The 128,407-nt window shown below is 41.0% G+C and overlaps 1 protein-coding gene across 11 annotated transcripts; it reads right to left on the bottom strand.

The window, feature by feature from the left end:
* Positions 1-17,476: 17,476 nt before the first annotated feature.
* CHST9 (carbohydrate sulfotransferase 9) lies at positions 17,477-116,772 on the bottom strand. Of its 11 annotated transcripts, none has more exons than XM_054817895.1 (6): positions 116,524-116,772; positions 115,694-115,827; positions 108,490-108,549; positions 106,200-106,408; positions 36,029-36,066; positions 17,477-19,020 (listed from the first exon to the last, which is right to left on the bottom strand). In XM_054817895.1, exons 4-6 carry the CDS (start codon positions 106,297-106,299, stop codon positions 17,923-17,925), a joined length of 1,236 nt encoding a protein of 411 aa, XP_054673870.1. In that variant the 5' UTR covers positions 106,300-106,408; positions 108,490-108,549; positions 115,694-115,827; positions 116,524-116,772; the 3' UTR covers positions 17,477-17,922. The 11 variants fall into 11 exon arrangements, with proteins under 11 accessions (XP_054673870.1, XP_054673871.1, XP_054673873.1 ...); XM_054817896.1 differs by lacking the exon at positions 116,524-116,772 and adding an exon at positions 116,331-116,347; XM_054817898.1 differs by lacking the exon at positions 115,694-115,827.
* Between the last annotated feature and the right edge of the window lie 11,635 nt (positions 116,773-128,407).

Below are 128,407 nucleotides of genomic sequence, written 5' to 3'. Positions count from 1 at the left end.
TTGTGGACTCCGGTCCCGTAGCCCATTTGTTTGTTCACAAACAAAATTCACTAAGCAAACCCAATAATTGCTTTTCCTTTTCTTTCAGATAGCATATATCCGCTCTTTTTGATCTGCAGAGCAGATCACTGCCACATGGAGAAGCTAGAACATTAATAGCTTCTGTCACTGCTACCATTCTTACTGTGATAGATCTTCTGGAGGATTAGACAAATGTTGTGGCCACATGAACAGAGAAAGGCAATGCTTCAGGCACAAACCTGGAGCAAACTGCACTGTGCCAGCTCTGATCAAACAAACAGGCTATGTTCTGTTGAAAGCACGGAAGTCAAGGAAGGCATATCTCGAGATGGCACTGAAAAACAGAGAAAAGTTGCCTCAGTTTGTCCAGGGACAAATTTGTCAATGTTGGGAGTTGGGACCACATAGGTTCTTTTATTTTTTTATCTTATGTATTTTCATCTTTATAAAACCTGGGTTAACTCCTGTTTTACTTCTGCCCAAGGATGAAATATTCCTCCTGCTGCTGTGCCTAACACAGTTAAGGAAATAACTTACAAAAGAATATGTATAAAAAATTTAAAAACGGTGTTAAAGCTCAATCCATGTTTGGGGGGGGGAGAAATGTGCAGTGGAATCTTGCTATGCCTCTGTTTCTCCTTCACTGAACATTAAATCTGAGTTTCTACAGTCATTTTTAGGGCATCATGAATTAAAGATCTCTGTAGGAACGTAAGCCATGGTGAGAAGATGCTGCAACACGTAGGACACATGCCCGTTCTGAACAAGGAGTTCCCAGACAGTTGAAGCGTGCTGGATCTGGGATTTCAGTTTGGTCTGTTAAGGGAGAAGAAGGCACACTGCCAAAGTTGGAGAGGAATGTGCAAACAGCTAATTCCAGCTAAAACAATACGAGGGAGAGAGGCAGAAAGAGTCCCAGCCCGAGATTCTGTCACCTCACTGAGTCGCAGTGTGGGAAGCGTCCCTTCGCTCCTATGGCGAGTGTCATGGATATGTATCCTGGGCAACTCTGTCAGACTGTGGGGTTTGTCAGACGTGACTGAAGCAGAGGAAAGAAAGACCAAAATCCAAAAAAAGGACATAGTTTAGAAGCACTGTGTGCTTTCTCAGTGCTTTAGTCCTCTACCACTTGTAGCCAGCAGATCTGGACTGCTCTCCCTTACATTGCTGTTGTTAAGCTCCTCAGCTCGCTCAGCTCCTCTCTCAGCCTCACTTCAGGCTTTCAGTTTCCAAAAGCAATGAGGTTTACATGCATGCGCGCTCTCTCTTCCCTTCTCTTTCCCTGGTGTTCCTGCCCTTTCCAACAGATGTTGAACCCACCAGCCAGTTTCAGCTACAGCTGGTGGAAGATCAGAAATCCCAAAGATGTTTTGGCTCCTGCCAGCCCCACGAGTGTGAATGGCTGCAGGTAAGCACAGCTAAAGGGACGCTCGCTGCCACTGGCAGGAGAGGCTCCAGGATGATTTTCAGAAGTGCCTGAGTGATGGAGGGATTTAGCTGCTGTTTTCAAAGTGGTGCAGACTCCTAGGAGACTAAATTCCTTTGACCTTCCTTGGCTCCTGTTGACAAGAGCATTTGAGAGCAGGCTGTAGGCCTTTCAGAAACCATTGATGCTTGTAGAAACTCTCAGACTTTCTTTTCTGACTGACTGAAAGTTTCATTCTGTTGCCACTAATAAATCCCCCTCCCCTCATCAATTTATATTTCATAAGTTTGGGTTAAGCTTTGTCTACTAAAAGGATCTTACATAAAACACCGCTTACTGAAATGTGATCTTTGCACATTTCTGAAGTTTTAATTTTCCTGCCGTGTAATCTTGTTACTTAGGTCATTCATTTTGTCACGCCTTGGTATCAGTCTGGTCCAGGTTTGGCTGCAGGGCTATGTTCTCCTGACATTTAGAACAAGAATTCCCTGGGAAATCAGTCAAGAGATTTGACATTGCTGCTGGCCAAGCTCCAGCGGGTTTAGTTTTACTCTCCTTCTCTATTTATTGTGGAATCTGTCTGTCCACAAGCTGCACATTGAGTTCCATGCTAGAGAAGGAGAACTGAAAGGGACAAAATGGCCATTCATTTGGGGGATTCATTCAGGCTTTTCAGAAACGTTTTACAAGAAGCTGTGCACTTAGATGACTGCTGAGCTTCCTTAGCCCTGCTCTATTACCTCCCTCACGAGACAATTTGGATTGACTGCTTTTTCTTTGCTCTCTCCCCCATCTCAATAGGCAGCAATTACAGTTGGAAAAGCAAAATTAAGATCTAGGTAGTACAGGAACCACCTGGAGGCTTTTCATCTTCAGAAAGAGTTCAATTTAAACATGGCATGGAGAAGTCCTTTGCTGGGAATACGGAAAAAAAAAAGTCATTTTTCTCCCCTCCTGCCACAAACTGCCGCAACTCCTATTGCAAAAGCTGCATCGGTGGCAGAGGCAGCCAGGATTTGATGAACTGGAGAGGAGGAGCAGGAAAGCAGCCCTGGTCACTCATGGAGGGTGCAGGAGAGTTGGGAGAAGAATCCCAGGTCAACTGGAAATGGGGGACAGAAGTAGGTCCCTTATGGAGGCGGGGAGGGCAGTGACATGCAGCAGCACAGGACAGGGTGCAGGAGGCTCTGCATGTGCTGGGAGGGAAAAACAGCCCAACGTGCTGGTGGTCTGTGTGCTGAGGGTTGTGTAGTCATAGCCAGAGAGGCCAAAGAGATTTGTCTAGCTTTGCTACGTGAGACACTGAAATTCAGTTAAGCACTCAGATTTTATCAGTCACAGAAAATGTAGTACTCCATATATACCACCGTTGTATGCTCAACATCCAGCCATGCTTTCCTCACCAATCTGAGTTGCTCTCCCTTACAGTCCTGCTGCTGTTTCTGAGCTCCTCAGCTCCAAATGCTCAGCCTCTTCCCTCACCCTCCTTCCTAGAGAAGGAAGCTCAGTCAAAGAATCATGGAGTTTAAGACTAGATGGAAACATAACATTTTCTTGTTAACTTTATATATCGTAGACCATTACACTTTACCTCGTTACAGGACAAGAGGAAATGGCATCAAGTTGCGCCAAATTTCTTAACCAAAAGGGTTGTCAATCATTGGAACAGGCTGCCCATGGAAGTGGTTGAGTCACCATCCCTGGAGGTATTTAAAAGACACATAGATGTGGTGCTTAGGGACATGGTTTAGTGGTGGACTTGGCAGTGTTAGGTTAATGGTTGGACTTGATGATCTTAAAGGTCTTTTCCAACCAAAACTATTCTGTGATTCTATGATACATTTCGTGAGTTCAGTAACTTATATTTGTTAAATATATTTTACAAAAACCATACTTGCTTGATTTGAAAACACATGGGATAGAAAATCCACCCATTCCCTTGGTAGCTTATTCCCCAGTCTGATATTTTTCAGCACCAAAAATGGTCTTTGTCTATAAACTGAGTTTGTATGAATTCATCTGCCATGTTGTGGTTCTTCTTATGCTGTTCTCTCCCAGATTAAAAAGCCTCTTGTACTTCTGCTGTCTCCCCACGAGGATGCTTACATAATGGGAACAAGTCATCTCTTCATCATCCTTTTGATAAGCTAAGCAGACTGAGCTCTCCAAGTGTCTCACTCTCAAGAAATTTCTCTTTTCTTTTGAGTTCTTGTTTGTGTCTTCACCACTTTTCCAACATGCTTTTTAAAATGCATTTTTAATATTGGACTCCCAGCAGGCATATTCTGAAGTAAAAGCGTTTCTTGTAGCACACACAGGAATTGAATTAGCCATTCTTACCGCAGCATCACATTGAGGAAACATTCTTCCTTCCTTCTCCATAATAACTCCTCAGGCCTTCTCGGGATGTAGCCCCCATTCTGTAGATAAGTCTTGTTTCACTCCGAGACATGAAATTTTGCAGACGTTCTGTCTGACAGGGATCACGCTAGAGAACAAACCAGTCTGCTGTGTTTGGCCATCCTTTTCCCAACCTACTAATTTAAGTCATGTTCAAACTACACTGGCAGTGGCTCTATATTTACTTCCAGATTTATTCGCTGAGGAAAACCCTGAAGCACATGAGGCCTCACAGCAATCCCTTCAGATCCCTGCCAACTGCTGCCATGATTAGTCCATACTTTCAGAGATCTGTCAACCAAGTCTGAATCCATTGACCGCTCCATGGCTAACGTATGGTGGTAACGCTTTAAACAAATGTCACTCGGTATTGTGGTAAAGCCTCTAGCAACACTCAAACACATTGCTCCATACAGCTACCTCTGTCAACCAATGTGTAATTAAAAAAATTAAATCTGTCCTGTGTTGGTAGTGGTTTTCTTTCTTTTCTTTTCTTTTCTTTTCTTTTCTTTTCTTTTCTTTTCTTTTCTTTTCTTTTCTTTTCATTCTTTTCTTTTCTTTTCTTTTTCTTTTCCTTTTCTTTTCCTTTTCTTTTCCTTTTCTTTTCTTTTGTCTTTTCTTTTCTTTTCTCTTTCTTTTCTTTTCTTTTCTTTTCTTTTCTTTTCTTTTCTTTTCTTTTCTTTTCTTTTCTTTTCTTTTCTTTTCTTTTCTTTTCTTTTCTTTTCTTTTCTTTTCTTTTCTTTTCTTTTCTTTTCTTTTCTTTTCTTTCCCCAAGTTTGAGCCTCAATAGCAGGGTATATTTGACACGTGCCCCCATGCTAGGGATTTGTTCTTTGTCCAAGCCATCTGCTGTATGTAATATAATGATAATATATATAATACATATGTAGCTGCACATTCATAGGATTTATATACCTAGTGGAAATGTATGCCATGGATGGGCTTATGCAGCATGTTCTGAGAAAGACAGTTTTGCTTCAGATCATTCAGGCTATCTTTGTAGATTACAGTAGTAACTGTCTTCTTAATACTATGTATTTTACAGGGGTTTTCTTCCGTCTCAAGATTAATACCTTCTAAAAGCTAAAACCTCGGGCCATACAAGTGAAGGTGTTGATCTTTTTTCTATGCAAAGGTTCATCTTTCTTTGAACTAACTGAAAAGCAGGGTCTGACTATGAATATTTACAAGTTCAAGCTCTTTTGTCCATAAGCTTCTAAAGAAAATCTGACAGCATGTTTTTTTCTCAAAAATCCTTTGTAGAACATCAGCTTCATTTCTGACAGTTTTTCATGTTTACAGCTTGAAAAAAAAATTAGATGAAGCCTAACAACTTGTGATACCAGTGCCACCTTTTTACTGGACTAGGAGAAAGGTTTTAAACTCAGAAATGGCATTTGGCGTTATTCAGTCTCTTATGGCAGAAGCTGTACTGCTTTGGAGATTCTTGTGTTGGCTCAATTGTCAACAAAGATAATAGAGATTAATACAAAGAAACAAACACTTCTTGCTGCCATCTTCAGCTTTACTGATAACAGCTTATAGCCACTGCACGGATGGACGGACAGTTGTTTGGTGAACATATGAGAACTGATCAGTTAGCAATGTTTTGTCTTCAGCTACTGAACTCCAGCGAGCATGTTCTGGGAGCACATGCAGCCATAGATAACACTCTTTTGAAGCCAATAGCTCTACTCCAGTATTTGCCCATGTTGGCACCCCTCCAGGGATGGAGGGTGAGTGGCGGATGCAATCTGCAAAGACTGGATGAAATCAAGCACAGGGCCAGAGGGCTCTCCTACTTTACGCTACTTTCACATCTCGTGTTTCTTTCTATGCAACATTTTCTAATCTAACCTCCACGACTGCCTTCTGTGGGCACTTATAGATTGGCAAACTGCTCCTTTGCAAAGCCAACTGAAGGAAAAGCAGCTGTGAGCTGTGTGAATAATTAAAAACAATGCCAAAAGGCATTTATTCCAAAAGACTTTTGGGATAATAAATATTATTGTGACTTGTTTGCAGACTTATTAATACAGAGCAACTAGTCTGAGACCATTCCTCATTGCTTACCTCTTTAGACTCATCAGTCTTCTCTTTTCCTTCATCCATGCTTTACATAGACTGTAAATAGCCTTGCTACAGGTTGCTGTTTACAGTGGATTTTGTGAGTTTCGTGGAGAGAACTATTTTTGTTAGGACAGGTATTGTATTAAATTACTGTTTAAAAAGGAGGCAGATATGGCTAATCATACCTCTTCAAAGATACAAGCCAAAAAAGTCTGATCCCTGTTAAAAACAGATCTACCTTTATAAGAATGCATGCAGAGAAAAGGAAATTTCTGAGAGGTTTACAGTTTCACATGTCCCCTTTTGTATAAGTGAAACATCTACAATACACGTCTGATTTTCAGTTTCACCCTGCATGAGCACACTTTTCTTACCAGCAGCGTGGCAGAACCAACATGCCAGTGAAAGGGATTCTTTTCAGCTACACGCCTCACCAGCTCTGTTATTGGCGAGGTCCCTGCCATGGCATGGTGGTGTGAGCGGGGGCAGAAAGCCACCCAGCCTTGTCTTCAAGGTTGCAGGGTGGAGTCTGCAGAATGGGCTCGTCGAAGATCATGTTTGATTTCTAAACTGAACCTATTTGGTATGAAAGGCACAGAAGGGCACTTCCGTGGACTCCTGCTGTCCAGTGTCAGGAACTTAAAAGGTCACCCTGAGTCCAACTGCATTGTCTCAAAGAGCTGACAGGGTACCTGAGAAATTGTAGATATTTCCAAGTTTCCAAAACCATGAAGAGGTACAAAATACATGTAAAATCCTAGTAGCCAAGAAAGCTTTCCCTTCCCTCCCCTTCCCTCCCCTTCAATTTAGTCTACTTTATGTTATTATTTTTTTTTTTTTACTTTTATTTTTTACTCACGTGAGGATGCTGAAGTGGAACAAAAAGGGGAAAATAATCACCTGAGTTACAGGCAAGTGTAATTTATTGGGAAAATGGAGAACTTAAGTCAAGTCACATGCAGAAAACAAAGTGAATGTAAAGCAACAGGGATCATAGTGTAGATGACCAAATATCAAACAATTAGAAAAATGTGTCAGAGATTTCTATTGTGATCCAGAGCAAGGAATTTTTAGACACGAGTCTGCCCTGATTAAACAATGAATAAATAAACCACACATATTTGCCATATTTCCTTACTGTTTCTTTGTGTGTAGAAGATACTGAAAGTCTTAGACCATTTCAGAAGTTTGGGCACACCGTTGATTCACTTGGGTTTTGCAATGAGGCCAAAAAGAAAAAGGGAAAAAAAAAAAAAAAGAAAAAGAGCCTGGGAAACCCTATAACCGTCCAGTCTCAGTGGTTTTGTTACTGCGCCAAAATAAGGGGTCAGGGCATAATAGCACTAGAAAAGCTCACTTGCTGTAGATTTTACATAACAAGTTCCCAGCTTCTCTCATTCAGCCTGTGCCTCGTTCTGCAACCAGGCCAGCAGAGAGAGCAGATTTCAGCTATAAGGATGTCAGTGGGAGATCTTGTTTTCCTTTGGTAAATTGCAATAAATTAAAGAAATGCCTAGGTACTTGGGGGGGAGGGGGGTGGAAAGCAAAACTGAAAATGCTAAAAAGAATCTCTCAAAATGTCCTGAAATATTCTCTCTTCTTCTCCACGGCTTGCTCAGAAAGGTATGGGTTTGGCAAAGTAGCCTCTGCTGCTTCCAGTTAAAGTATGTTTAGGGATATTTTTTTATGCTAAAAAGCTGTTAGGCACCATTTCCTAAGAACTGGGTTCTTCAGCCACACTTAGGAGTCTCCCTTAAGGCCAACCTGCTTTTCAGAGGTGGCCCTTGCAGCTTCTATTGATGTGCCTACCAGCAACGGTTCCTCAGCCAAAAAGTTTTGCCTGCTTCCTCCAACTGCCGACTTGCAGATTGAGTACTCCAATGTATGTCAGCTTAAGCTGGAAATGTCAGTGTCAGCATCACTTTACAGTAAAGCAAGGCAGAAAATAAGTTGTGAGCCAGATTCTGCCTGGTAACAGCACCTCCATTAGGGGAGTTTCTGTGGGGAGAGGCAGCGCAGTGTCCTGGACCCTCTGAACCCACTCGGCTGGAGACAGCCAGAAAGAGTCAGGGAGAAATGGGAGAAAGGAATTTGTTGGCAGCATGGCTGAGACACATAACAATTTCGTCTAACTTTGGTTCTGTGTTTGTGTTTTCCCTGCTATTCAGAAGGACCTGCAGGGATCACGAGGATTTTGAGAAACATCATCGTCCCTCGGAGCTAAGTTTTTGCTGTGGTGTAGTCTTAGGGTACTTTCATAAGAGATACAATAGCAAGGCAGCAATTTCTTAATGTGCACTGTCACCTCCAGCCACAATTAACATTTCCCCTTCTCATTAGAGGTTTTCCCTCTGTCCCTTTTCTGTTTTTCTTTCTTTTTTTTTCTTTTTTTCTTTTTTTTTCTTTTTTCTTTTTTTTTTTTTTCTTTTTAAGAGAGTAGCAGAAGTCACAGCAAAGGTGATAGCTGGTGTCTATAGCTTGGAGTGCATTATAAGTGCTCATAACATACCTTCTTGAAAGCAGAGAGATGCTGCAAACTCTTTCCTACTTCCCTGCACCCTCCCCGCGCACCCCCCCACCCCAAGTTCCCCACCAAGGAACCTCTTCCCAAAAACCTGTAGCCATACCCATGATCGGAAGCAGGTGCAGGTGCCCAAACTGCAGACCCATAGACCTGGCAGTATCCTGTCCTGGGCAAGCTAATGAAGCAAAAAACAAAACCTGTGCAAGAGTTAGATGTGCAGTCCCTCCAAGTAGCTTAGGTTCATTTGGAATAAGGTTGTGACTCTGCAACATGCTAATAAAACATTTACGTGCCTATACGGCACACAATAACTTTGCATATACAATGTTACCATATTCATTCTCTGCTATAGCCAGAGATGACAAAAGAATTAATCTAAGTTCTATCTACACATCCCAAGCCAACAGATGGGAACTCACTTTCATCAGAGAGTGTATATCTTAAAGTCAAATGCAGGACTTAAGCTAAGTAGCTCCCACTACCATTGTTGAGAAACAGTTGGCTGAATGTTATGAGAGTCACATATATACATTGTGTGTGTACACATGCATTTGTAAAACATGTGCATGCATTTATATATGCATTTGTGAAAGTTTGTAGGGAGGGAGCTTCTATGTAGTTGAACTCAGCTCTCTGGACACGTTTCTCAAATGAATTGTAACTCATTATAGAATCATAGAATCATGGAATGGTTGGGATTGGAAGGGACCTTAAAAATCATTTAGTTCCAACCCCCCTGCTGCGGGCAGGGACACCCTCCACTAGACCACATTGCCCAAAGCCCCATCCAACCTGGTCTTAAACACTTCCAGGGATGGGGCATCCGCAACCTCTCTGGGCAACCTGTTCCAGTGCCTCACCACTCTCACAGTAAAGAATTTCTTTCTAACATCTAATCTAAATCGACCCTCCTTCAGCTTAAACCCATTACCCCTTGTCCTGTCACTACACTCCCTGATAAACAGTCCCTCACCAGCTTTCCTGTAGGCCACCTTCAGGTACTGGAAAGCCACAGTTAGATCTCCCCGGAGCCTTCTCTTCTCCAGGCTGAACAACCCCAACTCTCTCAGCCTGTCCTCACAGGAGAGGTGCTCCAGCCCTCTGATCAGCTTCGTGGCCTCCTCTGGACTCTGTCCAACAGCTCCATGTCTCTCCTGTACTGGGGCCCCCATAGCTGGACACAGTACTCCAGGTGGGGTCTCACAAGAGCAAAGTAGAGGGGCAGGATCACCTCCCTCGACCTGCTGGTCACGCTTCTTTTGATGCAGCCCAGGACACGGTTGGCTTTCTGGGCTGCAAGCGCACACTGCCGGCTCATGTTGAGCTTCTCATCAATCAATACCCCCAAGTCCTTCTCCTCAGGGCTGCTTTCAATCCATTCCTCCCCCAGCCTATAGTCGTGCTTGGGATTGCGCCGACCCACATGCAGGACCTTGCACTTGGCCTTGTTGAACTTCATGCAGTTCGCACAGGCCCACCTCTCCAGCCTGTCAAGGTCCCTCTGGATGGCATCCCTTCCCTCCAGCATGTCGACCACACCACACAGCCTGGTGTCGTCGGCAACCTTGCTGAGGGTGCGCTCAATCCCACTGTCCATGTCGCCGACAAAGATGTTAAACAGTGCCGGTCCCAGTACCGACCCCTGAGGAACACCACTCATCGCTGTTCTCCACTTGGACATTGAGCCGTTGCCCACAACTCTTTGAGTGCGACCATCCAGCCAATTCCTTATCCACCAAGTGGTCCATCCATCGAATCCATGTCTCTCCAATTTAGAAACAAGGATGTCGTGCGGGACAGTGTCAAATGCCTTGCACAAGTCCAGGTAGATGACGTCAGTTGCCCTTCCCTTATCCACCGATGCTGTAACCCCATCATAGAAGGCCACCAAGTTTGTCAGGCATGATTTGCCCTTAGTGAAGCCATGTTGGCTGTCACCAATCACCTCCTTGTTTTCCATGTGCCTGAGCATAGTCTCCAGGAGGGTCTGCTCCATGATCTTGCCAGGCACGGAGGTGAGACTGACCGGCCTGTAGTTCCCCAGGTCTTCCTTTTTTCCCTTCTTAAAAATGGGGGTTATGTTCCCCCTCTTCCAGTTGGCGGGAACTTTGCCAGACTGCCAGGACTTCTCAAATATGATGGAGAGTGGCCTGGCCACTTCATCTGCCAGTTCCCTCAAGTCCCGTGGATGCATCTCATCAGGTCCCATGGACTTGTGCACCTTCAGGTTCCTTAGATATTCTCGAACCTGATCTTCTCATACAGCAGGTGGTTCTGCATTCTCCCAGTCCCTGCCTTCTGTGACCTGGGCAGTGTGGCTCAAGCATTTGCCAGTGAAGACTGAGGCAAAGAAGTCGTTGAGTACCTCAGCCTTCTCCATATCCTGGGTCACCAGTTTGCCCGTTTTATTCTGGAGGGGACCCACATTTTCCCTCATCCTCCTTTTATCACTGACATACCTATAGAAGCTTTTCTTGTTGTCCTTGACATCCCTGGCCAGACTAATTTCTATCAGGGCTTCGGCTTTCCTAACCTGCTCCCTGGCTGCTCAGACGGTTTCTCTGTATTCCTCCCAGGCTACCTGCCCTTGCTTCCACCCTCTGTAGGCTTCCTTTTTTTGTTTGACTTTGCCCAGGAGCTCCTTGTTCATCCATGGGGGCCTCTTGGTGTTTTTTGCCTGACTTCCTTTTGGTTGGGATGCATCACTCCTGAGCTTGGAGGAGATGACCCTTTATTATTCGTAAAACTTAAAAATCTGTCTCTCTCTGTGTCTGCTTTTATCAAGAATGAGATAATTCAACAGGCAGGTGCTAGTCTGCCTGCATCCAGTTTTTACACTGAAAATAACTAGCTTGGGAAAATTAAACCTTTAGCATTTAATATCCTACTGACATGTATTTACAATCTAGTGAGTGTTGATTTACATCTCTGTGTGCTGAAATGCCCAGATAAACCTGCTCTGCTTCTACACCTTATGTCTCAGAATGCTGTTTCTTGAATGCAAACTATACGGGACACTTCAAATTTGCAGATCTTGGGAAATGAGCAGTACTGGGAGGTTCTGCGGAAACTGTGGTTTCTGGAAGGAATTTGAGAAAAACAACCCTTAGATAGGAGGAATATCTAGATGACAAGGACAAGACAGATATGTGTGCACAGATGGTGACTGACAGTACCATACTCTCAGGCAGGCTTATTAGTGCAGCCTCAGTGCCATGATAACATAGATGTGCTGGACTGGAGCTGGCTTACACTTGACAGCTGAGAGCGAACCGGCAATTAGTCTCACCCATTTGTGCTGACGTACTTAAAGAGGGCGGGAAATTGTATGTGAGAAGACAGAGGAAAGGAAGCAACAGTTATACATACTAAAAAAAAATTATGGTCGTGGCCTTGAGAGTTTCCCCTTTCCTTTTGTACGGACTCTTTCTCCTCTCTCAGGGTTGTTAATCACACCAATTTCTGAAGACAAATAGAAGAAAGCAACATAATGTATATCAATACAGTCTCCATGCCATTAGTAACCTCCACAGAGCCATAGAAAAAGTGGCTATGTTAGTAGGAGATAAAGCCTGAGAGTCTGTAGCAGCCAGGTAAACTGGAGGCAGGTAAACAAGGTAAACCAGGTAAACTGGTAAACAAGGGGTGGCAGGACCTCAGGAAGGTCTGGGGGAACAGGGCCCTGGGTACTGGGTTGTACAGTCCTGGTGTTTGGGAAAAGGCAGGAGTTTGCACACGTGGATGGGATCCACTGCTTCTGCAGAACTCTCTAGTTGAGCATCACTCTATTTAGGGCTGCTGCACCAAAATAAAATAGCTTCTCTTTATTTGGGCTCAGAATAAAATGAGACAGCAAGATTCTCACCCTGTCTCTGTCTGCTCTCCTCTGTACAAAAGGAACCGGAGGGGCACTTTCCCCTGGTCAGACAACCTGGCACTGGTTTTATGCTGAGGCAGTGCCTGGGCAGGCTTGACAGATGCACAGTGTTTTGAAACAGAGCGTGCATTCTTAGGGCTGCCAACTGCCCAGAACAGAACTGAATGATGCACTTCTCAGCTGGAACAAAGCTGGGAAGTCCCCGGCTTCCTCCAAGCCACTGGAAGTAAAATATAAAGAAAGGCCCTGAACATCCTATGAGTTAAATTTCATACTAATACCTAATTTCTAACCACAGCTACTTATCCACATAGTTCAATGATTTAAGGAGAAGGCACATGGTATAATTACCTTCCATTTACAGGACCACTTTACCAGTGGGAAAACTGAGGCAGGGAGCAGTTCATGTTTGTCCAACAAGTCCACAAAGTTACAGAATTTGGAGGAAGATCCAGGTATCTGAAGTCCAAGTCTGTTACTCCATCCACAAGCAGAGCTACATCTAACATACAAGAAACCTGTGGGACTCACTGCAATTAGCTACAGCACCAAGAGCTTGACATTTCTCCCGCAAAATAGGTATTTTTATAAATACCAAATTTAATCTAAGATAGTCTCATTAAATTAAATAATATGACTGTTTCCTCCACCCACCCACATATACATATTTCAGAAGGCAAATCAATGCCAGGTGTCTGGGGCTATGAGCAGATTCCCTTGGCTGAGTCAGTGAGTTACACCCCCAAGTACTCTGTCCCTGCCCTGCCCTCTGAACTGTAAATTATTCGGTTGATACAGGACAGGTGCATCTGTATTTTTTATGAAGTATAATAATTTATGGTCTGATTTTGGACATTAGGTTCTGAGGCCAAATTCATTTAGTTCTGAAAGCATCACAGCAGGTTATATACAGCTGATAAACTGGTATTAACATTATAGTTAAAAAGACTTATCTGATGTATTGTTAGCCCGAAGGCACATACAACACTTTTTATATATAACCTACATATACAATACAAAGCTCTAGTAAAATATTTTCCTCTCGGACTTTTGCAAAGTGTCATATTGTAATTTTCATTTAAATTTAAACTACATTTAAAATTAAAGTGGTGATCTCCAATGACATATCACCAAGATAGAACAGCCCGAGGCAGGAGTAGCTCCAATAAATTTGGCCTTTTGGGGGAGTTACACCAGAGGACATTTCAAGAGGAAGTGCCACGTTTAATTGCGCTGTGGCTGCACACCTCTGACTTCCAGCAAGCAACAGTTTACCAGCAGTTTTAGAAGAGATGGGAGTAATGGCTGTGTCTGGGCTTTGCAAGCCAAATCCTACATGGAAAGAGGAAACTGCCTTATGTAGGCAAATAGATCAGAATTTGAGAATGCACACCTATGCAGTTTATTTATTATTTTAATTTATTTTTATTTATTGATTTAGAATATTTTTACTTTATTATTGAATAAAATACTTTAATTTTATTTGATACTGATCCATTTTAGAAGAAAGGCAAATATGGAACACTATTTTCCAAAAATCAAGTTTTTGTTTCAGGAGAGAAGCACAACTGTCTGGTGTTTGGAAGAGACAAATGAGCCAAGGGAGCGCTCTCCTCCCGCTCCAGCCCTCCCACGGACTCGCTGTAATGCCTTTACAGCACATTTGACTTGCCCTGACAACCGACCTGCATTAGAGAAGTGCTTAGAGATCTTCAAATGAAGAAATGTTCATAACTAAAAAGCATTTACTGTAATGAAGCCCCTCAAAAGAGGCTCTGCATGCTGCAGCTGATCTTTAGTGTAAGTGTAATTGCACCGAATGTTGTGGAATGTATTTTCATTCCTCTTCTGCATACGTTCAATATCATTTTCTGAGTAAAACAAACATCTGTGCACAGCTGTGCAGGTGGGATTTTACACTAGTTACAGTGGATGACCTTCGAGTTTTGTTTTTGCCTAGCAGTCTTACAAAATATAAGCCAAGTTACAACCCAACCTCACACTTTGACCTTTTAAAATTTACTTTTAAAAATAGAGGTTATCTTTTATGCTGCAAATTATGCCTTTATCTCTTATAATCCCATAAGTCAGATATCACAGTCCCACTTCAATTATGCTAAACTCTTATGTTAATTTTAAATCATGTAACTTAATTCCTGGCAAAGCAAGCTGGTGATTTTCAAAATGTGGTTAATGAGGCAAAATACAATCTAGATTCTGCTACTGAGATCATCTGAATCCCTTAGGTCACTGAAGATGACTATGGAGAGGCTGCTCTTTACAAAAGTCTGCGTTAGATTTTCAAAAAATGAATTTTTAAGTGCAGTTAGGGGCTATGAAATTTGAAGTTGAGCATACAAAGAAGTTAAATTACTTTCACTAGAGCCATAGAACAACAGTGCGGCTAAAACAATTACGCTTCTGTGCACACACTCGCTTTAAAGGCCTTAAGTAGTGTCCTCCCCTTATAAATCACAAATGCCAACCGTACCAGATTTTTCAAGACGACAATCCAGGGACTTGATGTCTATGTCCATGGATGCATGCAAATCAATGTCATTTTCTCTCTCATTTGCAGAAGCCAAACATTTGCTAATAACTTCTTTCACCCCCCCTTGACTCGAACAATAGCTTTATCTAAGACCAGTTAGTAGATGAAATCTTATGAGACTGTACAGCTTTTTCAATACAATTACAATCCCCCGCAAATCTCTTTCCCTGATCAGCTAGGCTGAAAGTTTGTCACTGAAGAAAGCTCAAGGTGAAGCTTAAGTTCTTCAGAGACTTTGTCATTTACTACTATTTATTTCTCTGAATTAATGAATGCATACAAAACTCATGTACAAATTGGCCTCCATTCTTCATTAGCATGTTAAACTTTTTTCCCTCACATGTTTTTTGGAAAATATTGGTACATGAGCCTTTTTTTTTGGTCTGTAAATTAACAATTAATTAATACACATCCACAACAGACAAGACAAAGCAAATATATAGACATCCAAAAGTTGGATATTTATTTTTTATTTAACACCTTCAGTGGCCTCCCTACAAGGCAAGAGTGATTCATTCAGGATTTGAGGTGGGAATCAATACTTACAGAAGCAGAGGATCTAGAGAGCTCTGCTGCATCTGTGGAAAAGATGCTTTTTACACCAAGGTCAAATCCAAGTGAAATCTAAGGCAGTCTTCACATGAGTTAGGAGGTTGGATGGCACAAAATCAAAACTCTGGCAGGAGCTGCTCTTTAATGTCCTAATGCATAGTCCTAAAGCAACAGTCATGAAAGTGCATGGCCAAACGAAAAAAAAAAATCATGCTGGGTAAAGACACATGGGAGCTCAATAAGAGCCATTAACCAGCATGGTGCACAGCACTGGAGTGGCAGCGTACTGGTGTCCAGCATGACAGTGGCTGCGAGGAAACACTGCTCCAACATGGTGCCCCGGGGGCTGAGCCCTTGGCCGTGGGGCAGCTGCGCTCCCCAGGGTGCCCTGGGCAGAGGGGTGCAGATCTGGTGCTCCCTGCTCTTGGGCAGAGCCTGCAGGAAAATCGGGAGAAATTTCTGCCAGGGAAGGTGGGAGTCAGACACCATCTTGAGTCTAAAGGGGAAGATTTAGAGACACATTGTTCACCAGAGGAAAGGCATGCATTGGGGCAGTTCAACGGCTGGATATCCTGTTGCAAACACCTGTGGGTCCATCTAGGCACAGCAGCAGCTCACACAAGTAACTGTGCGTGTTTACCTGTCCAAGGCATCCCTGCACCCGCTCGTTGGTGCTGAACACCTGCACTTCTCCACACCTCATGGTGATGATGGCTTGTGGGCTTTTTCCTTCTCCTCCTCTTTGCTCCATGGCCCCAGGGAACAGGCTGGCTTTGGCTACGGGTGCTGCTAGTCACCTACAGCACCACCTCTGACTTGGGCTGCCCAGTATGCTTTTCCCTTTTCCCCTTGGAGCGGCTCGTTCTGCTGAAAGGAGGTGTGCAGAGCCTGCTCGGTCACACACTGGTACTACAGAGGCTGGAGGTGGCTTTTTTCCTCTCCTGAGAGGAAAACTGAGGGAGAAACGAGCAGCGAGGGTACATAGGAAATGGTCTCTCCTTTCAGCAGGGACCCATAATTACTCCTGTGGAAGGACTGTGGAAGCGGTACATTTGCCTGAGATGAGGGAAAGGACAGCAATAGCGCTAGTCATGAACAGTGGTTTCCTGTCAGTGTGTTTCCTTATTCTACAAATTGCTATATCAAGATGCTGGAGTAAGATGCCCTAAACCACTCCAGGAAGCAAAGAATAGGCGTCATCTTTATTTTGGAAGGACATAGGGATTTCTCCCTATCCATTTTGCAGAGATTTCTCCTCCTCCTGGGACACCCTGGCCACCCACACTACAACACCATGTGCAACTGCAGATTGCATGTGTTGGTCAGACAGCACTTGAGGGAGGAGAGGGAAGAGGAGGAGAGAAGGTACCTTTTCCTTTTATAACCAGGACTGTGGGACTCTGGACACAACTGCCTCTAGGACAAATCACCAGTACTCATCCCACCACATAACCCCTGGGGTTTGCTGGCTGCTGAAAAGGCAGGAAAGACAGAAAAACACAGGTGACTTCAGGAAGCTCTGGGGACAAAACCAGTTCATGGGTTTGGGAGGCAATGGGCATACATACCTTCTGCGTAACAAATTGCTGGGAGCTGGGCTAGTGATTGGACACTGGCAGGCCAAGAGTGGTCACAGCAGTTGCAATGAAGATGCTTCTCAGTGCAGACCTTATAATGTCCCGTAGCTACCACCCTAAGACTTTTCCCTGTCACCAAAGATGAAGACCATCTTGAATATTGGGACCACAATATGCATCATGTGGTTGACTTCATCATAAATTAAAATCTTAATTTTAATGTATGTGGCAAGTCTCTGAAAGAAGGGTCATGCTTGTCAACTCTAGTACATCAACCAAAACAGAGTAGTGGACCATGACCTTAGATTGCAAGTTTAACCAAACTTACTCTGCTCAACAGTTGAGCTGCCGTGTTATTTGTAGATTTATGCATTTGTATTCAAAAGCATTCTTCAATAAAAACCAATCAGGTCTAAAACCAGCTACAGTCTAATGGTAATCAAACAACCAAGCCTTGCAACTGAGAACGCTGCAAACATTTTAGAAAATTAGCCAATGTTTCTTTATTAATAAGTGACAGAAAATAAAAAATACATTCAAAAATAGTTTCAAAAACAATTTCTAAAGCAGACACACCAAAAGAGAATCACGCTACTCTGAATGCTTTTTTCTTAAACCTTTAAAAGAACATTAGGTAAGCTAATGCAACAGCTGGCTGCGCTACCACTTCCACAGTATAATCCATAATGGTAAAAGCAGCTCTTTCTGGCATTTTAGTGCAATTTATGCTGTTTACAGGTCTTTTTTTGCACATTCTCCTATAATTTAATGTCAGTTGATGTCACTCTAGCTTATAAAATCCCCACTAAGTCAAGACAACTCCACTTAGCAGTAACTTTGTTTCCTTTCAGGGCTAATATCAAAGTAGTTGTTTTGAATCCCAAAATGATAAATATCTAACAGAAGCCTGAAGCTATTCTGGTGCTATACAATTGGTGATGTATAATTGAACATTAAGTAATCCAAGTAATAGAAGTCATAGGTCAGCTGTCTCTCCTCCTTAGACAATTCCTTTAAGTATTGCCTCACTACTTCTGCACTTGTTCTCTCATCAGAGGAATGTCTGTCTTTGAATTTAGGAAACTTCAGCTCAGCTGGAGCACCTACCAGCTGCAAAAAGTAATTGGCGTCTTCTTCCAGGGTTTCAAACTTTCCTATAAAATCATAGTTGATGAGGCAGGGATAGCAGAGCTTACTGACTTGTTCCCAATGAATGTCCATTCCTACTGGGCGATGGGAATCTAACAAATATTGGATGAACTCCTTGAACTTAACTCCTGATCCTGTTTTCAATGCCTCTTCATTTGCGTTTTGTCTATACTTCTTAATTATTGCCTTCCCAAATACTGGATGGTAATAGCTGTTTGGATGTTCAAACTTATCCCTGAAGGCAGATACCAGTCTTTCCATAGGATCACGTACAAATATAGTCTTGGTGTATGTGTTCAAGCGTGTGTATATCCCTTTTAGGTCATAACTGTCCAGTTTCCTTAGATGCTTTCCATAGTGCACATCATCATGGGAAATGTTGTGTGCTGAAGCAGCGAGTCCATTGAGCACCATGAGGACCCTTTTCCAATTGGAGCAGCCTGCTTTCGGCACTTCGCAGTACAGGACCTTGTGCCTGTCCTCCACATAAATTCTTGACACCAGGTGCACGAGGTGGGTTTGCAGCTTCTTTCTGCTGTTGTATTTCTTACAGAAGTCACGCAGGAAGGACCTGCGCTTTTCCTGGGCGCTATCCGCATTCTTCCACTTGCCACCCTTGACGAACGTCTTGTTTAAAGGGTGCAGTGCAGGAGGTAAATATACCCCTCTGAACCGGCTGAGAGGGGACTCACTCATCTTCTGCTGGTCAGACAGCTGGCTCACCAAGGAGGCAGCCACCACACCGAAAGGGTCAGCTTTGTCCCACCAGTGCCTCCCACCTGACATGGCCATCTTGTGCTTCCTGAGGCCAGGAGGAGTGCTCCTGCTCCACGCTGCTCTCCTCGGCGTCCCTGGAGGTGGGAGCATGAAATCCTGCAAACATGGAAAGGAGCAGAGCTTACAACACAGCAAAAGCCCAGCCCATTCACACTGCAACAGCAGCAAGGATGGTGGTGCCTGCTCACGACCAAGCTGCATTTAGTACTACAAAGTCTCTTTTGAACTACCTGATTGATACATCTCATTTATCAACAAGCTAGGCTAATTACTTTAATACATGCTTCTAAAGCTTACCTGTTAGCATACAGTACGTCTTCCTACAGAAATAAATAGCTTCAGCCACACCTTTTGAGAAATCAGAAGAGGTTCACACAGGGAGGCTGACAGTCCTGGTAGGGGTGGCCAGGTGCTTCTCTCTACCGAACACACTTTCCCCTGCCACAGCAGTGGTTGAGTTGCACGGCCGCTAACAGCTCTCCAGACCGCACTGGCACAGTCACACTAAGAGCTGCTGGATCCGCTTCCACCGCTGTGCCTTGGAGCAGGCCTTGTCCCACAGGGGTGGTAGGGGACAAACCCAGGGCTCCTGGATAGCTGGCATCAGTGGGTTTGAGCAGGGTGTAGTGACATAAAATCCTCCCTCCAGAAAGGTCCTATTCCTGTCCCCCTACAGAGAGATCATGGAAGTGGGATGCACCGGACTGCCTGCACATACAGGTGTTTGCCACACAGATGCCTGCACCTGAGCTAGCTGCTTTCCCAGCTGATAAGGCAAAACTGGTGCCTTTAGAGCCTATTCCATCCGACTTATTTAAACATCAACATTAATGACATCAACTAACTAAACATCAACTAGTGACCCCGCAAAGAATGTGAAAAGATGAGACTTTCCTCCCAAACATCTCTTTTAATGTCCCAGCCACCGTGCAATCCACAAGCTGCAGAAACGGCAAAGCTCGGATCTGCGTTTTGCCATCAAATTTTTCAGGGTCTTGTATCACACAAGTTGACCGAAGAGTTTCTTGCAGTATAAGGTATTTGTGTTCTCTCATTCCTGAGTAGGATTCTCATATGTTTACTAAGGCTTGTAGATTTTTTCTCCTGTTAGTAGACAAGCCTGCTGCATTGAGACATCTATACAGCTGCCTATTTTCATTACACTTCTGGAGAGGGGCGGGGATGCTGGTCAACAGGTTTTTAAACATCCTGTTGCAAATACCAGGTAGCCATGTGGTTAGATGGACACACATGCACAGACTGCCTGACTGCTTTCATAAGTCTAACTTTTTTGGAAATCTACATAAAAAGACTCTTCTGCCATAAACTGATTAAACATTTACTGGAAAGTTGATTTGTGGACTGGCTGACCATAAATATGGGTTTGGGGGGATGGCAAAGTTCATAGGCCGACTCAAATAAGGCTGTTAAAAATTCAGAGGAATAATGTAAGAAATGGTAATGCATGGAACACAATTTGAGTTCCAGTTTGAAATAAAGCCTACGGAAAAACAAGTAGTTCGAAGAAAAATTAGCTTATCTTGTAGTGTAATAATTTCCAATGACAAAAACAAAACAGGGGGATCAGGCTATTCTGTATTGCTGCAAACCACTGACAATCAGGTCTTTGTTTTCACTGAACTGAGTAAAATGATTTTTGTATTGGTGAAAGCAAACAAAAGATCAGAGCCATGCAGGACTTGTACATCTGTGAGAGAGAGCAGGTCAGTGTTTTCAGAGATGCAATAGGATACTTGAATTCTTTCAGTTTGTTGTGGTCAATTATTCTAATACAATTTGTTTTTTTAAATTCTGTTGTCTAATATTTCATTCTCTAAAACAAATGAAACATATGTGCCTACAGATTTATCCCTTCTGCCCTAGGAGAGAAAGAATTCTGGAGCATAGTTAGTGTGTAATAACAGAAGGTAGTTAAAACAGGGGATGACTATTAGCCTAACGGGAATTTCGGCATCACAGTGAATGGCAACTTACAAGTGCTATTGCAGAACCACAGACTTACAAATAAATGAAATGCTTTGACCTTAAAAGAAAAACTTGGATCCCGAAAAGGTGAAAATTAAAAATGTGAGCTAGACAGAAATCAACCACACAATACCAGGCTCAACAGAAGTAGTTATATTACACTGCTAAAGTAACCAAAGATTGTAAACTCATCAGTGCGGCTCTGGGGAATTTTATGATTTACAAGACAGTCTCCAGTGATATGTGACTGTACTGGTGTCCCCCAATGCAGAAAAAATTCAAGAGAGGGCAACAGTACCTCACAACTTCCTATGGTATGTAATCTGAATTTAGCAGTCTATTTCAGGAGATATTTCAGTGCAGAGACACTTAAACCATTTGAATTTCAAACTAAAGCCACTAAAATGAGCCCTACACTTCAGAGGGGAAGTTCATCCTTCTGAATTCAGCCTGCCATCCTGAACTAGTGGAAGATGCCTCGGTTCCACCAGGCCAGGAGGGAAAAGGACAGACTGAAAGGTGTGTGGTCTTGATTTTGTTACATGTCAAACAGTCTGCCTGGGATCCAGGACCAACCTCGGGGAATAACCCATGGAGATACCAGAAGAAGAATCCATTTCAGTCTCAGAAACTGTGAATCCAGCTGTAGGAACCACTACTGAAGGATTTTTCATGGGATTAAAGACTTCAGAGAAGGATGGGCAGAAGTATTCAGAGAAATCTCAGGTAACACCCTAAAGGAACAACATATGCACAGTGGGAGTCACTTGAAAGGGGCTCCCTCCAAGCGAGATCAGGCAAAAGAAGAAAGAATCTATCAGGAAAAAAAAGCCCCAAACAAAAGGAGAAAAAAAAAAAGACCTAGGGGAAAAACAGTGACACGGGAAGTTCTGAGGACAAAAAAATTATCTAAATATGTAAAATACTATTAGTTGCTTCCCCTCTCCACTTCGCCTTGTCATTGAGACACATATCCCGTAGTGAATACAACAGTATTGGCTAATAAATGTTATTATAAGCTCCATGAGGGATAGTGCTTGCAGTAAATGCTGGCTGTAGTATCTAAGAATGGGAACGGATAGTGATAATTTTCAAAAGCATAAATGGCTGTTACACTGACATGGAAGTTTTCCAACTCAAAAGAAAAAAGAAAAAAGAAAAAAGAGAGAGATCAAACATTCCTATATATTTGCCTGAGTAACTAGGTTAGTAGCTAGTAAAGGTGAGATGAATGAAGGGATGAATCCAGCCTTTTGATGAAAAATGTTTAACTAGAAATTTTTCTTGGGAAACTAACGGAAATTTTTAAATAGATAGTGTCATATTTCTTAAGCAAAACTACCTGACAGTCTGGCATATTTAGCTGCTACCACTCTTATATGCATGAGAGAGCTAAAAGCCACACACTCTGAAAGGATTTTAATGTTTTACAATACTAGGCTTACACAAAGTGAGGTGCCTTCTTTGGCTTCCTCTTGGTGCCAGTGACTTTTCAATGCCCATTTTCTGACACTTAAAAGATCTGAACAACTCCACGTTATGTTGATTTTATTCACAGTGGGTACAGGAAAAGAAGAAACTTGCAAAAGCAATAAACATTTTTTAAAAAACCCTTGTCCATTATACGTACGTTCCTAACAGTCCACCCCACAAGCTGCTGAGCACCATTATTTTGGAAAACACCTGAACATATACCAACAAGAGGCAGCACACAGGTAATCCCATATCAGTCGCTAACTCTGGATCCAGGTCTTCCCATGCAAACAGTCCTTACCAAACTCTCTGAGCCAAGTGTCCAAGTGCAGGGATGTCCATTCATGGCTTTCCAAAGAGCTGCTAAGTTTGGGAAAGCTGCCTGGCATGGGAGATGAACTCCATGGTCACCTTGGACAGACACAAGACTGTCCTTGAGCCATGCTGACAATCTTGTGTACATTGCATCCAAGAATTAAAATCCAGTGAAGTGTTGCACCTTTACCAGTAATTATGCAGAGTGCCTTGTTCTCCATTTGCATTAACACATTTGAAAGGAAGTTAAGAAATGGCCACGAGTCCAATTTAGAAGAGTATGCACATTGCCTCTGTCTCCCTTTAGCTAGGCAGGAACTGAAGTCAGATTTAAAAATTAGTTTAAATGCAAGGAAAAAAGGAATTTAACAGAGTGTTAGTGTGGTATTTGGGTACTGGCAGGCAACTCAGTGAAGCTGCTGAAACAAAAGGCATTTTGAAGTCATTAATGGGTTCATTGATCTTTTTTGACATTTTTATTGCTGGAGATTCCCTGCTCCTCCCCATCTACAAAAGGATTTCTCTTCACTGTAAAAATAAGTAGCCAATACCTTCTTCCACACGCATTGAAGCTGTCCTTTCCTTTAATACCTTCACAATCCACTGGAGTAGAAGAGATTGACTACTGCCAAGAATGGTTAAAACTCATCCAATTATGCTTTGTGGTGGTTTTACAATGCACAGGTGGGATCTCATCTAGACAGTTTGCAATTAGAGCAACCTACCATGCAAAAAAATAATGATGTATCAGAAAGGATGATATTCCAGGGCTGATTTACAAAGATTGAACGGCCTGCAGTGCAGACAGTGCTGTGTTTCCTAAATGCTTTAGTGCTGGATCTTCATTTTTACTAACAAGAATAATAAAACTAAGCGAGTCTAACAGAAAATGTAGGACAAAGAATAGTAGAGGAAAGAAATATTCTGTTTTATCATGCTTTTCTGTGCTGCCAAATTACTACATTAGTATTAGTAATGTATGGTTTGGTTCTCAACATCTAGCTAATATCTCTTCTGTCCTAAAACACATTTCCTGAAATAGTCCTCTAAGATGCTTCTTAGGAACAACTGCATAAATCACCTGGGAGCCTACTGTGCTCTGCTTTTTACTGTGGAGTGCCCTGAGGACCCTCTCAGAACTATTATACTAAATAGTTAATATAGGTGCTCTGCAAAGACATGGATATTCAAAGATGATAAAAAACTTCATTCCTTAAGACAAGAACTGGCTGAAACATTTTTTTTTTTTTCAGATGAAACTTATGAAAAACAATTATTTAGAAGTACAGAGCATTTGTGTTTTCTGATCAACCCAGGCAGGGGTTCTGCAGTCCATACTTATGGAAACTTACCCACGAGAAGAAGCAAAGGCCCCCCAGCGATGAAATGACGGCAGTTTGAAATACATGCTTGGAGTATATGGTATCTTCACTTACATCCCAGTCTTTTGGTACTAGACGTGTTCAGCAGTGCCAAAGTTCAGCATGAACTGAGAGCACTAGATACTTTACTTCACCATATAAATGTATTTCTTTATGTTGCTTCTTACATGGGGATTGTATTATAATGACCACATAATTTCAAGACCTTACTTGTTTACCTAGGATCTCTCTGTAGAAAACAGAGAAACGCTCTTCTGAGGCAAGGTTCGTATTCTGACTCACTCTCTGATTCTATATTGATCAGAGAACACATGGAGATCAGTCTCTCAATTTAGGTATTTAGATGAAGGCAGCTTGAATACTGGAGGGCTGCAAAGCAAACATCCTCTTACTGGGATTGTAGGTACGTGTGTCTTTGAAAAGGTAATATATAGTTTCAGCCTAAACCTCATTTGCTTAAAATATCAAATTCTTCACATAATTGGGCACAGTTAGAAAGATTTTTTCAGCAGAGGTCCACGATTGTGGCAGATGTCTCAGAATTAGTATGTAGTTGAAATATGATGAAAAGTTTGCATTACTCCCATTGTCAGCAAGCCACTGAAGCCTGAAGCTATTACTACCTCACTTTAGCTACAAAAACATGCAGAACTATACTTACACATGTATGTGCAAGTTTTCTTAAGCGCGCCAGAAGGAGGGATTATCCTTAACTTTTTTGTGCTAGAAGACTATTTGCAAAACATAATTCGGAATGGCCAGACTCCTCTACTACTATGCTACCTGAGCTAACACCTAAATACGCTCACAACTCATATCATAGCAGCTGTGTAGTGTAATGTTGGTGAGCTAAACAAATCCCGACAGGACTTCCCATGGAGAGACTATCCAGGCTGGCCACAAGTGACAGGAAATATTTGCTGATGAGGTGCTTCACCTTCTGTGCAGTGGAGATAAACCTCTTGATTCATCACTCGTGCTTAAAACAGATAGGCACCACTAACCCCTCACCTCCCAGTGGAGTCATGAATTTTTGGCTTATCTAATTTATTCAGGGCAAATCACCACTGCTGCATTCCTCACAAACCAGAGCTGACATATGTATTCCTTGTGAACACTGCAAATTTAGCGGTGGTACTTCTGTCAGAGATACCTTGTGGCTTATACACAATTCCATTATGGAAAAGAAAGAATGAAACAACTGTGCTATGAACTTTCATAGTTCCTTCTGCTCCTAAAGTTCTCAAAAAACCCCACAAAATAGCAGCAAGCTTATCTTTCCTCTGGATTAAGATCTAGGAATATTTTGTATGTGGAGCCATCAGTCCTGCAACGCAAAACCTTACTATAACAGACACCACATTTTCCTATCGATCGGATACGTATCCCTAAAGCACATGTGCTTGTACCAAGCATGTGTAACATTACTAAACAAGTTGGGGGAAAAAAAGAAAAAGGAAAAGACTACATGAGGTGCTCAGAGCTTACTGCAGAGACTGAGAGGCAAACTTTACAGTTGGTAGCTGAAATACAATTAGGTTCAAGGGAGATACTTGTGAACACCAAGCCAGACACAAATGAGAATAACCGATCATAGTAAGAAAAAAAATACTGCAGGTAAATTTTAATTAACAGATACCAGTCATTTTAAATACTGCTTCTCAAAACAGAGCTTTGTGAATCAGTGACTATTGTCCCTTGAGTCTGTTAGCAGAAAGTTCAGCATCTCGATGCAGGGTGACTTGGAGTTATGACAAGGGCACAAAGTGAGTGAAGGAGGGCAGAGGGAAAGAGATTTATTTTTTTTACACGGTGTGGCCAAGTGTCAGTAAATGAACTGGTGTGGAAGAGAGCACGAATCCAGAGCTGGTTTTGGAGAAGAACAACCCAGGCGTACAGGCAATGGGGAAAGTGAAGAGGCCCAATGGGGTAAGATAAACAGTAACATTATCAGGATTACAGTAGCAGTCCCGTTCCCATTTAATAAGGGGACAGGAGGAACCGATTTGTCTCTGCCTGCGACCCTCACAGATACAAAACTCCTGGCTTTGCAGAGGGCTCCCCTCCTCTCCCTGCCACCTCCCTTCGTCTACAGAAAGCACGGTGTCACCCACACTAATGAGGCAAGACAGTCTGCGCGAGCCACTTCCACAAGCTGATTCATATGGTCAGCAACTTGGATGAAGAAAATTAATCTCTAATTTTACTTGCCAATTCTTGTTCAAAACTGGAATTAACTCCCTCCTGTTTCTGCCCTCACAGTCAAAACATTTGGTTTCTCCAAAACATGCTCAGAATGAGAAGAATAAGAAAAATCAAGGCACAGTTAATAGAAAAAGTACCAATAAAGATGCTATTATTATCAGAAACGAAGTAACATGTAAGTTTGCATGACAGATTTAAGATTCACCAAGACAACTGCAACCAAGTATTGAAAATAAAAACAAGCACCCCACTCCCTTATTACTAATAAAGAAATCATTGTCAAGGTTGATCGATGGTAATGATAAATTGGCTTCTGGCTAGTGCAATGCTGATGCTGCTTCTCTAGCTTTCTGACAACAGTTTCACGGGGCTGGTTCTTTGCAGCATAACTTACAGACTTGTAAATAAGCACAGAGCCACTGCAGCCCAGACAGCTTGTGCTTGGACAGAGTCTGCAGCCAGTTTGCACAGAGTGCTTGTCTCTAGATGTGTAGCTAAGATGTACTGTCAACAAAAGGCAACTTTCAGATCGTGGACCATTTAACATTTGGCCATATTTAGCCTAAACTCCTTGCTACGCAGTCACACTTGTTTTAGGTACAGGTAAATGAGTATGTTCAAACAGCATTTAATTCTGAGCTCAGCCTTTCTTCTCTTTGTAAACTCTGTTAATAAAACCTAAGTCAGCCACTGCAGTCAGTGGTCAAAAATCTTCATCAGCACTCACTCTTATTTCTGTACAGAACAATGTCATAGCAAAGAAGCTTAAACAACCTGAAATTCAAAATGGACTCAAACTAGGCACGCAATACTCATTTTATGAAGAATAACATTAGAAAAAGACTCTCAGGTTCCACTGGCTGTTAGGTTTACTGTATGTATCATCTGAAGATGACACTTTCAGGGAATCTCTGTATATTACATATTGGTCTCTTATTTGAGTTCATTAAATAATGTTAACATGCCTATGTAAAGCACAGAAGCAAGTCGAATAACCTAAACAGTTCCTTCTGTTGACAAATGCAATTCTCAAAATCATTACTTTCGAGTGCATGGTAATTCATATGCACAGTCATTTTATGAAGAAGAAAATAAATAACGCCTCTTGCAAGTTCACAACTCAAGCCAGGCAGCATTTTTGAGCACATTTCATATTTTAAACAACATCTATTTTCCTCTCTAAAGACAAGGGCTGATGCTTGAGGCTAGATGCCAACATGTTTTTATCCAGAGGTATCAGGGACCATGTCTTGGCACCTGCTCATCAACACCCACCCTGCACAGGGGATACCCGGTCCCCATTGCCCCGTCTGCATGGGTGGACATATCTTCTGGGGAGGGTGAACTAACTGCTGGGCATTAACCCTGGAGGTTAATTAACCCTGCATGCTGGGACTGAAACGCTGGCTCCCCTCTTCCAGGGAGTGCTGTAACCACCAGACATCAGAGGAGCCTCTCTCTCTCTCTCCCCAGTTCACTTTTATATACAGGAGGGATGAAAGATGCGTCTTACAGGTAGTTGCACAGAAGTTGTAGGCTTGAATCTGCTTGGGCAGAGGAAGAAAATTAACCTGGACTTCCTTATTTCCGGGAATCACTGACTTAGTTTTCACAGATATCCCAACATCACATTAAGAAGACCACATGGCATACCCATACCTCATGCAGTCCAATCTGGCAGGTATGAGGTTTCCTGGCAAGATGGCTGTTTCTGGGTTTCCACCACAATGAGATAATAAGTGCCTGGGCTGGGTCAGTCCTGCCAACACTGGGGCACACCTGTACCTGCAGAGGAACAAGCTTACAAGGCTCAGCTGCTTCCTCTGGGAGGTCACGAATGCACAGAGGTTGTTGCAGATCTGGACTTGAACTGAATTTAGGCACTTCAGTTTCCTTCCAAACCTGCCCCCCCAACTACAGTGAAGATATATAGACACCTAAATAGTTGCTTAGATGTTTGTTCTGAGTAGCCAAATGCAGAGCTTGGATGGTCATTAAGATATTTGGAATAAAAAGGGCGCAAAGATCATGTGTTATATGGGGAAACAACATCATCCGAAGCCCAAAAGTCTTCAAGTTGGGTACCAAATCCTTTAAAAGAAATTACTTCAGCTGCAAACATTAAGCTACAAACCAGCTGTTCAACAAGATGGTTTTACAAGTGGCAAACACAAGTGGTAGCCTAGTTTTGGAGGGGTTTCAATCACGTTTCCCCATCCCATCTCTCCCTGGCCAGCACTTCTAGTTCCTGCCCGTACCAACCGGCAGCAGTGGGCAAAGTGGTGGCTCACCACCTGCATTCGTGCTCGCCGGCCAGCCAGCCCTTGGTCCTCTCCTGAAATGGGTACAGGTCTGGGATACCACACACTGCCTTTTCCCCAGCCAGGACAAAACTTCCCCTCTGAGCAGCCACCACCCTTTACATCGCTGAGTTCTTCTCTTACAGCTATGTCAAAGCTGGCTAAAATCATCCCCGGCTTCAAACGTTATTGCAGGAGGACTGAGAGGGAGATGGCCTGGCAGCGTGACTGGACAGGTCTCCCTAGGGCACCCAGGGCATTTACAATCGGTGAAATGTAAAAATGAAGATGATAAACTCCTTCCCCACAAACCCCACCATTCCCTTTGAGAAGAAAGGCCTGTAATGTAATGCTGTGCTTCTGCATACACGGCAGTATTTCTCACATTAGTGGCTGTGGCAAAATCCACAGGGATTTTTTTTGCCAGTAAACAGAATCCATTTCTATCTTGTCTGCAGGTAAACACACGTATCTTCCAGCATAAATGAGACATCTTGCTCTTTTAGAAATAGTAAGAAAAGTTTCAAATCAAACTAGGTTCAGCTGAAGAATATTAATGTATATTCAGGCATGAAGAATTCAATTTCCCCCAAATTGCTTTGGAAGACACAGTAAGATCTCTAGAGGTCTCGAAGCATTTTCCCCTGAATTAAATGCTAATTGTGATTGAAAGTAGATGACTTTATTGGTAAATAAAAAATAAATAGAAATGTATAATGCACTCTGGGTCGGCAATCTCTCAAATCTGTGTTTGTCTATATTCATACACTTTTAAACAAATTCATGTGTTCAACTTTACAAAAAATATTAATACTTGAGAATTGATTGCATTCATAAATTACTGTGGGACAAAATAGGCTGTGAATTTACAAAGGGGATTATCCACTGCACACTCCCTCCTCACACTGACTGAAAAGTAGCATACCGTATTTCCACTGAAGGGGGCTAACTCGTGTTTATCATAGGTGAAAGAAAATACCCTAGTTTATTCTGTAGCAGGGTTTTGTTTTTTTTTTTTTTTGTAAGCTACCCACTTAGTATGCATTACTCTGCAAGCAGTGCCACAGATGATCGGTGTGCCATCCAAACACTCACTAGTTCAAGCACAATCCCTCCTTGAAGCAGAGGAATAATGAGAAAGAACGGCACTGTGGTTAAGGGTAGGCACACCGGCCAGAACCACAGTGTTTGATTTTATAACTTTGAGCAAATCCCTTGACCTTCACACTTCATTTTTCCATGTCTGCAAAACAAGGAAAGATAATAATTGCCTACCCCATGTGAATATTGTGATTCCTAATTTCTGATTAACACTGATACAAAATCCTTGCCATTTTACAGAGAGAGAAGGGACACTCGGAAATCTGAGAATGAGGATTGCAACCCAACTTCCCAGCCTGTACTGCCCTTCATTGCTCAAACCTCACACCCTTTCTTTCAATACTTCTATCAAACATCCAGTTGTTTTAGTCTGTGGCATACTCCAATGCTTGTTTTTTCACAAGAAGAATCATTCTTCATAAAGTTGAATTCACACACTGCATGTATGTTCCTGTCTATACAGCCTGAGAACTGGTTTCCTCCGAAAGGATGCTGAAAAGGTTCTCATAATAATAATAATAATAATAATAATAATAATAATAATAATAATAATAATAAAAGTGTCTGCTGTTCTTATTTGAATAATACTTCGTCCTGTATTTTTCTGAGATTCATCATCTTGGTATTATATATTATTCAATCAGTGAAGGACTGTTATGTTACCTGAACTTGGTAACAGGGCGCAGAGGATGGTATCAGGAACAGCCCTGATCAGCCTGGAAGAAAGCAAATGTTATGTATAGGGCAAACCTGAACATTTTTTCCTGTCTGATTTTCCTATCTGATCAGATATCACATAATGAATGGAAAATTAATTTTTCAAATGTGCAATTTCTGCTTACTGGTAAACAAAATGTGCAGGGGCAGCAGGAGGGATCTCATAGTCAACCAGACAGGGCTTAGAGGTGCCCACCTCAAGCATATGCATGTAAACAAGTGAGTACTCACAGGACAGCACGATGGGGGAAGCTCTCATACCTTCTCTGGGAAACCACTGGGGGCCCCTCGACAGTGCCTGTACACTATTGCACGCTGGACAGGGAGCAAACAGGAGGAATTAGAGGTCTGTGTGCAGTCTCACTGGGATCAGAGATGTGGTGGGACAGCTCACAGTACTGGAGAGCTGCCATGGATGGACACAGGCTCTTCAGGAAGGGCAGGCTGGGACAGAAAGGCAGGGAGTCACTCTTTCAGTCAGGGAGCAGTGGGGATGTACGGAGCTCTGCCTTTGCACAGATGAGAGTCAGTGGAGAGCATGTGAGTCATGACTAGAGGACGTACCAACATGACTAACACTGTGGTGGATGTCTGTGACAGAGCCCTTGATCAGGAAGAAGTAGTAGATGAGGTCTTCTGCAGACAACTGGAAGAAGCCTCATGTTTGCAGACTCTGGTCTTCACAAGGATATTTAACCACCCCAGTATCTGCTGGAGGAGCAGCAGAACAGGGCATAAGCAATCCAGGTTTGGGGAGCGGATTGATGACAAATTCCTAATGAAAGTGATCCAAGAGCCAACAATGAGAGGTTGCCTGCTGGACCTCACACCTACAAACATGGAAGGACTGGTCAGAGATACAAAGATCAGGGTGATGGCAGTTCCATGAGAAGGCAGAGTTCAGAATATCGAAAAGAGGAAACAATGCAAAAAGCAGGATCACAATGCTTCAGGAGAGCAGACTTTTGGGGTGTTCAGGGACCTGCTTAGAGAAAATTCATGGCATATAGCCCTAGAGAGGAGAGAGGTCCAGGACATCTAGGTGAAGTTCAAGGATCTCCTCCTCCAAACTCAAGAATGGTTCATCCCCATGAGGAGGAAATCAAGAAAAGGTAGCAGGGGTCTGCACACGTGAAAAAGGAGCTTCTGAAAAAAAAGATAACTTTATAAAAAGGAAGCATACAAGAGATGGAAGCTGTGACAGGTTACTTGGGGTGATACAGAGACACTGTCTGATCATGCAGGAATGGGGTTAGGAAAGCCAAAACCCACATGGGAGGGATGTGAAAGACAACAAAAAAGGCTTCTACAGCAAAAGAAAGACTAGCAAAAATATGGGCCCACTGCTGAATTGGTTAGGGACTGGGTGACAGATGACATGGAAAAGGCTGAGTATCTTGATGCCTTCATTGCCTTGGTCTTTACTAGTAAGACTGGCATTCAACAACCCCATGCCCCTGAGACCTATGGGAAAGTCTGGAGCAAGGAAGGCTTCCCCTGGTGGAAGAGGATCAGGTGAGGGAATATTTAAACAACCTGGACATAAACAAGTCCATAGGACCTGATAGGATGCGCCCATGAGTGCTGAGGGAGCTGGAGAATGTCACGGTGAATCTATTCTTGATTATCTTTGAAAGGTCGTAGTGATGGGGGAAGTTCCTGAGGACTGGAAGAAAGCAAATGTCACTCCTGTCTTCAAGGTGGGCTAGTAGGAGCATCAAGGAAACTACAGCCTGGTCACCTCGACCTCAATTCCTGGGAGCATGATGGAGCAGGGGATTATTCCTCCCCAGGTGCATTTCACTTTCCCAAACTTCATGAGGTTCCTGTTTGTCCATTTCTCCACCCTGTTGAGGTCCCTTCTGAACAGTGGCACACCCATCTGGTATCTCAACTACTTATCCCAGTTTTGTATCCTCTGACAACTTGCTGAGGGTACACTCCGTCCCATCACCCTGGTATGTAATGAAGAAGTTAAACAGTATTTTATTTAGCTGTGACCTCTGGGGTACTCCACTGGTGACTGGCCTCCAGCTGGACTTCGTGCTGCATAGCTATCCGAAGGGGAAATCATGCCTGACCAGTCTGATAGCCCTCTACAGTGAGATGACTGGCTTAGTGGGCGAGGGGAGAGTACTGGATGTTGTTTATCTCAAACTTAGTAAGGTTTTTGGCACTGGTTCCCATAACATCCTCATGAAGTACAGGCTAGAAAAGCATTCAGTGAGTTGGACTGAAAACTGGCTGAACTGCTTAGGCTCAAATGGCTGTGCACAAAATCCACCTGGAGGCCAATCACTAGTGCCCCAGGGTCAATGGTGGGTCCAAAGCTGTCTCACATCTTTGTTACTGACCTGGATGATGGGACAGAGAGTACCCTCACCAAGTTTGCAGACAATACAGAACTGGAAGGAGTGGCTGACACACCAGAGGGTTATACTGCCATTCAGAGGGACCGCAACGGACTTGAGAAATGGGTAAACTAGAACTTCATAAAATTTGACAGAGGGGAATGAAGTGTCCTGCACCTGGGGAAGAACAACCTCAGGCACCAGTACAGGCTGGGGGCTGGGCAGCTGGAAAGCAGCTTTGTAAGTAGGAAAGGACCTGGGGGTCCTGGAGAACAGGCTGAGTGTGAGCCAGCAAGGTGCCCTCATGGCAAAAAAAGCCAACAGCCTCCTGGGCTGCTTTAGGCAGAGCATTTCCATGCCTCTGAGAGGCACTGGGCAAAACCACGTGTAGGAGTATACATTAAGACCACAACACAGACAAATCTGAGTGGTAAGGATGAAACATAAAGGATTGCCTTCAGACACGTTTTGATTGGCGGTCTGTAATGTGTTTTTTTTAGCCAAGACTGTTACACAGTTAGAAGCACAAGGTTTGTTCTTGTTTCCTTGCATTTCCCTTCACAGTAGTTAACACGCTACAGCTAACCAGGCTGTACACTGGTGCCAGGATTTACCCTGAAGTTGCAAAGGTAGTTAAAAACAGGTATTGAAAAGCAGAGTGCATACCATGGCTGAATGTCTCTGCTCAGAGTGGTAAATAATCACTGCTGTTAAACAAACATGCATACCTATATACGTAAATGACAAAAAAGGTGCTCAAGGAAAACCAGCAATGCCTTATGATCGAAGGGAACAAGAGCCAGTGAAGAGCCTAGTCAAAGGTTTCTGGAAGCAGATACTACCTTAGTGTTTTATCTATGTCATATTTCACCAAACTTTGCTTAGGCTTTAGAAAGAGCTAAGAACCACACAGAAACAACCGTGGTCTTCGAAGATGTGAGAGGTCCTAGATACCCACAGACAGTGAGGGGTTTACCTAGCAGGAGATCACTAGGACAGCAGCTTTATCATTTCCCCATCCCCTCTCAGTTTCACTCACCTCTCAACAAGACATTTCCTGCTCTTTACCCCTTTGCACTCCTGCTCCTGTCAAGTTGTAACACATTCATCTTCTGCAGAGCCACTTCTCCCTCACTTAAATTTCTGGCAGCCAGTTGAACTCAGTGTTGTTGTGCTGACTTAAAGGGGACTGCAGGATCTTAAGCCAGATAAGTATCTTATCCTGCATATAAAATTTCAAGTTCAGTATTGAAAATAAACAGAATCCTTCTATGGGAGATACTCCATTTGGATCGACCCCAGTACAAATATATTTATTGAAGTAATTTTACTACAAATCAAATGTGCAGTGCCTCTGCAATTCTGTCCTAAATTATAGATTTGAAAATGAAACTGATTTCTAAGTTGAAACATTATTCCATATCTTGGAAGTCCAAAGGAAGGCTGTATGGAAAGGGGCATCACCAGTTTCACTAGTATCCATTTAAAAGTGCATGTCTGCCATTTGTCCCCAAATCAACTTTTTACAGCTTTGTTTAGATACACCCTCCACATATCAAGACAATGCAATTTTACTGCAAAATCAGATATTCTTAAGTTAACTTGCAGAGAGACACAACAGGTGAGCAATGCGAGGAGGGCAAGGCAGTGGCATACAGGAAAAGACTAAGACTGGATACACACAGTATGGCACCTAATCCACCTTTTGCAACTGTGACGAATGTCCTTTTTATCACAATACACTCTTCCTCAGAAAAGGGCAATATCATCCACAGAGCTGGTTTTGTCACACAGAAAGTGTGCAGAATTAGGTCTCCAATCAGCCATTCACAGCCCTGTCAATGTAGCCTCAAGTCGTGCTTTAAAAATACAACTGCCCCCCCTTCTGGCCAATAAGGACTCCCAAAAGTGGTTTTGCAAGACATTTCAGGCTAATGCCTGAATTTAAAATGCAGTTTAGTTTATAAAAGTTAATGAGATGTGTTTTAGGATATAAACTCTCCGTCAAAGCACAGAACTTCCATTAAGTTTCAAAAGATTTCTACACTTACTTAGAAAAAGTATCGCTTATGTGATGCCATATTTTGGGCTAAATGTGTTCACCCATCAATTTCTCAATATAATGGGAAGGTTGTAACAATTCTCGATATTATTTGGTGTCACAGGACCGAGCTTCCAGACCTGCAAGGGCTTACTTGGTGAGGATCGGTGCCAGCTGAGGCCACTGAAAGCGACACGGTGACACCCGTGCCGTGCTCTGCCACGACAGGGAAATGCTGTTAGCCCCAAACCAGGCTGCCTCAGGCGGTCAGTCCTCCATCTAGATGATCAATTCAGAGATAACAGTGTCATAATGACACCAATGCCTCAATTTGTAGATTGGATGGAAGACTACTTAAGGGAGGGCAATTGTTGGAATACAAATATTTTGATGACCACTTTTAAGTGACTTCTCAAAATAAATCCCACAAACAACCTAGTACCCATTTATATGCCATCTGGATAACAGCATTCAGTAAGAGGACAAGAAGCCAAGAATGAGAAGCAGCACAATGCTTCTGTACAGGTCAGGTCCTTTCAATCCGGAAGAGCATGTAATTTAGGAAAGTAAACTCTGGGTTTCCTCCTCTCTTTCTAGTTAGGGGAAATTTTTTTTTTCAGTATAGTTCCTATATACTTTTCCTGATGCTGAAATGCTAAATTGCAATATACAAAGGTTTTTATCTTCTAAATAATTACTCCTAACTGATACCCTAAAGACAAGACAGAAAACAACTCCACAAGCAACGTCACAGTTTAGTGACATTGAAAATTTATAGCAGAAATGAAAACCTAAGCAACGTTGAAAGACACCATTTACATGTGTGTGTACATATTTCATATCAATAGCTTTGTTTTTTTTCAAAAGGAATACTAGCAGCCAGGAGACATTTTACCTTTTCCTTAAAAAAAAAAAAAAAAAAAAGAGTGTAATTCTGTGCTAAAAATTTGATACAAATGAACAAATTACCTTTAAGCTTTGTCCTCACCACCAACACATTAAGAAGTATATGAACTAAATTGCTTAAATGGCAAATCTTAGGTTTAAATCAAAATGATGGCTGCTCTTGTGAATTTGACACATTTGCAGAGCCAGGCAGTTGTCTGATATTTTGGTCCTTAGCACACCTGTGTAGTTAATATTAGCCTGTCCTGTGAAGTTCTCTCCCTTTAATTGCTACAATTCTTCTACATGAAAAATTAAGTAACAAAATGTATGAAAGTGTCAAAATACCTGATTAATTATCTGTTGTTGCAATTTTTCTCCAGACTCTGAAAGAGAAAGAAAATAATTAGTTTGTACATAGTTTAATGAATATGATCGTGTACATACAGAACAAAACCCAGTGAATTCAGCAAAAAAATAATCAAACCTTATAACCAAGAAAAAGTATTTAACATGTATGAATGACTTAAAACTTCAAAATGGAAATCCATCTAAAGTAAAAGAAACATGAGCCCATCTTAATCAAGATGTGATAAAAATATTGAGATAGGTAGCCAATCTTGCTAACTTGGAACCCCAGAAGAAATTACAACATTTAAAGTGAAGACAACAAATTTCAAATATGTGCTATGAAGCATCTTAATGTTGTGAGATGTGGTGCTGCATGTATACGTGCCTGAGAGACTGGTAGCATCCAGCTCAGGATTTGACCATTGGAGAAGAAAAGCAGCTTCTGCCATTACCCGAAAATAAAATTACGTGCCTGTGTCAAGACTGAGGTTAGGCACCAGCTGGCTCAAGGAAGAAATTCTATCCTGATAATATCCATCAAGTGGCAAGTTGAATTATGGTCTTGCTTCCTTATTCTGGCCTTCTTCTGCAGTGTCCTTCAGCATGCTCCTGAAGATACGATCAAAGCCTAGACAGAACATTGCTTTTCTACAGCCGTCTGGCACACTAGCAGCAATGACACCTCAAACTTATTCTTTCCTTTTAGAGCAAAAGGCACAGTAATTTTCCCTCATTTACTCTTTCCATGCACTAGTTGTCAAAAGGGCAGCTGGTATCAATTACCCTCCCTTTGCTACTGGAGACCATTGACATGTATTGGGGAAAGTCATGAATTTCACACTTACCTATCCAGCTAGGCTACATGAACCCAGAGGGGTTTTTTTTAAAAGTAATAATGATAGGAGACTGTTTACAGCCTGTCAGTATCACTATTAACCGTCAGTGTAGCCTGCCCAGCATGGGTGCCACCTCCAGCACTGGAACTGATACTCCATTTCAACAGAATTTTTTCATACTGATATGTGTGGCACAAGATAGATTTTTTTAAAACTAGGTGAAAACATTTTAAGTGTTAAAATACAGTTAAAAGACTCTGTTAACTAAAGGATTTTACCTACTTGTCCCTGAGAATACTCTTCTTCAAGGAAAGCATTATAGATAATTCAGATAAAGATAATCACTTTAGGCTATATTAGAAGATTGTCTCTCATGATAATTATTTCCTGCATGCTTGTGTTGTGGTTTTATTTGGAAATATAAAAATGATGCATTTTGGCTAAAAAAAAATACCCCAACTATCATGTAGGGGGAACTTCTTAAAATGTATTCCCTTGTTCACAGAGTTAATCTTTGGGAGAAATAGAATTTATTCTTGTAACTAATATTTTAACCAAATAGATTGTTGGTAATGGAAGATTAAAGGAGCATGTGTTTTTAGCATTCTCTAATGATATACAAGTTGCTAGGAAAGCAGAGTGTTTGAAATCTCTGGTTAGATCAACATTGTTTTGCTCAAAGGTTTGTGGACTTTGAATACTGATGCTTTCCTGTTTCCCAGTACATTTGTTTTTAGGCTATTTTGATTCACTTTAAAGGAATTTTAATAACTTTCTGTTGACAGCGTGGACAGCTGGTCTTGAGAATTAGTGAAAATTCACTTGCTGACTGAGGAAGGAAGTGACATCAATGAGTTTCTAAAGTCAGCCCAGGGGGAAAAGTGCGCTCCGCCAGAGTAGCCTTTCATGCCATTGTATTTCCAGTGATGCCTCGAGATGCAAATTGCATTATCAATCAAACTTGTGGTTTCTACCTCAGACAAATATAAAAAATGAACAGAAAGACTGGGAAAGACCTTTGTGGCCATTCCTGACACTGCTAAGGAAAAGGTGAAGAAGAATTTATGGTACTTCTTTCCTCGTTCGCTCTTGGTTCTTTCTTTTGGTGATTTAACGACTGTAGTATCAAGGAAAAAGCAGTTGCAGAAGTGTCTATGTGATATACCACTAATGATGACATGGGTTAAACAGGACAGAGATTGACTAGGCTGTTAAGGATAGAAGAGAGATCAAATTCAAGGTCACCAGCAAATTGAATACTGTGTTCTCCATTTATTCGCTAGATGATCCTTGTCCTCATCACAGAACAACTATGTGAATTTGGTGTAGTCAGCAGTTGTGCTCAGAAGAGGCCAAGGTCTGTAATAACAGGGGTGCTGCAAATTAGGGTGGAAATACATTGGCACCATTATATGGGGAAGCCTGCAAGGTCCAGGTGAGTACTGTGCTTTCGTTTTAGGAGAAAAGCTACAAAAAATCCCCAGTGAAAACACATGAACACATGAAAACCCACTTTTTTTTCTTAGTCTGAATAGAATAGTCTCTTATTTCCCTCTTCCTCACCGCTAACAGATCATCATTAAGTTAAAACCAGAGATTCTTTCAAAACCAGCAACTGTCAAATAAAATGTCCCTCCAGAATTCAACTTTACAAAAGAAATTTTAAAGGGCATGAGAATGTCACACAGTGACAACACCTACAGCACTGAAAGGGGGTTCAGTTTCCAGCTGGTGACTAACAGCAGGGCAGTAGAAGGCTTTGTCTTCGAAAGTAACCAGAATTTTGTTTGTCCTGCCTTTTTATCCCCTTCTCTTTAAATCCACAGAATTCTCTTACAGTGACTAGTCACTAATCTGTGTTTTATTTATGGTACCCTCAATTTCGAGAAGAAAGTTTCTGTTTAGGTGCCTTGTGATCACTTGTGGTGACCATCAGCATTCACTAGAGAGATTCAAGAAGCACCACTAGAGAGGACGCTCTAAATTCAAAGGACATGAGGCAACGGGACACCGATAAAACCAGAACTGTCAGAACACGTCAGCCAGTCCCACAGGCAACACCCGCGTTAGTCCCATGAAATGCAGGTAATTCTTGAGGCTTGCCAGAAGTTTCATTACTGGTAGACCTACATATGCTAAATTCAAAATTTATGACAGTTTTTCCAGAGCCACTGCAATGATGTAGCAGCTTATGCAAGATGAATGGCTGCATGAACATCAAACTAACTGGGAAATTTATTGCCATCTGGAAATTTATATGAAAGCTGCCCAGCAGGTAGCTGGTGTAGTCCAAGAGACACATCTTCTGCAACTCAGACTGCACGTGAATGGCTTGTTCTTCTCCTATATTTCTCCTGAAATTTCTTTTTTCTACCTGTCATCCAGCAAACTGTTCCCAAATGGGCTCAGTAGTGCCATCTGACCAGCCTTGAAAACTCAAGCAAATCAAAAGGACTTAATCATAGACAGCTACGCTTCACCGATACTTTGAATCAAAAGATATATTTATCAGTACGAATGACAATTCTTACTTGCTGCGGCTCTGCTCTCCTGCCGCTCTAACTGAGGCTAAACTGGTGCAACTGGATTCAAATGATGTTTCTGCATCAGGACTGGAGAAAAAGACCTCTCCAAATCATTTTTAGTGATTTTCTTTTGTCTCTCCAGTTGCAAAAAGTGAAAAACAATACCTTTATGTGGTTTTGGATGGTTGAGATAAATGGCCTTCTCGGGTTGACCTCAAGCTATATCGCTTTAGAAAAACAAAAATTATAGCAAACACTCTTTAAAAGATTTCTCTGTATTTTCATACACCAGTTAGTATACTAATTCCTGTTTCCAGGGCAAGGTGTGGGGTTTTTTTATTTTTTGGCTTCCCTGTTCTTTTTATAAGGACGATTACCTTACTGAGAGGAATAATGTATGTTTTCTAATGTAGCTGACCACTGCAAGACGTGCCATAATTGATGCTGTCACGAGGAGCTGCAACATTGATTCCTCAGCCTTGTGCACAAAACCTACACAAAGAACAACACGTAATTATGCACACTATGCCCTGCTTACCTCCATACAAAGGAATGTGATATTTGTGCAGGTTTACAGATTAATCTGCTGTAATTCCTTTTAATGTTAAACTACTTCCAGCTCAAATATAATTAAGATCACCAGGTACAAAAGATTCAGATTGGAAATATGAGTACACTCCAACAGAACAAATAACAGCTTGATGCTGTTTCTTATGTTCAAGTGGTTGGATACAGTAAGGATTTTGACAGCATGTTTGTTCCCTAAGTATGTAGCAAAAGAAAAAAAAGGTTTAATTTCAAAAGGCAAAAGACTACTACTGCATTTAATTAGACTGTAAAATCCCTTAAATACAAAGATCTGCCAATTTATGTGACGTGACTGCTACAAGTCCTAGCAACAAGCAATTTCTTTTTGTCCCCTCCCAAAAATCAAATCCCAATTTATACTTTAAGCAACCATCATCAACATCAATAAAATGAAAGCTTTGGAATAAAAAGTTTGTTTCCTTAAGTCTTCAGATAATCCTACTAATATTTGTGCCATGGCAGCAAGGCAGGGGACAAACAGAAATTCTGGGTCTGTCTCCCTGTTCCCAGGTGTCTGAGGGTTTCCAAGCAGGCTGAGAAAAGCGGGGAGAATCCCAGGGGGCAGAGGGGACCCTCAGCCTTGCTGTGAATCAGCCACAGGCATAGTCTGAAACAGCCATATTCACTTAACTGTAAGTGGGAATGGCACTACTAAGAAATCAGTTTTGAAGAGGGAATTCGATATTCTAATATCAGCTGAATTTTGTTTTCCCAGTTCGTGACAGAAACACTAACAGCTTTGGATTTTACTTTGTTTTTATAGACCTAAATAAAAACATATGCAACCTATTCAGTTATGATCCACCCCACTTTCATTACTCCTTTCCTAACCTACCAGAGCAGATTCTGAGAAGTGAAAGGAAACCAAAGTACTCGTTCGTGACAAACTTCTGCAGCAATTTCCCATGGCACCAGAGCCTGAGGAAGAAACACTCAGATTTGTTTTGCGGACTTATAACTGAGAAGGTGCGACACTAACAGATTATCTTCTGTGAACGCCTGTAACTTGGCACACAAAGATTAAAATATTTAGGACAGAACCATACATTTCCTATAAATTATCGGCACAGTCTCTGAGATCTGTAGGCAATACAGCTCCTGCAGATGTGCATAGCATTTTCCTCCTCCTCACAAGGAATTCAGAAAACTGGAACTGCTCATTTACAGCATTGCCTTCAAAACCTAGTTTAGCTTACTTTTGCACCTCTGTGATAATTATGCAACTGAATATGATTACAGTGGCCTAAAATGTATTAATCACATCTTCACGGTATTGCATAATCCTTCTCAGTTGTCACAACGCCAGCTCATAAGTTGCCCTGGCAGTAGTAAACATAAAAAGAAACCCAAGTTGATACTGATTGAAGCAAATGAAGGAAAGTTGGCCATCTCAAACCACTGAAACTCTCACAGCATTCCAAGGTCTCCCTAGCTAATTTTTCGTGATTACTTTTGATATGAAAACAGACCTTTAATTGTCAGTGTCTAATAAGGATGCAGAACTGTTCCCTGGGAGGTTCAAAGGACCCTGGGAAAACTAAACATTTACAAAAGCGCAAGTAGCCAAATGTCTTATGTTGATTAACATACACCATTCAGTTTCCACCTAACGAAGTCCTAACAAGAAGAAACCCCAAAGGAAAAAAAAAAAAGTAACAGGACTGACAGAGTAACATTAGTCTTAATAGGACTGAGGGCCCTCATTCATTAATTCTGTTGTGCATAAAAAGGAGGGGGGAGTGTGATTCATCTCCATTCCTGGACCAAATTCTGCAATGACTAACATTGTGTAACTGTACTTACAGCGAGATGTTAGAATTTATTAAGAATCTGAAGTTTTACCTGCCCTCTGCCTCATCAGAATTGGTAAATGTTTTCAATGACACAGAATTGCCAGGATGCCCACTAACACAATTAGTAGGCAGGCTTGTTTGCCAGTTTTCTTCTAGAAGCTTGTGCCTCATATCTGGGAAAAGGGAAAGCAAAAAATTGTCACCTTTTTCCTTTAAGGATGGAAGATTTGAGATAATGGAAACATGCCAGACAGCATATTTGGTTTTAACATCAACACAATATTGATATCATGGTTTGGATGGTTTCCAGCTAAATGTCATGTATATTTTCAATGCCTGTTTGGCATTCATCCTGTATCCAACAACAAGGACAGTTTGTTTCAATTTTAGTTTACAGCTCACTATGCAACTGCTTTGAAATGCTTTTCCCTTTCATCCAACTACTTCACAACTTTTTCAGATTCCTGCTCTCTTAAGGAACTGAAAGGAGCAAATCATGGATTCCTACTCATTTGCAATTAGGTGGGCAAAGATGAGTTAATTATGGCTTATCAGATGCATTTCCTCAAACTCTGTCACAATGTGATCCAAATCCTAAGGTAGAAACTACCTCAGTTCTCACAACTGCAAGGGCAACTGCTTTTTCATTTGAAATCACATGGACCGCCAGCCTCCACTTTCACGTTGCTGGTTGTGTATGGTGCTTTATATTATGATCATTGAGAGGATAGGTCACATCATCTGTTAAAACGCCTTTTCAACTACGCTCCAGTGTCAGGCTCAATTGCTTATCCACAAAATAGGTTTCTGGGCTTTGACACAAAAGCAGCTGTTTCCACCCATCAGCTGGTCCACTGCAGTTTCCTATATCAAGGTTATTAGTATGTGTTAAATGAGGGATGGTTGCCCCTGATTTTTTTCCACTGATGGAAAACCATCTGGTGTTTACTCTAAGAACAGCACGGTAAGAGCTGTCGTGATGGAAAAGACCATGGAGAGCAGCGAGAGCTTGAATCTACATACGCATACCCCACACAGAAATAAAGACGTGGACGTACAGCTATCTCTAATATACTAGTCTTAGGCAGTTGAAGCTTTGTGTTGCACTCACAGTAGGGCTGAAACATTGCAGTAGTTTGGCTTCGGTTTTGGCTCCTGGTCCATATTAAGAACATATGGTTTCCCCCACCCAGACGAGGAATGTGACTGCAGTTGAAATTTGCAGTCAGATTAGCCATGTTAGGGCAAAGCCACATGGTGTCATGGTCATCCAATCTGGCTGTTGGTCATTCACTTTTAGTGAAGATGAGTTGATATCCAGCTCTAAAGCACACTATGCCTGTATAATTAGAATACCCTGGAAATGGCATGTGAAGATGAAGCCACCAGTACCAGCGGGAAGCAGCACACAAGCTCCTACAGGGTTTTGCCCACAGAACCTTGTTTTGACTCACCTGCTAGGACAACTGCACCACAAACAGCTGAGCTACAAAGCTTCTCTGGTGTGAATCAGAAGCAGTGGTGTGCAAGATGAGCATGCAGCAAGCCCAAACAGGGGTGGAAAAATCCAGCTTCTCGGTGCTAATTACAAAGTAGAGTCCCACAGCAAAGTCTCCATGGGAAGCCTTAGTCTACGATTTCTGTAGTTCAGAAATCAAAAGGAGATGAATTGTCTATACAACATAAGGCCAGGAAGTGACCAGTGGTGGTGAGAGCAAATATTCTTTCAATTTACTACTCATTCTGAGTTATGCCTACATAAAAAAACCCGTACTTGTTTGAATCTGCCGTGTTTCTTTGTTAAGGTCTAAATGTACCACTCTAAGGCATACTCTTAGCACACTGGCCTCAAATAACTTCTTTGAAATTGTTCCATTTGGAAGTAAAATATTCCCCAGTGAGAATATGACACTCAGAAAGACACCGCTCATGTTTACAAGGAAGATTACGTGCACAAGAACCTGCAATTAATCCACTTGTAAAGAACAGAGGGGAAAAGGAAAAGGTAAAATGGGAGGCCTTTGAAATAGAACCTTAACACCTGGAAAACTCAAAAAATTCTCTAAACAGGATAATTTTACAAGGAAAGAAAACTAGGAGGAGAAAGACAAGGAGAAAAAAGCTAGAACATAACCTTTCCTAATACATGGCTCGAATTAAGATTCGTAAGATTCAAAACAAAAAACCTACAGCAATCAGTTGCTGCAGGGTGTACAAATTTATCTACATTTTGTATAACTAGAGTATGACCTTTTGCGACCAACTCTTGTGCTTGAATTCAGCTGTAGTTATTGGGAGTCATTTGTAAAAGGTCATCCATGACTGAGAATATAATATGAATCCAAGATGCACAAGGGTTCAGGTTTGTGCTACTCAAAAGAAATTGGGGACAGAGAAGGGGGGTGGGAAACTCAGCCACTGCTACAGATACGGTTCTCAAATAGATTTGGATAGTTTGACAAGAGTAATTGAAGTAGTCAACTTCTGATATGTGAGTTATTAGAAAATACACAGTCTTGTTATAAAGGGGGCCTACAAGAAATCTGGAGAGGGACTGTTTAGAAGGGCATGTGGTGATAGGACAAGGGGCAATGGCCTTAAACTGCAGGAGAGTAGATTTAGATTAGATATAAGGAAGAAATTCTTTACTGTGAGGGTGGTGAGGCACTGGAACAGGTTGCCTGAAGAAGTTGTGGATGCCCCATCCCTGGAAGTGTTCAAGGCCAGGTTGGATGGGGCTTTGGGCAACCTGGTCTAGTGGAGGGTGTCCCTGCTAATGGCAGGGGGCTTGGAACTAGATGATCTTTGAGGTCCCTTCCAACCCAAACCATTCTATGATTCTATGAAATAATCTATATCTGTCTTTCTGCATACACAATTTTAGTACTAGGGTTTTTGTAGTTTTTTTTCAGAACAATACTAAATGGGTGATATTTTAAGGATCTCCTTAAAAGAAGAGTCTATAATGACGTACAAGCAATCCTCAACAAGAAAACCTCAGTAGACATATAAAAACATTTTAGTCATGTTCTCTGAACGTGTTTTGGAACATCAGAAAATTCAAACTGTATCATTCATACTGAAAAGGTAGTTTACTAAGAAAAAAAAAAAAACACAATTTATGGGTAGAATTAAAAGAAAATTCGTGTAAGACAGAACTGACCGTAGTTATCTAATCAAGATCTTATGAGACCACCTCCTCAAAAATCCAAAATTAACTCTGTAGGCCATTCTGCAAAGAATTCACCACCACTGTATGACACCATGTTTAAGCTTTTGCCAAAAAAAAAAAAAAAAAAAAAAAATCTTGTAGGCCTGATGTCTTTAAAGCCAAACCTGCAGCTCAAGCTTGTAATCTGTCCTACCACTACCTTTGGTTAGCTGAGTAGCAACGGAGTGTGTATTGCACATACTGTGGCTAATTGCAACGTCCTCCTTTCCCGCAGGTGAAACACCCTGATGCTCCAAGCCTCACAAACAGCACCATACTCTGCTTTGGCAGGAGCCTTTTGCTTTCTTTAGAAATACCTGTTGCACCTCCCTCCACGTGGCATCCTTGCTATGCCAACTTGGATATTGGCAGTGCTCAAAAGTGGAAACGGCAGGGGTTATGAAGCAAATCATTGTGAGAACTGAACTCACATATGTTACTGAAAACATGGTTAAATATTTCCTTTTAATTAAACAGAGAGAGAAAATAACAGCAGTAATGTGGTATCCAGTACCCAGAAACAGCAAAGTACCCCAATGCCAAAAGCATAAATGATGCACTGTATCAATTTGATCACTCAGGTAAAGCATAAAGTAGATGTTCTCAGGTACAGTGCACCTTTTTCATGCACAGAAGGTAAACTGTCAAATGGGCTTTAAAGCCACACCTGCAGGTTTTGTACACAAGCATTTTCAGCCCACAAAATACACTGCTGCTGCTGGCAAAGGACCATATGTATGTACCTAGGTACATACCTAGCTGGTACCTAGGTACAATCTGCATCCATAAAATGTGCAGGTGCAGTTTTATGGATATCTACGAGAAGAACGTGACCATATAGCACACAACTAATATTTACCTGGCAGCCTTCAGACAACAAGCTAAGTAACCTTCCCATAGGACGTACCGTGCCAGGCACAACAAGGGGAGGCAAAATTTTACAGCTGAAGTCGTAGCCATGTTCACAAATGGCAGACTGGTTTAAGAGAAGTCTACCCAGTCCTGGTTCGCAAATTGTGGGTGGGTACTATTACTGGTAGTGATGATACCACCCCAAACTGAGGGCAAGATTAATGTCTCTTCTGCAAAGGTGAAAAAGGAATTCTGAGAGAGTCCTTAGCACCAAGTGATTCAAAATATTTTTTATATGACTGAAAAAACCCTACCTTGTTTATTCTTCCCCAGCGAACTGTATTCTTTTTCAGGCATTAAAAAATAATCCTGCATGCCTGACATGAATCAGCATGTGAATTACTGACCAAGTTAGTTTCAGCAAGTACTAAGCAACATAGTCATAATATGGTGCCTTTACTTCTATGTAAAATACTAATGTCTACTGAACTGAGCACTCAGGATGGGACATTTCTGTGTTCTTCTCACAGGAGAACAGTCAATATTGTATCTGATTATCAACACAACTTATTATTTGCTTCTTGCTAACTGCAGGGACAAGGTCTTCACATATTTCCACAGATTAAGGGGAAAAAGCATATTTCTATTCAGCTTAGTATTAGTATTTATTTATAATGGATGCAATTGTTTGCATGAAATCTAATTAAAGAATGTGAAAAGAAACACAAAGGAAATATGGAAAAATTCAGCTTAGAAAGTATTTTGGACTAAAGCCACACCAATTGCTATTACTTAAATAATTAGTGAAGAGTAAAAAACCCAATTTGACAGGACTGAATTTCCTGCCTTCTGAGGGACCTAAAAAAGAAAATGTGATAATTGAGCATCCACCCCCCACAACGTTTGGGCATCACTAACATATTGACCTATCGCTATAATTACAGTGATTTGTGTACTTTGGACTGTTTACAATATAAAGGCTAGGACCAATTATTGCAAGTATATGAGAAGCAAATCTTCAGAAAATTAATTTTACATCTTGATGTTGCTGGCAGGGAGTGAAAGGAGTGGCCAGCATTTTTAAATGGCTGGTTAATTAGATGTACAGCCAGAGACTCTGGAATAGCAGAGCTACAAACAGCTCAGAAACATGTTTGTATGAACAGAAGAAGTCTCAGTAATGTCCTTACTTTCAACAACACTTTTTGTCATCTTAGATTACATATAACTGGCTCCCAGGATCACAGAAAAAAATGGAAACACCGCTGCTTGCTACTGTATAGCACCAACTTAAGTTAAACATAGTAACAAACCCACTGGCATAGTGGCAGCTAGGCTTACAGATCACAGGAGAAAGCCACGCAGACACAAAGAAAATAAGAGGGGGGGGAAGGGTTGAGGGAGCTTCTAGCAGCTTCTCACAGAAGCCACCCCTGTAGCCCCCCTGCTACCAAAACCTTGCCACACAAACCCAACACATTAAGAAATCCCACAATTTTTAATTCTTGTTTCTGAGAAGAGAACAGACCACTTCTATTAATGCAACATGGACTCCTTTTTCTTTGCTGGAAGACAAACGGCATCATGCAACCACCTACTCATACTCAACACCCAAATAATCTCAGCGAAAAATACCACTTTAGACAAGCTACAGACACACAATTTTTCTCAGGGTTTGGTGCCATGATTGGCTTAAGCTGCTCAATGCCTGGCAAAAATGGACAGCCCAGCTCTTGACTCAGCATGGTGACACAGTCCTCCTCTTCCTCCCTTGTGCCAGCACGAGCACAGCTGCATCGCGTGGTCAAGACACATCACAGTCCTGATTCAGTAAAAATTCTCACCCCACTAACAGGCTGATTTGCATCCATATCAGCTCAGATCAGCCACGTCAGCCATGCAGATGGAGACAGATGTGTGGCTGGGAATAAGAGTGGGGACAAGGAGACATCCCCTTCTGGGGAAACTCACATGTGGATCAGGATAAACCTGCTGTAAATCCGCATCCTCAGAGCCCTCAGCTGCTCAGCTGCTACTGAACCATCAGCACCAGAATATCAAGATCTGTCACAAATGACTGAATAGCTCAGATGAGCAACAATAACAAGTTTCTTGACTGCCTGCTATTTTCTTCTGGGGCTTGCATTGTACAGGACTCCATTTTTTTTTTAATGCTCAGATACATTGTCTATTTGGCTTTTCAAAAGGTATTTGATAACATCTCTCACAAGATTCCTTAAGGAAACTTAACAGGCACAGAATTAGAGGGAACATCTTTGCATGGATTTATAAAAGAAACTGTTTGAAAGATAGGAAACAGAGTATAGGAATATGAAAGAGAATAGCCAATTCCCACTGTGGAAGAAAGTCACCAGTGGAATTCTGCTCCCTCATGTTGAGGGCCCATGCTCTTCGACATGTTCTAAAAATCATGAGAGAAAGGGACTAAACAGGAAGATGACAACATTTGCCAATGATATTAATTTATTTGGGGTAGAAATGATGGAGGCTAAAGAACTTTTTACAAGAGTAAGTTGGTAATAAAATAACATGTGAAGTGCAATTTATGCAAAGTGATGCTTGGAAACTTTTAGGGGAAAACTTTTCATTTAAACTCAAAAGTGAAACTCTGAGCTGAGTTCTGAGCTCATTGCTACTCAGGAATGAGATCTTGGAGTGGTAAAACTTCTGCACAAACATTATCTCTGTTAGAGAAAGAGAATTGAAGACTAGAGGAAAAACAAAAAACCCATTGTGTTACTATATATACACACACTTGCATCTTAAATATTATCTGCGATTCTGATCCTTCCACTCCTGTGAAGAACTGGAGAACAAAGGAGGGTAAGGCATTGGACTGATAGACTGGCTTACAAGGAGCAACAGCTACCAAACCTGGCAAAGCAATGATCCAGAGGAGATATGATAGAGATCTGTAAAATCAGAAGTGACGTGGAAGGGGTGAATCAGAAGTGACTGTTTGCTGCCTCTTCTAACAGAAGGCCAGGGGCATCAGATGAAGCAGGCAGATGGCAGGTTCAAAACAAACATGAGGAAGCAGCTCTCCACGCAACTGGGAAAGGAAACTCAGGAACTCTTCGCCAGGGGATGTTACGGCTGCTAAAACTTTACATGGATTCAGGGGACAACTGAACAAGCTGAGAGACGGGAAATCCTTTGGGGATTGATAAGCAAACAGAAGCTACCTCTGGCACAGGAAGTCCCTGAAACACAAACTGCTGGAGTTTGCAAAGTCACGTGAGGAGGTTTCACTTTGCTGCTAGGATATTGAGCAAGACGGAGCTCTGGCCTGATCCAGCATTGCTGCTGCTGTGTGCAACACAGGACACTAAAAAAACAGGCACCAGTTTAAAATACTTCAGGGTCTGGACACCCTCAGTAAGTAGGCCCAGCACAGCTTACTGACGTGGCACTGGTGGCAGGCAGGCAAGGGAAGAGTAAAGCTGTGTTCTTTGTCTCACACTGCTCTGAACAGTGGGGGTACACCAGACAAACGGTGAAATCATTCTCAGTTCTTGACTCCTGGGCATGCAAAGTGTTTACTATGTTGTTTTCCACCACTTGGATCCTCTGCACATGTAAAAGCTGTCTTCTGGTCACACCAAGGACCCCTAAACACCGGCAGTGCTGAGCAGTGAAGCAGCCTGTTTATACCTAAGCTCCTCCACGTGTCACCAGTGAAATGTTTCCCCCTTGCTTGTTGTGCTTTCGGGGACCACGCTAGAGGGACGTCTCAGAGCAATGCTCTGTTCTGATCCTACAGTTTTGTTGTTGGAGCACATGTGGGAGACCTTAAACATGGGAGGGCATGTTTCCCTCCTTTGCCAATGGGGCACAGCGATGTCCTGCTCTGGGGGATGCCCTACCAACCAGGGTGTCCTCCATAGGATGGCGTTGACCTGATACACACACCTCCACTCACAGGAGACTGACCAGTACTTAGATAAATTTCCAAGGAAGAGGAAGAAGAGACTTGCTGAATATGAAAAGTATTAGGCTCTGTGCACAATGCTTTGGGATAAATGAACATAATGACCTCAGTGACTTCCAAAGTTACCTAGAAAGTGTACTGAGAGCAAGGGATTGACCTGCTGTATCCTGAGGCACACGCTAACAGCAGACCATTCTTCCACACCACAGGCTAGAAATGCTAAGTGTTTAGGAGGTATTACAGGAATTTTTTACCACCTGTCAATTAGCTGGTTTTCTGTTTTTGCTCCCTTGGAATTGCACAAAAATCACTAGAGAAAAACAAATGAGCCTTTTTTAGAACTGAGCTGTGTTGGATTTTTCTTCATAAAGCAGATATTAATTTAAAAAATACAAATAGCCCAACAGCCATTAAAATGAACTCTTAAGCACAATTTCTAATTATACTGCATTGATTAAATACAATTATATTTTAATTAAGTTTTGTTCATATAGTAGTCCTCCTATGGTTTTTATCCTCCTAGAGGAGGAAATTAATCTCTTCTAGAGACTTGTTTTCATGGCAAATAATGCTTATCACTTCATTTATTTTAAAAGTGAAAAACAAAATCTGCACAAAACACTGAATATGTCAGTTGTGTCCAGCAAAGTCAGCTGTCAGCTTTAAAGTTCACCCGCATGGACACCCCGAAGTCAATGCCTGCGGTACTTTCATTGTTGATTCCTTAAGTCCTACCAGGATGCCCACTTTTACCAGTTTAAGATGTTACAACTCCAACTGCTGAGTTGCGTTAACAGAGTTTGTGAGCACTCCCAGTCTATTTTGATGTAAAATCAGGTTACCTACAATCACAGCTGAAGACCAGCCAAGTGATTTGCCCAGTACCAGCGCAACAGAGAAGATATCCTGAACGTTAGCACCTACTGCCCTCTACCTGCTTCACTTAAAATGCATAAGGAGCAAAACCAGAGAAAACTTCACTTTCCAATTTTTAAAATTCTCAGCCTTATAATTAAGCTGGTCAAAACCACTCTGATTATAATGATTTCTAATCTATTTCTTTTTTATTACAAGAGTAAGAAGTGTTATTTCCCTCTAGGTTGCAAGCGACACAAGGGAATGCCATTACAAAATGTGCAGATATTTCTCTCTTGCATAATTTTATCCTGTTTTCATAAAACCTAATTGTAAATTTCCCTTAACTTCCAGTGGGACTGTGAATTCAGATGTCCACTTTATCTTTCCAGGAAATGCGGTGGGAGCGGCACTGCAGTGAAGTTCATCATGACAGATAGAGAAAAAAGAATTTCACCTTGTAAATCTTTGTCCTGCAATAAGATCTGTGCACTGAAACACTTATACAGGCCATCTGAGAACCTGGCACAGGCTACAGAAGGGCAGACCCCGATGCCTGCACAGATAAGACTGCACCATAAAGGACAAGTTTCCTATAAGTCGTAGCACATAGCCACCACCATAAACTGGGACTCAGAAAAAGTTTGTCTGCATAGATTTGACCTGCCATCCAGCCTAAGTGATGCTTCTGTAATCCACAGGTACCATGTCTGACTTGCACATTAAATTCTATATTCACCCAAGAGAATTGTTTGAAATTCCTTAGCTATAAAAAATTGACAGGCAATCTTTTCTCTTGATTTTTGTTAGAGGGTACACATATGCACTAACCTCTGGACTTTAATGTGGCTTCCCTCGGAGCTACAGAATAGAAAGTATTGCCATGTCCATGTGGAGGGGCAGAAGAAAGGCGCTCAGAGAGCCAGACCTGACCTCAAATCCATGCACGCAAAGGCTATGCCGTAGCTGTGGGTATGCATGTCCATTAATCACGAGCAATGGTTCTAAACCAGAAAAGATACAGGAAATCATGGCAATCGATCTGTTACAATTTCATTATCCCACCTGCAGGTCTTCCAAAATGCACCACGGTAACATTCCCTCCACGTAAGGCAGGAGATACAGCCAAATATAAATGCTCACTTAAATATTCAGCTACTTGCACCTGTGTTTTCAAAACTGTCTAGATTTCCACGCTGTCTAGATTTTAATATGCTTTCCAACAAAGATGCACTACAACCGCATGCCATGCTTGCTGAAAGTATGTGTAAACTAATACTTGCATTCTGCACGCCTCAGCATTAAGCTGGCCTGGCAGACACAGTCCCTGAGTGCCGCCTTTACTCTCTGTGATTGGCAGTAACAGCCAGAAAAAAATAAAAATACAGTAAATCCCACCTGCTTGGAACACCCCTTGGTTCACTCTCCAGCCCACTGTGATTGTTTATCCATCAGAGGGGTATGGAGAAAAGAGGTCCCATGGCAAATTCTCACAGCCATGCAGCCGGTAGGTAAAAACGCATTATTTCTCAACACAAAGACAGCTTTACAGGTGTACCAGGAGCTGTCAATATGTCCGGGTGCGGCCAGGCTGCCAGCGAACCTTAAGCATCCCATCGGAAGATCACTGGGGTGCACTGGAGTCCAGCAAAACAAGCCACGGGAGCATAATGAATCTAGGTGGCATCCAACAGAGTATCAAGTATTTTAAACCCTTTTATAAAAGTGCACTCCACTTGGTATCTTAGGTGCTTCATGGTTGGTATGTGTAAATGAGGGCTCTGTTTTTGTTTGTTTTAACAACGGGAGGTTTTGCATTTGGAAAATTGTAGCAGATATTTTGATACTCGAGGAATGTATCTGTGTTTGTGATTATTCCCCCCCCACTGCTAAATATGATAATTTGTTACACTTCAGGTTTTATTAATTAAATTAATACTAATTGAGCAGCTTTTTAGTATATTTTTAGCCCAAGTGGTTTTTGCACTAAATCCTGTACACTGCAGCCTCTCCTTAGCCTTCCCTCTTTATCCTCTGTCCCAGAGGAAATGTTTCACTGCCCTGAAATTCTTCTGTGTTTGCAGATATTTATGGCTATATATGCATACTCTTGAATCAATAATAATAATTTTAAAAAACCCAACAGATATTTTTACAAGATATTTTAAAGAAAGCAGCTTTTACAAAAGAACCCCTAACCCAACCACGGCTAATTTTGTGTGACTAAGTGCCCCCTAGTGACAAGTCCAACTCCAAATCACTTTCACAGCCACTTCCAAGCCTTACACAGTTTTGGTTCTCAGTATCTCAAACATCTTTTTTGTTTTATTGAGTGTTTCAGTTTGTTTTGTTTAAAGAAAACGAAGCAAAACAGCCAACCGTACTCTATGTAAAAAGAAAATAAAAATAAAAATCACTGCATTAGCCTAAAATCAGTCTCCTTTATTGAAACATGACTCCAAATGCTTCAATCTTTTCCTGCAGAGGTAGCAGCAAAGCCAATGTGAATATTCCTGTAACTCGAGATGCACAGTCAGCTCTGTGATGAGTTGTTTACATTGCACAACATCCCAGGAGCTGACACCCTTCTGTTGCTTCTAAGAGCTGTCTGCCCCTGAGCAGCGATGCTGCAAAAGTAGATGACAGAATTAACTCTGGGCCAGCCCTGCAACCCTTGCCTCTTGTTACAAATCCCTCACCCCACACTGAAGCCCACCTCAAATCAGACATTCCTTCACCAGAACAGCACATCCATGTGATGGAGCAAACATGTCTAAAGGGTGTGCGTGTAGCTTCATCTGGTCAGTTATCTTCTCCAAAGATGTAAGTGGAAACCACGTACTTAGGGAAGCTTGGCTTACAAGTGAGCTCTTAGAAAACAAAAAACACCTTCAAAAGCAAAACAAAATTTTTTTTTGTCCCTCAAACATTTTAAGGTTGTGAAATTAGTTTAATCCCAGAAAAGATACCAATGTCTTTACTTTGTACTGCTACTCATTAAGATGAAAGCTGAAGATTCAAACTATTGTTAATACAGAAGAAAACACGCTGCAGATCTGGGATCAGATCTGTAGATGCCACTTCAAAACTATCCATTGCTCTTCTGTAAATAGGAATTCTCCCTTTATTTCAAATGTTGGCTTTGGCTTTTTAATGTGGAGAATCTCACACTGACAATTACACTTCAGTTTGCAAAACAGCTCTGGGTCATTTTTTAAAAGACCAACAACTAATTTAAGTAATACTGTTGTCTGCTATGCACTTTTTTAAAAAGACTATGTTACTTCAGTGAAAACATATTTTTTGTCTCCACATTTAATGAGCATGAATTATATTTCCCAGTTTTTCTAATGAAGTAATAACCTTACCACATTCATTTTCTTTGCTACACTCACTCTGTTTGCACTATTATAATCAATGATGTTAGCCTGTGTGCTCACAAGTTATTGTAACACTGGGGTTTTAGTCAAAAGTACTCCTATATTCCTCTGGAACATTAAATTCAAGGCTTAAGATGCAGCTTTTCAGTAAGCAATTTCTTACAGAAGATAAAGAACAGCACATAAAACAAAAAAGACATGGCAAAAGAGACAAATTGTTCAAATGCAGACAACATAAAAATGCACTGAAGTAAGTTCAAATCTCCTAAGGAAATTTTGCTTCCTTAACAAACACCAATACTAAGATGCTCTAAATTGCAAATTGACCTTTCAAATTACTGTCAAAAAAGGTACAGCTTTTTTGTTAGTACCTGTTCCCAAGTTTTAGCAGAGCACTTACATTGCTGTCTCTCTGTTCGCATTCAATATTGGCTAATATTGGTTAGAATCGACATATAATACCAAGGACTGTAAATGCAGCCTAGCTATCTACCCAGGGAAAGGAATAAACCACCCTTTAGTATTTTCTCAATCATGACAGAAAAATCCAGTGCCGCCTTAAGGCTAATAAATGTAGACAAGAAACATGCTACTCTTACACTTTCATGAGACAAAGCTCTGCAGTTCAGTGTCTGTAGAAATTTCTTCTGAACATATTAAAATGATCTTAGGGCTCTACAGAAACCCTGCTCATAAAACAAAAAAGCTAGCATAGTTAAAATTAATACATCATAAATAAAACATGCATTTCAGTATATATTAAGTGACAGGTCTCAGAAACTCCACCACCATGCACACGTTCACAAAGCAGCAAGAACGCACGCAATTCATTAAACCCACTCAAGTGTACTAGTTCTTCCTGGCATTATTCATAATTGAAACATTTCAATTTTAGTTAACAGAAAAAACCCACTAATTTAAAAGTAAAACAAGGAAATTAGTTCTGTGTTTCTGGATTACAATCCCATAGTGCCTTCAACTAGCCACATTTAGCCTCAGGGGGTTTAATTAAAAAAAGGTAGGTTTTTTTTAAAAAAAAAAAAAAAAAGAGGCAATGTAGCCCACTCAAACAGAAACTTCTGCAGACACAGACATCTTAAATATTTTTCCCAGTATGCCATACAAAGCCAGGCAGAAAAACAATTTTAAAAGTCTCAACTTATATTTTAACTATATACCTTGAAAATGTCATTCCTTAAATAGGAATGCTCTTAAATAGGCATAAAGAACAGACTCTCCCACAGATGAACTTCAGGTCAGGTCCTCACAAGGGAAAATCCACTGCTTGTAGCAAAAAGCAGAGTAAGAGCAGTGTATCCCGCAGGATTTACTACTGGGGTGACAGATGACAGGATGGAGGTGACAGTCTCCCCTCCTTATTCACCTGCTTTAACCACAAAAACTCCCTGCCAAGCACCTCATCTGGACAGCCTGCACAAAAGGAGACAAAGCACCCTGAATGGATTGGTTTATTACAATGGCAGTTAATGGATGAGGTTTAGATCTCCTATCTCAGATCTCCTATCTCAATATTCAGAAGTCAGAGGCGCGCACATCACAAGACCCGACCCGAGTCCACCGTTACTTGGCATTTCATCTGATTTGACTTCGCTCACAGACACGAGCGCAGACAAAGCGCTTTTCCCTATTCTTGGTCTGTTTTAGTGGCTCACTGGGGCTCCACAGTGCTGTCCTCGGACACAGACTTACCCTCTGAAATGGAAAACATCACACCAAGATATGACCCCATGCGAAACACGGGCACGCTCTGAGAGGCTGGACTCTGTAATGCCCATAAGTCTCGTCTCACTGTGTATGTTATAGCAGCGCCCAGGGCACCCACACCTTGTAGGCAGAGCTGCCTTCACCTTTCCTAAAGCCCTGCCACATTTCAGTGCCGTTCCCAGAAACAACAACAACTTTCCTCCACGCTGTGCCCTCCAAAGAACAAGGATAAAAATCTGTTTTTAAAAAAGTTATTCTGAAATCGCATTAGAGTTTTACCTAAGTGGAACTGGGAAAGACCTGGGGGAAGGGACCACAAATTTTTGCTTTATTCCTGCATTCTTCCCTTGCAATCGGCTTTTGGTTACGTGCTGGAGACCAGATAACTACACTCAGCAGATTTTCTGTCTGTCCTCATGTGGCCCATTATTGTTGGGCAAACAAGCAACCAAATTATGTCCTGCTTGTATAAAATCATGTGAAAGCTATTCCAGCGCGACACCAGATGCAGGGGGAGACCATTATTCTGGGCTACAGCTGATGAATTCCTGAACCGTAGCTCTGCATTGTTTTTGTTCCTTTTTTTTATACCTTCACAAAAGGTAAGAAAAACCCCAGCAAGTTCCTTCTGAAGATCCCAATTTCCCTAAAAATCCAGTCTAGTTTCTTTATCACCTCTTCTCTGTAAATTAATATTTTCATGGTTGGTACAGTGAAGCAAGAGCTGTACACACTTTTTTACTTGCATGATAAAGAACTGATTTTACCTGAAAGTGGGGTTGTAGTGACACTTAATCTCATCAGGCACATGGGGCCAGAAAAAAACCCCATAGTTACAGTATTAAACAATTCCAGCTTTTAAATTTTGGAAAATTAATTATTATTATTATCCCTTAATACAACAACATCAGTAAATATTTACCAAAATGTCTACAAGCCTTTTTGAGTTTTCATTTGGGAGAATAAATCGTTCTGAAAAACAAACCGGCTAAAATAGTTATCATGCCATTGTTTAAATAGCTCCCACCACAAATCAAACTGTGCTGACAAGCCTACACATGCCCAAGTCCAGGCTGGCGTAAATCAAGAAGTCAGGTGAAAGTCATTCTATTCATTTAATAGTCAGACAATATAAAAAAGGAGACAAAACCCTATACTCTTAAATTTTGCTCTGTCTCTCCATAAAACCATCCTCATGAATTCAAATGGCAAGCAGCTTGCCACTGGAAAGCCGGGTAAGTATCCAAGTGCCATGACTACAACACACCAGCAAGGGGAGTAGTAACACTTTGAGAACCTCTGTCTTCCGCGATGGTAAACTACACATAAACGTAATAATGTATAGAATATTGATGCCGGGCTGTATAGACAGTGGAAGCGACATTTATTCTACTGAAAGACTAAGAAATTAAAAAAAAAAAAAAACAAACCCCACAGTCTTGCAATGCTATTTGTTTTTGAGAAGGTGGAAGCACACATACGCACTCTCGGATCAGCCCAATACGCCACCCTACATAAAACCCAGGGCAGCAAGATAAAATCCTCTGAAATCTGAGACTGTTCTCTCTAATATTTCTGCTTTTAAACAGCGATGACTATATATTCCTATGGGAAGGAGAGACATTTTCTAGCTTCCTAAGAAAACAAACGTGTGGCACCGCTGGAGCTGCTGGGTAGGCGGGCTGAGACATTCTCAAGCCTGGCTTGCAACCCCTGCTAAGGAAAGCAGAAGGTGAAATTTCTTAAAGCAGGCTTTCACTTCTGGATTTCTTAGTTGGGGCAGATAAAATAAATTCTTCTATCAAAGTGCCAGTTCAGTTATAACCACTGCCAGCAGGCTGGCCTTTTAAACGCTTGCTGCCTCTTTGCTCTATCATGCCCACTCTTCCCTTTCAATGCTATACTACTACAAGGTGTAGACACCTCTGAGCGGTGGCATTGCCCAACACAACTACCGCCCAGCCGCGGCGGAGCAGAGGACCTCAGGTCCCAAGCAGGGGAATGCTGCACAAGAGAAGCAAAGCTGAGAAGGATAGCTGCTGCCTGCACCCGGTTCATCGCTGCAGCCGAGGTTCCCACATTCCTCATACTTTTTCTATAGCACTGTGAGATTTTTAGACAGAGGAACACCCCTCCCTCCAAAATGCTGCAACTTTGTAACAACTACTACCCAAGTAGGTAACCAAGGCATTTAATCAACTCGTAAATACCCAAGTGTGAAGACATCCTAAGTACTAATCATGAAATTACTATGCATGACAAAACTCAGAATAGTGTTTTGCTGTAATTGTGCATAATTTAACTCAAAAAAGCAAGAGGAGTTATATTTGGATACAGAAGAAAGAGGTCAATTTGACGAGGGGGAAAAAGGCTGTCATTTTCACTAGTCTGATAAAAAAAAGTCTTCATCCAGAATATGAATTTTAGGATGTTGCTTCTCCAATGCGATCCCAGTGGGACAAGCCATGAACAAGGAGACATCGAATAGGAGAACCAGTGTTCCAGAGCCATGTTTTTAACAAAAGAAATCTCCTCTGTTACCTTAAAGTACACTTATAAATTGCTGTGTTTCAGCCATTAGAGGCAGACAGAGACCTGTATCTTACAATCCCAGAGTACAGCTGTTACAATAAAGCAAGATAAAGTTTTCCTTACTTCTGATAAGAAGGAATGGAAATATTAAACAAAAAAACCCCAGATGGTCTCAGCAATTTCCTAATGATTTCCTAACGATTCTGAACAATAGTATCAGCAAACTGCCTAATTTTGAGTTTGTAAGTGGATGTTCAGGGGGTCAACTCCAGGCCTGGTTTGGACAGCATCTTGTTTTTTCTCAAAGGGAGAAGATGTGGGACACGGGGTGGCATCTGTCCTTGACACACCGCAACTGAGTTGGGAGAGGCTACGTGACCTACCCGGAGTCTCCCAGCACAGGTCCTCAGCTACCCAGACATGAAGTCTCTTCTGGCCGAGGGGCTGTTCAGCTACGCAAGACTGTGTATGAATTGCCAAGACCAGATGAAGGCATGTGTGGGCAGAGGAGTCTGAAGGTCTGCCCACCCCTGTCAGGTCAGCCTGTGTCCTCCTGAACTTTGTTAACAGGGCACCAGCCATGAAGAGTCACGGGCCTCATCCTGCAGCACTCAAATGCAGACTTTGCCCTCCTTCTGTACCCTTCCCTTCATTAATGCCAACCCAAAACACAAAGACATCCAATCCCCTTACGTGGCAGAAAGCCAGCAGAGAAAAATGAGCTGGTGTCCAACCTCAGGATTTGCGTGACAGAGAAGGGAGGGAAACCTCAGCATGATCCACTGCATGGGTCCAAGCAGCCTAACCAATGCTCTGACACTAATCTGAGGATATAAACTCCTTGGGGCATAATTTTTGGGCCAAAAGTAGAAAGAATGAGAAAACTGATGTCCTAATATCAGGAGTAAGTGCCTTTTCCAAGTAACCAAGCTCAAAAAGGGTGCAGAGAGCACAGAAGCTATTGTAAGAAAGTGTCTTGATGCTAATACAAACGGTCCTGGTTTCTTTCAAATAGACTCTAGCACTTGACCTTTAATGCATACCTTTCCAAGAAAATATTCTTATTAAATCACAATCAAAATTCCTTTGGATTTATTTAAAATAGGACAAGTAAATTGCATTAGCATAAATGAATTTCCATCTTAAGAGGCAGACTCCTTGATAGGTAGTTTTCAATGCACATAGATTGCAAAAATATGAGGATGGCTTTAAAGATCAGTTTCCAAACTTGCCTAGATTGCAGCTGGGTTGGTAACTCTTCTAAACATAGTAAAATGGATGTATTTTTCCACTGAAGGCGTACACTTTTTCAGCTTTTGGAGACTAAAATGTAATTCATTGATTTTGAAGACCTCTGGAAAAATAATCCATTTTGGTTTATTTGGAAAAGGTAGTAACAGGATATCTTTTCAAGAAAGAAGCATTTGTAAATACAAAGTTCTCTATGTAGGCATGATATACACCACAGATCTGCCTAAGAACTCACCTGCAGCCTATATAGACCTTGTTCAAAATCTAAAATAGATCCCATAATATTTATGTAACCACAAAAGATTTGGTTTTTTCCCCTGAAAGGATAATGGCTTTAGACATTGTGCTAAGTGATTGTACCTGCGGATCAACAGCCCCATCATAGACAACCCACTTCCTTTTGCAAATACCAATTTGGACCCTCTGGCCATGGCCCTTGCTGGGTCAGCCCAGCACAGACAACCCCAGGCATCCCCACACCCCTGGATGAAACACCGGGCGGAACTCCAGATCCAAATCTGCTAATCCTTCTTTTTGCCCATTTCTATCTTCCCAATTTTCAGTCTCTGTATCACAAACAGGCTCATGGTGACCCAGTTTTCCTTGTGTTGTTATTCTTCTTCCCTATGTAAGTAAGCCTGAAAGCATAATTTAATTTGCAAGAAGAGAACAAATACTCAAACCCATAAAAAAAAGACAGGACGCTGGACAGAAATGCTCTGGGATGAAGCTATAACATGAAAATGAGCACAGCCAAGGCCGACTTTTCGTCCTTCCATGATCATAAGAAGAAAGACTCCTCTCTTTCTGAGCCTCCTAGCTCTGGAGTTTGCATATACATGCCTTATCTTCCTCCTTCCTCTTAAAGGCAGCAGAAAATTTTGTCTCTCATCTCCTTCTCATCTGCTAGACAAAAATCCAGATTCAATGTCTTCATTTATTTTAAAAAATAATGTATTATGTTCCTAATTATCAGTTACCTTGAGAGCCAAGAAACACTTTTCCTATCCTGGAAAATATTTGGGTTTTTCAAAAACTTTTCTGCTCCAAATCAGGAAGAATAGTCTGAGATTACAATGATTTTATAATGAAAAAGTACTTATTACTAGCTGAAACTTCCAAATAATTTCAAAACATTTTATCCCTTTTTCTTAGGCGGCGGACTCTGACAAATTCAGATTAACTAAGAAACGATCCTTTTATTCAGTAGATGTCAAAACAATAATGTCAACACAGTTCTCCAAAGAAATGAATTTAAATAGAAAATTCATCTGAAACTTTCTTTCCCACACACTGTTTCACAGTTACACTGAATCAGCATTTCTTTCTGAAGGAGCATATTCTCTCAGAAAGATCCCTGACTTGCTCTAAGGCTCTGTGCTTATTTCTGTTTAAGCAACAGGAGAATCAAGACCTGAGGAGATGTTTTCCTACAGTCAGTACCGTAACCCTGCTCCTCGGGATCCAGCTGCCTCTGATCCCAGGCCCTGGGCTGGCACGGCACAGCTCTGCTACCTTGGCTCGGATTTCTGAGCAAACCGCTAAGTTGTGGTGCGGGGATGTGAGCAAGCAGGCGGGCTAGAGCCCCGCAAGGTAAGAATGGCGAAACTGCCGGCAGAGGTACGGTTATCGAGCTGAGGATGGATGCTGCTACAGGATTCAAGAGGAGAAACACTGACATGAAAAGGTTTAAAGTACTTAGGGGAGTGGAAGAAAAATACAGCATCTTATCTGCTTCTTTCTCTTCTCTAATTTCCTGAACTAATGAGTGTTTAAAAAGAAAATGCGCAACACAGACAACTAAACTGACTGTAGTGAAAGCTCAATTATAATCCAAAGTACTAGTTCATCTGTATATTAACTCATTTCCCATTGCTAAAGCAGATATTCACAATATATAAATGTATAAAACAGTATTTAGTATTAGCCTCAAATAATCTTTTGGTATCATACTTAATTTTTTAGCTTCATGCTTCTATGTATCAAGGGTCTAATCTTACCTGATTATTCTCATTTTACGGAATTATTTATCCTATATCCTCATTTCATAGCTTGGAATGAATTATGGTAAATCTGTACATCTAGTGGCTTCCTGATAAAACATATTTTCCAATATTATTTTTAAGCACTTACACTACAGCGTGGCTAGGGGCACTGTGTGACAGATGCTATGGAATCACCGAACATTTGACGATTACTGCATTAATTTTATCAGAAGTGTTATACATATCCACGTGGGCTTGTTAGTGACTGTATTACTGCCTAAGTGGTTAGAGGAGATGCGTTACCGCAGAAACAAGTGATCAGTGGAGGTTGGGGATACTGATACCAGAAAGAACAGGTTCTACACCATACCCAGAGTCATCTACAACAAGGACATGCATTATTTAATATGTATTAATTAATTCTTCCACTGCAGAAGACAGGTGACCTACTCTTGACTAAGCTTACCCATAGGCTATTTATAACATGTTTTCTCTTTTCTGAATAAACTCTTTTTTGCTTTAGGAAAGCCTACTGGTATGCCACGTAAACCTGTCATTTCCAAACTTGGTTTAATATAAGGGAAGATGGAGCAAGGCAGGCAAATGGGTTGACTACCACCACACAACCCAGGTCATAAGACATCTAGATATAGCCGGGAGAGCAGAGTTTGTGGGGTTGAATTGGAGATGCTGCTTCTGGCCAGGGCTCTGCAGCATATTCTGCAAGGAAGGAGATACCTCAAGGGTGTCCAGGGAATGAGGCACCTTCCAGATGACCAAAAGCAGATCAGGTGAAAGGTGTACACCAGAGCCATGACACTCATCAGGCTGTGGCCCTACACTGGGCTTGGCTCTGCACTAACATGAAAAATTATTCCATTTGCTCTCATAGCTCTAGTTCAAGAAATGATTGTTCTTCTGTTGGATGTTCTGACCTCTCATTTAATAGCCAAGACCGAAATGAACACAGCCAGTTCCTTTTACTTAACTGAACTGGGAGGACTTTTTCCAAAGCACTTTCAAGAAAACAGGTAGCCCACATTGATCACTACTGGTGGTATGCCACTACTCCAGCTGATTTCAAATAGCATCTCATTCACAAGCCTCTCTAGCCTTAACAAGATAAAGAACTAGCCTATGCATTAATATATACATTATTTTCTTCAGAAACTATAAATACAGACACCATTTGCTGAGCAGCCCCATAGACAACACACTGCAGTACCAAATTTGTAAGAGACGGTATTCAAAATTCAAAAGGATGCAAGGGTTAAATGTAGCACAGGACCACATCAGTCACACCCCACTGTTGGTATGACAGTGGATAATAACTGGCTTAATAACCATGAAAAAATAAAGCAAAATGTTCATGCTAATTTATTGGATTAGACACCAAGTTGTTTGCATTACAAAGTCATCGAACAACTGCTTGTAATGATGCCAATGTAAATTATCACAAAACAAATCATTTGTTTCACAATCTAAATTGTAGAAGTGTACGGAACTACCGGATATACTTCGAATACAAAACAGTTGTCACTGTCTGCCAGTCTTTCAAAGTAATTATTTAGTTTCCTTGTGGCATTATGGTGATGCGTAATCTATATGCAATTCACATATTTTAGTATTCTAATTGTATTTTCTTCCTTTTTCTAAATTCAAGCTATACACAAAACTAAAGCTATATTTTCACATATGATTAATTTCATAATCATTTTGTTAAGTCTGCTCCAACTCAACCTAAAAGATGTGGAGGAAAACAGTTTTGTTTTTCTTTTACTTTAGATTTAGATTTAAGACGACAAGCGGCAGCAGCGTGAGACACATATAATAGGGCTTAATTACATCTCATACAGGCTTAATTACAAGAAGTGGCAGAAAGAACCTGCAACATTTCATCACTAGAGAAAAGTTATCAACTCTGTTTCCCAAACTTTCAGTACGGAAGTGCTATTAATTGCTTACTGCCTGCATACAAGATTCATATTGCTATTCAGGCTGATATCCATATCACAACTGCCACAAAAATGGATAGCAAAGTTGCTTTGATTAATTTTGTAATAATAAACCTAGAATTTCCTCAAGATGCTTAGGGAATTGAAAGCCTGCATTTACAAGTTCAGATTTCTGCAGCAACTGGTTTGCCCTTTTCTCTTCTTAAACTCAGGCTAAAATATTGCTATTGCTATGTCCTTTGATATCCTTGTTTAATTCCCAATGCACAGACAATATAGTCTATATGCCAACTTAAGTAAAACAGTCATTTCAGAACTAGTTGAAATACATAATTTATCCACAGAGGAAACTTTAAACAAGCTGGTTTCTGGGCACAGAAACTGAGGAGAAATAATAAAAAAAAAATTCCACAGTATCCCATACGACGATTTTAAGAAATTTTTTATTGCCAATTTCAATTTTCCATTATTTCACGAGACATCAATTGCAGTTGCACACATTTATTTAGGTGCAAGTGATAACCTTTCATTACAACCCAGGAGGGACACATTTAGGTGGAAAAAGCCAGTACTGTGTTGATTATTGCATCACTGACAGCTTCTCACAGGCTTTTGTTTAGAGCACTTATAACACACCATTCTGTGTTCACCTTATGTTATGCATTATGCGATTTATAAGGGAATTATTAGCTATTGCCTAATAATATTTTGAAGATATAAACAAGTTGCAGAAAAATTGAAATCATTATTTTAACACTCGGTGGCAATCTGTCAAAACCCCCCATTTTTCCAGCAGTGCTGATTTTAACAAGAAAAGCACTTTTCAGTGAATATAACCTGACAAAAGAATTGAGAGCAGGCCTAATCCATTCCTGCCTGCTTTGATGGTATTTAGTACTGGATCGTTTTGTAGACATTCTGCTACATTATTGTTAACATCTTTGAGCAACAGCACTCCAAAACTGGTTATTCAGCCCAAGCTATTTCCTGGTCATTCTTCATAACGCAGACAAACACTTTTGCCGTGCTGCAGGGAGCGTGTAGAAAATACTAACTATGTGCTGACATTTTCCCTTTCATTCCACATCTTCAAGAAAGGAGGTGTAGACACCAGAGGAAGAGGACCAAATTACCTGGCCCTGCTATAGGGTGTCACACCTTGTAGCACGAGACGTGATAAGGAGGACAGGATGGTTTGGGGGTAAGAGGTGGGGTGGGGGCAACACTTGCTATATAGGACGCTGTTGGCCAGCTATCTGGGGGTTAGACCTGTGGACAAAGACTACAGAGACAGAAGTTATTCACACCATCTTCCTTCACTCAACACGATTTATTGCTTTTTTCCTAGTGCAGAATGGGATGTCTCAAGCAGCAAAGCTTTAAGTAACTCTCTTTAGGAAGCTGTTCAGTAACTTGTGAAACATCCCTGACAGAAAACTAAACTCCCTTTCATTTAAGGATTCCTGGAACACAGCTGAACACTGCTGCTACTCCTCAATCACCCAATTGTTTAATCCACTATTCACTACACCTTTCTATGGCCATCAGCATTAGTAGCAAGTTCAGTCCCTCCTCAGAAAAAAGGAAAAAGTGTTCTTTAGCTTCCTTACTTCTAAGGTCTGAGCATTTCTAATAAATATGTGATTTTGTCTTCTGCCCAGGGCTAGTCCCAGTAGGTGCCAATATTTTACTCATCTGCCTCATTGGCATTTTTGATAAGGGGGGAAATCAACAGCATGCTGAAAAGATGCTGTAATGAAGATGTTAAAGAATAATAACTTGGGCTTAAATCCTGACTCCTGCAGAGCCTCATTAGTACAATTCACCCTGTCTCAATTCATCACCATTCATCACTGCTCATTATTTACAGTTCTTCAACTCATCTACAGTCTGTGTGACCATGTTTCTATGCAAGTCAACATGTATCAGTTATTTGTGTATGCTTTGATGAGATAGTATCAAAAGGTTTACTAAAATGCACATATTATATCACTTGCCTTTCATCTGCTTATTTTGTAATCTTATCACAAAAGTAAAAAAGCAATCTGGCTAGAATTTATCCTTTCTAAGCCTATTTGTCTTATTGCTTACAGTTCCATTATTAAAGCTGAGGAAAATAATCTTCTTTACTCCACCTCTCAATGCATTTATCATTTGCTTGCTTTTTATGGTTCCAATTTCACTAGCTCTTCCAGTTATAGTCACAAAACACTCTCAAAAATGGACCCTGCCATGGGAAAAGAGACAACTGTACAATGGGGATACAGTTTGTGGAAAGAAGCCCAGAAATAGAAGCCAAGGTATAGCAAATTTTGTTCCTAAATCTGCCTCCTCTGACCTTAATAAACTGCATGTGCTAAAACTCAGTTCTGCAGCAAGGAGTACAAATCAACCAGCCAGAGCACTTCAGCACTCCCTTCACTTTAACCACATGAAAAGTCCCTCTTGACTTCAGGGTCTACTCAAGTGTCACAAGCTAAGCACAAGGTTCACAGAAGGAAAAAATCAACTACAGTGAATCACAAGCCTCATTTATTAGGTCTGAGGGCCTGCCTCCTGCAGATGGAGGAAGCAAGAATACAAAACATGGATGTTGGTGCCGCTGAGGATCTTCGAGCTCTGCACAAGCCAGTTCTTCTCACGCCTTTTTCTGTTATGCCTCCTGACCAGCATTCAGCCATATTCCTCATTCTCTTTATGTGTTGTTGGGTTCTTGAGCTTTGTTGTTGACATTCCTTGAGAGGACCTGTTGTGTGACCTCCCTGTTTTACTCTCCCCTTGCTACTAAGTTCACATGTACACAATCCCCCTCTGCACCTGCAATTGGCAGAAATGGTTTGAGATGTTATCCTCTACACTGTAGACCAAGTAGACGTTCTTCAGTCACCAAAAAAGATCAAAAGAAAAGGAATTGGGGGCCTCTGTTTTAAATAGGCACGTCAACTTTGCCCACTGAACCTGTACTCAATCAAATGGAGCTGATAGTTAAGAACTGTATTTTTAATATGTCATTTTGCAAGTCCCAATAGACTTGAAGACTTACTGAGTACAGCTCGAGCACTTTTCCCTAAGTATACTTTCCTTGAGCCAAAGTAAGTCTTCCCAGCAAAAACCCCCAAATCCAGCCCAGTAGTCCAGAACACCACCTATCCACCACTACCACACTATAGTAATATGCTGATGCTTCTCAAATGGCCAAGGAAAAATAAAGAAAATAAATCAATTGTTACAAACTGAAAGGGTAACACCTGCCAATTCAGTTTCACATGAAAAAAATAGCTTCTCCTCTTGGCAGTGGAAGGATGCTGTTGTTGAAGGCCAGTTAGAGAATCTCTGACTAGGAGCTGGATTTTCAGCAACAAGAACAAATGACTGGAAGTGTTCAGCAAAAGAAATATGTGAAGACAGTTGGGGAGGGAAGAGGAGATAGAAGACTGAAGAGATGAAGTCAAAAGAGATCTGACTCTTAATATTAAGACAGTAAAAAAATCATGATATTAAAAATGATCATGATAGATACTGATCTAGAAGAAAATACACCAAATAAAAGGGAATACAGTGCAGGAACATTTGAAATCAAGGCATAATAATGCAAATGCCGATGAACAAGCAGTGACAAAAGGAACAGCAGTGTTCAGTCTGAACTGGATGCAGAAGCAATTTGAACCACTGTATTTGCGTTCTCCCTCTTTTCTGTTTTGGTTTTTTTTTTTCCCTTTCCTTTTATTAAATAAACCACTTCTGCTTACTCTAAGGAAAAAGAAACAAACATTCAACATTTCAGACATCTACGAAACTGAAAACTCCGCAAGGCCATCCAGAAACACTGTGGGTATGTTGAACAGGATTCAGTGAACAAAATGGATTTGCTCAGACTTCTATGAATGTCATTGACCTCCACAAGAATGAAAATATTAAGATTAATGATTGCATCATAAGTGTTACACCATCAAATAGATCCAGTGGACCCTTGAATAGATATAAGGAAACGAGCAGCTCTGTCTCCTGCTACTTCAGACACATGGAATGTGGGGTCATGCTACCCAGTAACATGCAATTTAGGAAGTGGATCTCCTGGCTGGTGCAATACCTTCTCAACAGCATAGGGATCCCAAGGCTATTTTGCAACACAGCGGTGAAACACAGGGACACCTGTTTCATGGATGGAAGTACAGAACACTTCAGTGCTAGCCAGAGATACACATGCTAAGGTGTTTTGGCAGCTGAGGTAGAGGGCAGAGAGGGGCAAGGAACACACGCGTGCTCTGAGAATGTAAAAAAAAAAAAAAAATCCCACTCAAAATTCCCCTCTACATTTCTCAGCCAAATAAGTCTCCTCACCCTTTTCAGTTCTGTAAGAAAAAAGACCTACAACTATGATCCACACAGAAAGGCAGAAAGGATGCGGCTTCACACACTTACCGCTTTGCCTCAAAATTCAGGTAAGATTTACAGCACTTTCAAAAAGAGGTTCCTATGAGGTGTCTCAGTTGAGTTACAAAAGAGACAGAGGCATTCCAGGTCTCACATGACTTCTGAAAATTTAGACTAGGTAATGTGTAATAAAGATGTAATTACTCTTTCATTAGAAATTAGTCAGGGGGCATAGAACTTAATTACAGTCTATTTCATTGAGATTATTGCAGCTACCTATTCAAATACAATAGGTTGTGAAGAACTGCACAGAAAAATTTTCTTATCTGGTTTTAGTCAACATGAAGCCATATGTAGTTTTTTTAAACACTAGTCATTTTTAATTTCAGAACCGTTTTGCTTGCGTAGGCTTACTATATTTCAGAGCTGCATTATACAACAAAATCTTACGCATTTGCAAAATTGTAGTGCACAGCTGTTTTGTTACTTGTGCTCCATCTTAAAATTGAATGGTTGGAAAATGAAGTTTGTCTGAAAACAATCACTTCTGATCTCATTTAAGTTTACAGAACCCCCTATGAAAGTCTCTCTTCTTTGAGCTGAAAATGTGATTTACCAGCAAAATAAATGCTGCCCTGAAACAGCAGTCCAGAAAGAATGGGGGATTTCAGTTTCCTTCTTTTCTTGTTTGGTGGTTTTCAACACAAAACCTACAAAGGTATGAAAGGGTAGAAGGCTCAAACAAACACAGCTGACATAAACTAGGTCAGTAAAGTTGGGAAACAGCTGCATGGATATCTTGCACTGACCAGAAGCCACAATTCTCAGAAAATAAATAATTACCTGAGATACAAGTCAAACTAGTTCTGTGAACAGCCTTTGCTCAACGCTGTTTTGAGAAAGTTAAAGCATCAAAAGTTGTTTGCATAACCGATAGGTTACAAGCTGAGATCTAAAGAGATTTCATTCAACAATACCAGAGAAATAAGGACACCTAAATTATGTCAGGTAATTTAGTGTCATAACTTGCAGTAATGTCCAAAAGAGGAGTCTCAGACCTTAAGAGTAAGGATGGTATTTGTTTGCTAATCAGGAATTCTTCTCTCTCTACTAATAAATGTTAGAGACCGTGTTAGAGAAATCCCTCAAAAATGATGGGTTTGGTGTTTGTTTAAATGAAGAAAGAACTAAGGATGTGCCTGTATGTCTGTGTCATCACCATGCGGTCAGCCCACCTTCTCACATACACTACACTGAATACCAGGCAACCAAATTAATGCCTGCCATGCAATAGGTAGCTGTAGGTGACTGATAAACAGATCAGTGGTTTCCAGTTCCATCCTCAAGAAGGCACAAGGAGGAATGCTAGGCAGCATTTAATAGTGTTTTGCCCCATCATTTAGTGCTCTGATGTAAATTGACAGTTACCAGCTGCAAGCCTGATGGTGACAAACCACGATGGTCCTGTCACACCTCCTGCTGCCCACTCCAGCTGCGATGGCTGAGGAGCTGCAGAGCCACTACGTGACACGTTCACAGGGGAGTAAGAGGAGATGTAGCAGGTGGTACGGGGGAGAGTACTGCTGTTGGTCTCAGCCAAGTCCCAAATGGATTCAGGTGAAGATTAAAAGGTGAAAGATGGAACATCAGTTAACCAAGGAAGGAGTACAAGATAAAACCATAGCTTTTTTTTTTTTTTTTTTTTGAGAAATCTTACAAAAGGAGTTTTCCAGCAAAGAACACTATCAGCTCTAACAGCGGTCAAATACTGGGGCCCAGCATGTTGCAGGAGGGCATTTCAGCTCATGAGGGCCAACCCTCTGGGGTATGAGGCAGAGATCCCCTGCTACACCCCTAAACCACCATAACACACCTACACCAACATCTCTGCGCAACAACTGGAGGTGGCAGCTGTTACAGAAAAAACCAGCAACTTTACTTAAATAGACCTAATTCCTAATTCCAGAGAACAATCGTATTTTGACAGTTGGCTACCAAATAGGAACAAAAAAGGAAGTTTCCTATTAAATGCAGAAAATCTTTATTTCAGCAATAAAACCTGGAATACCATTAGGCACTAAAGGATTAAACTGTATAAAGGAAAAATAAGTGAGGACTGAAATGATTGCTGGTAAATGTTAGCCCATAAAAATGCATCAAGACAGTTAGAAGGAGTACTGTCAACAGCTAACCTTTCATAGCATTTCCCTGCAACTTCTGTAATATACTGAAAGGTTCACTTTGCCATTGAGCACCAAATAGAAATATATACTACCCAATGAATTGGAAAAAACAACTCTACTGATTTCACACAGAAGAAAGTGCACAATCAGTATAATTAAGTAATTTGAAAATAGAAAAAAACCCAGGTTTTGCAGGTTTTGAAGTGCAGGACAGAAATCTGTGCTTCTGCATTGTAATAGGTTGTTTCTTCTCTAAAGGCAAATGTTTATGATTTTATGCCAGTCCATGGGATTGTCCCAAGATAACCAGATCTTATACATTCAGCACACAAATACATTACTACATTTTATTCCTATACAAACAGCAATTTCCCACTATTACAGAAAGAGCATACAATGAATCCCATATTCACCCTACTCCCACAGTGTCTCTTCTTTATATGGAATGAATACAAAATGGGAAAGAATTAAGCTTGTGGGGCCAACTCATATTCTAACACCTTTTGAGTGCTTGAAAAGTAAATATTTCCAATCTTTTATAAATATATAAAATTCAAATATATGTAGATAAAATTCTGATTCCTTTTATATATATACACACACAAAGTTTTAAGGAAAAGCTAAATAATGCAGTGTCATTTAACACTGAATGTCCATAGCAACTTCCCCTTCCTTTCTCTGCTAGAAAACTTTAATTATAAACTTAATGCCATGTCCAATGTTTTGTACATTTTTAAAGTACAGCACTCAGTACAAAAGTCCATTTCAGGCCTAAAACCACTGGTATGGTACTATAAAGCCATTAACTGTATATTAAATTATACTACATTTCACTTATACCACATTTCATTTTAGCTGTGATGGCCCAGTAATTACTACTGATTGTTTCTGATCTCCCACATATGAAAAAGCATGGCTGGTAAATTAGTGATGATAACCAATAATGAGAAGCAAGGGCATTTATACTTTCTTAGTACACCATTTAATTGTTATTAAAAAATCCATTATGCTGTGTATTTTACTCTGTAAGGCAGATCCAACCCATTAAATATATCTTTTATTTTTCTCCCCTTTTTTTAACAAAGATCACAAGATATTATCATATTATCTTTTCTCTCTCACTGCACTGCCAGGCTCTGTCCAACCAGTTCTGAATTTGCTTTCACTTTCAGACATTTATCTGCATACAGTTAGGTGAAAGGTATTATTAATCACATCCTGTTGCTAGGCTACCTAGAGATGTTCATTTAAGCTTAATGTTTCTCTTTGTTAAAAAGTGCCATGAGGAACAAGCAGATTTGAGACAAGAAAACTACCTTGGAGAAGCTGCTTTAAAAAAATAATCAGGACTCTCAGAATATGCATTAACAACAAATATAATTTAAAGAAACCCAGCATAGTCTACAGTTAGCAGCACATGGTGCATAGTACAGCTTCATTTGGAACGTGGACCTTTTGGATAACCGAGATGCACAATAAGAATTTAAATTGAGGTCCAATGTTCAGCCTCATAGCTGCTGGAAGAGCTGTAAAGACACTAGAATGTCTTTATTAGAAATAGTTCTGCAACGAGACCATTACTCAATATTTAGCAAAATGAACAGGAACATATTTACTACATATAATTTGAAGAAAAATACCATATGTACCTAAGTAAATTAGCATACTGTTTATAAGATTCTGGGTATAAGCTTATGTGAGGATTTACACCTCTGCATATAAATTCGTATTCATTCTATGCCTTTACTATATCGTAACACAAGATGCTCATTTCAGAAACACATTTCGTCGAGTAAAACAACTTGATGAAATCCCACCAGCAATACTCACCAGTCCATGTTCACCCACTGAGGGGTACCATGTAGACGTAGGCACTCACCCCTGCAGACATCCTACTCGCATATCTGCCACATCTAGGAAGAGTTACCAATGACTTGACAGGCAAAGTTCTGTGTAACAGCAGAGGTTAAGGAGCACAACAGTGGAATGCCATTTAAATGGCTCTTTTTACCTAGAGAGTAGCAGTCGTTCATCGGAATTGGAAAACATGATGCAAAATCCTAGCGCAGACAAGGCCATTCATAATTTTACTCGAAGATTGCAGGATGAAGTTCTCCAACTCTCTCAAGGTCTTTAATACAACCTGCTTCCCCATTTAGAAATCTGCAAAAGGCTCTGTCTATGTTACAGTTCAAATCACATTAGTGAACTGAAGCAAGACAGGCCACACACTTTCCCTTCCACTCCGCCCCAGCTTGTCTACACAGAATTAAAGGCAAGTTACACTGTGAAGCTGGTGTACATAGCTGAAATATAGCACCCTTACTCAAAGGACTGGCCTAAAATAAAAGACCCCACGTGAATAGCTTTCCAATAATTCTGGAGTACTGATACCCATTGTAATTCAAGTGGATGAGAATAAATCCCATCTCTGTAGGAGCCCTCTCCATCACTGAAGACAAAAAAGATCAGCTTTGAGAGTATTGGTATATATGCTCATCTGGAAATTTGTGTTGTAGCCCTTAAAAACATGTAAGCAGCAGCACACATTCAGTGCTGTGGGCACTCATAACAACCTAATTAATCCGTTCCACTGAAATGCAAAAATTCTGAATGTCAGTGTAGACTGGCAAATATTTTCTGTTTCTGGGGAAAGTAAGCCTTTTGCCTGCGAAGTTTTGCACTGAAAGCAAACACAGAGCTTTGACAAAGTGACAGTAACCAACACCACAGAGTTTCTACTACAGATTCCTGGCTTGGATACTGGTTATCACAGGAAACACACATGGGTGCAGATAGTACCATCAACACCATAATGAGAGTAGTCTTTACAGAATTAAGAAGCCAAAAATGACTGAGACCAGCAGTGACACTGGACCCTTTTTTTAACTCCTGCTACATAATGTGTTGGTGCCTTCCAAATAACTACTGAAAACAGTTCTCTTCCTGATTCTTTATGTGAAAAATGGATGGAAAATACTTCTGGAAGACATTACTGCAGTGCATTCATGTCTTGCCAAAAAACAGCACAAAAGTGTCTGTAGTATGGAATAGTAAGTGATTTTTCAGAGTTTCCTTTTTTAAAGAAATTACTTCCAATCAACTTTCATTTCTGCCCTAACTTTATAGGTGTAGAGAAGTTTGCAATCAGCATTTTCAGAAGTAGTAAGCACTGGATTCTTAAGGGTCTAAGTAGAGATTTTTTTAAAAAGTTGGGTTTATGTCATTTGGGTTTTGAAGTGTCTACTGGTTAGTTTAAAATGTAAGTAGAACTTCTTTCAACCAATATTCAATTCTGTTTATTCCTCAAGGAAAAAGAAAATGTTGTTGTCAAAAATGAACCTAAAAATCTGCAGGCACCCATTCTGGTCTAAGATTCCTAATAGTAGTCATGTTTTCCTACGAGAAGGCTGAAATGAAACCAAACAGGCAATGCAGGAGACTAAGCTAGTGCTGGTGATGTCATCATAAGATTTTTGACTGTTTGATCAAGGACAAATTACTTTGCCTTTAAGAGCAGCAAATATGAGGACAAGTCAGCTGAGAACTTGTCGTAATAGAAGCCTTCTCCCACTCATGTTTGGAGAGGTCCGAAACACAACCGCAGCTGCTCTCGCAGAATAAGCAGAGCCACAGCGAACAAAGCTAGGAAGAGAATGTCGGGGACATGACAGCATAAGCTCTGTAGTCTGGAGGGAAGAGAGCTTTAGAAACCATGGCCAGTTTACAGACACCTAAACTGAGCATCAAAAGCATCAGGCTGTTGTCTGGTTCACTGCACCTCTACTGTTGTCTTAGGCTATGTTTAGTGCCTAATGTTAGAGAGATATTCACATCATTCCATGGTCAAATTCTCAGGTGCAAATAGCATAAAAAAAAACTCAGAAAGAGGTAATACTTTTTACTTTGGATACTGACATTCAAAAATGTTGAATGAAAACATGCAACATCTGCACAAAGCTAAGACTGGCTGCCTGACACATACAGTGAAGAACTGCTGCTCTTCCACGCTGCAGAAGTGGCCAGAAGCCATGTCAGTTTAGGGAAAGAGAGTAGCTGATGTCCTGTTAAGTTGTTTTAGGAAAAGATGAAGAGGACGCAATACAGGCTCAGTAACTTATGATACAGTGGTTGTCTTGACCAGGGGATAAAAAAATTCTGGCAGTTCAAAAATCCTTCTGCTTGGTATACACAGAGATGGAGTAGCAATTTCAAAAGACTGAAATATTACACTAAAGTTGAATCATGCCTACCACATAGTTAGGGAAGTAGGGTAAGCCCTGAATTATTTCATGCTGCAGCAAGACTACTACTTCCATACAAATTACCTTTCTTGAAGCTAGCCCAAGGTGGCTCCAACACAATGAATTTCCTATTTGTGGGTGCAATTTAGAACATGGAGTAGTTGCCAAGTATCTAGTTCCAAACAACCTGGTTGTTGCTTTGCACCCTTCATATGTATTTAAATAAATTTTGCAGCCTGAAGTAACACAAATGTATACAAATCATAAGTGACTTAGCCCATATAAAAACTATTTTACATACAACTATATAAAGGTATCACTAGCCAGATTTAAAAAAATAAGTTAGATTTGGTTTTAAAAGTGGAACATGCCAACCTCAAAATGTTTTATTGATCAAACACTTTTATATACTGACACTGTACTAAAGTCATATTGATGAGGACCCGTACCTCTGGCATTGGTTTTTATGGTAAGTGTACCAGATAGCTATTCTATCAATGAAAAGCTATTTGGTTTAAAATCTTGAAAATATATTGTTCTGACACTACAACATTTTTCTGAAATTCATTCAAGGAAGAAGAGGTTCAGTTTCATTTAGAAGATCAAGCATTTCTTCAGAGAGAAAAACACCTAGAACAAATGTGGCACTGCTTTAAATTTACAGGACTATGCTTTCTGGTTTGGTAGTTCTGCTTTAATAATGCCCTGAAACCGTACAAACTCTGCATTGCTACCCAAGTTATTTTTCCCTTATACTTCAGATTTCAGGCACGTGGGGGAGGAAAAAAACCCCAACAACAAACAAACCAACAAAACACCCTTTCTTCATGAGATATAATTAGATAAAAGCCTTCATTTTGAACTTATCACAGTCATTTTTAATATAGGAAAAGTATACCAAAACATCCCACTTATAAGTGTTAAAAAGGATAGCTGTGTGTGTATAGTCTAGTTTTAGTTTTGAAGCTGGTAACAAATCCATTCTGGTAATTACATCTCACCAGAAGGAAAAAAAAATAATCTTATTATGCCTGGTGGTCTGATAACCACAGCTGCCACACTCATCGTGTGAAACATACCTCTCTACACGTCCTGATGCCTCAATCAAGAGCATAAATAAAAATTATGCCACAGCATGGCAAAAGCAGCATTAAAGTTCCAGGGCAAGAAAGTAGGAATGATGGAGTAATGTACTAACATTGACAAGATGCAGGAAAAAAGAAAAAAAGAAGCTTTTGTGAGACCACCACTAAGAAATATCCCACATCTGGTCTGGTAGCACGTAACAGGAACAAATATTGCATGCTTATGTATAACACAAGGAAACCCCTACAGTACAGATAACAAACAGACTGTTTAATTTAACACTCTCTTCCTAGGTTTCCATTCCCACCTTGTCTTTAGAGAAAACAACCTGATAGCTTACCCCTCCATTTGCCCTCTCCTTCCTTTCCTGAATTGCCTTGTCCATTGACTCCACCATATTGTACTTGATAGGTCAGCTGAGTTTTAAAAAGCCAAAGAACAATTCCATCTTCTTACCAGTACAGTGGGCAACTAGCCTGGATCCAGACTAAAACTTTAAAAAGTTTTACAATGCTAAGTTAGGGGCTGTTCTCCCACACCTCAGTAGCACTGTGCTTAATGGGTGGGAAGAGCTAAACATGGTGTGGTGGGTTCACCTTGGCTGGACACCAGGCGTCCACCAAGCTGCTCTATCACTCCCCTTCTCAGCAAAAAAGGGGACGGAGAAATAAGATGGAAAAAACCCCTCATGGTTCAAGATAAAGGCAGTTTAGTAAAGCAAAAGCAAAGGCTGCATGTGGAAGCAAAGGAAAACAAAAGATTTATTCTCTACTTCCAATCAGCAGAGCTTCACTATGCATGGCAGTTGCTCCGGAAGACAAGTATCATAAATAACGAATGTCCCCCCCTTCCTCCTCTTTTCTCTTAGTTTTTACTGCTGAGCAGACATCACATGGTATGGAATATCACTTTGGTCAGTTGGGGTCAGCTGTCCCGGCTGTCTCCCCTCCCAAGATCTTGGCCACCCCCAGCCTGCTGCTGAGGGGGAATGTTGGAGAGAGACAGCCTGGGTGGTCGGCGTGGGGCAGTGCAGCCCCAGCCCCAGCCCCAGCCCCAGCTGAGCACCCCGCGGCCGCTCACTCACCCCTTCCCTGGCAGGATGGGGAGGAGAACAGAAAAACAAAGGGAAAGCCTCAAGGGTTGGGGTAAGGACTGGTTACCGGGATGGCAAGGGAGAGGGAAACAATCAACAACAGTACTGATAACAGAATATATACAACAGGTGATAACACAAGGCAACTTACCAACCCAACAACCAACTGGACACTCAGCCCATCCCAGAGCCACACCAAACCCACCCCTCCCCAACTAACCCCCCTTTTATAGTGAGCATGACGTCACATGGTATGGAATAGCCCCCTGCCCAGCTTGGCTCACCTGTCCTGGCTCCTTGTGAAAATTAGCTCCATCCTAGCCAGAACCAGGACAGTGCTGTGCCAGCACTGCTCGGCAGCAGCCAAACCACCGGGGTGTTACCAACACCTGGCTGGTACCAATACACAGCACAGCACTGCGAGGGCTGCTGTGGGCAAAATCAACTCCATCTCAGCCAGACCCAATACACATGGCTTTTATTGGAAAGGATTTACTGGTTTGGAGAAAGGAATCTTAATACTTTGCATGCAGATTTTTATCTCATTCACTAAATTTAGGTTTCCTGCAACCGTACTTTCCTGTAGCTGTTGATAGCTGTCTCAGCAATAAGACATTAGGATGGCAGAGATAGAGATGACATGAGCACTTCAAAGAGTAGCTGCAGTGATACCCAAGTTGTTTTCCCAAGAAACACCAGTTTGTCAAGAGGCAGCACTGTCAAAGGGGCAAAAGATCGGAGTATACAAGAGACCTGGATCCTGTTGTGTTTATTAGCTGCTCTGCTTTAAGTGCTTGAAAAAAACTCAAAACAATTGCCGTCTGTCCCTTCTATTATTTGTATTTGGAACTGTGGCAGTATTTTAAATAGGTAGCATCCTGTTGTAAGGTACCCTAAATAAAGTACGCAGGGCAAATTCAGTGAAGAACACGTATGCTGCAGCCTCAGCATCCCCAAATACAATAAAGCAGTGAATGGTTTTCTCCCCAGCCAGAAGATAACTTCTTCACATCCCACAGTCCCTGACATGGGGAACCACACCAGTGAAGCACTGCTGTAGACATCTGTCACATGGAGTCTTCTGCAGCCCATGAACATTACAGTAACATATACAGCCCTCCAAAACTGCTCAATTTATGGCCAGTGGCTCCTCAAAAAAAGTATACCAATCAGATGTCTGTGAGAGTGATTTAAAGCTAATTGAAATTACTTTCTCTCCTAATGAGCAGCTGTTCTTCAAGAACCTAAACATATACACCTACTATTTCACCTGATGAGGTGATTAGTGAGTAATTGCCCTACTGCTGGTATTTTGAATGACCAGACTTGACTTGAAATTTCTACAGACTCAGCTATGTGGTACAAACCTCCTTATACTACCATGCTGAGCATACAGGTTTAGTGCTCGCTTCTACAATTTAATGTCCTACCTGCAAGTACTCAATTTTGTGCTAACATCTAGCGCGTTGAGGTTCTCCACATAAGAAATGATACCTTATTTTCACGACACCCTTCTCATCTCACAACTTACATTCCACTTTTTGCTGTTCAGCTAAGGGGCCGTTTGTTTCATGGACATCACCAAGGCATCTTTCTGACTTTGTTGCTTTTTATACTCCTCATTTAACCAATCAAACAAAATCTGCTTCCTGTAACAATGCATTCAGTGAAGTCCTTTCTTTGTGTGTTTAGGCTTTGTCTAAAAGATTCCCATTTCTCTTACAGTACACTTCAGGTCTTTTCCCTTCATTGTTTCCTCAGATATACAAAAGAGCCTCAACATCTCCTGTCTTGCTGGCTCTGTGCATGCAACTCAACATCTCAAAAAGTTCTAGGGTCCTGCAACAGGAGTAAGATTTCAGCTAATACCACAAGTTTATTTTCCAGAGCTACAGTCTATGCCCTTCTTACAGCAACTACCAGATGTCTTGGCATGCTCCAAGTTTGAGAAGTGGTTCTTTTCTTCTACCTTAATTGAAAATGAGTTCTCTCAAATACAGTTTGTCCTTCTCAACCTTTGTTATCTTCATTCCTCATGAAATATGTCTCCTCATCTGGAAAACTCATTCCACTTGAATTCCACTCTGGTTCCACCTGACAGCATCCCTCTGTACTTTCCATCCAAACAACCCCTGTTCCACTGGCTCCGGAGATCTGGCCTCGAGATACTGCATTTGAGCTCTGATGGCCATGTACTACTGTTCATACCAGAATAATTTCAGTCTGAACTGACGATTGCAATTTAAGCCACAAATATTTGTTATTAAGAAGCAAAGGACTGTAAAAGATTTTTTCTGCACAGTAAAATAAATGCAAAAAGATTTTTATCTCCGGAGTATTCTACAAGAATACAGGTTTTAGGACACGCTTTGAAACATGCTTTAGATTCAATTATTGTTAATTGCAAAACATGAAGGTCATAGTATGGACTATACATGTTCAAAATGTTTATTAAAGTAGCACTGATCACTAACTTAATTAATCATATCTGCAGTGCTATTTTTCTCCTGCTGCTTTCCTTCTCTCCATAGCTTTTCAGATTCACAGCACGTTTTTTTCAGTATTCCTCTCTAGCAATTCTATAATTCAGAGGAATGAGAATGCAGAAGGAGAAAAGGGTTTCAATTTTTCTAGGAAGTATTGGGCTATAGTAACATCCAACCATCAGTGCACCTATTAAGTGAAAAACATCAAAATAGGAGTCAGTCTGATTAAAAGTACCTTTTTAAGCAAATTTAAAGAATCAACGTCTATGTTGTTAATATCTTAAGGTAATGTTTGAAACTGCTGAAAATCAAATATGCCTGTTGTAGGTAGATGCTATCATCAGACTCCTATAGTATCCTGCAGATTCTTCCAAGCCAAGAGTTTTTACTGCTGCTATACAAAGAACTCAAACATCTAGAAGAAAAAAAAAAAAAAACACAAAAAAACCACACCTCTGAAAAATAAAGTACTGCAAAAAGACAACTATATAAATTATATATATAAATTAGAAGCAAACTTTCCAATATAGGCAGTCCCTTATAGACAATCAAAGTCGTGCCAATAAGTAAGACGGGGGGGCTGGGGGGAAACAAAACAAAGAAAAAACCTAACTGAACATCAAGAAAACCACCTATGATGCCATGAGTTAGCTGTTCCCCAGAAAGGGAAAGAGGTGTGCCACCATCTTCTAAAGGAAAGAAAGGGAGAAGACTTAAAATCCTGTTTATATTCTGAGGTTTCAACATCCAGCGAGGAATTTAGTGATCTAACAACTTTACATTCCATGTATAGGAAAACATGAACTTTGTTTTTTGCCTCTCAGGTTTCTTTTGAACACAGGGATGATTTTTAAGATGATTTAGATCTCAAATGCCATGGAAAGCTTGAATCACTACTAAGATGTTTTACCCAAATTATATATTTTTAAGGTGCCAAAATATTGAATGCACAAACTATTTATGTTTGGAGACACAAAAAGAGTAAGACTAGCACTTTAATTACATTGTTTCTATATACCCTCACACTTATGCTCCTCTGAAGTTGCAGAGAAGCTCAGTAACTCATGAAGAATGCACTATAATATAACAAAGCATCTGTGCTTGACTCCATTCCCATTTTTTGCTGTTTGGTTTTATAAGTAGTCACAAAAATACTTTACACTTCGTTATTTTCATAGCACCTATGAGCAAAGTGTACACTGTTGGTTTTTTTTTTTTAATGTCGGCTGACCAACTACTAAGCTACCAGAAGTTTAACCTTTAAATATTCAAAGTGTCTTCTTACATTCAAGTTCCTCCTGCTCCATATAAAAAGTAAGGGTGTGTGAGAACAAACCCTGCAATTACTAGCCAAAAGGAACAAAGCATATTTCTGTCTGCCAGCCTCTAACTCTTACATCACTTGCAATGCTTCCTAAGATCTATTTATTATAAAAAGTTAAAAGCAGGGCTGAAGCTATCTAACTCTTGATAAGGAATAAACACTTTTCTTCAGTAAGCATGACAAGATAATGAACTATACCCACTTGTATATAAAAATAGTAAAAATAAAACAAATCATTGAACAGATTTAAGTTATGGATGCACCAGATCAGAGAAAATAAACCACAAACATTTTGTGCTAAACCCATGCTGATTTGGAAAAAGAAGTCCAAAAAAGCTGGAAAAGGAAAAGAGTTATCCATATCTCATCTACTTAGAAAAAGATACTCTTTTCCCAGTACCCCAAAATCCTACTGCATATATAGGTTAAAAAGACAAGAAATAGTGTATAAAATAATGGTGTATATATATTAAAAAAACCTGGTGCCAAATGCAAGAGAAAATAAACAGCCCAGATATTTTTACTTTCTTATATTTCAAACAGCTAATGGATTCCTTGTCTTACCCAGAATTAAATACTCTTGCTGTTTGCCCATTTTCTGAATTAGGACAGTTAGTTTGTCTTTTCTTTCCCACTGTGGACTCAACATGTGCAAGACTTTAGACACATCGTTCCATTTAGTGACCCTGTTCATCTCTCACTATGTTCCTTTCCAAAATGAGAAGTGTGGGGATTACCTGCAGAAAACGCAGAGCTATTGAGGTCTGCCTGAACAAGCAAAAAAGCTGGGTTTGTATGAATGACTTCTCCACTTTGTCCACATGAGATGGAGCCATTTCCTAGGCTCGTAGTGCCCTTCTGTACTGTTACTCATTTGCGATGACAACACAGACCTTCAAAATTGTAAAATAGCTGTATATCTCTCAGATGCCTCAAGGCATCAAATGGCTGGTATTAGAAAGAGGTAGAACAATACTCAAAGCAATACCCTGCTCTACTTCTAATTAAGGTCTGTGTATGTAAATCCTCAGTATCATTTCATGCTCTGTAACTTCATGAGTAAACATACCCATGTAATGGTTTTTAGGTACAAATTTCTCTGGAATTTCAGTGCCCATGGGAAACAGGCATTAAAATCCATGGTTTCAGCTAGCAAGAAACCAATAGCCTGGAAGACCTTCCACCTTACATCACCAAGCTAACCAGATACAGAACTAGCATCCAAAGCAATAAAAGGAAATCAGCTTCAGAGGTCAAATACCATTTATTTTTAATTTAAGGACAGAATTAGTTGTCCTGTTCAAACAAAATTGCTGTTGCAACAGATAAGGTCGTTATGATGACAGTACTTTGGACAGCACAGGAGGATACATACAAATAGCCATGCTTTGTATTTTTGACCACTAGTAAGAACGTAGTTTTCCCCCAGTCTGATTATTGGTATAACTGGACTCCTTTTTCACTTTAGCTTATATTGTAAATATTTTCTTTGAAAGTATTTTTAGTACAAAAGAACATCCTAGCAATAAACCATTACAACATTTATATAAAAGGAGGAGGTAGTTTGAGGCTCTTGGGTGCAGATAAGCAAAGGAAGTTAAGGCGCTTAAGCTAACTTAATTTGCTTTATTTATTGGTGCCTATTGGTTCTGAATATTTTTCTTCTCCTACTTTAATATACCTTATTATATATAGCTGTTGGAATTAAAATTGTAAGAAAAGAACACTCTGCCTGAGGGATTGAAAGAGAAATGGGAAAACAAAAAGAAACAGTGCATCTGTCAAGCTCAGATAAAAAGAATACTCAAAGAATTATGGGTGCTAGTTTGGATATTGCACAGAAAATTTAACAACTTTGTCTTCAGAAGGTATATCTTTGATAATAAGAAGTACCTGTAGCCATGTCCAGTTGAGATGTTAACATGAATTATCTTCTCTACCGCTGCAAGGCACATTTTCCACCATCTTTGCTCCTTTAGAACAATCCTTCACTCAAGTTACCAGTTTACGGCCCAAGTATGTAGAAAACATGAACGAATCCATACATTTTTCTATATTAGACTCAAAAATCCCATAAAAAATACATCTATTTTGCTTTTTATAATGAAAGGTGACAACAAGGGAAATAGAACATGGTAAAAAAGTATTATATGCAGGAATATTTTGACTCTATTAGGACTTAATCTACCTGATGCAAAATGTTTAAATATTAACATTACCTCAGAAAAAATGTAAACATAAAATACAGATCTATGACATGTAAAGGATATATCAGGCTTATGAAAGAACTCTTTGTTAAACCACTGTGATCAACATTAATACCTTTAATATAAACAGCACTGAAACATCTTCCACCACCACTCCTTTGGAGGGAGTGGATGCTGAAATACAAAACTGTAACCTTTATATGTGTTTCCAGTTTAAATGGTTAGCGAACTATAAGTTGCATTTTACCCCTTCTTTTGGTCCTTAAATGTGTGAATACTCAAGTTATACACCACTGCCTTACAGATACTGACATGATATTTATTGAAAGTCTAATTGTGAAGCTATTAGATTGTGTTTTCATTAAATAATAAATAAAACATAATAATTTTTTAATTAAATATTTAATATTACTTGATATTTCAAACCAAAGAAATGCACAGTATGTTTGTTGAGGTTTTGGGTTGGGTTTTTTTTTTTAGTTTTTCTTTATTGGGCCAAATATATAAGGACATACAGAACCAGATAATTTGAGACTGTGAACAGAATTGGCTTCTAAATGCAGTAAACTAAATATTCATACTGACATACCAGTTACTGACAGTTCTTAAACTAGGATAAATAAGGAAGTATTTACACAATTCACATTTTATGCACCACCTGTCCACTTTGCAACCCCAGCTACTGAGCCTGTATACAGTGGCCATTATAATTTACAATAAATCTTTTTATCTGACTAGATAATACATTTTGATAAGATAAATGAATTGGTTATAAGAACTTTGTAAGCAAAGGAAGCAAAGCATAAATCTTGAGGAATGGCAAAACCCTATCTCAGGATTTAATTCATAATGACTCAGGTTTTCAGAGTTACTAAGAAGAAATGGAATAAACAGAATTTCATCTTGCTGTGAGGAATGTTCTCTTGCCTTTGTAAGGAAGGGTCTCAAAGCACACCAAACATGAAAAAACCTCCATTGAACTTAAGATGATACGCCCCTGTTAGTATGGGATCCAAATACCAGAGGAAACTTGCAAAGTAGGACCTGGCATCAACCCTGCTTTGTGGACAGGGAAGTGGGGCATAAGAGTTTTCAGTATTGTTGAAGGTTTCTTAAGAAATCTCTGGCAAGTTCAGAGAGAAGACATTATCTTTCACCTTATCTAGGACCTCGATTAAGAGATCACCCTTCCTCCTACAGGAAAGGGAGGTAAAGGAGTTTGATGCCGTAAATCTCTGAATTTGCTGTTTACCAGGTAAGCAAATCACATGCCAAGTGAAAGCCACCTACCTTCATAAACCAGAAAGAAGCTTCCTGAATGTATAATGGCTGAAAAAGGATGCAGGATACTATATAACCCTTCTTGCAGCATTTCATGTTGCAGATCTGTTTGGCATTATTTTTCCCCTCGTATATTCACAGAGGAGCATCTGCACTTTGTTGATTAGCACCTGAACTGATCTTTCAAAAGGAGCTTCAAAATATTAACTTGAATATACAAAGGGTTAACTAAGCTGAATAACCACAGAAGAACCTGGCAAACCTTTGCAGTTTTATATAACCTAGCAACATGAAACCCCTTTCTATTCTTGGCTAGATTTCCTTTGCACACCCTCTTTAAAATGTTTATATATAGAGAACACAAACTGTAGTACCCCTGGGGGTATTCACAAGGCTAATTTTAGGCAGAGGAAACGAGCCTCTTTCTAGACTGTCTCTTAAGCCCCTGGAAAGACAGCGGCTCCAGAGGAGATGTTCAGAAAAGGATAATTAAACTGGATTTGTAATTGCAACCAGGAAAAAAAAAAACCAACCAAACAACAAAAACCAAACCAAAAACAAAAACAAGAAAAAAAATGTTATTTTGAAATTTTAAACTAGTAACTCACCTGCACCTGCTCTCAACTCATTTTCAGCTTCACCCAGAAAAATGTTCCTGTTCCTCTCAGTCTGCCCATGCTCCAAACAACAAATACTACCAACTCTCTGGCCCAAGCTTAGTCCAAATCAGTGTGTGATACCAACCTCACTGCAGAAGAGACTGAGACCTGACGTTATCTTGGAGGGCAAAAGGAATCATCGTCCTTTCCACTAACTGCAGTGGTCAGGAAGATTAGCCTACTGACCCTAACATTTCTTTTCCAAACTGCCTCCTACACATCTTGTCTCCTTCTTTCTCCTATATTTCAAGATGCATGTGCCTAGACATAAGATGTAAATCATGATATGAAATCTCTTTACATCTTCCTTGATGAATCTCCATACACAATTTACAAAGCCTTCCATAAGTCCCCTTAGACCAATGCAAAACTTCTCCCTTATTCATGTGTCACCACCATGGTTTAACAGAGACATAGAAAATCTTGTCTTGATCTTCTGCAACTAAATTGGGGGTCAAAAGACTCCACAACCATAATCTACTAACGTCCCAGGCTAAAATACAACAGAAAAATCTCCATTTTTATTCTTTTAAATTAGGACCTGTAAGAGGAACAGCATGTACCCAAACAGCAGCACCATCCACTGCAGGACTATTTACATCCAAGGGGCATCCAGGGACACTTGTTTTGGGATTCTGCAATCAAGGGCTGAAAGCATTCAGGTGTCTTGGTGGCAACAGCCACATCATGTTCAATACTATGTGGGAAACGTGTTACAATGCGTTATTGCTCAAATCCAAAATACCTCAAACTTTTCAGACCAAAAGTGAGCTAGGAAAATGGTCTTATTTGTTTAAAGGATGAAAAGCATAACACTGAAGTAAGCTGACATTATGCTCATTTCCATAAACCACTGCAACTACTGACTGACATTTTGCAATTTAAGCAAGAGAGGAGTCAAATTTATACTGGCATTTCTACTGTCAGGCAAAAAAGTACGAAGCATGCATAAACCTGCACTTCCATCTACCGCTTGTCACTGTATCAATGAAAAGCAAGTGCATATGTCACTTTCTCCTATCCATTTGCATTACATATATAGAAGGCACGATGGTCTGTATCTTCTCAAATACTGTCTTATATTTAGAAACTATCAGGTTAGAAGTCATCCTCAGAACAGTTGCCATGTGCTTAGGTGGCGGCTAGACTTTTTTTTTTTTAACTGAGCAAAGTGTTTGAGCTTCTTCAGCAGAGACTGAGCAATCTGAAATATATATTCTTGCATCTCTTAATTGGACAGTTACTAACAATAGACTTCTCGAGGAGTTCTTCCCCAAGAAACATTACTCTTGAAGAAAGATATATCTTTTTTTTTTTCAAACACTAGTTTTCTCCAAACAACAAATGCATAAAAGAAAGGAAAAATAGAGTAAGAGGGCTTATAGTACTTTCTGAAAGCTTTAAAATGTTTGATCAACTCTGCTTTGGAGATTATTTAATCTGTGAATGAATGTTGCCTTTTTCTTACTTTCAGGAATTGAATTAAAAAGGAATGCAACCTTTATCTAACAGTTCCAACAAATACAGCACAGTTTCTATCAGAAAATGTAACTTAGCAGAATTAAAATTAAACCCCTAGAAGTTCAATGAAGGATGGACAAAACTGATTTGTCTATCAGACTCGCCAACTCATGCTTCAATAAACTGCATAGGCAGACTTTGCTCACAAAATTCTGAGGTCTCTTAATCTCAAATCAAAACTTAATCAATTGCTGTTGCAAGGTCTCTTTATGAGAAATCATTCTTTAGAGGACAGACTGCAAAATATTTGCTAATAGTCTATGAAGTAGTGTAGCTAATTAAACAAAGTACATTTGTCAAATAAATTAAGTGATACATTATCATTTGCCTTCTCACTCTTAAATTCAAATACAGTAATCTATAATGCATCTCCAATATATCAGTATGAGTTTAAGGGGCCTTTGTTACAGCTAGTAAAAACCTCAATTACTCTTCTGAAGGGAAGTCTGATATTCTAATTTTTTTCCATTTTTGACAGGACACTGAATTTAAGCTACACGTCACATATTGCTTTGAATCGAATAGTTCCTTAAAAAGCAAACCCAGAGATGAAATAATGTAATTTTTATTTTTATTACATTTTTCTTTAAAATAATCAAGAAAGATACTCTATTTTTTATTTGTATTTAGTTTGTACTTTGCTAAAATTATATTTTCCAGTAAAAATAATTCTGAAAGATTTTCAGATAACCTTAACCTTAATTTAGTTAATCTTTATTCTTCTGGGATGCAAAGAAAAACCTATCCTTATACAATTCTAAAAAGGTCTTTACAATTTCATTTTCCAATTTTTTTTTTCCAAAGTGTAAACACTTGTCAGGAATATAAGTGAAAATTTTTATGAAAATTTTAATGAAAGATAATATAGTTACTTGCATCTATTTAGTGTCAAGCATAATTTCTCTGAGACAACTTCTTTGACCCACCTTTGGCTTGTGGGATTTTTTTTCTCCTTAAAAAATTTGTTGTTATTGGTGGTTAGCTAAGTTGCTTCTAATTAGTAAAGGTACTTTTTTCCATTCATGAATCCCTCACATCTGAAAATTTCATTCAACAGCGACCATTTGACGCTACCATCTCCTTCTTTGTTATTTGTCAGCTAAGACAAGAAAATTGAATTTTTGTCTGCTAAAGTTTAGGCAGCAGTTTCATAGCTAGAACACCCTCAGTTGCTGTCAGATGCTCAGTTTCTCTCAGCTGAAGAAGCGACTTGGCATACCTATACCCACTAATGACGGACAGCTCTTCTGAGATGGAATGGCAGCAGGTCAGTTCCTCTCAGCAGCCGAAAGGGCGATGGCAATAGCTTCACAAACACTGTTTAATCATTATTCTGTTCCCAAAGGTGTTACAGCTGATTGATACACTAAAATTTCATTCTAGATGGTGATAAAAAACCAAGCTATCCTACTATTCTATTTGCTATCCATACCCAGCAAATGTTTTGCCCAACTTAGACTGTCAGCTCCATTTCTAATCACTGTGCAAGCAACATTAAGCAAATGTGGCATTCAGAATGCTTGATGTTTTATATAAAAACCACAGAAATCCTCACTTATTTCTCTCCCTCTCAATCTTAGGCACTAAGAGATGCCTGTTTTTTCAAAAGCATGGAAAAATACCCATCTAATAAAAAACTAATCATTATTTCAGTCATGTTACTGACCTCATCGGCACTTCTACCTGTTATTCATTTTAAAAAAATGCTAATTTTCCTCTTATGGATAAAGTGCTTTATACCCATCCCCCTCTCCCCTTAAACATCTATCACATCTCTGACCTGCTCTTATCAAAATCTCTCTCCTTGAAAGACAGTTTATTTACACATGTGGGAAGTCAATCCCAGAACAGTCATGAGTACAGTTAAATAGATATCTCCCCCCCCCCCCCCTTTAAAAAAATAATTGGAAACCAGCATTCTCCAAGTTACTATCAATTATTTGATAGGTACAAAGCTGAAGTGATACAATCTGGCATTCCTGACTTACAGGTTTTTTTCTGGAGAAAAGCACAGAAAAGTACCAACAATGTAAAAATGTAGCCAGGATGTTCTGCTGAACCAATCACCCATTAGTTACTTTTTTATTTTATGATCAGAAAATTACATTCTCACTGGGACAGAAGGTGGAAAATCTGTTTTAGTGACCGATGATATTGGTCTGGTGAATATTTCCATAGAATTAAACAGCATCATAGGAAAAATGCTGCTAGGAGTCTCCAATACACTCAAGCTGGGTACTCCTCAATAGAGGAAACCCAGAGGAAAGGCATCAGTCAAGATGACATCGTACAAACTGATGGAAGAAGGAATTATCCAGGGCTACCAAACATATCTCCAATCCAGGAAACCTCTAAATTATAAATCACAAAAGGCAAAGAAAATTCTCTGAATTATTATTATAAACTTGCCTTATTTTTACATAGTCTACTCTAGGCACTGTTGCAGAAACAATATGCTAAGCTTGAGAAACCTTTGGACGTGAGCTGGTGGTGTAGTTCAGCCCCAGCTGAGCACCACGCAGCTGTCCCTGGTGGGATGGGGAGGAGAATGGGAAGACAAGGGCAAAGCCTTACGGGTTGGGGTAAGGACAGTTTACTGGGACGGCAGAGGGAGAGGGAAATAAAAACCACAGTACTGATAACAAAGTATATACAACAAGTGATAACACAAGGCAATTTACCAACCCAACCATTGACTGGACACTCAGCCTACACTTAGACCATCCAGAAGCCATGCTGAGCAACCCCTCTCCAACTAGCCCCCTTCTGTGGGGTGCATGACGTCACATGGTATGGAATACCTCTCTGGCCAGTTTGGCTCACCTGTCCTGGCTACTTGTGAAAACTAACTCCATCCTAGTCAAAACCAGGACACCTGGTTTAGTTTTCCTTCTCTGCCAAAGAAAATTGGCTTCATAAGCCACTGCTTGAGATACCTGCAGCCAGAGGTGACCTGATACAACTTAAGTGGTGGGGGGTGATCACCTTGCTACCGTAGTACCCTCTGCTTAGCTCAAGTACCATTTCTTATTGAAACTTACAGCTTTCAGGTTTGTACCAGTCTGAGTAGGAACCAACAGAGGAACACTGGTAAAGTACATCAAAGGAATTCCAACCACTCCAGCCAGCAAGTCAGCCTCATTGGGAGCCCAAGTGAAATGCCTCCACGCAAACCTAGCGTGGCGAACAAACAACAGGAGTTGGGAGACATGCGCATGCCTGCAGGGCTGTGATCTCATCAGGGAGATGTGGTGGGATGGCTCCTATGACTGGAGTGTTGTGATGGAAGGATACAGGCTCTTTAAGAAGGACGGGCAGGGGAGACAAGGAGGGGATGTGGGTCTCTATGTCAAAGAGCAGCTGGACTGCATGGAGCTCCATCTGGGGATGGATGAGGAGCTGACTGAGAGCTTATGGGTCAGGATTGAAGGGAGGGCAGGGACAGGTAACATTATAGTGGGGGTCATGTCAGGTTTGAAAATATCTAAGAAACCTGAAGGTGCACAAGTCCATGGGACCTGATGAGATGCATCCACGGGTCCTGAGGGAACTGGCGGATGAAGTGGCTAAGCCACCATCCATCATATTTGAGAAGTCGTGGCAGTTTGGTCAAGTTCCCACTGACTGGAAAAGGGGAAACATAAGCCCCATTTTAAAAAAGGAAAAAAGGAAGACCCAGGGAGCTACAGGACAGTCAGTCTCACCTCCATGCCTGGCAAGATCATGGAGCAGATCCTCCTGGAGACTATGCTCAGGCACGTGGAAAATAAGGAGGTGATTGGTGACAGCAAACACGGCTTCACTAAGGGCAAATCACGCCTGACAAACTTGGTGGCCTTCTATGATGTGGTTACAGCATTGGTGGATAAGGGAAGGGCAACTGACCTCATCTACCTGGACTTGTGCAAGGCATTTGAACTTGTCCCGCATGACATCCTTGTCTCTAAATTGGAGAGACATGGATTCGATGGATGGACCACTTGGTAGATAAGGAATTGGCTGGACGGTCGCACTCAAAGAGTTGTGGTCAACGGCTCAATGTCCAAGTGGAGAATGGTGATGAGTGGCGTTCCTCAGGGGTCAATATTGGGACCAGCACTGTTTAACATCTTAGTCAGTGACATGGACAGTGGGATTGAGTGCACCCTCAGCAAGGTTGCCGACGACACCAAGCTGTGTGATGCAGCTGACACACTGGAGGGAAGGGATGCCATCCAGAGGTACCTTGACAGGCTGGAGAGGTGGGCCCATGGAAACTGCATGAAGTTCAACAAGGCCAAGTGCAAGGTCCTGCACATACGATGGCACAGTCCCAAGTACAACTGCAGGCTGGGCGAGGAATGGATAGAAAGTGGCCCTGAGGAGAAGGACTTGGGGGTATTGATTGATGAGAAGCTCAACATGAGCCGGCAGTGTGCACTTGCAGCCCAGAAAGCCAACCGTGTCCTGGGCTGCATCAAAAGAAGTGTGACCGGCAGGTCAAGGGAGGTGATCCTGCCCCTCTACTTTGCTCTTGTGAGACCCCACCTGGAGTACTGCGTCCAGCTCTGGGGGCCCCAGTACAGGAGAGACATCGAGCTGTTGGAGCGAGTCCAGAGAAGGGCCACAAAGCTGATCAGAGGGCTGGAGCACCTCTCCTGTGAGGACAGGCTGAGAGAGTTGGGGTTGTTCAGCCTGGAGAAGAGAAGGCTCCAGGGAGACCTTATAGCAGCCTTCCAGTACCTGAAGGTGGCCTACAGGAAAGCTGGAGAGGGACTGTTTACAAGGGGACATAGTGATAGGACAAGGGGTAATGGTTTTAAACTAAAAGAGGGTAGATTGTACATCAGATATTAGAAAGAAATTCTTCACTGTGAAGGTGGTGAGACCCAGGAACAGGTTGCCCAGAGGGGTTGTGGATGCCCCAGCCCTGGAAGTGTTCAAGCCCAGGTTGGATGGGTCTTTGGGCAACCTGGTCTAGTGGAGGATGTCCCTGCTAATGGCAGGGGGCTTGGTACTAGATGATCTTTGAGGTCCCTTCCAACCCAAACCATTCTGTGATTCTATGCATGCCTCCCCTCCCTGGTATTCATGGCAGTCCAATATTTTAAGTCATTATGTCCTATAAATATTCCTCATTTAAAAGACTATCTATGTTCCACTTAATTAAACTGTCCTGTTCAGAAAAGACAACTCATAGGAGTCTGATTTAGGCTTTTTGTTTTTCTTGGATCCACTCAGTTTGTCAGTCTCGGGCATTTCCCATGCCCCCTCCACCCCAGGTCTGAATGTCACACCACCAAATCTATTTTACCTCCCTTTCAGGCTCTGCCTTCCCTCCCTTCCACCATTCCTCTTTCCCCAGCTCACAGCACCATTACAAGGCAGTGCCTCCACATACAAATGCTTACTGTTACTTTCCATTAGATGTTTAGACATCAGATTATGCCTCCTTCCCCCGCAACAAATATTTTGTTTTATTAGTAGCTGGAAAACATTCCTAGATAGGTGAAGTTTCAAGTGAACATTTTTGATGATAGAATATTTGACAGTACATGAAATGCAAACATATTTATTTGTTCAGTTTTATTGCTATTTATTTAAGAACAAAATGTGGCTCTCTGTAGCAATATCACTACCTGAAACATTACCTCTATGCCACAAATACTTGTTGCAGAAGCATATTATCACATCAGAGGAAAACAACAAAAGCCAGAGAAAAAGAATATTTAGAGAGAAGGCTAGGGACTTTGCAGGAATAGACACTTAAGCGCTTTCAATTGGTCAAACTTCAGTGTTCCTCACACAAAAAAAAATTCTTTGTTAATTCTGCTGATCACTTGTATGATCAGTAGAAGCATCATCATTCTCTGAAGCACAGACTTTTTTGGTACAGGGTGATCTTAACATGAGGAAAATATTTTTACTTCTCACCATAAAAAAAAAAGATGACACTCTTAAACATTCACCCAGCCTTCACGAACTGCAGCCACATTAGCTTCTTCCAGATATTTGGAGGGCAGGAAAAAGAAATAGCAGTGGGAACTGGAGTTCTGGAAAAACCTGAAATACCAGAAGTTTTCTCAAGGCAAAAACACAGTTTTGGCCAGGTTAGTCATAATGCACCTGCAAGATAAATTCTGCACTTCCCACCCTTCAGAATGGCTAACTGTGTGATGACAGCTTTCTTTTAATGGTGCCATTGGAATATGATTTAATGATAGAGAATTTAACTAATGATTGATGTGTGAGAAACAGCAGTCAAAGGCCAAAAACATTTTAGTGATGGGAACTGCCAAGAAACAGTTGGACCAAAGTAATATGTCATCATGAAAAACATTAACATGCACAATAAATATGTAATAGCATAAAGTAAGTTTAGCACATTCATCATAACAGAAGTCATAATAGAATAAGAATTAAATGACTGTAGCATCTGGCTTACCCTCCTTTCCTATCATCAAGGAGCAAGAGACTATTCACTTTCCTCTGCCATTTATGGAATCTCTCTCATTTTTCTATGGATTACCGCAAGTGGCAAACAGTAACTAAACACATTTGTTAGTGAACATGCCAACTCTAAGCAGCATATTATTGAGCATGCTGAACTAGCCTTTTTGATCCTTTCTTGGATCTTTGGCTCTTGCAGGGGAGATGAAATCAAGAAGGTGATGCTCTTGCTCTGGAGTTAGATATTCTGGCAGTCGTCTGACCCAGAGGAAATACCTGGTGTTCAGGCACAAGTGAATGCTGAAAAAATTGCAAAAATTTCCAAAATAAACAGATGACCTCCCAAGAAATTAATATGAATGGCTTAAGTGGATACTAGTCCACATGGGTTAGCCCATTTAAAATACCAAGATTAACCTCTAGCTTTGAAGAAAGTTGGTTATTTATTCGTACTGTGGCATTGCTCATCACAGACTAGTCTTTGCTTAAATTGACTCTCAACTGTCATTCAACTGTGTTTTATTTACAGCATATTAATGTTTGCCGCACGATATGCATATTTTGGTAGCTGGAGAGGTAAGGCTGAGTACTTGCCTAGAATACCTTGAACCCACCCATCAGTCATAGCATCTGACAGTTTTATCTGGGTTATATTTATATGTACATCAGTCCTAAACCTGATGTCAATAGAGTTTTCTTATATTGCATGATCAATCATAACTTAAGAGGTCGCACACCTCAGCTATTTGCAGATTAATTCTACCAGAAAGAAATTTCTGCTCAAAGGTTAAATAAATCATGAAGTATTTATACCTCACTGCAACTACCTCAGCCTACATAAGCCCAGTCTCATCTGCCTGTTCATCTTCAAAATAGACACACTGAAGTGAAAAATTGCAAGAGAAAAGAAGTAGGGTGAAATTAATTTTGCCATCTGTAAGAGGATAAAGCATATTTTTTAAAAAGATCCAAAAAGTACAATACTCATGTCTATATTATTTCTTACATTTCGCATATACTTTGTGTTGCCCCCCACCCAATCCAATGAAACTAATTTGAAAGTCAGGGGCAAAACCAGTGTTTTTTTCAGACATTTATCATCTGCCACCAGTCCCAAGACTGCAATAGCAAAACTTTGACATAAGATTGAACAGAGGAAGAAGAAAAATCATCAAATAGTTCTTGTAAAAATACATTTGTTTTACATTTTGTTGCTTCATTGGATATCATTTAATCAGGGGCCAGTCAGCCAACTCTCACTCTAATGATTTTGCTCCTACAAGTAATTTCTTTAGTGATTAGGACTCTATTCATATCAAATGAACTTTATTATTGCATTAATAATTCAGCAGCTCCCACAGCAAAAGAGTAAAAAAGAGAAAAACACATCCAAGTAAATTCCAGTCCCTCTACTAACCTTCCTGCCCCATTTCTTTCCCTCCCATCACAGAACATGACAGATTTGTTTCTTCCCCAGTGTCAGTATTTTATCTATTCGATGACCTCTTAGAGGACTGCTAATAGGTAGAAAAGGTTAGACATCTTGAGGATCTTACATTCCTATGGAAATTTCAGTTTCTAAGGAAAACAAATTTCTGTTGCCTTTATTAATAACTGTTCTGTGGAGCTACTCAGCTTGAGTGTTTCTAAATAGCTTATAAATCAAACTGAAGTTCATGAAAAGTCTTGATTCTTTGGCCCTACATCAAGAACATAGCTGAGATCTTTCTGGAAAGTGTACCATAATTCTTGACTGCAATTACAGAATCACCTTAAAGCAATGACATTTAATGAATTATGTATGTAACATGTTTAAAGTAACAAGCTGCATTTTATACACAATTCTGGTGTCATGACCTGTGTCAACAGATTATAACCCATTAGTTCTCAGTAGTGGAGAAGGCATTCTGCGCATTAATGAATCTTTAATGATAGCAAGAAGGAGCCAGAAACAAAGAAAAACAAAATAAAATTAATGCATCTACATGTGGCTTTTTTATTTATCTTGCCATGTTTCACTTGAAAAGTGTACTGTAATACTTTAATATACTGTAGTATGTTTTTTTGAATACAGTAATACTATTGCAGCACAGATTCCACTGCATTATTTGGCCACTAAATGTTTTTTCCAGGAATAAAAAAATATTTTTGCATAGGTTAGCAGGGCAAAAAGTTAAATTCTACTGATCCGGCTTTATTAAGCTTTTGCTAACTAAACCTCTCCTTCAGCTGCCACTGTTGTGAGTCCAAAGTCAGGTAAAATAAATTTGAAAAGTAACAGGACTTAGGGGTATTTGGTGGAAGAAACCAAAAGCTTCCGTGACTAGTAGTCATCCTTTAACAAAAGAGCTACAACTTTTCTTACTGCACTGTTGTCTCCAAAGCCCTCGGTAAAGGACAAATTTGGTGGCCTTTCCCCTGCCAGTCCCCATCAATAACAGTTTTTTGGCACTCTACTGACTGTTTGTGTCCTTCAAGAGCATGGACTTGATGTTGTGCCCCCTCCAGTAGAGTAGCTGACCCTCCCACAAAGTTTGCATAGTGCACACGCCACTCTATTTTAATTCCCACTGAAATGCTGCCAAGAGCGGCCACAGCAGACAGCTTCCCGAGCAAACAAGAACGGTGGGAATCACGCCACAACTCACAGCTATGCAGAGAAAACACCGTTTGCACATCACAGCAAGTGGGTCTCTTCACCGGAGATCCATGACCCCCATCCTAACCCAAGAAAGCAAGACCCTTGCTCACATTAAGGCTTGCACAGACATGTGTTTGGGAACCATCAACTGCTGCATGAGAGCAGGAACATAGTTTTCTTTTTGAATATAACATTGTCTTCTGTCTATACCATTCTCTGAAAACACAGTATGGTTACGCAAAGTCAAAGTAACCTCTCATGGCATACACCTCTGAACAACAGAGAAACTATGAAGTTTTGGCAACAAAAAGAATAATTCAGGAACAACTGTGTTTCTTTCTCTTCCCAGGGTGTGTCTGCTCTTTTTAAAAGTTTAAGCAAGAATATCAAGTATGATCAAAAAGTCAGAGAGAAAACTGTCTTTGAATACAATGTTTACTACATTTGTTATTTCCTATTAGACGTATTTTCTTTCCTTAATGGAGCTATTTTGTGGATGAATGGTGAAGCATCAGGCACTGATATTTTCGTTTGTATTTAATACAACTCAGTGCTTCCAGCTGCAGCTAACAGAACTCACGCACCACATCTCCCTAGTTGATCATAATCAAAACCAAAAATCCCCAAACTCTCTTTTCTCTTATAAATAATTTACCAAGAGGCAATGTGCACATACCTAGGGCACAACTGCACAACTCTAAATAACCCTGAGTTCACTTGAGCTGTTTCTAAGTGCATGTTTGTATTAAGCCTAGATGATATCTGTAGCAGAAAGTATTACAAACCTTTAACAGCTTCTTCCTCCATCTCTGCCCTTACGCACGTACATACAGTTGGGCAAGTTCTTCTACTGCTAGATTATAATTGGTACTGAAATGACCTGCTCCATTCCAATCACATTAAATATAAAATCAATTAACACCTCCTCTTCTTTCACCTGGCATTTGCTCACAGTGAAATTTAATATTGATTCTGATTATTCTTAACCTTAGGCTGCTGATCTTTAGCTACTTTTCTGGATGTTACCCAGTATCCATGACATGCAGAAGCTGTCCCCCAAGGTGCATGTCAAATTTTGTGGCTGTTAGGCCATCATCCATTACGTTCTAGGGCAATGAAATTCTTTGCCAGGAGACAAGTATCGCCTTGCTATCTCTGTTTCTCAAGAAACTCAATTTTCCATAGCCAATGACTTACTTTGAGTTCCGCCCCCCACATTGTCTGCTTGTATCACAGCAGGTTTCCTGCATGTGAACTGAACTCCTCACAACCACTACCTCAACATCAGTTCACCAGTTACCCCATATCCCACTCTTGCCATTCCAGGGCCTACTGTGCTGCAGCATCCCTGAGCCAAAAAAAAAAATTAAAAAATTATTAGTTTGGAAAGGGCTAGCTTTGACCAGGTACTGCATTTTTCTCTTAGAATACTACAGAACTGTAAACAGGAAAAATATTATTAAATAGGTGATGTAAAGTCTTGAATCTTCTTTGCTTAGCATCCTTAGTCACCTCAAAAAAAAAAAAAAAAAACCAAACCAACCAACCCCAAAAAACCCAGAAGATTTCTATCATTCCTCAGATATTTTGATAACTCATATAATTGTTGCTTGTAGATGGTGCTAAGCGTAGCTGCTACCAAGCCAGAGGATTAAGAGACAAACCCAGTACATAACTCAGCCTGATTTTGCTAGAGCTATGCACTGTGAATTTCTGCCAGGATCGTGTGTTAGAAAGCTGCATTGTCAATATAAACAAAATCATTTGAAACAACAAAGCTGTGAGGGACAAATTGTATTTGCTCGCAGGTACCACACAGGTTTAATAGAGGTCAATGGTAATCTTGGATATTGTTACCGTGGGGAGGCTCTCAATGTGGTAAGGAAACAATTGTTTTTGGTGGATACAAGCGGGACTGGAAGGACTGAGAGTTCCTAAAGAACTACTGTAGGGGATAGTATTTTCTAGGTTGCAAAGTTCTGTTGCCACTTGCTGCCAACTACAGCTTTCCGGGCAGTGCAGGACGCTGCTGCACATCTTTGCTAAATCAAGATCAAACCAATCAACATCCAAAGCAAATGGATGTGTGTGATATTTTATTCCCCATCAGTTTACATCAAATGAGACTCATACGTGCCTGGGAACGGTTTCATCTATATATAGGGCAATGCTTAAAATGCAGCATATTGTGCAGTTTTCTTGAGTAATGAATATTTACAGTTTTACAAAAAGAAGAGCCTTTAAGCTGATTTGGGCATTGACCCTGACTTTGGATAGAAATGAACAAACTTTGGAGGGTTTTTAGGTGGGTTTTTTTGTTGTTGTTGTTGTTTAAACATAGCATTTGATAGTACCCAACTAACTCTCCTTTCTGGCTGAAGACAGTAACATTCACCCCCACAGATATAGCCACAAGGCTCAAGGTTGGAGGAGCTGGGAAGGAAAACACTATATGCTGATGTGACATGAATCTTCTCAGTTTCAAACTGACAGTTATAAAATGCCTTCTACAGAAATATCATAAAAACGTAGAAACATTCTTTTTCTTTGAATATGTCATTAAAATAAATACAAAAAAAAAAAAAAATAAAGTGAGATGGTTGTCTGAGGCAGCAGGGACCCAAACTTGAAAGCCCTGCCAATCTCCATGCTGCCATGCAGTAATGATTATCCTTAAAAATAAAAAAAGAACCAAAAATAAAACCAGTTTTACCATGTTTAAAAAAGAAAAAAAATAAAGGAATTTTTCTTCTTCCTTTAACTTTTGCTCCAAGACATACATCCATCACATTTTTTCCAGCTAAGTCATACACATCATCTGTAGGGCATTAATCCCTTGAACACTGAAATGGCTCCCATTGCTTGTAACCTATCAGCCTTCTGATCTTTAAATGTTTATTTCACAAATATTGCAAGATGATCAAGAATTATCCCTAATTTATAGCAATAACCTGTTTACAGTAAACACCAAATGAGTAAAATGGAACCAAAAAGACAGAAACAAAAGCTCTTGAGACTGAACATCAGAACAAATCTTCCATATAAACTGATTCCCATGTATCCAAATAGCTGACTGTGGTGAGAAGATAGGTTTCTGTCTAAAATATTTCTCCTACCAGCAGTCCCTACTCCCACACAAAGAAGGGAAATAAAGAGGATACTAAAAGTAAATACACATGCATACCTATGTGTATATACACACACTAAAAACAAATACCAGAATTTCTAATTTAATTCCAGTAAGAAACTAAAGGTTTCCTTGGAATTTTGCAGAGACCACATCACATGCTCTAACAGAACTGTTTGTAATCAAGCAACATATCAAAGCAGTTCAACATCAGGCACAGAGGTAAGCAGCCTTAAACGTACTCCAGCAGCAACCACTTGCTATTCTGAAAATGCGCAGTGCACTTCAGTAAAATGGAACAAGTCAGGAACAGAGCAACTTTTACCCCAAAGTTTTTCTACTATTACTTCTAAACGGTGAGAGCTGACCTGCCAGGTGAAAATTACCTCTCCAGCCTTCTTGTTTTGTATCAGCTATACGTATGTCTTAAATAGTACTGCATCATACAATCAGTGCACTGAAGAGACAAGACTGCAGGGCTTCATTGCTTGAATGGTCAGCTTTTAAGGAAAAGACTTTCTGGAACTGAAGAAGTGCTATGAACTGAAAGTTATTAAAAGCAGCAACAGTGGTGGATAATAACTGAAAACTGACCACTTCACTCAATGACAGCACATCTGTTAGAAAATGAAACAAAAGTTGAATAACTCATATATCATGTAAAAAAAAAAGCATAGCTACTTAACAGAAATAATGATTGCTAAGGGCTCCGTGTAAAATCACATCTACAAACATCATCTAGATGTTCTGCTCCAAGGATCTGAATAACTGGAAAACAGTGTGAAGATTACCTGTACATATGTTATATCCAATTCAAAAGAGCATTTTGAAGACAGTGTGACTGACACTCAGCCTTCCTAGGAAAGAGGACACCCCACTTCATAAGTGTTCCAGTATCAAGCCAATAAACCCTCCAGCAGTAGTTACAATACAAATTCTGAAGTGAGTTCAGTTACATACCTACAGATATAAGAAAGTTACAGTAGTCTCTTTTGAAAGTCCTTTTTGAAAACAGGCAAAAAAGACTATGTTCAGGTGTCCTCAGTACAATTAAGATATGTACTACACCTTTCTACAAGGAGACCTCTTTGGTCTAGGAATGAACAAGGTTGGGTAGGTTGTCAAAAGCTTATACACAGTAATAAACGAAATGTCATCAGCTTCTGCTCAAACAGGTCATTGAATATGTAGCTGAGAGAAGCACCAAAAACCTCATCCCATGTAGTTTCTTTTACACCACTTGAACACAGAAGCTAACTGCCAAAGGATTAAAACATACCACTAACTCAGAAACACTCTTCCACAATATCCTCAAGAAAACAGTGTGGCAGAAATTTCTTATAAGAAAGAAGGATTTATAAAATTAGATGCAATTTAGTTATAGGAATCATAAAAGAAAAATGAATGAGATGCAAGATTGAGGGCTGCTAAACAGCCGGACCTAGGAAGAACATCCTCACAATCAGATAAATACAGTCTGAAAAGTTATATGCCTAAATGTATAATGCATGACATTTTAACTTCTTTTTCTTAAAGCTTCTGGGTTTTGCAACTGCTGAAGATAGGTTGAGACTCTACAATCACTAGCTCTGAAAATCATCATTTCTTATATTTAGCTTTTACTTGTGTTTTTAGGTCATTATGGTTTGACAAAGTATCAATCTCTACCTGTTTCTTAATAGCATTTTTTGTGCAAAGACAATTGGTGTCTCCCTACAGCTTGCAACCACTTAAAGGGGGGAAAAAAAGGAAATCCATTTTATGTTAAATGGTGAAATTCACCTAATAAAATCTTGTAATATTTCTGGGACTCCAACAGCTCTATAACTGCTCATCAAGCAGCATTTACTGAATCCTCATTCTTTTGTGCTTCAATCCAATAATGAGGTAGATTTAAAAAAAAAAATCAAAGAAACAAAACCACTTTCCACAGAGAAGACAACATGTTCTGACCAGAAGGGTAAAACCTAAACACACCCAGCCTCATTAGTAGTTGGGCATTGCAAACCGGGAAGACTTGCTTGCCGTACCAGTTGTGTTCTCCAGCAGAGTTAGCAAGACTCCCATAAACTACCCAGGACTTCAAAAGAAATATTTCAAGGTTACTAAAAGAACTAAATTATTCATGATTAATAACTGTTATTGAGCAGTGTCCTTTTCTCCTTTATTTACAAATCTGTTTTCTACGAATACATTAGTTCAGTGTATTTACTGAAGACTTTCTGGGAAAACTATGACTTCTGTCTAAACAGTTGCCTTTGCAATCATAGAATCACAGAATGGTTTGGGTTGGAAGGGACCTTAAAGATCATCCAGCTCCAAACCCCTGCCATGGGCAGGGACACCCTCCACTAGACCACGTTGTCCAAAGCCCCATCCAACCTGGCCTTGAACACTTCCAGGGATAGGGCATCCACAACTTCTTCAGGCAACCTGTTCCAGTGCCTTGCCACCCTCACAGTAAAGAATTTCTTCTGAATATCTAATCTAGATTTACACTCTTTCAGTTTAAAACAATTACCCCTTGTCCTATCACTACCTGCCTTTTCACGAAGTCTCAGATTTCTTGTAGGCCCCTTCAGGTACTGGAAGGCTGCTATAAGGTCTCCCTGGAGCCTTCTCTTCTGCAGGCTGAACAGCCCCAACTATCTCAGCCTGTCCTCATAGGAGAGGTGCTCCAGCCTCTGATCAGCTTTGTGGCCCTCCTCTGGACTCGTTCCAACAGCTCCATGGCCTTCTTATGTTGGGGACCCCAGAGCTGGATGCGGTCTTCCAGGTGGGGTCTCATGTGAGTGGAGTAGCATGGCAGGATCACCTCCCTCGACCTGCTGGTCACACTGGTTTTGATGCAGCCCAGGATATGGTTGGCTCTCTGGGCTGCAAGCTTACATTGCCAGGTCACGTCAAACTTTTCATCATCCAACACACCCGGTTCACGTGGGCCCACCTCTTAAGCCTGTCAAGGTCCCTCTGGATGGCATCCCCTCCCTCTGGTGTCTTGACCATACCACAGAGCTTGGTGTCATTGTCAAACTTGCTAAGAGTGCACTTGGTCCCACTGTCCATGTTGCTGACAAAGATGTTAAACAGCACCAGTCCCAATACTGATCCTTGTGGAACGCCACTCGTCACTGGTCTCCATCAATTACATATGAACTGTCCTTTAAGCAACATCAACGTTGCTCCCCTTAGGCAAGGTTTAAATAAAAATCAACCCACACAAACAGCAAAGACTAAATATTACCACGTGTATGCACACATCATTTGCTGTTTGGAGTGTCAAGATAAGGAAGAAGCTCACTCCATGGACTCAAAATATCTCTGCAGATTACCAAAGGACCCAAAAGATCCCCTTGGATTACTAAATCTGGTCAAGTGAGGAAAAAAGCCCTCCTGCTTACACCAAGTATTATGGATACAGCCTGGATGGCTACAGCAATAGCAGACTAAATTGAGAAAGCACATGCCAGTTCATGGAATTTCAAACTTTTCTTAAAATGGGATTTTTATCTGAATTTTTATTCTGATTCTTCACAAAAACAAGAGCTGTGGCCTGAGGAATGGGGGTGAGGTCTGTGTGATGAAGCTACTCAGGAGCTGGATGCACAAAACTACAGGAAAGCACACAGACTGCAGAAGGATGCCTGGGCACCCGCAGGCTACCTCAAAACTGGTGCCCTGCAAAGGTTGGAGAGGAGGGAGAAGAAAGCATGCAGAAAACCCCCAGTATCCTGCAGGTGAGATACAAAGCTGCTGGGTAAGAGAAGAGGCAGACTTTCTCACCCTCAGGAACCAGAAATCTAATGGAGGACAGAGAGAGTGCAGCTTTCTTCAAATTAATTAGTAGTCACACTGCAGTCCATGAAACACCAAAATAGTCTTTCAGAATCATGAATTTACTAGGCATACATCACCAAAAAAAAAAAAAAAATTACATAAGCTTTAAGAGGAGAAAAAAAACCCACAAAACACAACAAACCCCCCCCACAACAAGCCCAGCATACAGATCTATTCACAAAGATATTCTCAGATTTTATAGTAATCTGTCACACTAAATCATATCAGCCCCCCAAAAAAGAAGAGTTTTAAAGTAAAAAATTAGAATCCCTAACTTAAAAATCCAATTCACATCTACACATAGCAAGATTAAAATGCAACTGTCCTTTGCACTCCACATCCCCCTAATTCAGGTGATTCATGGTATAAAACTCAACATCAACTCTGGAAGACCCAGTAGTTTGCTTCCCCTGTACAAGATTAACAGTGTTGGAAATTACTAAGCATGTAATAAATAGTAACTGCTTTTTAATCAGTGGCACAATATTTGGTGCTTTCACTGAAGAATGCAAGACTGTATGGAGAACTGTCAAGTAAAGCTGTAGGATTTAGTTAAATTCACATCAGGCTTCATTTATATATATGAATTTATATATAAGTGAATATATTTATATGTGGAGAACTTGAATTGCTCCATATATATTATATTATCAATATTGATGTCAATGAACTTTTCAGCCAGATGAAGTCTCTCTGTGTTGACACTCACTCATGTTGGACTTTTCTTGACAAGTCTGTTCCCCTCTACTCCACTGAGGTCAACTGAAGACAGCCAACAGAAGGACTCTGCTACATCTAAGTAAGGATATATCATCCTGTCTTTATATGCTCCATGCACAGAGCAAAACCAAGAAACTCGCCTGTCCTCTCAGTCTGCTAATATCTCTGAAAAGCCATCAGAGAGGACCACCATGTAGTTAGCAGCTGTTTCTTAGACATCTCTAAATGAAAGATTTTCTCTTTTTTAAGGTATAGGGATGATGAACATGACTAAAAATAATCTGGAGTCCAAGCACAGTGGGAGGGAGCAGAAGACACGGCTGCGCTGAGAGGCGCATCCAGCTGCTGAGCCTGCAGGTGCATCTGAAGTAGACAGACAGGATGAAAGATTAGGGAACGTGTTCCTGGGCTGGATAAATTTGAGTGATGAGGGAAGTTTGCAAAAGTGAATCAGAAAAAAAACATGCTTAGATAAGATCAGGTCTAGAGGAAAATAAGACAAATGGGGGAAATCAAATCACAGTTGAGATCTCAGAGATGTGAGTAGAAAGAAGAGCCAAAAAGAGAGAAGAGATTCAAACTACGAAAGAAAAGTGGCATTAGGTCTAGCGTGAAAAATTATGAACAGCTAGAAAGGGAAAAGGTGGCAATGAGAATGGTGAGTGTGAAAGGAAATAGGCTGACTTTCATATAGGCTGACTAATAAGGAAATGGTAAATTACCATACAATTTTCCAGTTCCCCACAAAATCTAGATCTGATTGTGAACCGTTCACACCACAGCTAGGAGAGCTTGAGAAATAAATATAAACATTGCAAACAACAACTATCTCTTCCAGTACTTGTGATTTATAAAGGCTCCAAGTCAGAGGAATGGGCTGGTAAGTAGCAGCACCTCACTGGTGCGAAACAGATACTTTCCTAAACTCAAACACATCCAACTTTCCATCCTTCAGCAACCAAATGCAAACGCGAATGCTGTAGGTCTTGAGCAGGGCACCGTGGAAGATAAAAATAGTTCTGCCTACAACAAACACTTGTCTCTACAGGCTCATAGCACGGCAGTTGAGAAGCATGAGGCACACTTTCCATTTCTTAATAGAACATCAAATCACACGCTCAGCCACTTGCAGATTAAAACTAGCTGTCTTACAGCTGTGCGACTAGTGATACGATTAAAAGAGCACATAAAATCCTTGTGAAGATACTTGTCAATTTGGGATTCTCCAGACACAGCTCATGCCCCAAAAAGCCACAGTGCACAACACATGGCAATATGAAAAACACAGCAGAAGAGGGGGGAAAAAAAAAAAAAGGACAAAAAGAAAGAAGAGTGCAAAATGCCCACAACTAAATTGATGTATATTGTGAATATGCAAATATGTTTTATTTCGTATCGCCTCTTAAGCGGCATACGGGGGGGAACATTAGAGAATTGAGCTGCAGAAGGTTTAGAGGAGATACAGGTGTTTGAAATAAAAAAGAATGGCTCTCTACACATTAAATTGGAAGAAGAAGAGGCAAGAGCAGACACCAAAGAATGATTTTTCTCCATGCTCTTTCCTATGTGCATGACCTAGTGACTGTAGAGAATGCCAAAATTAATTTTTTTGGATCTTGCTGAAGTGCTGTCACAACAGCAGTCCAGTGAGATAAAAGGGCACTCAAAACTGCAGTCACGCTTTAAGCTCACTAACCATTCCGTTACTCTCTGATAGATTCCATTTATTATGGAAATGTTTTCACATGGAAATGGCTTATTTGTACAAGGAGAAGCCTCTCTCCTGAAGAAGATTATGGCAATACATCAAAGAAAACCCCAAAGAAAGCATCTGCTTGCCCAAAAGAACACAGTATGTTCTAATTCTCCTTTTACTGTATTTTTTCTGTTTCTTTTTAATGGTAGGTAGATACAGACAAAAGAAAGGAGTGGAAAAAACTGAGAGATAGCAACAAGGAGCACTTCAAGGAAAGAAAGGTTAATTACAGCACAAGAAAAGATGCGAGGAATGTGAAGAATGTCAGCAAGTAAACAAATCAATAATCTACAGTCATCATCTACATTCCTGAACTACCTTGGAAGCAAGGATATCTGCCCTTAACATTCTTGACAACAGTAGAGATTTTCAAGGAAGGCTTCCCCCACAGCGCGCTCTGTTTCTGCTGGTACCCCTGTGCCAACAGCCGATTACAAGGGAGCCTTTCCAAAGGGAGTCTGTACTACCTCTTTTAACAGTTTTGTTAATAAGAGCTTGTAAATACATTGGACCAGCCCACAAACATTAACAAGCCAAAATTAATGTTGTGATCATTGCATTTAGTTGAACAAAACCTCAAGGTCATTGTCAAACAATTGCAGGAATGATGTACTAGATTCCCCTCTCACCACTGCTCTCTAAACCACACCGGAGCCTAGCAGCTCATACGGAATAAAAGCGCCGATCAATAAAGCCAGAAGACTAATGTGGTTTTGCAGATGTATTTCTTCTCAATGGTATCAGCATACTATAAAGTAAGAGTTTTACAGAGGAAATGGAAGCTGAGCAAGAGAGACAAGAGGACATAAAAGTCAAGACTTCTTAACAAGTTGGGAACATTCCTATTGTTAATTGGGAAAAAAACCCTAAAACCCCAAACACACACACCCCCCAAACCCCAAACCAAAACAAGTATAAAATCAGGGATATGACACCAAGTAACATGCCACAACAGAAGTGGATCTGCAGTGCAAAACGGTGGGTGTTAATGACCTTACTGACATACACCCCATCCAGGTTTCAGGAGGGGTTTACAGACTAATTCTAGTCTGGTCCTGTGAACTGAGCATCCACTAGAGGTTGAGGTGAATAGTCTGTTTTAGTTTCATCCAAAAAGTTTAGTTTCACCTACATCACCCTGTGGTGCAAACTGAAATACGGTGAATTGGGAACAACATAAATTCAACTTGAAAGTGTAACCCTGAGCCAACGCTAATACAGATTTACCCAAAGTTGTAATATGACTCTGATGTTATATCTAAAAAAGGCTTGTAAGTCTAGTATCTAACCCTGTCTCAAACAAACAAACAAAAAAAAGATAGAATGATTCCACATGAGCATTGTTGCTTAGACACTCACTTTTGTCTACACAACATAGTAGTAATTCTCCAAAAATTGCTTTGCCACACAAAATCTAATGTACAAAACCCACAGAAAAAAATCAGCATACAGAATTATTTCTAAACTGGACTTGCTTGGCTTCACGCATGCACAATATGCTTTTGCAACACTTGCTTTTGCAAATGAAGCTGATACAATATGATTAAGTAGCTGGGGGCATCTTTTCATGTGACTCAAGAAATTTCTTAATGCTTATATGAAGTGTAGCAATTAAAACAAGTCTGGTTTTAATGCCACTCTGCTGCCAAACGGAAGGACTCCCCCCAACTGTCCACGTGTATTCAACAGACTTGACAATCATCTTTGAAGTAATGGATGCACTTACATTAAAAAAAAAGAAGAAAGAAAACCTACTGTACCTGTATGTTGTTCTTCAATCCAAGCTTGCAGATACATGAAGAGGAGTAGACCAGCTACTCCAAACATCAGTACAGACACAAAGACTTGTCTTAGGTTCATGACCCTATCAGAGGGCTACTTTTCAGTTTTCAGAAGGACACATGGCTCACTTTCCTGAAGTTTTCAGCGTGCCTGCGTGTTCTTCAGTAACGTTCCCTGAGACACTGACCTGGAATAACAAGAGATGGAGCTAGTTCTCATGTTACATTTTTATTGTTCACCAGAGACTGTGTAAACAGCATACTATATACAAGCTGGACCTCTTACAAGCTGTTAACTTCAATGCTTAGATTCGTGTTCATGACCTCGACAATCTTTCTACCCCTGGATGAGTTCCAAGCTGAAGCGTTTCTCAACGTGGCTGCAGAGACCGTTCCACCTCCACACTGCCAGCCTTCACTCACTGTCATAACGGAGGGAGGTGACACCCCAGACGAGACGCCCACGTGTCACACCAGTACACCACTGCCCACCAACCGTCACAGCTGAGAAGCTACAGCAGCAGCTGGAGGTCTGCCCAGGTGGCCGGATTGTTCCCCAATGCTACCAACCCCCTGAGATGGGCAACCCAGCGCCTGTGCTTCTGGACCACACAACCCTGTGTGTGTCCGAGGAAGGATGCCTGCAGTCACCCTCGCGACACAACAACTCCACTTGCAGTGCCTCGGCATTGGTTCAGCCCATGCTTTGAGGAGTCATGTTCTGATATTTACCCTCAAACATGAATCCAAGTATAGTTTTGCAGCGTTAACGAAGGTCATCATAAGACAATATCAGTAACACAGCAGAAAGTGAATTAATGGATCAACTTTTTACTCAGCTATTTTGCAACATGGGAAGGACTTGTCAAGAACCCAATTCTTGTCACTAAGTTCAATGGAAATGAGATCAAATGTAAAACCTTACCAAAAAGATTACTTTCTTGCACAGCAGAGAACCCAGAAAGAGGAAGTAATTTATCTGATACCCTGCACCTGCCACAAAGGGGCCATAAAATTCAGTTTATTAACAACAGAATGTAGAAGACACTGTGGATAATAAAAAAGGCAGCTCCTTAACCTGAATCAGAATGCATTCACTTTGAAAGCGTGTTACTAGAAGCTGAAGAGCAGCTGTTGAAACTGGCCTGCACAGCCAAAGAAAGAGTGTTAAAACTCAACACAATGGACACTCTTGTAAGTACATATCTGATAGAATTGTTTGGTAAACTACTGCAAAGAATGCAAAGAAAAACTCAAGCTTTTAAAGGAAGACAACCTACTGAAAAATATTTGAAAGAGAAATCTGTTAAAAGAACACAGCTAAAGTACCTGTGCATCCAAATAAACAGAAAAAGAAAATGTGGGCATTTAACAGTTATTCTGAAATGTGCAAGTAGTGCATGTTCCACAAGTTTGTGTTTTTAAACAACTCAGCACCATTACCTCTATAATTGCTGAGTTTCTAAAAACACACATACACATAAGGCTTAGCAGGAACTCCCATTAAAAATAGCTGTTGAATGAACAAAGTAACTACATTAGAAACAGACACGAGATTTCAAGAACAACAAAGCTGTTCAGAACTCTATGGATTTGTTTTCCAATTCTGTGCTGTTAAAAATATATACACTTCTCTGAAGCACAAACTTGCCTGCAGAAAATGTAAAACAGAGTTTAAATATTAATCATTTTATATGTAATTGTTCTGTAGAAGACCGATAGCTAGACATTAACAGAATGTAAATGTTCTGTCTGAAGTCTTTTTTGTATGGGTCATAAAGTATCTGGTTCAAACCTGGAACGCAGAAGGAAGGCGAGTAGGTGCTTTATTCCATCTAGTTCTTTCTGCCTTGATTCTGCAGATACGGAATTTCCTACGCTTTATATACATGTACCTGTTTGCGGCTATTGTGATGATTCACAGGACTGGAAGGAAGCAGTGAAGATTGGGCAAGACCAAAGAAAATGCTTGGGGAATTCTCTGTGAAATGCTTTTTCCAAGGGTGTGGGGTAGTGGAGCCTCCCTTCAGCCAGCTCTTCACTAGCTGTTATCACTTGTGCCTTTTCCTACAGTGCCCTCAGCATTCTCAGACTTGCAGTCTTCCTTATCTACACTAAAAGGTTTTCTTAGGTCTTTGCATCTAACTTCAATCCTGCAGCAAATGCGCTGTTTGCATGCCTTCAGAAATCAGTCTGCTGAAGAGACAGACGCTTCCCAGCATAAGCAACGCTTCAAGAACCATTAGTCAAAAGACCAACGAATACAAACCTTTTCTGTTTTCCCCCAGACAAAAGCTGTGTTGTTCATGTAACAGGACATCGACAGCATCTGGATTAGAAAAAAAAAAAAAAGAAAAAAAAAGAAAAAAGCCAAATAAATAAGGCATGAAGGTCTGAGTAAGTATCTTTGAAAGAAATTAATTAAATTGCAGGTACTAGAAAGCGGGGAATCAGTTTCTTTTGGAAAAGTTGTTTGGGATTCATAACTTCCTCTCTTATAATAAAAAAACAAGCAATCCAGACACACACAATGAACAGTGGCATGCTTCCAAATAAATAAGCCCGCTTTTGTGGTTTTGTCACTTGTTTCCATCTTTGACTACACAAAACTCTGGCATTTTCAGCCCTCCTTTCTGAAAACCAGCGTCCTTGAGTGGGCAAGAAAAGCTTTCTCAGGCCACATGGATGATGCTGAAAGCAAAGTATCCCACACCACATCTCCATGAGCATTTCTGACACGTGTAGGCTGGTACTGCTGCTCTCTCCAGCCACTTGCTCTCATCATCCCTGACTGCCCAGCTCTTGCCACCACCATGAAGGCTTACTCACCTGCACAGTAACACTCAGAAAGCTCATACAGCTAAAAACTGCTCCAGAAAGAAGGAATGGGGACCTTACTGCCAAAGGAAGTCAGGAAACATTGGTTTAATCAAACTACAGCCCGCAAAGGATTTACCCAAGGAATAGTGCTGATGTTTTTTCCTTTAGCAATATCAGCCATTGCATGCATCCGTGACACATGATGGCATAGGACACACAGTTGACCTTGCCCAAACATCATCACGGTTGCATGCAACACCATCTACAAGCCTGGCATCATCACCTTTCAGATGCACAGTAAAATCAGGAGCACTTCCAAGCAATTTAATCTGTGAATAATAAACCAGATGTTTTTCTACTAGGGTAGCTTCAGGTTTGAGTGGACAGAAGTTCCTAAAAGGAAACAGCAGTTCAAGGTGCTTTTATTTTTTTAAAACTACCAAACACACCATAAAGCAAATATACTCCACCATCACAGTCATTACAATTATCTTTGTATCAAGAGTTTTCATGCTGTTTGAAATTAGTTTAATTTATTTAAATTTAATTTATATGAAACTGTATTCTTTGTTTATGTGTTGGTTAAATTTTAAAATTAGTTTTAAACAAATGTAACATTAGTTTTAATTAAGACTATCTATTTTAGCACAGGCTAGACTCTAAATGCATCAAACCCATTCAAAATGTGAAGCTATTCTGCTACCTTATAAGATTTTTAAAGGCTTTTCAGCTTGAGTAAGTAGTTTAATTTATTTAACATAGTGATTTGTAACCCATATATGAAAAAATGATAGCGGCATTAAAAAAAGCCTGTGTCTGTGAGTCCTCTAGTAGAACTTGAAAAATGGCCACACAACACTGACAAATTTGCTCCTTTAGTATTAAAAAGCAATGGTCCTGGATAACAGTCTCTAGTGTCCTGGCAAAGAGGAAATACCTGCAAATATTCTTTAATCAAGATGAATGCTCTCTTGTGGCTGTGAAGGAAGAGCCAACAAGCAATTACTTTCAACCTAAGTGTTTTCAAAAGAGATTAGCTGTATCCAGACAGAGGTTCAGCATCCCTAGTTAAGCCGTAAATCTTTCTTTGCCCCAAGTCCTGAGCAACATGGCTCCACTGACCATCATGCTGGATAGGATGCTTGCTATGGGGAACCTAATGCAGCCTAAGAAACGGCTGTGTCTGTCTCACCTATGATGAACTTAATTCTTTCTTTAGCCCAAACTCACTCTCACCCTCATCTCTTTTGGAATTAGGGACCCCAATGTCCCAACCGTTTCAACTCAAGTCTTCACAGAAAGTGTCATAGTGACCTACGCACCCCAAAATTTCAAGTTCTTTTGAGTACTGGAGAGAAATTAGGACATATTGTACTTATCCATCATGGAGAAACAGTTAATCTGGCAGACAAAACCACTAGATGCCTTAGATGACAACACAGTGCTCTTTATGGCAAAAACTTAGAAATTTCACAAGTTTATAATAATTTGCTTCTGAGGCCAAATAATTTAATTCCATTGTCAAATTTAAGAGTTTCGGGAATCTACATTCCACTAATGTAAAATCCTTGAATTTTTCCCAGTGTGTTTTGGGTCCAGTTCAAAGAGGCACACTCCTATACTGGGCCAACACAAGCAATTGAAATAGCAGAGCCACCCAAAAATGGGGAAGATTGCATCTCCTGCTTTTGACGTGATTCCTCATTTCAGTACATCATCCGCTTTTCTCTTCCTGGCAAGCAAATACACTCGCAGCTGAGTAGAGGCACCTTCAGCACTGAGGTACCATTCCTGGCTTCTTCCTATTCCAGACAACACAAAACAAGGAGGGGGTGTCACCCTCTTTGTCCATGACCAGCTGGAATGCATGGAGCTCTGCCTGAGAATGGGTGAGGAGCTGACTGAGAGCTTATGGGTCAGGATGAAAGGGAGGGCAGGGACAGGGGACATCACAGCAGGGGTCTGCTACAGGCCACCCAGCCAGGAAGACCAAGCGGATGAGGCCCTCTATAGACAGATAGGAGCAGCCTCACGTTCACAAGCCCTGGTCCTCACGGGGGACCTCAACCACCCCAATACCTGTTGGAGGGACAACACAGCGGGACACAAGCAATCCAGGAGGTTCCTGGAATGCTTTGATGATAACTTCCCCCTCCAAGTGACAGAGGAGCTAACGAGGAGAGGTGCCATGCTGGACCTTGTTCTCACCAACAAGGAGTGACTGGAGGAGAATGTGAAGCTCGAGGGCAGCCTTGGCTGCAGTGACCACGAAATGGTGGAGATCAAGATCCTTAGGGCAGTGAGGAGGGTGCACAGCAAGATCACTACCCTGGACTTCAGGAGAGCAGACTTTGGCCTCTTCAGGGACCTGCTTGGTAGAACACCATGGGACAAAGCCCTGGAGGGAAGAGAGGCCCAGGATAGCTGGTTAGTATTCAAGGATCATCTCCTCCAAGCTCAGGAGCAATGCATCCCAACAAAGAAAAAGTCAGGCAAAAACACCCAGAGGCCTGCATGGATGAACAAGGAGCTCCTGGGCAAACTAAAACACAGAAAGGAAGCCTACATAGGGTGGAAGCAAGGGCAAGCAGCCTGGGAAGAATACAGAGAAATTGTCTGAGCAGCCAGGGAGCAGGTTAGGAAAGCTAAAGCCCTAGTAGAATTAAATCTGGCCAGGGACGCCAAGGGCAGCAAGAAAAGCTTCTATAGGTACGTCAGTGATCAAAGGAAGACTAGGGAAAATGTGGGCCCACTCTGGAAGGAAAGGGGAAACCTGGTTATCTGGGATATGGAGAAGGCTGAGGTACTCAATGACTTTTTGCCTCAGTCTTCGCTGCCAAGTGCTCTAGCCACACCGCCCAAGTCACAGAAGGCAAAGGCAGGGACTGGGACAATGAAGACCCACCCACTGTAGGGGAAGATCAGGTCTGAGACCATCTAGGGAACCTGAAGGTGCACAAGTCCATGGGACCTGATGAGATGCATCCACGGGTCCTGAGGGAACTGGCGGATGAAGTGGCTAATATCCATCATGTTTCAGAAGTTGTGGCAGCCCAGTGAAGCTCCCACTGACTGGAAAAGGGGAAACATAAGCCCCATTTTTAAAAAAGGAAAAAAGGAAGACCCAGGGGAGCTACAGGCCAGTCAGTCTCACCTCCGTGCCTGGCAAGATCATGGAGCAGACCCTCCTGGAAACTATGCTCAGGCACATGGAAAATAAGGAGGTGATTGGTGACAGCAAACACGGCTTCACTAAGGGCAAATCACGCCTGACAAACTTGGTGGCCTTCTATGATGGGGTTACAGCATCCGTGGACAAGGGAAGGGCAACTGACCTCATCTACCTGGACTTGTGCAAGGCATTTGAACTTGTCCCGCACGACATCCTTGTTTCTAAATTGGAGAGACATGGATTCGATGGATGGACCACTCGGTGGGTAAGGAATTGGCTGGATGGTCGCACTCAAAGAGTTGTGGTCAACGGCTCAATGTCCAAGTGGAGAACGGTGACGAGTGATGTTCCTCAGGGGTCAATATTGGGACCAGCACTGTTTAACATCTTAGTCAGTGACACGGACAGTGGGATTGAGTGCACCCTCAGCAAGTTTGCAAACAACACCAAGCTGTGTGGTGTGGTCGACATGCTGGAGGGAAGGGATGCCATCCAGAGGGACCTTGACAGGCTGGAGAGGTGGGCCCATGGAAACTGCATGAAGTTCAACAAGGCCAAGTGCAAGGTCCCTGCATGTGGGTTGGCGCATTCCCAAGCACAACTACAGGCTGGGTGAGGAATGGATAGAAAGCAGCCCCGAGGAGAAGGACTTGGGGGTGTTGGTGGATGAGAAGCTCAACATGACCCAGAACAGTGAGCCTGCAGCCCAGAAAGCTGGGCTGCATCAAAAGAAGCATGACCAGCAGGTCAAGGGAGGTGATTCTGCCCCTCTACTCCACTCTCATGAGACCCTACCTGGAGTACTGCGCCGAGCTCCGGGACCCCCAACATAAGGACATGGAGCTGCTGAAGCAAGTCCAGAGGAGGGCCACAAAGCTGATCAGAGTTGAAAGAGTGTAGATTTAGATTAGATATTTGGGAGAAATTTTTCTCTATGAGGATGGTGAGGCACTGGAACAGGTTGCCCAGAGAAGTTACAGATGCCCCATCCCTGGAAGTGTTCAAGGCCAGGTTGGATGGGGCTTTGGGCAACCTGTTCTAGTGGAGGGTGTCCCTGCCCATGGCAGGGGGGTTGGAATTAGATGGTCTTTAAGGCTGCTTCCAGTTCAAACCATTCTATGGTTCTATGATAAAACCAATGGCATCTGGTCACAGTATGTTTTGGTAACTTAAGATTTCCTTGCCACTGTTACCCTCACCATCACATAGTTTCAAAATCAAATATAATAACAAAACATTAGATTGCCCCGAACTATTTAGAAAGCTTTCTTTTTAATTCCCCTCCACCTGAAAACAAAGATGATCAAGATGAGTGGTTAGCTAACAGAATACTGATGAAAAAACCCCAACCAAACAGATGCTCTTTATAATTGTCAAAGAATTCATATTACTGTGGATTACCACAAATTCCTACCCGCTCAACATCTCCTTAGACACAACTGAATTAATGAAAGCAAAATGAGAAAAAGGACACAGAAAGCTACTGCAACCCCACACGTTTTTTTCCTTCCCTCCTTACCCCAAGAAGCAATACATTTTCTGACGCCTCCACTGGTGTATCACAGCAAGAAAATTTTGCACCGAGGAATGTCCTGCTGGACACTGGCCCAGGCTACTTCCAGCTCTGTCAGCGGAAGGAAGCAAGGATATCTTCTCAATTCAACATCCCCCCTCCTCCCTCACTTCTCTTCTGTTAGCTTGTGTCCTACTTCACGTGTAGGTGATCCTCCAGGATCGCCTTTCCACTGTCCACATCTCAACTTTCTGGCTTCACAACAACTAGCGCAAGGCACAGTTCCAGCTCTTAACAATGCCTGCACAGTTCCTCATATCAAGTAGTGTTACTCTTCGTTCTGGTTTATTGCAGTAGTTGCTAGGAATAAACACACACTTGCCATTTTCTCTCTCCAGCAAGTTACGCTGAGTATTATGTTTGGGTGAAGTCGAAGTCCTTACAGAAATTTGAATTAAGTTTGTAACCAGATCAAGATAACCAAACTTGGTGCTGCTAAATTTGTAGAAATAATAATAAATAAGTAAAAAAAACCCCAAACCACACACACATACACAAAAAAGAAGACAAAATTCCCATTATGCAGCCCTTCCTGTCCTTAGGAATCTACTGGGGGGTGGGGAAGGGATGGTTAACAATGTGACAGGCCTCATACAGACAGGGCAGTGCAGCGATGAGTTTCTTTCTCACCTCATTGCAGACAGTATTCCAGTATGTGGTGCCAGAGGGAAACACCCCACATCCAGGCCCACTGGTACATCAGTCCTGTGGACACCTCAGCAACTCCTTCACCTGAAGGGCTGCTTATAAGAAGGTTGTGTCAAAGTGTAACTGAAGACAACATCTGGCCTACACAACTTTTATCACTGGCAATAACTGAAGATTACTACCTACCGAGCTTGCAAATCAAATTAAGAGAATTTTGTTACAAAAATAATGAAATATTTGTATGAAATATGTAGGGATTTGTTTTCAAAGGAGAGCACTGTTTAAACAAAATGAACATCTTTCACTCACCCAGTGAAAATCCTGAAACAATAAAGCCCCTTAAAAAAAAAGAGCTTAAAAATGTAAAATTTCAAGAGCAATCAGGAAATTCCAAACATCAACATCACCACAGTAAATTCCCACCCAGCCAAGTTGTGCATATTTAACATTTTTCTACTTCACTCTCCCTTGTTACATAGCAGACCACAATGTTGTTATAGCAATTATGTTTTGTTATTAATGCACTTTATAGCATACAACATGTTTTACAAAAGTAATCATGTGGAAAAGAAAATATGGTTTGCATTTCATTTGGCCATTTTAATCTATTAAAGGCACTAGTTCCTCATTATCCTTTTAATATATTTCTAACAAAAACCCCCTCCTCTTAATGAAGCAATGGATATAAACAAGACTCATTTTAGAAAACAAGCATCTATTGGTTTGTAATTCCATTAAATCTTTCCATAGGAATTGTACCAGGTGACTGAAAGCAGTCCATAGCACCTGCGTTGCTTCTGAGAAGCAACACAAATACAACTGCTTACCTGGTCCTGCTCCTCAGCCATAAAGCCCATTGAACTTCAGACAATATTAGTTTAATCCACACGGCAACCCTCAGCCACTTGCAGTTCTAATACTTATGCTTTATAAAGAAACAAACAAAAGCTATACTTGTGTTAACAACAGATAAACGCGGATGTGTCCTACCCATGCGTATGCAGGTTAACACATCAGCCTCATGAAAAGTTTTGCTTGCTTAAAGAGAACAGAGAAGACACTCCAGCCGTACAGAAAAGATGGGTTTGGAACTTTACCAGTTTACCAGAATATTCAATACCAAGGGTTTCATTCTACAGCAGCAGGACATCTCATTTCAAAAAGGAAAAAGCATTATTATTCTTCATACCACCTCCCAGTCAGTATCGGAGCACCCTACTGCAGCTCAGCAAAGACAGGTTTGGCATGCTTAGCTCTTACCTGCCTGAAGCACTGAGCAGTCCCATGGAAGTCACCTGGATTTGGGGGAAGTTAAACAGAAACAGGGCTCACGAGACAGCAACTTGATGGCTCTCAATCTTCTAGCAGGATTGGAGGTGGACTTTCTTCCCCCTCTTAGGACAGGGGAGATTAGGAAAAGGAGTGTGTCAAAGCAAGATCTTCCTTTTTTTTAAATTGGTGAAATTACACGATCTTGTTTATTGACTGCAGTGAACCGAAGTGTTATCAGCATGCCAAGTAGACTTGCAGTCTGCCCCAATCATTCACTCTACTGCTTGAAAACGCACAGGCAATACTAGCCAATTTTTTTATTTTGGAGACGTGCCCTGAATGCCCGATTCCCGTTGCATGACGATGAGGGGGGGTATGGGGGGTGTGAGGAGTCAGCAGAAAAGTTGGTCGGTCTTGCGGAGCGCTGCCTCGCACGGTGCCGCAGCGGGGGGCTCAGCATTCCCCTCAACTTCTGGGAACGCTCCGGCGCCCTGGGCGCCCGAGACGAGTCGCAGCCCCCCTCTCCGAGCAGAGGCGACCCTCGGCGGCCGGTCCCAGGGGCGGGAGCCCCTCACCAACGACGCGCCGGGGAGAACGAAGCAGGGGCGGTCCGCGATAAACGTACCGGTGCGGCCACGCTACCTCCTCCCGCTCCCGCCGGTGAACCTCCCGGCGCCCCAAGGCTGGGCGGTGCCGTCGGAGCCGCTGCTTGCGGGGCCGGGGAGGAAATCCCGCAGCAAACCCACCCACCCGCCCGCCCCGAGTGGGGGCCCCGCCGCGCCGCGCCGCGCCGCGCCCGCCCCGCGGCAGCCGCTCACCTGCCCGCCGCTCCCGGGAAGCGCCTCTGCCGCGGCGGCGACACACAAACTTTCACCGCAAAACTTTGGGGCCGGGCGGGCTGGGGAGGGGCCCCCGCCCTGAACGGGAGCCCCCCTTCCCCCGGTGCCGGGCGGGTGGGTCCCCGCGGGAGCAGGTAAATACACAACGTTTGCTCGCCCGCCTGCCCCGCCGCCGCCGCGTCTGCAAAGCCCGTGTCATTGCGCGGAGAGCTGCACTCCGTTCCTGCCTCTGAGCGCCCCTGAGATTAAGCGCTTTGCTAACAGGTTTTGTTTGCCGTAACATATCTAGAGGTAGCCTCTTCCTGTGCTAGCAAATAAATGTGTCTAAGCTGCCAGGTAGAGCCAAGTCATAGCTGGAATTAGCTACTAAAACAGGTAGCGTCAAAACTTTATTGTTGTCTTTGGGAAACGGGATGACAGAGAAAAATATTTAATTAGTGCTTATTAGCGCTATAATGTGCCTTGCAAACATTATCAGCTTATTGTGACAATAGACCAAATATGTGGATAAATGACGTTATCTCTCTTAACTGGCACATTGCTTTGCTTACATTTCTTCAAGGAAGTCCTTGAAGAAATAGCTCTAGCTCTTGCTAAAATGGGGTAAGCACAGAGGAGTTCTGACTTTCCAGAGCTGTGCTCAAATCACTTCTACCCGGCGTTTCACTGCAGTTCTGTGTCCCTAGAATTACCCCAGCACTTTTGAAACGCCCCCTTGTCACTGCCCCATCACTCACGATGTAAGGCCTTTCTTGGAACAGCAGTAATGTAACGCTTCATGTTTTTACATCTTTTACCCTAACAGGTCTCAAATCATCTCTCACACTGTTACAGCCAGTGCATAGGGATCACTTCTCCAACCGGCAAAGCACAACCACTTCAGCATGAAGCTGAGCACCATCAACCAGCTGAAGATGGTGGTTCAGAGCAGACAGTAGAGAGCTGTGTGCTGCTCTGATTTCCAGGGGGGTTTAACTAAGCAGAATGTAATTACCCTGACCAGGGCTTAAACGTTGGGGATAACACATGTTCATTGAAAAGTGCTCCAGAATCTAAAGCAGTCACAGGCAGCCAAGACCTGTGCACAGGGGTGTTCCCTATGGGTTTCAGATCCAAGTGCTAAGCTATCCTGCTCCCGCTTAGTTTGAGTTGTGTGAGTACATACGGCCTCACCGTGGTGCTATAAATTTTCTCTCCTTTACCTCATTTAAGGATCTCCCTAGTCACAGTTCATTATAGAAGCTAGCAGCTCAGAGCAGACCCAGGGAGCAAAGATTTTTCCTTCTTTTCCTTTAAAGCCAACCATGGATCCACTTTTAAAGTTCTGGTGAGTAAAGACTATCCCTCACACCTGTAGCTTGTCTGGCTCTCTAGTAGAAGTAAAGAGGGAGGAAGGAGGGAGAGAAATAGGTTTAACAGCAGAATATGCCAGTTGCTTACTGTTTCACAAGAGTTGAGCACGTTTCCGCTTTCATACCCGGCAGGCATGTGATACTATGATAACCATATGCCCTAACAAAAAAATGCAGCCTCAGATTTAAATTACAGATCTATTAGTCCCCGATGGCCAGTGAGATTTTAGAGAAAAACAACATGCCTACTGAATTTTAGTTTCCTGAGGTAATACACTCAGAAGATTATAATGAAGGTCACTGAAGCTTCTAATAATGATATACAGATTAACCTTCTGAGTGTTGTAGATTTAATTTCACTCAATAAGTACATGCTGCAAACATATTTCTTCAGATTGATCTACTCTGGCTGTACCCATCAACTGATTAAAGTTATATATAACACTGAAAAGATCAGATGCCTTGATTTTTTTTTTATTCATTTAAAGGAATAAATTAATTGCTTTGGGAAAAAGCCAACTCTTGTTTTACAACTTCATAAAAAACCCCCATGCATCTAGCTTATATAATACTTGTTCCACCACAGGTTCTTCCAGTGCAGAGGGCATATTCCAGCTGTGGATTTAAGAATCTTTACAAGATTAAAAATTCAACATGCAGGTGAAATTAGACACCGGATTAGGAAGCTCATCAACTACGTAATTGTAATCAGCACCTTCTGAAGCCTGACATGTAGCAAAAAAGATATGAATTACGAAAGGGTGGCGGCAGTCTGTCTGTGTCAGCGGGGTTGGTACGGAGCCAGCGCCTGCATCAGAAACCCTATTCTTGGCAGGTTTCTGCACGTTTCCTATGACTTGTGGTAGACAAGCAGCTCAATGGTTAAAGTAGCAGCGTCATCTTCTGAAAGCAGTGAGGCAGCACCTGGGTGGTGATGCCTCCTTGCAGGAACAGGAGTCATCAGTGCAGTTAGAGAAGAAAGATAGCAGGTCATGAATTGGTACTGAAACCTGCCAAAAATTACAGGTCAATTCGCTGAAATAAAAATTCCTTTACAGTAAGACCAATTTAGGCTCTTTAAGCATGTTTTCTGTGCAGATTTTCAGCTGGGCTTAGCAGTGACAGCCATGGAGGAAAGTTTGGTGTGGAGAGTAGGTGCAGTTACCCACGCTCAGAACTTCTCATGTTCCTCTGTGGACTGCTAGTGCACACTCTGTAAGCCCCCTAAATCCCCGTGGGGGCTCAGGACTGCTCCCCCACGTGAGGTGGGACAGAACCCTCGTGACCTGTTAGGAAATCCCTTGCTCTTGCTGAACTTTCCACACAGCCCAGGTTTCCATTTGACATTTTTCAAAGTTTTACAGCAAAGCTAGCTCAGCCACCTACACAGATATACACATTTCAAGGAGTCAGAAGTCTGGAATCTTATGTTTAAAGAAAAATTTAATATGAAAACCATGACTCAAATAGCAGCTGTGACAAAACTGTGCCTGCTTGGCCTGATCCTTTTCCAAAGGGGAAGGATTAGACCTTCAGAAGTTTTTTTAGATTAGGCAAATTCATTCCAAGTGCCATTATCATTTACTGCAGTGGATTTAAGGGACAGGCCACACTGACACAGTTTCAGTGCTGTGTGTTGTATATCAATATAGAGCCGATTAGACAAACCTTTGGTGATTAAAAGCATTTTATCATTATGAAGGTGTCTTTTGCTCCAGGGCATAAACCATTCAGCAAGTAGTTTCATTTTATTTCCTTGAGCTTTTTTAATTTTCAGCTAATTAGCTAGAAATACACCACCTACAATATGCTCCTTTTCTCAGTTAGGAGGCTAAAATTTGCCGCTACTATGCATTGCTATGGGGCATTTGCTTGTTTCTTTAAAAAACCTGCTAGGAACTTGGTATAAAATTCATTTGCTCAGTAACTGGCATGCTGGGGTAATTATCAAATCCTTTCTAAGCAAGTTGTGTGCTCATTCAAAAATATTAGGCAATTCAAAGTGTCTGTTGTTCTTCAGCTATTACAAAGTTTTGTTTTTAAGAAGTCTCTAAAACCAAACTCAACTTGACTTAAACACTTCAATGAGTTAACTGTGAAGCTATTTTATTCTAATGGGCTCCTGTCTCAAAAAATGGCCAAAAGAAAACAGTAGCTGCAATGTCTTTTTCTGGGGGTTCATGCATTATCTTACTCCAATTCTGCAATGTTCTTCAAATGGCAGTGACTACTCTGTCAAGTGCTGCAGGGCTGGAAAATGCCTCAGGATGTCCTGAAAATTGATTTTCTGAAAAAGTGAATTCATGCTGTATTTAAAAGGCCGGAGAGGGCTTCCAGTCACAAGTGTAAATGGGAAGGTTAAGATTAGCTCCCCTTCTCTCACTCCCTCTGCCCTAGCACTGGGTGAGCGGGATGTATGTATGTTTTCATGCTATCATATGATACAGTTACATCTTAGATCGAAGTATATCCAGTTTTGCAGGCTCCACGCATGGAGTTTTTCAAGACAAGACTGGATAAAGCCCTGAGCAACTTGGCTTGACCCCCTGGCTGACCCAGTCGTGTGCTGGAGGTGGGACTACACTGTGGTCCCATCCTATGTGAGTTATCCTACGCTGTCTTCCTGGATAGCCCATCCAAAAATCAGGAGGTCACACTTTCACCAAAAATGGCTCGTCTCACCCCAAAAATGAAATTTGAAGACTGCCACCCTACCACAGACTCACAGACCACAAATGAATGAACGAGGTCCTGGTTCATTCTCGTGGGAGACAGTTACTTTGGTGTTTCAGTTATTGGTAACATGGTGTTCACACAAAATTAATTGTGACTTTCTTCACTGTTTGATTTAAATGCTTTAGAGGCATTTGTAAAGATCCTGAAGAATATGTTCTTCAAGCTTGTCTTTCAACTTTGATTGAAGGAACGTTTGCAGATTGTCTCCATCCCTACTGTGGAGTCTGTATTTCTCAGCTATGGCTGACTGCTCTTAGGCATTACACAGACTGAAAAAAAACCCCAACTCACCAAAACCTCTTTTAGAGCAATTTTGCTATCTTTTACATAACTACTAAATGTCAGAGAAGTAAAATCTGAATATTGTGCTTTGGTCCCTACACATCCCCTGAATGTGAGACAAACAAAATTCTCTTACTCCCAACAGCACTCTTGATAATAGAAAGTTTTGCACTGATTCAACATCTGTTGACAAGCTGTCTATATAAATCGACAGAGAAATGAACTGATACATGAAACTGAGTGTGCCTCCAAAGTGATTCACAATCTGTTGAAACAAGACACTATACCATTAAATATGTAATTCCAGTGTTATGGTTCCCCTTCCATCCTAAAATACCTGGAATAAAAAGCAGAAATATGGTGACATGACAGTCTGGCAGGTGCCCTGAAGCACAGATAAAGGAGGATTGAATGAAATAAAATAGTATATAGTTCTTTTAGCCAGTGTCAGCATTGTACTACATGTTGAATGTTTGCATTGCTTATTAAGACCAGTGGACATATTTTGAAGCCATTCTGACAGCCTGAATTCAAACATTGAGCAAATTGTGACATTAGGGTATTCATATGTGCCTTGAGAAAAAAAGTTACTGAGAAATTCTAGGACAAATGAGGGTGGAAAGAAGAATAAAGACTAGGCAAACTGACAACTAGACACTTTATAGTAGGAGAGAGACAGAAAGAGAACTACAATTTTTTTATTATTTTTTAATTTTTTTTTTAAATATAGCGTGGGCATTAGTCCCAAGTGTTTGCTCATCATGTAATGTTTCATATATGGCCAAGTGTCAGTACTATCCTATGCACCTCCACAAGGTATTATTACAGGGGCACTCTAAGGAGAATGAGATCAACTATGCTATACTGGATGTAAGATGCATGCTGGCTAGCCTAAGATTTGGAAGCAATTTCACTGCTTATCACACACTTCCCTTTAGCTAGAAGTTGAGAAACATACAAAACAAAAGAGAGCTTTTGAGGGGACATAACCAAGAGGGGTCTATTATTGCCTGTTTTCTGCCAAAAATATTCTCACAGCTGGGTTTTTAGATGAAGATATTACACTGAGACAAAGATGATTGCTCTAGTGGGCCATCTTCTTTTAGCTATAAACTTTTAGTCTAATTACTATGCTAACGTAGCTAGATCTGTTGACAGTATTTGATGGAGTTGACCATCATGTGCTGCTGTTTTGCATGAGATCTAGCAGGATGGATAAAGCTGCACATCTCATTCTCTTACCCCTCCTCCTAGCCAGATCATTGTTTGGAATTATGTGTGCTCCTGGCTCTGGAAACATCCTCACATATTAAAAGCTCTTAGTTAAGACTGAGACACGAGATGGATTTGGGAGTCAGCAGCATGCATGGGCAATTAAACTCTGTATATTCATAATAGCATAATCAAGCTTTCCAAACACTGAAGCACATAGCTTTACACACTAAAAGGAAGAGTAGTCTGGGAAAACTAAATATGACTCTAACGTTGGACTGTTCAAAGAGGAGGAGATCTGGAAGAACTGTTTCAGCTCAGGCTGGGAACTAGGCTTGGAGCTATTCTGGAAACAGGGGTAATGGCAGAAAGTTCTCCAGCCGAGGGGATTTCCCTTCTGTCACATACCCACAGTGTATTTTCTGCCTTCTGGTGCCACTACTACAGAATGCTGTAGAAGAAAGTGCAAGTGAACACCGTGATGGAGCCCCAGGATCTTAAAATCCTAACACATCTCACAGGTTTTCTGCTAATTTCCTTTGGCTCAGCTCAACTGAATATAAACCATGCTCTCCAGAATTTGTCTTAATTGTCTCTAGTAATTAGGTTTCTCAGGAAGGTTTTTCTTTATTTTTAGGAAACTTTTCCTCATAACCAATCTAGTTTTCCCGCATTGGTTTCATGCCCTTTTCTTGTTCTTTTCCCAAAGGACACAGAATAGCTCACTACCTTCTTTGTGGTAACCTGTTACATGGTAAATCATTGCTTCCTACTAAGGAAACGATAACCCAGAGCAGATTGCTTCCTTAATAGGAAGCAATCATCCTTTACCCTACGTTTGAATGCTGCAATGAATTTATTTCATTCATGAATTCAGTGTAAGCCAGCTTCTTTCTGTTTCTGTCTCATTGTAACCTACTGAACAAAGGTGGTTTTCCCAATGATGCTTTAAATGACCCATTCTCCTGGCCAGGACTTTCTTTAGATTTGTGACTATTGAACTCACCTTTTCCGGATGGTATCGTAATTTCCCATCTCTCCACTTTTTAAATGAAATTTAAGAATACTTGGTAATTAACTTGGGACAGATTATGAACTTCCACAAGTGCACTCATGCAGGGCTTTCCTTGCTAGTTATTCCACTGTTATTCCACATCTGGAGAGGGGAGTATGATCTATCACCCCATCCATGAGAGAATCCAAAATAATTTTAGGGTTCATCTTTATGTAGGAAAAAATATATATGTGCACAATTAAGCACTTGCTAGCAATCAATGCAACAGTAGCATAATCTCAAGTGCCTTTCCTAGTACACACCTGATCTGGGCTTCACAAATGGAATGATTGTTTTTATTTTCAGGGTCTTTTAAAAAATGTGTGCTTAGGAATTTAATCAAATTTAATCAAATTTTGGAAATGGAAAAGTGTACATGTTTTTCTTACTTTGTAATTTTCAGGATTATGTTAATTACTATGGGAAAACAGCTAAAGAATGAACAAAGCAGCCTGTTATTCTTTTGTTTACTTTACAAATAAATGTTCTACTTCCTAATTACCCCTTTAAAACGAAATGCTTAGGTACAAAATATATTGTGTAGGAAAGCTTTACAGTCATCGTGGCAAATATTTGACAGCATTTGTAGAAATAAAGCACAGATAAAACTATTTATTGCATTGTTTATAAACTGCAAAGTTCTTGGTCAGTAGAGATTGAAGATTTTTTATTTGAATGTTAGAGAGGAGAAGCAAGCGCGAGAAACGTGGGCCCTGTACACACATAGCATCCTTAATCTAACATTTTTGTGTTGTCATTGACCACGTTTTCCAACTAGAGCTGTCTTAAACAACTTTTTGATCATATATGTTAAGGCCCACACATGTTTAAGGCTACACGCATACATGACATTGTGTACCCTTTTGATTTATAAATATATTTTTATGCTCCTTCGTTTCAAATTTTGCAGGTCAACTAAAAAGAGCTGAGCTTATGAAACCAATTGAAACTTCCAGCAGTGAATTAAAGTAGTAGGATTTTTTTGTTTATTTTCCTTAATCTCTTTCACAGACACCAAATTGGTGTTAGGCACACAGTTGCTGCTTGTGTCAGTGAAATAAGACCAACTGCCAAGCTGTGTGTTCAAAAGCAAATAAATGGAAATAATCAGGATTTTCAGGATCGTCTGCTGTAAAAAAAATCCCATATCTTAGATATCTCACAGGGAAACCATTATCAGCAAATCCCATTGACGCCCTGCTGTCAGAGGTCCATATGCCACACAGAACCAAATGCATTCTCTCACTGCAGTTTGGATTTATTAACCTAGAAGTCCAGAGCTCCACAACATGAAACTTGGCTCCTATTGTGTCCACAGCCTGGGCCACTCCAGAATTTTCACCTGTGATTGCTCTTCTCACATCCCAGGACTTGCAGAAAATTACTGCCACATGCTTTCTTCCAGGTGGAGTAACTAGCAAGCTGCTAGCTGCCAGCTGTGAAACCACAGATTTTATGGAGGACAGCCCCAAAGCCATCAGCAGGGACTAACAAGATGGAAAAATTCAGGCTCCAAGTGAATCACCAGTCTTACTATCACCAACTGCCCATTTACGGGGGGGGGGGGGGGAGAAAAGGAGGGAGAGGGGAGAGATGTTTTAGTAAAGGAATTAAATGATATTTAGCAAATGAGGTAGGGGCAGTTTGTCCTCAGATCATCTTTTCTTTCCAAGTGTCTGCAAACATGCTTTTAGAATATGTTTTTTTAATATAAGGGTAAGGTATTCTGTATAGAAGGTCAGAGCAAATGAGTTAGCAGCACTTGCTCAGGTCTCTTTGTCCCCAACAAGCGTATGCATAGTGCTATAACACTATTCTGGGGCTGCAGGCTATAGATATGATTTCCATTCTGCCACCCTACCAGCAAAATGGGGCCTCTTATTTAGCTACATCAGATCATGGTTTGCAATTGATGGATCAACTTCAAATAAATGTATGAAATTCACCTTATGACACAAATGTATCTTGTATTCAGCACCTGCCTTCATTGTGCTGCATTCTCTAGCAGCTGCCTGTAAAGATTACATTATATAGAAAAAGAGACTTCTAAGCCGTCAAAGAGAACTGAATGCAATCCTTTAAGGAGATGATGGTAGTATGAAACCTGGTCATTTTCAATAAATGAGTTACAACACCTTTCAGGTATTACACTTGCCCCTGAGCATCCTTTTTCATTTATGCATTGTTACGATCACACTTTCTGCTTCAATAACGTCTTTTTTCCCCCTGTTGTAGTGTTAGAAAGCCAGAACCGCCACCACTACCTCCATCACCACCACCTCCAAAAAATGGAATAATTTGACAGGAAAAGCTGCAATATCAACTACATGCAATTTAATATCTTCAAGTGTACTGATAAAATGAGTTCTCCATCCTTTTAATGTATAGTGGCTTTGGGTGTATGGGTAGGTTGCATATTCAGACAGAAGGGCTTTCTTCTTGTCAACAGGCCCACAAAGACTGATGCTTCATAACATGAAATTCTCCTCTAAATGAGAAAATGAAATATCCTGTATTCCAGAAATGCACACTTTTTCATTTGTGATTATATTAGTCACTGATCAGAGCAGGTCAACAAATTTCACATTTCTGATTTCCACTGGATGCAGCGATATTTGCATTTACACGTGGCTGTCGCGAACCTCCGGGGAATGCGCGTCACAGCAGAAGTAGCAGTTTACGGTGCTGTGAGATTGAGATCCTGTTGCCAACTTACAGCTTCTAATGGGCACAGGTAACACGTTTTGTTCTGGCATGTCCGTGCTGTCCTGCATGAGCATGAGTAACTGTCATGTTAATGCTGCCAAAAACTTTGGGTAGAGAGTCGTGAAGGTAATGGTGGCTGTGGCTCGCTCCCATCGCCCAACCCTCCTCTGTATTCATAGAGGCTGAGTCATTATTTCCACAGAAAGTCTGATAGCCAATGCAATTCCTTGCTTCTTCCCCTTCAAGCACATCTAGATCTTTATCTGTTTCTTCCGGGACTGTTTCTCAGAGGGAGTGTAAGTCCCGGTGATGTTATGATTATTCAGAAATTCCCTTTAGCTGTTGTCAGTCCCTTGCTCAAGTGGCAAAAGAGCAGCTCCTCCGGCTTTCTCCGACAAGACAGTGGCCAGCCAGGAAGCCGGTGAAAAAAGTCTAGGGCTTAGCACTACACGTAGCAATTAAATGCTACGTGCTTGGAGGAACTGCAAGGGAAAAGGTATTTTATGTGTAAATAGCTAACCCCAAACGTAGCCATACCTGTGTAAATCTGCAGGGACTCTTCTGAGGCAGCTCTAGAGTTGCCTCATTTAGCAGAGCCCCACGTAAGAAACGGGTGCATGCTCAGGAGGACGGAGTCTCTATCCGAAGGTTAAGGTACACAAAAACATTTCAGGAGCTTGAGGAAGAAAATTAGTGTGTGAACATGAAAACCTGAGGAAGGAATGAAGAAATTAATTATCAGACCAAGGGAAAAACAAAGAAGCATGAAGAAAAACAATTAGTAGTTGAAAATGCTCTTGAGTCCAGTAACCTTGGAGAATGCATTGAGCTAGTAATGGTGGTTGCTGTCACTTAAGGCAATTATTGGATATCATATAAACCTTTTTTCAAACCAAGACAGGATTGTTTATGTTTTAGGAAGCAGCCATCAATAGTGAAATTAAATATCTGAATGAATGCAGGAACATGTTCTAATAAAAAGTGAAGTAAGTAATCAGGGAAGATTATCAGTCTTGCCAGCCTGATATTTAGCAGTGATAAAAAAAGAAAGCCTGGTGCCAATGTACTTTCCTTTTTGCAAGCTGAGCCTATCTAGCATAATATTAAATGGCAGAGACTCATAAAGAGTTTAAGAGCTTCTCTGCAGGATGGAGCTGAAGACACGCACAAAACTGAGATTTACACTAGATTATTAAAATGGTTTATTCTTAATGCCAAACCAGGGCATCCTGGGATCAGCAATAACTTCCTGTGATTGCACAGACCAGTCTCTAGTCACGCAGTTGACCTGAATAGGAGACCGATGAGTTGCACAGAAGTGAGGCTTTATACTCTGGCCTAAAGGAAAGCAAGACTTGAGCAGCCCAGGACAGAAATGCAGGACCCACTTTCAACCCACCAATCTTTTTTTCCTTGTCCCCTGGGAACAAATGAATGACGGCACTCCCCAGCTACAAAATGTTGTCTCGGTCTGGAGGTCCTGGGTACAAATCCCCGTGCAGGCAGCCGAAAAGGAGGTCACCGCTTCCAATTACAACCTTACGCTGTACTCAGGATACAAATAACACCCAGCAATAGAGTATGGCTTCTGCCTGCTACTATAACTCAACAGATGGAGTAGCTGCTAAGCTTAGCTTGCGGGATTGAGAAATGGATTTTTTGTTTTATAAGCAAGACCATGTGCAGATGAACTGAGGATCGCCTACAGATCACAGAAATAAAATCTATTACTTAGCATTTTTTAGGTCAGCATACTGCCTGTCACTCTCTTCTCTCATCTCTTTCCCACTCATCTTATTCCAGAAAGTTGTTTGCTTGCTTTTCTCTTGTGTTCCAGAGCTGAACTTCAGCAGCTGAAATTAGTGGGCCTTGCTCTGAAAGCCTCCTCAATTTATTAATGCTCACCTTTGATGAGATGGCTTAAGACAGGTATCACAACATATTTGCATATAATTTCACATTGTTTTTCTGTGCTTTTATTGTAAATGGGATTTGTATTAAAAAACAAAAAACCCATAGAAGCTTGTGTCACAGTTTGTGTCAAAGCTTCACTGTGAAGCTTTAACGCAGACATCTGCTTGTCAAGACATTCTCCCTGAAATCTCAGAAGGTCATTTTAACAGCGTCGGAAGTTGCACACTTTGTCCTTAAGTTATAATGCCTTTCTTCAAACACCTAATTTTCTGCCATGAGATGATAACCATTTCAGCTACCATCTCCACACCTCTAAGACCATTATAGAACCTTATGCAGCTTTATTATAGACCGGGTTCCAAATCCCTGAAATACTAACAAAACAATTTTTATGAGATGACATCTTCAGACTAAATCTTTGTATTTACCTTAATGATTAGCATAAGTATTAAAGAGATCTGCCTAAGTGAATATTTCATTTGCATGAAGAAAGCTGTCTCTATCTGCTTCTTTGTTTTAAATTGACATTTTTCCTAAATTGATCAGAATGTTAAAATTGCTTATCACGAGTCAAATTTCCATGATTAAGGAAAAAAATTTAAGTACG

The sequence above is a fragment of the Grus americana genome, chromosome 2 (genome assembly GCF_028858705.1).
Source record: "Grus americana isolate bGruAme1 chromosome 2, bGruAme1.mat, whole genome shotgun sequence".
Classification (NCBI taxonomy): domain Eukaryota; kingdom Metazoa; phylum Chordata; class Aves; order Gruiformes; family Gruidae; genus Grus; species Grus americana.
The sequence above is the reverse complement of the archived record's forward strand: the minus strand, read 5'-3'. Positions and strand labels throughout refer to the sequence as shown.

Bases quoted from the DNA above. Each gene is read 5' to 3' on its own strand.
- CHST9 (XM_054817895.1), bottom strand. From the start codon at position 106,299: ATGAACCTAAGACAAGTCTTTGTGTCTGTACTGATGTTTGGAGTAGCT. The intron at 36,067-106,199 runs GTACAGTAGGTT...TTTCTCTTTCAG, and splicing joins GATTGAAGAACAACATACAG to AGTCTGGAGAAAAATTGCAA. The intron at 19,021-36,028 runs GTATTTTGACAC...CCATGTTTGCAG, and splicing joins AACAACAGATAATTAATCAG to GATTTCATGCTCCCACCTCC.